Below are 140,648 nucleotides of genomic sequence, written 5' to 3' on the forward strand. Positions count from 1 at the left end.
TTGTTTACGGTGGTGTGGTGGGTCGTCTCTTATCCCAGAGATCCCTCATGTCTGTGTTACCTTCTGGTTCTCCCTTTTAGTTATGCTGCCATAGCGAGTCTTGCCGGAGTCCAAACTGCACAGTGACACTAACTTTCATACATCAATAGGGACACTTAATAATCCATATCCTTCTCTTCCCGTCACCTCTCTCTCTCTCTCTCTCTCTCTCTCTCTCTCTCTCTCTCTCTCTCTCTCTCTCTCTCTCTCTCTCTCAGTCGAGTTAAACATGCTCCTGAGACTCCAGTGACCACTGTTCCTGCCCCTCTCCCCTCCGTGGATCTTCACACTTCTGTGCAGCTTGGGGCGGTCTCTCATCAACACCTTGGGTGGTTCCATGTAATTCTGGAGTAGAACGGGCGCTTTGAGGATGGATTGGACTGTAGTCGGTGTCGGCGGTCTGCTGCACTGACTGGGGAGTGCAGTTTGCTTCTGATCATTATCACTGTACCCCGCAGCATTGTATATCTGCTTCAAATGGACATTTGGTGCAACCCAGATGAGGATGGGTTCCCTCTTGAGTCTGGTTCCTCTCAAGGTTTCTTCCTTATGCCATCTCGGGGAGTTTTTCCTTGCCACAGTTGCTCATCAGGGACAAACATACTTACAAAGAACATATTTACGTTTAATCACCACATTATCTGTGTAAAGCTGCTTTGAGACAATGTTCATTGTTAAAAGCGCTATACAAATAAAAATGAATTGAATGTCACTGTGCAGTTTGGACTCCGGCAAGACTCGCTATGGCAGCATAACTAAAAGGGAGAACCAGAAGGTAACACAGACATGAGGGATCTCTGGGATAAGAGACGACCCACCACACCACCATCAACAAACCTGAGTGAACGTGTGAATGTGAGGGGACGACAGCATACAAATATACCAGTTCACCAAACACTCTATATCCATGCTCCCTTCAGATCTGAGCCTTTACCTAAGAAAAAATCTACTGATTAAAGGCTTGACCAAATAAATACGTTTTCAACCGCGACTTGAACACTGAGACTGTGTCTGAGTCCCGAACACTGGTTGGAAGGCTGTTCCATAACTGTGGGGCTTTATAAGAGAAAGATCTGCCCCCTGCTGTAGTTTTCATTATTTGAGAAACCAACAGATAGCCTGCACCTTTTGATCTAAGTAGGCGTGGAGGATCATACTGGTACAGAGTTCACTCAGATACTGCGGTGCGAGACCGTTAAGTGCTTTATACGTCAGTAGTCGTATTTTATAATCAATGCGAGATTTGATTGGGAGCCAGTGTAGACTGATTAAAACAGGAGTGATGTGGTCATATTTCCTAGATCTAGTGAGGACTCTTGCTGCTGCATTCTGAACTAACTGAAGCTTATTTATGCACCTACTCGCACACCCAGACAGTAAAGCGTTACAGTAGTTTAATCTAGATGTTACAAAAGCATGAACTAGTTTTTCTGCCTCCTGTAACGACATCATATTTCTAATTTTAGCAATATTTCTAACAATCTGACTCGAATTAATAATTTCACTGCAGATGCTTTGAAGGTGGTGGCTCTCTACCAGTGTAAAACTGAGTAAATAATAATTTGTAAATGGTGCCACAACTAGGTTATAGTAAATTAAAACTATATTTTTTCCCCAAGATTTTGACATAATACATGATACACCCAAGCTATGCTAATTAAGAAAAAACATATAACGTACATAAGAAATTTTACAACTATGTAGATAAATTAGAAGTAGTAGCAAAAACTGAGATGTAAAATGTTTTGGTCAGGGATGATGTTTAGCAACTTTTTCCAGCCTAGATTGTTAATATTGTAAGTATCTAAAGGAGTATGGAAAAGAAAAGCAATTGTTTCTTTTTTAAACCACTTTGTTTTTGCCTATTACCATGGCAAATTTGCAGCTTATGTATGTGGATAAGGGTTAACCTAACTGTTGCCAAACTTCAGTTTACAAGTTTCACCGATCCTCTGACCACAGTGTACTTGGATTTCTTCTATTATCTAATGAGAGTATTCATCTGTCAAAGAATCTTGTCAAAGTTAGCTAGATAACTACCACATACTAGATGTTTTTTGTTTTGTTTTGTTTTGTTTTCTACACCATTCTGTGTAAATGCTATAGACTATTGTGTATAAAATCAGTCAGCGGTTTCTGTGCTAGTAGTGAAGGGGAAGAGTTTAAGGGATGTCAGAAAACCAATTTTATGCATGCATGCTTTTATTTAGCAGTTTTAATGTGATGATACAATGAGCAAAATCTCATTAAAAAACAGCTTTATTACTGTTAAAGCATTGCACAATGTCTCAAAAGTAGCTGAGGTTTACTAGTGCTTGGGTCAATCAACTGTATTGCTTATGGCCATGCTGAAGGAGAAAGGCCATTCGTTTAAAGATATTTAAAATCAGACACCATGAATTGATCATTACCAGGTTCATGCTGCACTAACATTTGCCTGTCCTGCACTTAAAGTTAGGAGCAAGAATCTGCTAAACTCATTTAGATAGACAGTGTGTGTAATTTTTATATTAGTATTTAGTAATAGTATTAATATAAATTTTACCTACAAGTGGGATATTTCAGTGATTTCTGAGTAATGGAAGGATTGTATATTTAAATCCTAAACCTGCCACATAGCCAATGTAGGCCTGTGAACACTATTTTATAGACATTAGTTCTTTAAACCCTAAATTATATTTTTTAGGGTAAAAAAAAATAATCATATTGTGTAGTTTTAGTAGTAGAGACAAGAACAAATGTTACATTGGAAGATGATAATAAAAAAATATGGAAACAGTTAACATCGCGTAGGACAGACTTTAAATGTATATTAAGTAAATATTAGTTAAATATTATTGCAAAAAAATTTGGGGAAATGTTCTAAAGTGAAATAAAGAATGACAGTAAAACATTAATAAAAAGTTTTCAATATTTAAATAAATAATGATTTCTTGTTGATATAGATTCCATGCATAATGTTGCTGTTGGAAACACCTAATTAAAATAAATAATTTGGTGCATTGATGCATTTTTAGGTCCATCCTGTGTACAAGTATGTTATCTCCATGATGCTACACATCATTTGTCAGATGAAACTCATGTCATTGAAATTAGTCTGGATCTTTTGGTCTGCCTGGATGCTTGACAACTGTATAAAATTAGCTATTGACAATGCTACCTGGAGAGAAGAATGTAATAATTCCCACTAAGTCTGGCAAAAGTTATTTCAAAATTTTGTAAAAAGATATATCAGGTTTGAGTTGCCATCTTACAGATGCAGGGTGACCAGCTAGATCCAGTGAGTGTATGTGTACATAACATCCTATGCACGTGTTCTCACTGAGGTGTTTCTGGGATTTTTTAATGTGTAATATGTTCATGTGTAATGTGACCTCACTTGTAAAATGTATTGTGTGTGTATTGTAGTGTGTTTAAATGAAACTGAAAATAATCACAGTTGAAAACACTGTGAGACCTTTTGAGTTTACTTGATTAATAAAATTAATAAAATCTAAGTCAGGCTGTTGAAATCTTTTGTGGTATCTCTGTTAATTTTTGACAAACAGATATCTATTTATCTCATCTCTATTTATCTTCATTTTTGCTGGTATGTTGCCTGGTACATGCCCTCTTTGACAATTATAGCTAAACTTTAAGTCATTAGGTGCAGATCAATAATGTAAATACTTGACAGGCCATTTTGCACCAGTGCATTTTTCTGAGAGCAGATTTTTTTTTTGCATAATACAGATTGTGCTGATTGTGGTTATTCTTTGACTCTAAAGCAAGGTGCCAGCAGACACCCTGCACTATTTTTCTTTTACTTTGATCAACTCTTGCCAATAAATAAATATTGCCTACAGAGGGCAGTATTCAACTGCAATTTAGATTTACAACGTTTGTGGGTAGATTTATGTGCATATGCAAATTTACCAACATGAATGCAATGCAATACATAGTTTTTACAGTTTTTTTGGATTGCTTACACACTAAAATTAAAAGTAGTACACTATTAGCAATACCTTACACTCAAGAGGCAAAACATCAGCCCATATTTGCACAACTATAAGCACAATGTCAACCTCACACTTGTTGCAAAACTCTACACACAGTGATTTGCAAAACACTAAACACATTTAACATACATTACACACAAAAATCTATCATGAAGTCACCTCCTTGCAATACCAAAGCACTGACTCTCAGATTACTGCACCGTCCAACCAATTGGTTCAACACAGTCATCAGGTGTGCAAACACTTGTTTGCATAATTGCAGACACACCAATCAGGTGTATAAGCACTATAAAAAGCAGCAGGTGAGTTCATCGGTCTTCAAGCACAATGGAAAGAGTCAGAGAAAGAGTAAGCCAGGAGGAGGACAAGGAGGAGGAGGAAGGGGAGGAAGAGGAGTCAACAGGGGAGGAAGAGGAGTCAAAAGAGGAGGAAGAGGAGTCAACAGAGGAGGAAGGGGAGGAAGAGGAGTCAACAGAGGAGGAAGAGGAGTCAACAGGGGAGGAAGAGGAGTCAACAGAGGAGGAAGGGGAGAAAGAGGAGTCAACAGAGGAGGAATCAGAGGAAGAGAAAGAGATGGAGGCCATGCTGGAGGTAGAGGTAGAGGAAGAGGAAGAGGAAGACAAGAAGGTGCTCAAAGAGGACCGAATCTGACAAATGAGATCCGCGCAACACTGGTTGACCACATTGTCAACCACGGCCTGACGCTGAGGGAGGCTGGACTGCGAGTACAGCCAAATCTAAGCCGATACACAGTGGCAAGTGTGATAAGAACATTTCGACTGGAAAATAGATATTGTAAAAATATCATCATATCAAAAACATCTGCACGGTTTCAGTAACTGCTCACAGTACTGTATTCTATGCACTATCAGCACTTCTGTTACCTTTTCCTGTGAAATTACTGTACTATTGTATACTGTTTTCTTTTGCTACATAGGATTGAGGGTCAGGAACGACAAGGGGGAAGGCCTCCTATGTTCACAGAACAGCAAGAGAGGGAGATAGTGAACATGATTTTGTCCAACAATGCTATAACACTCAATCAGCTCCAAGCTAACATTGTCAATAACCATGCCAGTTTCAACGATATCCATCAGGTCTCAACATCAACACTGGCATGCATCCTAAAAAAAAGACATCTTCAAATGAAGCAAATTTATCGAGTGACTTTCGAGCGCAATTCCGAAAGGGTGAAACGACTGCGGCATGATTATGCAGAGGTATGTATTCACTTTAGCAGTGTGTTCTTGCATACTGTCTCATAATCTTTTACTGTACTGTAATATGTATACTAGATCTACACTGAACTACACAATTTTGCATGACACTGTTCTTCAGAGAGTTTTACAAATGGATGGAGAGGAGATACAGCATGAGTTCATTTACGTAGATGAGGCTGGGTTCAACCTGTCGAGAACACGAAGGAGGGGAAGAAACATTATTGGCCACAGGGCTATAGTCAATGTCCCAGGGCAACGTGGGGGTAATATAACACTCTGTGCAGCCATTACACAGAATGGGGTCCTCCACCGCCATGCCCATATGGGCCCTTACAACTCATTAGCACTTAGCACTCATACTTACATTCTTGGACCGATTGCACAACATAACAGCAGCAAATCAAAACGATCATATGCAATACATTGTTGTCTGGGACAATGTGTCTTTCCACCGCTCTGCTCTGGTTCAGAACTGGTTTCAGCAACATCCACATTTCATCGTCCTATATCTTCCACCATACTCTCCATTCCTCAACCCTATAGAAAAGTTTTTCTCGGCATGGCGGTGGAAGGTATATGATTTCCGTCTCCAGGCTGAGGTACCCCTCATCCAAGCCATGGAGGAGGCCTGTGACCAGATGGAGGTAGCAGCAATGCAAGGATGGATTCGTCATTCAAGACGTTTCTTTCCAAGGTGTCTTGCTAATGACTTGCCTGCGATGTTGATGAGATTCTCTGGCCAGATCCAGCTAGGTGAAGAGACAATGTCTAGTTCTTTTTTTTTTTTTTTTTTACAGTGAACTTACAGTACAATACGTGAAGTGACGTTTTGTTACAGTATTATGAATCTCCATGTCAACAATTTGGATGTGTTAATAAATAAATGAGTTTCTTCAGTCTGCAACATTGGTCTTGTGTAGTGTTTGGTATATTTTCATTATATTTGTACTTTATTGATGGTAGCCTACTCTAATCATAGGGAAGTAGAAGTGCTAAAAGTGTTTTAGGTTTATCACAGCAGAGTGTAACTCGTGCAAACAAAGTATAGTAATGTGAAACGTGTGTTTTTTTCATATGATAACAAAGTGTGGTTTTTACACAGAAGTGTATAGTTTTTACAAGAGTGTTTAATTATGCAAGGGATCTGTAGTGTTTTGCTAATTGGGTGTGTGGTTGTGCTAATTGTGTGTAGTGTTTTGAAAACACGGGCCCTGTTTTGAAAATCGTGCTTAAGCAATCCAAGAAAAAATTTAATAAATGTACTAGCATTTATTTATTTGTATAATGCTTATTTTCTCATTTAATGTTTTACTGTTTTTTTCTGATGTGTGCTGGTTACTGCTTTTAGGAGAGATCCAGACCCAATCTTGAGTGGCAGGTTTCTTTAGGCCTTGATCCACCATATGTAATGTTCATGCAGTGATTTATATTATAGTATTATACCTGTTTTTATGCAGTGCGATCTGAGGGCCTGAAAATCATGACCATTTAATACCACCCATTCGATGATCTAAAGCACTGCAAATGATAAATTACAAATGTAATAATTGTATTTAACACTTTGTTAAATACATATAACATAAATACATATATGTGATCACTTTATGCTAAATCTACTATACACCATTCAACTGTGCCATCCAAGACTACTTACTGTAGGGCAAGACTATACAGCTTTTAAAAAAACAGCTGGTCTTATGAGATATATAGTCATGTGAAATAAATTAATATATTTATGCACAAGTCTCTTTGGAGCAAAAAATATGCTTATTTTAAGTCTATTCAAGGATCTCAGGGTTGGCACAACAGGAACCGGTCTGAGGTTAAAGGCTGGCTTCTGATCTTCCTGTTTACTTTAACTGTCAGACTGTGGGTTTGATATCTGTACGTGTACGTGTACGTGTGTGTGTGTGTGTGTGTGTGTGTGTGTGTGTGTGTGTGTGTGTGTGTGTGTGGGCCGGGGGAGTTAAGCCAGGTATGTGTGTGTACGTGTGTGTGTGTGTGTGTGTGTGTGTGTGTGTGTGTGTGGTGAGGCAGTATGTGTGTGTGTGTGTGTGTGTGTGTGTGTGTGTGTGTGTGTGTGTGTGTGTGTGTGTGTGTGTGTGGGCCGGGGGAGTTAAGCCAGGTATGTGTGTGTACGTGTGTGTGTGTGTGTGTGTGTGTGTGTGTGTGTGTGTGTGTGTGTGGTGAGGCAGTATGTGTGTGTGTGTGTGTGTGTGTGTGTGTGTGTGTGTGTGTGTTGGCTGGGGGGAGTTGAGGTAGGTGTTTGTGTGTGTGTGTGTGTGTGTGTTTTGCATGGTGAGGTAGTATGTGAGTGTATGTGAGTGTGTGTGTGTGTGTGTGTTGTAAGCGACATGTTTAATTGTAATTTTGTGGTACTATGAATAACAATGCTACGCATATCTACTGTCCCATTTGTACATTTAAGTGCAGTGTGCATTTAATGCTGTGCAGATTCTTTGTTAGTCATCAAAACTGACAAATATATTTTACTTGCAAATGTTTTCATTATGGGAACATTAAACACATGACCCACATGTGTTTAATGTTCCCATAATGAATACGTTTGCAAGTTTGATGAATAAAATGAGAAACTAAAAATAACACATAGACTGAAATTTTTTTTCTTATTTTGCAAAATAAACAGGTGGTATAATTTGTCAAACGAATCAATAAGAAACAAATAACACAACGATAACAAATACATAGATAAGTGGCAAAAAGGGGGTAAACATTTTAGCATAGTTTCCAGTGAAAAGAAAAAATGCAGTGGCCTCACTTTGTGCACAAAAACACTATCAAACTGGTAAAGGTTTGGGTCTCTTAGCTCCAAATACAGACTGCTTATGTATTTGATAAATAAGACAAAGTAATGAATGTAGTTCCAAAACCAGAAGATTCCATAGCCATCTGGACCGAGCGGTACGTATGGTCTAAAAACATCTACATGATAGTAGTAAATAATAGGAGACAAATGAATAATTAACCTCCCCACATGTTTACCACTTCTGAGTTTGAGAAGACACGTGTGACAAAAAAGCAGAACAGGTGGTAACAGTTTGGAAAAAAGAGGTGGTAAAAATGATGCAAAGTGCACAAAATTACACAGAAATAAAAATGCAGGGACATCACTTTGTGCACAGAGGCATTGTCAAACTGAAACATTTGTGGGCCCCGCTAGAAGGGAAACTGTAATGCTTTAGCATAGGAAGGAAACTCATTCACCCCAAGGTTCAATGTTTCATGCATGTTAAGAATGACAAAACCATGGACAGTGCTAGGCAGTTAAGGGTATATCCTCAATGTCCAAACAGTATCTTTATGGCAGGCCTGAGAATTACAATACCTTACAATTGTTCAGCTAATTGCACATAACCATATTGCCAAATGGCACACACAGTATTGCCAGTATGTTCTGTTTCTCAATCCACTTAAATATTGAAAGTAATGGTTTTTTTTGTGTGATTCAGCATCCAGCTTTGACTAAACCTAGCACAACTGTTATAAACTTACAGACAGATTTTTATTTTGCACTTTGATTGTAAAATTGCTAAAGTCTTTATATACATTTCTTGTTAGGAATCTAAAATCTAAACTGCCAAAAGAAATTAACTTGAAAACAAAATCCTTATGATAACATTAAAAAGTGCTTATTAAATAAGTAAAATTCACTCTGTTGATTCATATTTGTCACAACACATGTGGGTAACTTGATTATTTAAACTGAGACACTGAGAAACTTCATAGACTGGTGCTCTTTTTCTTATTTTGAAAAATGAACAGGTTAGGGTAAGTCATATTAATCAAAAACAAAGAAACAACACAACAACAAACAAATTATCAAATAAATAAGTAGTAAAAAAAAAAGTGGTACAAATTTCAGCATAGTCAAAAAGGTTTGGACACCTTAGCTTACAGACTGGTTATTTCAGGTAAGATGTGTATATATACAGTATATATATATATATATATATATATATATATATATATATATATATATATATATATATATATATATATATATATATATATATATATATATATACTGTATATATAGATGTAATAAAGATCTCAATTAGACTTTTTTACGCCCACAATGGCTGACGGAGGAAGAGAAACTGATTTGGTCTCGGACAATCTTAAAAATCAATTTTTAAAGCGGACTTTTCCGAAAAAGTTAGACATCGTGAGGAGAGGTCGACCAACGCCAAAGCTAGCTAGCTTGTCTCATTGTTTGCTTACCACTTCCAGACCAGTGCCTACGAGCGGTACCACTGGATTACAGCCTCTGAGGAGCGGTGCATTATTAGTATGCATCTCTGGTAAGTAGGTTGTATTTGATTTAAATTCTTGATGTTTTTGTCACGTTATTAGACAAATATTCATTCTGAACTGCTCTAGATGATGTACATGGCACAGTTATGGTTGTAGTGTAGAGCTTTGGAGATGTCTTTACTGGGTTTCTTGCTTTAGTAAAATGGTATTTACCCTTAATATGTGAAATGCCTCTCTCTTTGTAATGCCATGCCTTGTTATATTGTGTTTTTGTATAGTATTGATGGTTTCTATAATTGCTACCTGAAAGTGGTAGTATTACGATGTGGATTAAGTCCCCACTGAAGGCCCAGGTACCAAATGCACTTTCATATTTAGGCTCATGTTTGGGCCCCTGCTAAAAGAGAAATTGTAATACTTCAGCAAAGGAAGGAAGTCCATTTACCTCAAAGTTTAGTGTTTTCTGTATGCTGGGAATTCTGAAATTTTGTATAGTGCCCAGCAGTTAAGGAGGATTCTGTGTACAAAATAAATAAAAACAGGATGCAATAATTAGAAAATTTCATGAAGCCATATCAAATGTAATTGACAAAAGGTCAGTAAACATGATTGGGTATAAAGAGAGCATGTTTGAGAGTCCCTCAGAAGTAAAGACTGGAGGTTCACCAATCTGTCAAAACTGTGTCTAAAAATTTTACAATTTCAGTATTATATTTCTTAATATAAAATTGCACAGTACATAAGATCATAAAAAAAATCTTCTTGAAGGTCTTCTTTTTTTCCTTATTTTTCTTCTTTCAGCTTCTCCCATTAGGATCATCGTCTACATACCCTGTCCTCTACATCTGCCTCTTTCAAACCAACTACCTGCATGTTTTCCCCTCACCACATCCATAAACCTCCTCCTTGACCTTCTTTTCCTCTTTTCCTTCATCCAGGCAGCTCCATCCTCAGCATTCTCCTACCCCTATTCTCCTATACGATATACCCCATGTTCCTCCTCTGCACATGTCCAAACCATCTCAATCGCACCCCCCTCTCTTTGTCTCCAAAACGTCCTACATGCGCTGTCCCTCTAATAAACTCCTTTCTAATCCTGTCCATCGTCGTATCTCCAAACAAAAACCTCAAAATCTTCAGCTCTGCTACCTCCAGCTCCACCTCCTGTCTTTTACTCAATGCCACTGTCTCTAATCCATACAACATCGCAAGTCTCACCACAGTCCTATAAACTTTCCCCTTCACTCTTGCAGATACCCTTCTATCACAAATCACTCCTACCACTCTTCTCCACCCACTCCACCCTGCCTGCACTCTTTTCTTTATTTCTTTAACAAACTCTCCATTACTTTAATTCAATTCAAATAATTTCTATTTGTATAGCGCTTTTAACAATGAACATTGTCTCAAAGAATCTTTACACAGATAATGTGGTGATAAAAATAAATAAAATGTTCTTTATAAGTATAAGTTTGTCCCTGATGAGCAAGCCGGTGGCAACTGTGGCAAGGAAAAACTCCCTGATGGCATAAGGATGGAACCTTGAGAAAAACCAGACTCAAGAGGGAACACATCCTCATCTGGGTTGCGCCGAATTTCCATTTATTACAGATAAACGATGTTTTGCATTGACAACTTTTTAAGACTACATTGCACTGTTGACCCCAGGTACCTAAATTTATCTGACTTCTCCACCTCTTCTCCCTGCAACCGCACCACTCCACTACTCTCCCTCTAATTCACACACATGTACTCTGTCTTACTCCTACTGACCTTTATTTCCCTTCTCACCAGCGTGTACCTCCACCTTGGTCTTTGCTATCTCTCTTCACCTGCTGCCGCATCTTCTTGTACTCTTGCCTACTTTTCTCATCTCTCTGTCGATCTCAATCCTGTTTTGCCAACCTCTTTCTCCTTATGCTTTCCTGCACTTTTTAATTCCACCACCACATCTCTTTGTCTTCCTATTTCCAGATGTCACACCAAGAACCTTCCTAACTGTCTCCCTTATCACCTCCTCACCACCACCGAGCCCCTTTCCACTATCTTATTCTTCTTTCAGTCTTCACTCTCCTCCTTTTCTTCATCTCTAAAACCATCCTACAGACCACCATCTGATGCTGTCTAGCTACACTGTCCCCTGCCAACACCCTACAATCTCCAATCTCCTTCAAATTGCATCTCCTGCATAGAACATAGTCCACCTGTGTGCACCTTCCTCCACTCTTATACGTCACCCTATGCTCCTCCTTCTACTTAGAATAACTATTTACCACTGGCTTTTCCATCCTTTCAACTAAATCTACCATAATCTGATCTTTCACATTCTTCTCCTTAAGGCCACGCCTACCCATCCCCTCCTCATCACTTCTGTTCTCTTCACCAACATGCCCATTAAAGTCTGCCCCAATCACCAATTTTTATTTCCTCGGTACACTGTCCACTACTTCATCTAACTCACTCCAGAATTTTTATTTTTCCTCCATATCTCAACTTAATTGTGGAGCATAATCACTGATGACATTTATCATCACCCCTTGCACTAAGAGTGCACTGACTTGTGCAACCCTAATGGCTGGGTTGCTCGAAGGATGAGGGCAAAATTCAATATTGGATGCTTGTGATTGGAACTGGTGTGATTCTATAATGGAATTTAAAAACTCCTCCAGAAATTATTCTTTGTAAACATAGTTCACCACAAATCATTAAGTCATCCACAAATATAGGTTAAAGCTTGACCTTGCAAAGGAGAAGCCAAAGTGGGGAAAACTGCCCTGTGGTCGAACAAATCAAAATTTTGAATTCCTTTTGGAAACTATGGATGCTGTGTCCTCCAAACTAAAGATTCAGCCTGTCATCACCACTCAGGTTAAATAGGTTTTAGAGCAACATGTGCTTATTTTAGATGTCCTTTTCATGGAAGACCTTCCATATTTCAGCAAGATAATGTTAAACTGTGCACTGCATCATTACATCAACTTGTCTTGAAGAACCCAGGTGTTGCAGTTCAAACCTTTTACTGATTTAACACATTTGGCACATAATAAAACAATAAATATGACAAGGATAAGACCCAGGATTCTTGAGCAGTTAGAATTTGCAAATCATCGCATTTGTTTTTTTTTTTGTTTGTTTGTTTTTTACATTTTACACTGCATCTCAGTTTGTTTGCAATTGAAGTTATAAAATGTTACTTTACTATAATACTTTTTTTGTCACTTTGATTTCATAAGCAGTTACTAAAGTCTTAATAACACAATTGGATATGTATTTTTGGGCAATGATTTTTTTTGTTTTGATTATGTGTTTATTTACAGATGGGCACAGTTCTTGTTAGGCATCTAAACTGTTAAAACTGACAAAAATATTGATTATGGGATCATTTAACATTGTTCGTTAATTCAGTTACATTAGCACTGCTGACTATGAGCACATGTGGGTGGCTTGTTAAAGACAGAAACTGTGAAGTCTCAGAAGTCATATATTGAAACCCCTTTTTCTCGCTTTTCATTGACTGAGTCAGGATGTCGTTGTAAACCTCAGACTTCATCTCTATCATATGATGACTCAGCAGTTACAGTTATGTTTATTTATCTACAGTTCTAAGCATTTGGAAAATGTCAGTAGTGTTAAATTTAGAGCAACTTAGTAAAGCCAATTAAACAACGGTTAGCTAATCTCACTGTGCATCTCTATTGATGGTTACACTTGATGGTTACACTTTGTGATATTAATGGTCATTTAATATGATAAGAAAGTATGTAGCTGATGTTGCTGTGTACTATAGACTATAGTATTTTTCTTCCATATATAACAGTTTTTAAAATCTGTATAAAACTTTACACAACTGAACAGTGTGTCTGATATAATATTTGATATAGCATTCTTGCAATATTGCAATGTTGAAATTATTAAAAGTTTAGAAAGTAAGAAAAAATGAAGTAAATAAAACTGCAGTCTGTGTGAGTTTTACAAAACTGGCCTACCTTGGGGTTTGGGGTTTAGTAAAACTCACACACACACACACACACACACACACACACACACACACACACAGACACACACACACACACACACACACACACACACACACACACACACACACACACACACACACACACACACACCCACAAAGACAATTTCTAATAGGTGCCACCTCTCATACACAGATCATACCCACTTCTCTCTACTCTATTGGAGCACTCTGCAGTACTTTTTTTATTCAATCTTACTATATTGTCATAATTAATGTAATCTCATTAAATGACTTGAACATGTTATTTCCAATATTTGTGACATTTGGACTCATCCTTAATCTTCATCAGAGCTTGGGACATCAAGGTAGGTCAGGAGAGCTTTACTTTTTTTAATCAAGGCATATTTTATCAAAGAGATCCATTACATAATTTTTTTGGTGTATTGTTAATGTTTGAGCCAATTCTTTCATGATCTCTTCACCACCAGTTCAAGATTTTTCAGATTAATTCCTTCAGTGCTTGAGTGCATTTTATAATTTCCTGACTGCATCTGATAATAATCATAATCATAATAATAATAATATTGTGATTTGTCAGGTGTAATTTTCTCTCTTACCTTTAAATAACCAGTCATTTTTTAATCAGAACATATGCACTTTTGATAAGATTCTGTTATGTACCCACATCTATATTTCCCTTGTGCAATTATTGCATTGTATCTATTAAATCTGAGCTGCCTAAAATTAACTCACTGAAAAAAAACTGATTTAGAAAACATTTGAATTTGCTGGTGCTATAACATTGTAATAAGAACACCTTGTGAGCTAAGCACAATCTGTTTCAAAGGGGGATCAGGGCTTCTAGTGACTGATTTCTATAATACTTTTTGTTTTATGGCAGCTTTACCCTTAAATGTTTAAAAAAATGTGCTTTGTTATCCTGAAAGCCTGTTTAAATATATGTTAAATATATTGCTTATTGCATTGCTTGTCAGTACTTTTCTTTACTATTAGGAAAAATAGACTAAACTAAAATTTAGTGTCCCCCAGTATTGAGGATAGTAATATTAAATAAATAAATAATCAGCCATGTTTGAAACTTTGATGACTGAATTGTGACATTTCAATGACAATGTTTCAGGTTAGGTTATTCAACCAGTTCAGTTTTATCAATAAGGCAACAATGTAGTAGATGTAGGTATGCCTATGTTCAGCTGGCATCCGCATTGGGACAGGTAGAAATCAGTGTGGTCGGCTGCACCATATAGGAATGCCTCAGATGCAAACCACACACCATCATAACTTTATACCTCAAAGTCACATGACTTGAATGCTGTGAAAGGGTTCACTGTTTCAATTAGAGAAATATTGCATGTGTCACTTAGATTTGTTTGATAGGTGGATTCCCTATCAAATGCTGAAACAGAAAAGTAGTGAAGTAGCAAAGCTGGTAATTTAAAAAATACAAATGATTTAAACGTGCAATGACTTCACAAACCATAGGAAATTAAATTAATTGTATCATTTAATAAATGAATGCTGCACTAACACATGTAATCTATGAGAAATTATTAAGAATCTTCAACACTGATGTTTATTTTATTTGCCAAGAAAATGTGTGTGTGCGTGCGTGCGTGCGTGCGTGCGCGTGCGTGCGTGTGTCTGTGTGTGTGTCTGTGTGTGTGTGTGTGTGTGTGTGTGTGTGTGTGTGTGTGTGTGTGTGTGTGTGTGTGTGTGTGTGTGTCTGTTCATTCAGAAAAATTAACAGAACATGTCTTCTATATGCATTATTTTCAACATTGGCACTCAGCTTGCCCTAACAACATTCAGGCTTTTTGTGTGTGTCGTACATGACTATTCTCACAGATGTGTGTTTTTATCATCTTTGAAATAGATTTGATCTTAGGAGAGATCATTATTGAACGCTATGTGACAGGAGTGTTGGGAGAGGAAGTAAACCTGCATTGTTTGTACACTGGCAAACTCAACGTCAGTCATTCCTTTTGGAAGCGCCGAGATTCAACAGGGCAAAGGGCAAAGTTGTTGGCAGGATACAAAAATGGCAAACCATTTGCAAAAGACAACTTCTCCACTCCAGCATCTATCACTAATCTTACTGTGAAAATGGATATAAACAGCTTAGAGGCAGAGGGAGTGTACACATGTTTGTTCAGCATAGATGATGATGAAATTATGGAAACAGTATTCCTTAGTGTCATTGGTAAGTTCATATGCACCAAGCTCTCTGATATATAAAATTCCATAGCTATCTGCACACATGAATATAAATAGCATGAACACATTTGCATGACAGAAGCACATCACAGGAGACAATGAAGCTCATGAATAAGTAAAATCCCCATATATTTACCACTTATGAGTATAAAAAGGCATGTTATGAAAAAACAATACAGGTGGTAAGAGTTGGAAAAAAGGTAAAAGATGTGGCAAAAGCTGCATAGTGCACAAAATAAAACAATAATAAAAATTAAAAATTCAGGGGCATCACTTTGTATACAGGGGCATTGCCATACTGGAACAGCTTTAGGCCCAGTGAAAATTTGATCATAGGAATGAAGCACATCCAACTCAAAGTTCAATGTTTTGTGTATGCTGAGAATTACAAAATCATACATAGTGCTAAGCATTTAAAGATAGGTACTCACAGTATCTTGGTTGTAGTCTTGAGAATTTACCTCAAAATTCTCCAGTTAATAGCACAAAACTCAAGACAACACGTCTGACAATGTTTTTTTTTCTCAAGCTCGGCCCCATGTGAGCACCCATGCAGAGGAAGAAGTTCTGAATGGTATTCACTACCAAAGCATCTTCTGTTTATCTTCTAATGCCAAGCCCAATGCAACTCTCCATTGGGACATTCATGGGGCGCCACCCAGTGAGGACATTTTCAAAATCCACAACACACACTCCAATCTGCCAAATGGCACATACAGTACTGTCAGCATGCTCCGTTTCCCCATCCACTTGAATTCTGAAAGTAGCGTTGCCTGTGTGATTCAACATCCAGCTTTGACTGAGCCTAGCACAACTGTTATAAATTTACAGACATTTGGTAGGTTATTATTGGAATGTTACTACACTATAATTCTTGTAAAAACGTCTTTGTACTTTGAGAATTAAAAAATTTACTAAAGTCTGTATTGGGTAATTACATAATTTTAAATCTTACAAAGGTATATGAGTGTGTCTGTGATTCTGCCACTTGAGTTGACTATGCTACAGTTGATCTCTTTCTGTGTGACATGTGTTTCCTGTATAATATAAATACTGAAAAAAACTGTTCCACTTCCTCTGAAACTGATGCTTTGCACATAAACAAATAAATAAATATTTATTTTCTTATATTTCCTTATAACTTTTTTTAATCTTCCATTTTCCCTATTAAGTTTCTCCAAACATATCCATGGAAGTAGCCCTCACTGAAAAAGAAGGAAAAGCAGTCTTTGAGGTCATCTGTAGTGCAAAAGGAGGAAGGCCTCATCCGTCAATCACTTGGATTCAACCTGAATCTGCAGACACATCATGCTCTGCTAATTTTGTAAAATTTGAACTGGTTTCTAGTTCTCAGTGCTTTCCATTAGATGTTTATGAGGGGAAAAACATCACCTGTGTTTTTAGATACTCTCTTCTTGCTGCCTTAGAGAGAACCTTTACACTGCCAACGTACTGTGAGTATTAGCACAATAAACATTGATGTGTGTGTGTGTGTGTGTGTGTGTGTGTGTGTGTGTGTGTGTGTGTGTGTGTGTGTGTGTGTGTGTGTGTGAACGTTACACATGCAGAATGTTACACATGCAGGCATTAAAAGAGTTGTGCATGCAAATTGTTTACTGCCCTTAATGCATCTTATTTTCTAGATCTCACCACTCTTCATCTGACAAATAGCAGTATTAAGATGGACCGTTTGAATAACTCTAATTTGCTGATATTAAAAGAGGAGGACGGTGACATTAGAGTCGGCATTGAAGTGTTAGGAAATGTCCCAAAATATGAAATTAATTGCACAAAGTAAGAGTTCTCAATAGCTAAAATGTTAATTTTTAAGGATATTAGGGATTAGACAGATGGCTGATCCATGTACAGAATACTGATATTTGTATCTGCTTTTCAGGGATGGTGAACCTCTCTCAGAGTATGGGTATGTGGATAGTATTGGTCTCATGATAAGAGGCCCAGTTAGGGCAAACCATGCAGGCATATACCAGTGCCACGCCTTCTACTACAAACATACCGCTTCTTTACAGTTTGAGATAGATGTGAAGACCAAAGTCAGAGAACCAGGTACAAGCAAAATTTTAGTTTTCCTAAAACTTTGGTTTTACTTGAGTGTTCATTTAACATTATTTCATCTCATAGATCACGTCTCTTTCTAAAAACAATTGCCTACTTGCCTCAAGAACTAACTTCATATTGTCTGTTTCTCCCTAGCAAGAAGAATTTATAATTCATATTTCTGCTTGTATGTAAGTTATTAATTATTTGGGTTTAATTCCTCACAGCTCCTATCAAAGTGACTCTGACATCCAACACATCTTGGGAGAATGGATTTAAATATAGCGAGCTGAAATGCATGGCAGATAATGTGTCTCCTGATGCTAATATTACTTGGGAAACAGAAAACTGCAGCAATGGAATCAGTGCCTCTAAGCATGGAAATGTTGTATCTGGAAGTCAGCAGGACAATGGTGTGGTTTGGAGCACAGTATGGCTCCCACTTTATACCTATGCAGGATGCACAGTCATTTGTGAGGTTCTTTACCATGGGTTAGAGAAACCGGTACAAAACACCATCGATATCCCTTTAATAGGTAAAATTTACAACATTGGACTGATTTAGGGATACAACGTTATAATAATATAAACTACAATAGATCTATACAATATAATCAAATTCCTCAATAGTATTTACAATAGGCTCCTAAAAATAAGTTATAGTCAGATGTAAATTATATAAAGTTTATATATTATATTTAATGCTGTTTTATATTATAAATAAAATTTTCCATTATTTAGCAACACAGTAATAGTCTCTGTAATTCACTTGTCTTCCATTAGAACCACCCAGAAGTCATGTGAACGTCAGTTTGCAGAGAGACTCCACACACTGGACTGCTGTGTGCAATAGTGTTGGAGCCATTGCCAACATCTCCTGGGTCATTTCTGATACCAATATAACTGCTCTACCTTTGGTCATGAATAAAACAATAGAGGGCAATAAGGTGCTACTCACATGCATTTATAAATTTAATCTGAAGCAGCATGAAGGAAAATTCTTGACATGTGTAACCCAAAATGTGTACGGGGAAATACGGAGAACCATACATGTCCCACGTTTTGGTAAGTTGATCATTGACAAATTAAAATTTAACAAGCAAAGATTGGTATTTAAAAATCAAGCATAAATTTGTTCAGTACATATTTATTATGTGGCCAAAAGTATATGGACACTTAGTATTAAACATTTAAGAGCAATAGTGAGGTCAAGCATTTGGTGTTAGGTGAAAAGCTTGGCATACAAACTGACTTCCAGTTCATCTCAAAAGTCTTTAGTGGCCAATTTAGGCTACCCAAGTTCTCCATACCAACCCTGGTAAACCATATCTTTATGGATATCACTTTGTGTTAAGAGGCACTGCTATACCAGTACATGTTTGTGCACACTCATTCCAGTGAAAGAAATATGATTAATATTAATTTATATAAAAAAATAGATATATTAATATTATATGTGTACTTTATTAACATTTAGTAAAAAATACACATTTCTGCTCTTGCTTTGATTCTGCAGTTATCTCATCTATTGTGGTTTGTAACAAAACAATTCCACATGCCAAACATACTGGCTTGCACAGAGTGGCTATACAGGAAAATGTTTCCAACCAGAGGATAATTTTTAGAGTTTATGGGAATGCATCATCATCTAATATAAAATGTTTCAGGTAAGATAAGTTAGAACATATCTGCAATGTACAATGTCGTTATTACAATACCATATTTTAAAAACATATTCCAAATAAGATAAGATAGATAAGATATAAGAGACCTTTATTCATCCCACAGTGGGAAAATGTAAAAAAACTTTTATGAAAGATCTATAACTATAAGTCTCCAAAATGCTCCACATTAACTTAAAACATTTACTTTCCTGAATTATTAAGAAAGCAACACTACAACAATATGTTATTACAGCTATTGCAGATCAGTGGTTGTCCTTATTTCTGTGCTTGACTGATATTAGGTCCAATGGACTTTCTGCACAAACTCAGGGTATGGCCCTGGTTTTCCCCCAGCAAGTGTCAGAGAGTGATGCTGGTTTGTATACATGCTTTTCATCGTGGTCCAATCACAATGCCACAGTTACTGTTCTGGTGGAGGTAACCAGCCAGGAAATACACAGCAGTGAGTACTACTTTGCCCTAAGTGAAATTATAGTGTCTATACAGTGGGCCTTGTTATAATCACATAATAACAAATAATATAAACTATTAATTTAATTAAACATTATATGGCTAAACTTTGAATCTTCTTTCTTTTATGAGGCATAGTGATGCTTATCCTGATCTGCTTTTCCTCTGCCTTTGCAATCACCCTTATATTGATGGTTGTACTCTGCATATTCTGGTGAGTTCTGGTGTTGTTTATTTAAACAGCTGTTTCTTCCAGATATAGGTGAGATTGTAGGCAAAACAGGAAACAAGGTTGTACACCTAGACCTGCGTGACATGCTATTCATAAACAGGATACGCAGTGGTTTATATAGACAGGATACCTACTGCCACAATACACCTTCTGTTTAGCAAAAACAGATTCTTTTAATGACAATGGATATATGTGAATTCTTATTTGCCTCTAGCTTTTCACAATAGGAATGAACTCATAAGGAAAATTTTAGGGTGTGCTAAAATATACTAATTAATATACAATTAAGTAATTGAAATTAATTGAATTAAATCAGGGATGGTAAAGGATATAATGAAGCATTCTATGATGTTTGTACTCTGCAAGTGTTAAATTTCATTGTGACATTTCGATAGACTTTAGGCTTGCTGCACTGGCTTGGTGTAAAAATAATTTTTTGCTTCTGTCTCCCTTTGTAGCAAAAGAAATAAAGAGGTGCAATGTTCAAACCAGGTACAGTATGTATATTTAATTACATTTTTAATTGTTTAATTTCAGTGACAACTTCAGCTGATCTGTGCCAATGTGTTTTATATAAAGGACTGGAAGAAACGTGAGTCTCTGGCTGCCTTGATGCAGGACCCACGCTCACCAGAAGTCAAGAAAGCCAAAGGGCAAGGGCAAGAGTATGCAGAGTTAGTGCACTACTCCATAGTGATTGATGTGAAAAGCATGGTGTGAAGGAAGCTTAGAGTATTCAAAGATCTAAAATGTAAATAGATCTTAAATAGCATTATGTGGATATAGTGTATATGAAAAACAAAAACGAAAAGTATCCAACATCACGCTTGCAACACTTCATTTGCAGTGTGCTGTCCTCTAATGTTTTACAGTAAACAGGTTTTTTTCATCTGTGATATGAATTAACTCAGTGAAAGACTTAATTACATGTACTTTCATTACAGTAGCTCTTCCATCATTAATTACAAACACACACATGAATGGGTTTAAAAGGCTCATAGAAAGTGGCCAAAGGCACTTTTGGGACTAAGTGTGGAAAAGTAACAAGTAATGTTGACTACCTTTGACTTGTTGCACCGTTGCTGACTAATAAGTAAATGTAATATAAAATGTATTAATGCAAAATAAAATCTATTAAGGTATGTCTAACTTAACTGTAATAAAAAAAAACAATAGTATTGCCCTATCACAACTAAATCCAGCATTTGCTTACATTTCACCTCCCTGAGGACACAGGAAAATCATTTGAATTAGTGGTGCTGTAATTGTAATAGTATTAATGACATCAACACTTTTTAGCAAAGACTGTTCTATAATCATTTAAATAAATACAGAATAATTCATCACTTAGTTTTAAAATTGTTTAGATTATTTACTTATACGTTTTGCTTGCTATGTAGTGCGTTACAGTTATAATCATATCGGTATTTCATACATCATAATTTTGACTGTTAGGAGGAAAAGCACTGAGGGTGTGCAATGACAAGTGCATTGTTAATCCTTTATTATTATTATTTCTTTTTCTTCAGGCTACTGCAGCCCTTACACTGTAAAATGTCTTTAAGTGGGTAGATTTAATGAATAAATGTAATGAGAATACTTAATTTAACAAAATGATTTTCTTGTTGTTGTTTTTTTTACAGTTTTTGTATAATATATGTGTGTATATGTATATATATATATATATATATATATATATATATATATATATATATATATATATATATATATATATACACACACACACACACACACACACACACACACACACACACACACACACACACATACACTCACTGGCCACTTTATTAGGTACACCTTACTAGTACCGGGTTGGACCCCCTTTTGCCTTCAGAACTGCCTTAATCCTTCGTGGCATAGATTCAACAAGGTACTGGAAACATTCCTCAGAGATTTTGGTCCATATTGACATGATAGCATCACGCAGTTGCTGCAGATTTGTCGGCTGCACATCCATGATGCAAATCTCCCGTTCCACCACATCCCAAAGGTGCTCTATTGGATTGAGATCTTGTGACTGTGGAGGCCATTTGAGTACAGTAAACTCATTGTCATGTTCAAGAAACCAGTCTGAGATGATTCGCGCTTTATGACATGGCGCGTTATCCTGCTGGAAGTAGCCATCAGAAGATGGGTACACTGTGGTCATAAAGGGATGGACATGGTTAGCAACAATACTCAGGTAGGCTGTGGCATTGACACGATGCTCAATTGGTACTAATGGGCCCAAAGTTTGGCAAGAAAATAACCCCCACACCATTACACCACCACCACCAGCCTGAACCGTTGATACAAGGCAGGATAGATTCATGCTTTCATGTTGTTGACGCCAAATTCTGACCCTACCATCCGAATGTCGCAGCAGAAATCGAGACTCATCAAACCAAGCAACTTTTTTCCAATCCTCTATTGTCCAATTTTGGTGAGCCTGTGCGAAATTGTAGCCTCAGTTTCCTGTTCTTAGCTGTCAGGAGTGGCACCCGGTGTGGTCTTCTGCTGCTGTAGCCCATCAGCCTCAAGGTTCGACGTGTTGTGCGTTCAGAGATGCTCTTCTGCATACCACGGTTGTAACGAGTGGTTATTTGAGTTACTGTTGCCTTTCTATCAGCTCGAACCAGTCTGGCCATTCTCCTCTGACCTCTGGCATCAACAAGGCATTTGTGCCCACAGAACTGACGCTCACTGGATATTTTCTCTTTTTTGGACCATTCTCTGTAAACACTAGAGATGGTTGTGCGTGAAAATCCCAGTAGATCAGCAGTTTCTGAAATACTCAGACCAGCCCGTCTGGCACCAACAACCATGCCACGTTCAAAGTCACTTAAATCACCTTTCTTCCCCATTCTGACACTCGGTTTGAACTGCAGCAGATCGTCTTGACCATGTCTACATGCCTAAATGCATTGAGTTAATGCCATGTGATTGGCTGATTAGAAATGTGCGTTAACGAGCAGTTGGACAGGTACCTAATAAAGTGGCCGGTGAGTGTACATACATACATACATACATACATACATACATACATGCATACATATTGCACAGTCATTTTCAGAGCATATGTATATTTGAAAATGTAACGCATGTTTTTACACCGATAAACGAAGTTATAGACTATAAAGACTAAATAAACTAGTGTTGCAGATGTACAATGTGTATGCCATTTCCCCATTCCCATTTCCCCATTCACCTAAACACTTTAAGCCAGATATAATTGAAAAACCTCAACTTAACCAAATGAACCTGATTTGATGTGAGTGATCGTATTTGTGAAGACACTGGAACAAATCAATCAACAAATGGCTCAGAAGAAATTACTAAAAAAATTGGATCACTTCTTTTAAAGATGGAAAGTGTATACATTGTGTTTAGTAAATGCATTGATGAGCTGGTGGAAGAGATTAATTTCATTTGCACAGCTTCAGCTCCCGTTATCCAACAAGTTGCTCATAGAATTTTGTAGAAATACAGCTGTTCTGTTATGGAGGACATGGTTACAGAATTGGTGGAGGAACCGTGCAAGTCATACCCTTATATGCAGTATAAGGTCATATAAGTATGCGCAGTGCACTAGGAGTTAAAGGGCACTTTGGTTCTTCCTTTGAGTCTTAAAAAAAATGCACCATCTGAAGTGTGCTCCACACTAACTGCAATACAGTTATGCAGTGGTGGGCCATGCATTTGGTACCTGGGCCTTCAGTGGGGATTCAGTGGCATTACAGAGCGAGAGAGAGGGGCATTTCTACGGTGGCCAAGAAGTGCAAACCACCTTAACAAATCAGAAAACAAATTAACAATTCATTCATATCTTGTATATCTTGAATGACAGGTGTCTTGTCCTATAATCGGTAAGTGTTCGATTCACAAACCATAATCTACCTTTTCCGGTTTGTCTGAATTGTTGCACGAAACACATACGAAGCATGGAGATGTTTAGGACCGATGCAGTGGAGTTTTTAACAAGATTGTTTAACAGGATTTTGGAAGGTGAGAAGATGCCTGAGGAATGGACAGTGTGCTGGTACCGATCTATAAGAATAAGAGAGATGTGCAGACCTGCAGTAACTACAGGGGAATTAAGTTGATCAGTCACATCATGAAGTTATGGGAAAGAGTAGTGGAAGCCAGGCTGAGAGAAGAGGTGACCATCTGTGAGCAACAATATGTTTTTATGCCGAGGAAGAGCACCACAGATGCATTATTTGCTTTGAGAATGTTGATGGAGTAGTATATAGAAGGTCAGAAGGAGTTGCATTGTGTGTTTGTGGTTTAATAGAAAGTGTACGACATGGTGTCAAGAGAGGAGTTGTAGTATTGTATGAGGAATTCAAGTGTGTCAGAGAAGTAAGTTAGGGTGGTGCAGGACATGTATGAGGACAGTGTGACAGCAGTGAAGTGTGCAGTAGAAACGACAGACTGGTTCAAGGTGGAGGTTGGACTGCATCAAGGATTGGCTTTGAGCCCTTTCCTGTTTGCAGTTTTGATGGACAGGTTGACGGACAAGGTCAGACAGGAGTGTCCCTGGACAATGATGTTTGCGGATGATATTGTGATTTGTGGTAAGAGTAGGGAGCAGGTGGAGAAGAGCCTGGAGAGGTGGAGGTACAAGCTGGAGAGAAGGGGAATGAAAGTCAGTAGGAGTAAGACAGAGTACATGTGTGTGAATGAGAGGGAGGCAGTGGAGTGGTGCGATTGCAGGGAGAAGAGGTGGAGAAGGTGGAGGAGTTCAGGTAACTGGTGTCAACAGTGCAGAGTAATGGAGAGTGTGTTAGAGAATTGAAAAGAGTGCAGGCAGGGTGGAGTGGGTGGAGAAGAGTGGCAGGAGTGATTTGTGATAGAAGGGTATCTGCAAGAGTGAAAGGGAAAGTTTATAGGATTGTGGTGAGACCTGCACTTTTGAGACTCAAAGAGACCTGCATTTTTGAGACTTGTGGCTAAATGCCGCAAATGTTAATGTAAATGCAATGTTGTATGAATTAGAGACAGTGGCATTGAGTAAAAGACAGGAGGTGAAGCTGGAGGTAGCAGAGCTGAAGATGTTGAGGTTTTCGTTGGGAGTGACGAGGATGGATAGGATTAGAAACGAGTTTAATAGAGGGACAGCGCACATAGGACGTTTTGGAGACAAATCGAGGGAGGGGAGATTGAGAGTTTGGACATGTGCAGAGGAGGGACATGGGGTATATCGGTCGGAGAATGCTAATGATGGAGCCACCAGGAAGGAGGAAAAGAGGAAGACCAAGGAGGAGGTTCATGGATGTGGTAAAGGAAGACATGCAGGTAGTTGGGTTGAAAGAGACAGATGTACAGGACAGGGATGTATGGAGACAAATGATCCGCTGTGGCAACCCATAATGGGAGAACAGTTATGGAACAGCCTTCCAATCAGTGTTCGGGACTCAGACACAGTCTCAGTGTTCAAGTCGAGGTTAAAAACGTATTTCTTTATTCAAGACTTTTATCAGTAGATTTTTTTTCTTAGGTAAAGGTGCAGATCTGGAGGGAACATGGATATAGAATGTTTGGTGAACTCGGATATTTGTATGCTGTCACTCTCACACGTTCACTCAGGTTTGTTGACGGTGGTGTGGTGGGTCGTCTTTTATCCCAGAGATCCCTCATGTCTGTGTTACCTTCTGGTTCTGGCCATAGCAAGTCTTGCCAGAGTCCAAACTGCACAGTCATATTAACTTTCATACAACAATAAGGAGCAAGGCCCTTAACCCTCTATGCTCCGGGGGTCCCTTACGATGGAAAAATCAAGGTCCGTGACGTCGGCGTGACGTGGGGCCGCCTTCCTGTGGGCTCACCACCTGCAGGAGCGACCGTAAGGGACAGTGCTGTGAGGATTGGGCAGCAGTCGAAGGCGGGGGCCTGCTTAGTTTTTCTTTCTCTCTCTCTTTCTTGGTCGAGTTAAACATGCTCCTGAGGTTCCAGTGACCACTGTTCCTGCCCCTCCCTGTCCATCCTAGTCACTCCCAACGAAAACCTTAACATCTTCAGCTCTGCTACCTCCACCTCCTGTCTTTTACTCAATGCCACTGTCTCTAATCCATACAACATCGCAGGTCTCACCACAGTCCTATAAACTTTCCCTTTCATTCTTGCAGATACTCTTCTATCACAAATCACTCCTGTCACTCTTCTCCACCCACTCCACCCTGCCTGCACTCTTTTCTTTACTTCCCTAACACACTCTCCATTACTTTGCACTGTTGACCTCAGGTACCTGAACTCCTCCACCTTCTCAATTCAATTCAATTCAATTCATTTTTATTTGTATAGCGCTTTTAACAATGAACATTGTCTCAAAGCAGCTTTACACAGAAAATGTGTTGATTAAAAGTAAATATGTTCTTTGTAAGTAAGTTTGTCCCTGATGAGCAACTGTGGCAAGGAAAAACTCCCTGAGATGGCATAATGTAGAAACCTTGAGAGGAACCAGACTCAAGAGGGAACCCATCCTCATCTGGGTTGCACCGAATGTCCATTTGAAGCAGATATACAATGTTGCGGGGTACAGTGATGGTGATCAGAAGCAAACCGTAGTCCTGAGTCAGTGTAGGATTTAGGAGACTGTTGACATTAACTACAGTCCAATCCATCCTCAAAGCGCCCGTTCTTACTCTGGAATTTCATGGAACCACCCAAGGCGTTGATGAGAAATCGTCCCAAGCTGCACAGAGTGGCCTCCAGTCGAAGAGAACACTATCCAGAGGCAGGCCTGGATGAAGTGGGAAGATCCACGGAGCGGAGAGGGGCAGGAACAATGGTCACTGGAGCCTCAGGAGCAAACTTAACTCGACTGAGAGAGAGAGAGAGAGAGAGAGAGAGAGAGAGAGAGAGAGAGAGAGAGAGAGAGAAAGAGAGAGGGTGATGGGAGGAGAAGGATATGGATTATTAAGTGTCCTTATTGTTGTATAAAAGTTAAAAGTTCTCCACCTCTTCTTCCTGCAAACGCACCCCTCCACTTTGACAGTGCTCCTATCTACTTATGTGGAAGTCTCGCTTATCCTGATCTAAAAAAATTTCAGAGCATTGTCAGAGGTTGCAAGAAGTTTTTCCTGAACTGAAACTGACACCAAAACACCATTTTCTGGAGCACTACCCTGCTCTGATAGAAGCTTTTGGTCCTATAGTTGGATTATGGACTATGCACTTTAAGGCCAAACAAGTTCTTTAAATGAGTACTCACGTGCATGGGTAACTTCAAGAATGTTTTGTTGTCTCTTTCCACTAAACATCAGATGATGATGGCCTACCATTGGCAGATAAATGCCAGTATTCCTGCACTAATCATAAGCAAAGTGTCATCTCTCCCTCTGGAAGTACTAGATGATAGAATCCAAGAGTCTGTTAAGGAACTGTTCCCTCAGCTAACCAGCTAACCAGCATACAGTTGTCAAATGCTGTAACCTACTATGGAACACGGTATTTTGCTGGAATGTTCCACTGCAGGGCTACCTGATTTTGTTGAGATTATACAGACAAGGATTTTGGAACCCAATCGCTACTTTATTGTAAAGAAACTCAGTGCCTGTTACCTGGAGCATTTTAGGTCTTTTCTGTTAGAAAGCAGTGGGGAATTTATCCCTTTTCATCACCATAGCCTTCAAGATCATTATCCATTGGCATCTTATTCTGTAGAGGGAAAGGGCATGGTTACACTGAAAAGACACATTTATTGCAGTTAACTATAATAGTAAGTACCCTTATAGCTAAGGCAACTGCATATGTCTACAACAACACCAATTACGTAAAAACTTTATTGCTTTATAACATTTAAATTATCAAAGTAGCACAGTTTGCAAAGGCAATCAACAACACAGTTTTCTACCAGTGTCAGTGAATTGTTTTTGTTCTTGTTTCTTGTATTTTAGACATGGAAACATGGATTCAACAGCTCTCAGGGTAATCTTTGACCACAGTATAGAGAAGCTAACTCTGCCATCTGGAATACCAGAGTCCTTGGAGGAGTTATACTTCACTGTCAAGCAGTCTTTAAATATTACAGATGATATCAGTCTTCAGTACATGGGTTCAGATTTTGAGGGGTTTTTTTTACTCTTCATTCCACTACTCCCCATTGCACCAGTAGTTCTTAATTTTTATTCCACCCAATGAAAGCTTTACTGAAGGTTATATCACATGCCAATCTCTTAATACTACCTCCTCCACATTTACTACCATACAGGACTCCTCTGACACATACGACTCCTTTGCAAGCATGGTCATCCTGTCAACAATTAACAGTCCAGAAAGGAAGTCATGGCCTTAAGAATTCTATGCTTCTCCGTCGAGACCAAAATGGTTCTTGAAAGAGCCAATGAAATTTTTTGAAAAAATAAACAAAACATTTGCACATAGATGACATAAAATTATTATTCAATGTCCAAGTGTGGGAAACATAGAGGAACAATGGCCAGCCCTGTTTCAACCTTCTCAAGTGAGTTGCCAAATATGTTTTGAGACCAAAAGGAGCATAATGTATCTAAAGCACCTTCTGGACAAAATTTCCTTAAATTAATTTGTCTGTCATTCCATATTTCAGGTGACTGTAGAATTTCAGAGAATAACTACAGTGCAACTGGAATCTAAATGTATGTCCTCATTGGATCGTCACACTCCCAACCTGCTGACACTGTTTTGTGCTAAAGTAGGAGCATTTGGAGAAAGACTTCATTCATTCATTTTCTCCTGCTTATCCGTAATTCGGGTCGCGGGGGCAGCCGTCTAAGCAGGCCCACGCCTTCGACTGCTGCCCAATCCTCACATCACCGTCCCTTACGGTCCCTCCTGCAGGTGGTGAGCCCACAGGAAGGCGGCCCCACGTCACGGACCTTGATATTTCCCTCGTAAGGGACCCCCGGAGCATAGAGGGTTAAGGGCCTTGCTCAAGGGCCCAAGAGTGGCAGCTTGGCGATACCGGGGCTTGAACCCCAGACCTTCCGGTCGGCAACCCAGCGCCTTAACTGCTGGAGCCACCACTCCCCCAGAATTGCTAAAGGTACAGTTTATAATGAAGCATGCAAACCAATTGGTTACAAGTAATGTGAGAGAAATCACTTATTCTTGTATTTTGTTCATTGTCAGCAGGTAGCACTTCCCCTTTTTAAAGAATAAAATTAGGAATTAAATTTGGAATAAATTTAATTCGGGAACATGATTACATTCAAGTTCTCAAACAATTAAGCTGACAGATACAAATATTTGTAAGAACAATTCATTGAGTAAATGTTGTGCTGCATTCTGTTAATTTCATGGACTTTCACATACAACGTTTAGTAAGTTGTCATATTTTGTTTGTAGAACTTTATAAAATTCACTGAACGTCAAAACCTTTTATATTAAAAATATAATATAATAACAACTTTAATTTAAAGTTGAATTAGCTGTACAGAACAGTTAAATCAGCCGTACAGAAGATAATACAGTGCCATTATGTTTTTATTCAGCAACCTCTGTTGGTAGCTTCAAGCACAGGCTTCTTGATAAACCAAGCTTAGACGGTCATATTGCTCACCGGTTGACAAATTGATTATACAGCTACTTTACAGCATTAAATTAAAGAAATCCGAGGACATATCTTTAATTTTTTTATAACGAGGACATATCTTTAATTTGTTTTCTTTCTTTTATGATGAGCAGTGTTCTGTTGATTTGACCAGAGAAGTGGTTATCCACTGCATTATTTAATTCCTTGGGGAACATGCAGAAGAAATCATCAAAGAAACAGATGTGTTAATTTAAATCAAAGTTACTGTTGGTTACTTCCTGAATGAGACATTATATTGTTAATTGGACTTTATCTTACGACAGTGATCAAACAAAATGTTGAGTTTCAGATTTTTTATTTCTGATCAATATTTCATAGCTTTTGAGTCTCACTGCTATTTAATGTTGCAGGACAATGAAGAACAGACAGGAATTAAACAAGAATTCAACACTGGAATCGTTTTCGAGGGAGTCAAATATCTTATAGGCCTTGAAGGTATTCCCAGGGTTTGCTATCTCCTCCTCAGTTTGACCTAGACACTGAATCTTTATTATCCTAGGCATCTCAGGTATACCTTTGAGGTATTTCAGAAACTTCTATTGGAGCTGAATACTTCTAAGCTGTCAAGCAAAGTCCAGTCACTCAGGTTTAAACTGCTGTTTTAAAAATGTGTTGGTTCCATGTTGTCTAACAAATACTTTTTTTTAACTAATTATTTTAAACATTGTGTGCCCAAAATTTTTTCTGCATACTTGAACTGTACTCATCCTGTGTTAATTTCTATACCATGCACTGAGAGCTGAAAAATGCACGAACAACAATCCTGTGGATAAACAGTCAATTTTGTTGTTAGGTTAACTAATTCCAGTTTTAAAATGAGATTGTTATTAATATAATCTCTTCTGTGTTTCCATGTTGCTTGAAAAGACATTGATTTCATTTGTTTGGTCTGAAAAGGTGGAAACTCATGTTTCTTACATGTATTTTATTTTAAACAACATAACTGCATTATGTATTTTGAACAGTTTGTGTCTAGATAGTTACTTAAAAACAATTCCATTAAGTAGTTTTCAAATAATGGGGAGTGTGTTAGAGAATTGAAGTAAAGTGTGCAGGCAGGGTGGAGTGGGTGGAGAAGAGAGGCAGGAGTGATTTGTTAAATCAAGAGTGCAGGAGTGTAAGAAAAAGTTTATAGGACTGTGGTGAGACCTGCGATGTTGTATGGTTTAGAGACAGTGGCATTGAGTAAAAGACAGGAGGTGGAGCTGGAGGTAGCAGAGCAGAAGATGTTGAGGTTTTCGTTGGGAGTGACGAGGATGGACAGGATTAGAAATGAGTTTATTAGAGGGACAGCGCATGTAGGATGTTTTGGAGACAAGGTGACAGAGGCGAGATTGAGATGGTTTGGACATGTGCAGAGGAAGGACATGGGGTATATCGGTAGAAGAATGCTGAGGATGGAGCCACCAGGAAGGAGGAAAAGAGGAAGACCAGGGAGGAGGTTTATGGATGTGGTGAAGGAAGACATGCTTGGGGTGAAAGAGGCAGATGTAGAGGACAGAGGGGTATGGAGTCGGATGATCCGCTGTGGCGACCCCTAATGGGAGAAGCCGACAGACGAAGAAGTTTTCAATTGCTTTGGATGGGGGGTCCAATAAAACCAACAATTTTGTTTAAATTATTATTTGTATGCCCTACCTGCAGTTACTCATTTTTAATGGTTTATTTCAAAGGAGCTCATTAAATAAATTTTAACTCAATTTCAAACTGTTGTTGAATTTAATTAATATTATTGCTTGTAATCTGTACTATCTGTATGTAGGGTATTATTTTTTACAGTATAGTACCATCCAGTGAAATGTTAAGAAATTTGTACAATGACTTGGTGGTTCTGACATTTGGCTATTAAAATGATCTTAAAGCTTAAATTTGGGAATATTTTGGGCATATGTTAATTAGTTATGTTTGTACAGTGTATCAAAATTTTTAAAGCATTGTGTTCTCTTGTTCGAGGAAAATAGAAGCACCGTATGGAATTATAGATTTTCCACTATCTGGAATTTGATTTTTTTAATTATTATTATTATTATTTGTCCTTCTACATGTTATAGCTCTGCTTTACTATGACTGCTTAGAGTGCTCAAAGTGCAGAACAGTATACCTGTGATGCCAAATATGCCTGTGCTAGGAAGGCATATATACCCCAAAATATACCTTTACTCTATGGCTATAAAAAAAATTGCATGCATTGTGCATGCAAACCTAAAATAAGGTTCAGACCTAAAATAAGATGGCACCAATTTGTAAACAAAAACATGGCAACATTCATAACAAAAGAACCTCCTCAGAATATAATCTGAAACACTGTCCAAAACACTGTGCATCTTTGTATGAGAAAACATGAGCATGGACTTGTAGAACTGACTATGCGCAGCTAAATGGAAGAAAAAAGCTGTTAAAGCTACCCTGGGACAAAACACATATTGTGCACATATTGATGATTCGGAAGAGAAAATCAGTGACAGATCAAAGTAAAAGATACTACTCACTCTAGTAATTGGACTTTATTGTACTCAACATAAGGGAAAATTATGGCCTGCATCAAACAAATAAAACAAGGACTGCTGAAATCATTGGAATTACGTCCAAATCTTTATTAAAACCAAAAAGAATGAGAGTTAATTGTGAACAAAATCTTATCAGCAAAAAAAAATGAAAATGATTGTGCTCACATCATGAAAATCGAGAGCAGAATTTACAGCTATGTTTAAAACCGAAAGTAAGATTATTTCCAAAAACAACTGTGTGGCAACCAAAATTGGTACTTGTTTTTGAGACTAATTAGAAACAAAATCACTTCAGTTTGCTTGAGACCGGACAGACCGTGCTGTGTAGCAATGGAAAATGTCATGTAGTCTGATGTGTTCAGATTTACCATATTTCAAAGCAATGTTTTTGTGTCATGCATAGCGCTGACTGTACAAACCACTGGAGGCAGTGTTATGATCTGAAGTTGCTTCAGTTGGTCAAGTCTATCCTCTGCAAGATTATGCAGCAATAAAATTAAGTCAGCTGAGTGCCTGAATGCATGGAATGACCAGGATGGCCATTAAAACATGATTCATAAAGGATAAAATAATACATGTTCTGGTACCATATGTAGACCTTGAAATGGGCCTGGATACGGGTCTTTCTATGAATAATACACAAAGGGAAAAAGATACAAAGTTCATTTTAAGCAAACTCAATAAGTACTTTTGGAACACCTCTGCCTTTTGTTTTAAGGGTCCTGTACATACTATAATGAGTCTGACCAAGAGGAATAACTGGAAATCCTTAGCAATAAAAAACCCTAAATAAACTGAGATTTAGAGATGCTTCAAGAGCTTGCACACAAATGATCAAACATGAATGCTAGTAGGCAACAGCATAAAGATCACAGGCATCTCGTTGAACAATAAATACTAGGTAACAGGAATTTGTAAAGACTACTGATTAAAGCTGTCAGATGACAGTGAAAGTTAGGTTAGAAATGACATTTGAAGATAGTACAAAATTGGCATTATTTAAATTACATCTAAACTGATACCATGGCTACTATTGTAGTGTACAGTTAGTTGGGTGATGGCCCTGAACCTGCTGTGCTGGTGCAAATGTTCCAATATTCTTCTTCTTGATTGAAGAAGGTATACAGTTTGTTACTAGGATGTGAGGAGTGCACAATGATTTTGTGTGCTCTGCTCAGACGTCTGCAGTAGTGAAGATGCCTAGTGGTGTTTGTGGTTTTTGCCACTTTTTACAGCACTTTCTGTTCATAAAGAACATCATATTCATACTTTATCACCACATTATCTGTGTAAAGCTGCTTTGAGACAATATTCATTGTTAAAAGGGCTATGCAAATAAAAATGCATTGAATGGAGTTATTGCGCCATCTGGTGTACATTAACAGTATCGCCATTTGAATCTCTTAATTGTCTCCGGAACGTGATTTTTTTGTCCGTTTTAAACATTCCGATCTAAACACAGAGGCATTCCTACGTCACAGGAGTCTGTTGATAAGGAAAACTAACTCCATAGCAACACTTTAACACAACAGTAACAGACACATCGCTAGCTGCAAGCTTGCCGGTAACTCTTTTACATAATATACTTAAGTTATACATAACTAGTCACAGTGTGTATTATATTAATATTTAATAATTTCAGATACTTGTATTTATTTTTATTTTTTTTTAATAATTTAAAAGTTATTTTAAGGTAAAATGGTGCATCCCATAGTGTTTGAATGTTTCTACATTTGGATAGTTCATAGTTGGGATAAGTTATTAATCTTGTCCCCTCGTCAAGATCATGTTTATTTCTCAAGTTTTTAGTGAAACGATATAGATGCCGTTGTTTTTAAATCGCTAATACAATAAGCTAGCTAAGTGCTCTATTTTCCTATTCTTTAAACAGTTTTTACTTGTTACAAAAATGTACTTTAAAGTAAGGAATTATTAAAACAGAACATCAGATTAAGTTTTTTCCCTGTTTCTTGCATGCTGCAGCCATGTCTGTGCATGAAAAAGATGTTCACAGAGACACAACCAAGTTTACAGATCCCAGGGGAAGCAGCCCTGATAGACAATCAACCCATAATTCAGGATCTGTAGAATCTCCTATTGTACCCCCGCTGGCATCTTCCTCCCCAACATTTTTGGGTGAACTGCCAACTGAGCATCCACTCAACATGCCTCAGATATCACAGCTACCTGACACATCTGCTGTTAAGGTTCCTCAGTTGGTAGCAACATTGGGTCCAGAGATGGCATTAGCAGATTCGGTATGGATGGAGAGGCCTGGTCTGATTGCATCTGCCCTTACTGCTGAAAAAACCCAGGGAGTGAAAACAATGTAAGTAATGCAAAAATAATCTTCATGTTCTTCTTCAATAAACAGATTTTTTTGTTTGTTTTTTATTATGTGTTGTGTTTTTTTTTTTTAAGCTCTCCAGGTGAATATGTCTCCAAACAAGTCTCCACAGAGGGATCAGAGATTGGGAAAGAGAGTAAGAGGAAGTGCAGTCCTCTTACTGGCATTGAGGTGTTTGAGATGTTTACACAAAAACCGCACCTCGGGGGGCTTCAGTTTTACCATCTTAAGACTTCGGAAGATGGTCCATATAGGTAACAGTATCATTTTATCTGTTGTCCTGATGTTATATACATGTCCTTTTTCACATGACAGAAAGGTTTCAGACTTTCTTTTGACCTGTGTGCTTGTGTCAGCTGATACTTGTCTGCTATGTGTCTGATACAGTCTGTGAAATGTTCTAGAATTCTGAAAAAGGTAGAAAACTAATGAGCAACTATTTCAAGTATCAGCTCAGCTTTGTGCTTAAATCCTACATGTGTGTTGTTTTTAATTAAAACCACTGTCTATAATTAAAATTTTTTAGACCCTATGATCTGCATGTTGTGCCATGCATCAAAGCAGGCTCGGATCACTACATCTTCTCGCACACCTCAGTAATTCATGTAAAGGATGGCAGTAGTGTTGGACTCTTGAAACTAACAGAATGGTATCGGGAAGCCATGCTATGGAAAGCCCTGAGAGATATCCCATTTTTCAGAGATTATCTGCTACGAAAGACTTTCACTAGGTGAATAATTACAGATTTAATCTTTTAAAAAAAAATTTTTTTGTTGTTTGTTTTTCAGCACTGTTCATGCAAATACATTTTTTTTATTAATATTTATTTATTTATTAGATGGCACAAAAATATAAGTCAAGCCTCATTTCAACGCAAGTGTAAGCAGCTTCAGTCTGCATTACTGATAGCTGTTCCCGAGTTCAGAGATGCTTTATTTCACTTGACCAGGTGTTTCATCCTTTTTCATTTTAGATTATTCATTATATAAAAATTGCTCTTTACTCATTACATAAATTTTTTTTTTTCTGTATGACACTTGTTGCATTTTTCCTTGTTTTTAGACAAATTGAAGAGCTTAAAAGAGTGCACTGGTTACCACAGGATGAGTCAAAAACATACACACTTGCAGAATTCCAGACTGCACTGTTGACAAGCAATCAGCAGTCTCAAAGCTCCATAGAAAAATTCTTACATCACTGCTCTCAGATACTGACTAGGGTAAGTTAAAATGTCATCAAAGCAGGTAGCTGCTAATAGAACTCATGCCCATGTTTGTATTGTTGTCAGAGACTGTAGTTATTAGAAAAAGCTATCTAAGCTATCTTCAGCAGTAATTTGGCATGAATAAAGTGATTCAACTATTCAAAGATATATTTGTAAGTTTTGTAAAATCTTGGCAGGATTGCATTTTCAATGGTTAGATTTTTGGAGCTGAATAAATTGAGCACATCCCACACATATACAAAGATCTGCCTCATAATATATGGTGGTTCTAGTGGTGGTTCTTTACATTCTAGTTCACTCACATTCCACTGCTTAAAAGACAATTTACAGCTATATATATATATATATATATATATATATATATATATATATATACACACAGCGGGGAAAATAAGTATTTGGCACATTAGCATTTTTATCAGTAAGGGGATTTCTAAGTGGGCTATTGACACAAAATTTCCACCAGATGTAGCCATCAAGCCAAATATTAAATTCATACAAAGAAACCAAAACATTTAAGTATACAAGTTGAGTCATAATAAATAAAGTGAAATGACACAGGGAATAAGTATTGAACACAAAGATAACAAGCTGCAAAATGGCATAGAAAGCCAGAAGATCACCTGAAATCTGTCAGTATTGAGCGAGAAACCCTGCCTCCTATCAGTACTAATTGATATCAGCTGCTTTAGTCCTAATTGATGGCCTATAAAGGCTTCTCATTACCCAGGAGGCACACAGGAAAGACTTCATGATGGGTAAAAGCAAAGAACTCTCTCAAGATCTTCGTAATCTTATCGTTGAAAAGCATTTTGATGGGAATGGTTATAGGCGCATTTTCATGCTGAATGTTCCTGTGAGCACTGTGGGGGCCATTATCCGGAAATGGAAAGAGCATTAGTTCACCATAAACCGGCCACGATCAGGTGATCCACGTAAGATCCCTGTCAGAGGAGTCCAAAGAATAATCAGGAGAGTTTGCCAAGAGCCAAGAACCACTCGGGCAGAACTATAGGCAATGGTATAAGCAATGCACTGAACCGCCATGGCATCCTAGCACGCTCACCAAGCAAGACTCCATTGCTGAACAAAAAGCATGTTGAGGCTCGGTTAAAGTTTGTGAAATAGCATTTGGAGAAGCCTGTGGATTATTGGGAGACTATAGTATGGTCAGATGAAAGCAAAATTGAACTTTTTGGCAGTCATTCTACACACCATGTTTGGAAAAGAAATGGCACTGCCCACCACCTCAAGAACACCATATCAACAATTAAGTTTGGGGGTGGAAGCATCATGGTTTGGGGCTGCTTTTCAGCAAGGGGTATTGGCAGACTTCATATTATTAAGGGCAGGATGAATAGAGAAATGTACTGTGACATTCTGAATAAAAATCTACCAGAAAGCTGAAAATGAAAAGAGGGTGGACATTTCAGCAAGACAGTGATCCCAAACACAAGGCCAAGAAAACAATGGAGTGGTTTCAAAGAAAGAAAATCAAGTTGCCTGAATGGCCAAGTCAATCACCTGACCTAAATCCCATAGAAAATCTATGGAAAGAACTGAAGATTAAAGTTCATAAAAGAGGCCCAAGGAACCTTCAAGATTTAAAGACCATTTGTGTGGAAGAATGGGCCAGAATCACTCCTGAGCAATGCAGACGACTAGTCTCTCCATACAAGAGGCGTCTAGAAGCTGTAATCACCAACAAAGGCTTTTCTACAAAGTATTAAATAAAGTGTGTTCAATAGTTATTCCCTGTGTTATTTCAATTTATTTATTATGACTCAACATGTATACTTAAATGTTCTGCTTTCTTTGTATGATATGTATATGTATATGTGTGTGTGTGTGTGTGTGTGTGTATATATGTATATATATATATATATATATATATATATATATATATATATATATACGTATATGTGTGTATATATATATATATATATATATATATATATATATATATATATATATATATATATATATATATATATATATATATATACGTATATGTGTATATGTGTGTATATATATATATATATATATATATATATATAAATATATGTGTGTATGTATGTGTGTATATGTGTGTATAGATATATGTATGTATGTGTGTGTGTGTGTGTGTGTGTGTTTATAACAATGATTTAGGAAGGTTTTACAAGTGCAGTTACTGTACCTTTTATTTTGTGTAATCACCTCTAATCTCCAATGATTATCAGCTAGCTAGTCAACCAGTTCAGAATTTTCTACAAAGTGCTTTTACATAACAGTGGATATACAAACTCTGTACACACCAAGATAAATCATGTGTTTTTTTTACATTAAGTGTGATATAGCAAATGATAAGTCATATAGAAACAAATGTTAGATTTAGTTAAAATGCTACATTTTGCTTTATAAAACATATCAATTGCCACCATTGACACTGACTAGCTCTTTGTTCAGGTACTGGAGTCCTGCCACAAAACATACATGGAATTACAACAAGAAGTGGAAGAAGTTCATTTGAAACAATGCAGCCAGCCTTTAAATCTTCAACAGACCTTGAATAGAAACCTTCACATAAAGCTTAACCAGATTGTTAAAGTTCTTCAAAAGCTTGGAAGATTTTCAGCTCTTATGGACTGCATGATTGTACAGAACCTTGTGTCTATCACTCACTCTATGCTCATGAGCTTCCATAATAAGATTTTGAAGGTAAAACTATTTTGCTCATGACTTGTTGGTCATATTGGTAGGCAATTATGACAGATGATGAATACAGAGTGTAATGGATCTCATGTCACTAAAGAATATGTTTTATTTCTGATATAGTTATTTGACTGCAAGCCTTTAATCATGCTTACTGGTGTTGCAGTCAATAAAAAATTGCTTTGCTAGTTTTAATAGAGTTAGTGGAAGTATCTGAAATATTAAAACAATTACTTCAATTCAGAATATAAATTGTCTGAGGCACAGGTTGTATTAGTGTAACATATTTGTGTAGAAAAATAGACTATCAAGAACCTGACTCAAAACGGAACCCATCTTCATCTGGGTGGCACAAAATATCTATTCATTATAGTTGATGGGACTTGTCAAGCAAACTGAGTTTCAGTGTGATTAAAAATAATGCAGATAAAGTATGGGAGCAATAAACATATTCAAAAGAGAATTCATTGCTTTTTTATTTTATTATCAGTTAAATTGTTGGCATCACTTTTAGTATTTAATGTAGGTGCCAAATGGGGCACTAATGACCATCTGTTTGTTGATCTTTACAGAGAAAACAGGAAAATCAGGGCAGTCTTTTCCAGGCAGAGCTGACATTTGGAGAGGATGGTCAGCTTGCTCTGTGTCCATCCATGCACCTGTTTCAGGAGCAGCTTCTTAATGCGTTGCAATCTGTGGTTAATTCTACTATGCAAGTGAGTAAGAAATGAGCTTTAAGCATTTCAAGGACTGTGGTAAGTCCTGCTTGACTTCCATGCTAATAAACGATTTGATACCTTAATTTACAGGTTATTGATGGCCACAGTAGTTCACCAGATTCTCAAGGTTCTTTGGCTCTTAGTTTCTCTTTTGCCAGTGATTTACAGCAATCTTCTCCAATTCCTGACATTACAAGTTGCACAAGTGTTCCTGTCAAGAGAGGTGACAGAAATTCTTACCTTTTTCTAGGTTCAAGCTAAACAATTTTACATGTCTAAGGTGCTTGGAAATGACCATTAAGCAGTGATTTTATATTCATTGAAATAATAGTTACATAAATCTCATTTTACAGATTATTGTATTTATTTCAAAATATGTTATTTTTAGCATATCAACAACATGATTCTGCACTCAAAAGTACTGACAGTGTTCCCTTTGAGGAAGAGTCTTGTATTGTATCAAACACAAAGATGGTGGTTCCCAAACTGAGCTCTTTAGGGCTTCAGTGTCAGAGACTGCAAGGACAGCTCTATCCTCTGTGCATTAAACAGTTAGAATGGCACCTGCACCACCACTCCGGGACACAGGTGTTTGAGAAACAGCAATCCAGAATTATAGAGGTAATGCTAATTGTTCTTTAGAATGCTTTAATTGTAATTAAACTGCTTATTGCTACCTTTTCTTGTTACCTAATTATCTTTAGGCTGTGGTATGAAACCTGTTTTCTGTCTCTGTTACTTTCTCTGCCATAGAGACTTTCTCATGAGCTGTTGTCATTTATCTATTTATTCAGGTGTGAATGTACTCAAAACATTTATTTAATAATTATATAATGATAGAGATGATAAAATTAGCACATTGTGCAACAGTATTCTGGAATTGGAGTGTTCTGCAATAGTATTAGCAAAATAAATAATAGCTTTATTTATAAATTAAGCTATATAATTTATAAATCAGCTATAAATTAATAGCTGATTTATTTAGGCTGTTTAGTTTGGAGAGTTTCTAAAATGATTCCTGTTGATCTAGTTGTTTTTTACCTAAATGGTGATAAATAGTGTTGATGGGAATTAAGCCCCAAAGCCATCTTCTCACAACAGGAGGGGGTTTCTCTAAATGACAGGGAGTGGAATTCAAATGAATAATCCACAAAATCCACAGATTATAACGGGACATCCCCAAGTGGTTCCTCTGGTATTTTAAGTTTTCCACAATTTGACTGATTATTGGTGTATGCTAGTATGGTCCCCTGGTGGTCTAGTGGTTAAGATGCAGCGCTCCCACCGCTGCGACCCGGGTTCGATTCCCGGTCAGGGAACCATCCCCAGCCACTCTTAGTGCCGGTCCCAAGCCCGGATAAATTGGGGAGGGTTGCGTTAGGAAGGGCATCCAGCGTAAAACATGTGCCAAATCAAACGTGCGGAGGATCCGCTGTGGCGACCCCTAACGGGAGAAGCCGAAAAGAAACTATTGGTGTATGCTAGTGTTGCCTGCCTTCCCTTGATCCCTGCTTCCTACAGACATGTTGGTTTCTGTATGTCTCTGATTGTGACTTTTTTCCCCTTTAATCTAGAAAGCCCTCCAAGAAATCCAGAATCTGTGTGAAAACCATTCCTGGTTGGTAGACGTTTATTCGTTTTCCAATCAGTGGAGCCCAGCTTCACTGGAAAGCATGCGAGGATGGCCTGCCCCTAAATATAAGGAACACATCCAGATAACACAATCCTGGATCAAACAAGTGCACAATATGCCTGCTGCTTTTACCACATCCAATAAGCTCATCACCATTAACTGTTCACCTCTCCAAGAGATGCTAGGTGTGTATATTAACGTACGCACACCACCTACAGATATTTGAAAAATTACTGAAGAAAAAAGCTCCCAGAAAAATGTACTACATAAATAAATGGCCACTAATACAATTATAAAATAATAAGCAGACTCTGTTGACCTGAACTATCAGTGTTGCCATCCACATCCACTATAACTACAGCCTGCTCAGTCTTTTAACTAGTTTGAAAGTAATGTAAATTACATTCTGTGGCTTTCAGTCATTTTACACTGATGTTATAGAGCACTAAATTGCTAAATACTTTCGAAAGACCCTTTTTTTTCTTTTAATTTGTCACAGGTGTATGACTATAATTTCTTTAATTTAGTCTATTCCAGGAGAAAGACTTGTTTGGTAGTGACTTATTTATATGATTTTTATTTAATTTCCCCTACAGAGCTTTTACTGAACACTATGGAGGAGGGTGTTTTAAATTTGATGTCGGAGGAACTGCAGTTCTATGCCACAAAATTGCTAAATGATCTGAAGAAATGTATTGAATGCTTCAAGCTTGAACCCATTGACCTCAAAGAGTTTGCAAATTATGCAAGCATGGTATTTATTTGTTAATAATTTATGTTTTCACTTATAAGTAGTATATAGCAAATATACTGCACTGTTTATGCTACCAGAATCTGAAGAAACAACTGATTTTATGTTAAGGTAAAATGCTACAGTGAAACTCACATGCACCAACAGCTAGACAACCTGTGCGCTTTACAAAAAATTCATTTTGAAAGCATGACTTCTAAGGAACTTACATTGATTGAGGAGGTAGGGAGCTTGATCTTAGTGTTTTTAAATTTAATAAAATTATTGTAAATCCTTTAAAATCATTATTATTTAACACACATTGTCATGACACACTATCTATTTCTTGTTGTAGACATTTGGCCTGTGGAATCAGTTTGTTCCTCTGCTGAGGACAGCAAAAGAAAGAGTCATGCAGCAACTGCCATCCATGATTGACATTCTGGACAACACATTTTCCTCCTTAACTAAACAACTAAATGGTCTGGTCTGCAGTACCAACACTGGACCTTATCGTGACCTAAATTTTGAAAATTCTAGCCATATAATTCCTAAGCTGAGGATAAAGTCTGAACAATTAGATATGATAGTTTCACAACTGAATGAGCTGAGTGAGACCAACCAATGCCTGAAAGGTATTGACTTTTGTTAAAATATTTGACCCTTTTTTTGCAGTGTGTTTGAATATTCAAATTTCAATCATGTTCCAATAATGTTCCTAGGGCAGCCATTAGATCTCTCATTTGTGATGGCAGCTAAGCTGAATATAGAAGCACGGACAGAGCTGTGGGAAATAATTGAGTTGTCCACTACACAGATTCAGGAATGGAAGCTCATTCTGTTTTCAAAGGTGTGTAATCAAATTGCCGCATCAGTTTTCCTAAATTTTACATGTTGATAACCATCTTATCATTTTTAACTCTCCCTAACAGTTTGTAGTATCTGAAGCCCAGGACAAGTTAAACGAATGGCTTCAAAAAGCAAATTCAATAGCGAAAGGCCTTCCCTCCTCAGATGAAATGCTTCAGGAAACTTTACATGTATTTGAGAAGTTCAGCCAGCAGCTCTTGCTATTAGACAAACTAAGCAGTCCTACAATGAAGCACAAACACTGGGCACACATATTTAAAGGTAAGGCAACAAAAGTAAAAAAGAAAGAAATATTTATGTATATATTTCATACAATCATGGACAGAAATGTTAGAATTTCATACTTTTACAGATAGTGGCCATATGCTACCCATTTCATATAAACAATTAATTTTATATATTTTCTCAATATATCACATTATATTATTCATAATTCATTTTATCCTAAAATAGAAGTGGACCTGCTAGTTGCTGAACGACAGGAACTAATTGTAGGCGATCTTACCTCTAGTGGACTGTGGCAGAATCAAAATAAAATTAGCAAGGTCAGTTAGCACTTAGGCAACTCAATGATTAAAATATGATGACATTCAAATAGTCAATTTGTTAAATAAGTACCTCTTTCTAGATCTGCAGTGAATCCAAAGCTGAAGCAGACATGGAGCAAGCATTCCGTAGGCTTCAGCAGATCTGGGAAGGGACAGAATTTAAACTTACAAAATTCAATGTCTGTCAAAAGAAGAATCCACAGTGTGTGGCATTTTATTTGTTAGACCTAGAAACTCTGATGGCCCAGGCTGAGGATAGTGTTATGACTCTGTCCAGCATGCTTTTTTCTCGTCATGTGTGTGATTTCAAAAGGGAGGTAGAAACTTTTTGCCAGCTACTGCAAGAGCTTGGTATGTGTATTTAAAAGTATATTAATAATAGATCGGATGTGTTAGGTTAGTATGTTCATTACTTTTTATTTTTATTTTTTTAGTGGAGGTTCTAGATTTTTGCAAAATATATCAGCAGAAGTGGATATTTCTTAGCAGAATTTTTTATGACATGTCTATGAACACAGAAAACATAGATTTGGTAAGTTACTTTAGTTAATTTTATGTATTTAACTGATATCATTGTTTAATATTCATATAACCAATTATATTTTTTATTGCAGATAGAGAAGTTTTCCACAGTTGATCAGATGTTTCATGAACTGATTCAGGCTATATCCTGTGACCCCCATGTGCTGAATTTAGTTAGATCGAAGAAGACAAGAGAGACAGATTGTGACTTGCATGGAAAAAAACTACGCACTGTCCTCCTTAAAGGACTCGCACTAATGGAGGAAATTTGCAGTCAATTATTGTATCTTTTAGACTCGCCACGAAGTGAGTTCCCAAGACTCTGTTTTCTCAGTGATGGGGAGGTGATGGAACTTCTTTTACTGCATCTGACACCGTTCTCCCTTCTATCAACTGTGCGCAAATGCTTCAGAGGAGTACAGTGGTTTGAGGTTGATAGCAGTATTAAAAATGACATGGCAAACCAACCCGCTGAGCCAGATCCACCCAACACTCAAACGTGGATAAATGGGGTATATGGATCGCTAAAGGAATATGTACCCTTTGTTTGTCCTCTTAAATTTAATGCAAACCCTGTGGTTTGTCTCGAATCTTTGGAGAAATGCTTACAACAAACGGTCAAGCATCTGATTTTTAAATCCATTGCTGCACAACAAGAAAATAGACCTGAGCAGAACAAAGAAGTTGAAAACAACGGCCTTACACTGGACCATGATGCCATTTTAATTACGTCAGCAAAAGATGAAGAAAAATCTCTAAATGTCATTGCATCATCATTTTTAAAACTAATATCTGAATATCCTCTGCAATGCCTTTTGGTTGCTGAAGAAGTTCTGTGGTACAATGAAATCTGTAATGTTTCTTCAAGCAAAGCACAAAACAAATGGAAAGATATTAAAGCACAAAATACAGCAAAACTGCAAAGCCTTTGCAAAGCCATACAAAATCTCATTGCAGATTCCTGTAATGGCAACTTGAAAAAACAGCGCACTGTGACCGCCCTTCGTGCCATAATTCTACTGATCATGAAGCATTCCCAACAGATTGCTGGACTTGTTGACATTAAAGCCAGTCTGGAATCTGCTTTTGAATGGCAGACACTTATGAAGTATCGCCATAATGCTATTGATAAATGGAGCAATGTCAGCCAGGATAACCCACACTATAGTGAAGACTCTGTTTATGTTGATATCTTGGGGACACAGCTAGTCTATGGTAATGAATATATAGGGCCGGAAAACTGGATGATGGTGAACACCACTTCAACAGAGAGAGCACATTTGGGCATTCTTCTCAGCCTCACTAGTTACAAATGTGCTTCAATTAGTGGACCTCTTATGTGTGGCAAGCAAAAAATTGTACATCAGTTGGGATGGGCATTAGGACAACAAGTTATCACTTTAAAGTGTTGTTCAGATACAAGTTTTCCAGTTATTTGTCGAATGCTGCTTGGTGCACTTCAAAGTGGTGCATGGCTAGTGCTTAGTTCGGTAGACTTATTGAAACAAGGGATTTTATCTTTTCTTGGGCAGTGCTTGACAGACATACAGCAAAGTCTGTCAATAATTATGGAAAATGGACAACAGACCGAGGTTCAAAATCACAGTGATAATGTTCAAAGGAAAATGATGACTGAAATCAAATGCAAGAGCCTGTTTGGTGAAAAAAACATTTTGGCCAAGCTAAGTTATGGCTGCATCATATTTTCATCAAATAGCTATTCAGCCGAAATCCCAGAAAACCTGCGCATTACTACAAGACCTGTTTCATTGATGCATCCTGATTATGGCATTATTTCAGAGATTATGCTGATTTCTTTGGGATTTTCTGAAGCAGCTTGCATTAGCCGGCGTCTGGTTTCTCTCTTAAGCCTAGCAAAGGATTCATGTTGCCTTCCAGAATTTGTCTGCAGAGATCAGTGTTCCTGGCTTGTACTGCTCAGAAAAGTCATAGATGCTTCTGCTGTATACCTGTACAGACTAGACAAAGAAACTTATGCGGAGAGACCAATTGAAGCATCTGAAAATATATTACAGGACTATCATTTACCCCCTCATAGGTTCACCAATAAAAACTCAATGGGAAATGCTATAAAAGAAGAGCAAGCATTAATTAAAGGGGTAATGTCTGTATTATTGTCTGCCATTTCTGATCACAATAGAGCCTGTCAATTCTCTACCATTTTTGAAGAAATCTTCCCAGCAGCCAGATACTGTCCAGATTTTCAATATATTATTGAAGAGAATGAGAGAAATGCCCTTAGAAATGCTGTCACTGAGGAGTTACAACAAACAGCATTCTGTGCTGATTCACAAATACTTCACAATGCTTTGAGCCTACATCAAGCACTAAAGTTTTCAAGAGCAGTTGTCATTGTTGGACCAGCAGGCAGTGGAAAAACAACTTTATATAGAGCTCTTGCAGGAGCACTTAGGCGACTTGCAGAGACATTTGTGCAGGAACATGTTGCAGATCCCAGCATTTTGCTACGTTCATGTTGGAGTTTAGTTGACACAATTGTCTTATTTCCAAATGCTTTGTCACATGAGGAACTTTTTGGTGCATGTTATGAACAATCAGGTTCCTGGAGAGATGGTGCTCTAACTAAAGTGTTGAGAGACACAGAACGGCATGATTTTACTTTTCATTCATTACCACAAATTAAACAAAAAGATGGTCCACGAAGAGTTAAATATCTAGTGTTGGATGGTGAACCTTTGACCTGTCCTAAGTGGATTGACTTTCTGAGTACATTTGCCAACCCTGAAAATCCCTTTTTTTGCCTTTCTTCAGGCGAGAAAATTCATATATCACAAGAGGGATTAAAAATTTTTGTTGAAACCATAAGCCTTGAGGATGCCACTCCCTCTTCATTAGCATGGTGCGGCCTGGTGTATGTTTCTGGAAATGATATGTGGAAAAATGTGTGGAAAGCTGAAATTGATGTCCTATACAGGCAGCATGATTTAGATAAGAAAACTGTGAAAATGTGGACGTGTCTGGCCGAAGATATTTTTTCTTGCACTATAATTTTCCTGAAGCATAAAGGTTTAACCTCAGTCATTTCCAGTGAAGGACATGGAGCCAGTAAATCTGGAATCACAGATGGTTTGCAAGAAATAATGTCATTTATTAAAATACTCCATGCTCTTCTTGGAGAGTCCAAAAATGAGATTGACCTGAAATCAGCATGTGAACAAAAAAGAGGTAAACATTTTCCAATACATTATGGATATATTCAATTATAGCGATTTTAAAAATGGATATTAGCCACAGATAATGTGGTAAGCCTGATAAAGATTGTTCTTTATAAGTTTAAGTTTGTCCATAATTTGCAAACTGGGGGTGAATATATATATATATATATATATATATATATATATATATATATATATATATATATATATATATATATATATATATATATATATATATATATATTCTGTTTCATATAGCTACTTCGAGTAGGGTTTTTAATGAAGGGTGTTTACCCGTTTGACTGCCCCATCAGTATGACCTCAGTAGCCATCTAATGTTTATCATAAGTTAATAAATTACTAATTCGATATTATATTACTAATCATAATTATATCTAATTATTATAATTTGATGGTATAGATAGAGATAAATAACAGAGATATTTTTTTACTTCGGTTTTGGAGTTTGTTACATTACAAAAAGTTTAGAAAAAATGGCAGGATCTGTTATACAATTAGGACATACTCACAGTGTTGTTGCCAGTAATGGGGCTGTTTAAGTGGTATTTTATTACATATGATTTTAAATATGATTTTCTTTGCACATATACAATATTTTGAAGAATTTATATTTCTTAATGACATAGCTATGCAAAAAAACTAAACAAATATGTCACTTTTGTCAGACATAGCCACTATCCTGATTAGTTGTCTTATTATCTCTCTTCTGCTAGAACCTACTCTCAAGCCACCAGTCACAGAGCCTAATGCAAGAAACCTCTTTTTGATTGCTTACATTTGGGGTTTTGGTGGGCAGCTGCATCCAAGGTAAGCTCACAATTATTTTCTTTCAAAAAATTCATGTGCATGAATTTTTTTTCCTGTTTAAAATATTTGTGTTACTTTCTTTATTGTAGATACTGGCCACAGTTTGATATATTTGCTCGGGAAGTCCTGTTTAAATGCCGTTACAAAATTGAAGTACCAGTTCCAGGCACAGTTTTTGAGCATTTTTTTAACCTAAATGAGGAAATGTTGGAAGATGCTACTTGTTCATTCATGGAGAACAGTGGCCCACAACATTCTTGCAAACCTGTGTCCCAGGTTCGTTTACTTAAGTATTAAACAGTTTCCTGTATATAAGCATTATATTTATATTTGCCTAAGGGCCATTTCTTTGCTTCTCTTCACACAATGAGGGTTTAAAATTTTTTATAATCTTTCCAATGTAAATGGAATAGCCTAGGTATTTATTTTATTTTATTTTATTTTAGTAAATAAATAATTAAATCATAGCACTAGACCTTACGTTCCGAATAGTTTGACCTTGCTAGATGTGAACATATTTCATTTTGTTTAATAAATTGTAACCAATTCTTAATATCTCTCAACACAGTATAAAAAATATGCATACCTCCTGGAACGTTTATTAGAAGCTCATTATCCAGCATTACTAGTAGGAGAAGCAGGGAGCGGCAAAACAGTATTGTGCAATACTTTAATACGGAAAAGACCACATCTGCGCTTACCAATAAACCCACTTCTCTGCTCTGCTGATTTACACAATATACTTGAGGGGATTGGGAGCCAGAATGCATCACCGAACTCTTTGGATTCAATCAAACAGCATGAGGGTTTGTTTCTGTTTGTAGATGACTTACATGAATCAGCGATAGGTAAATACATTTTAAAGTCTTCTCTGTTTTGAGCTTTTTCTTAGTTTTTTTTTTTATTTGACCTGTGTAGATTAATGTTTATTTTCTTTTATACAAGGTAAAACATCGGCAACTTTGGAAACCTTGCGGCAATGCATTTCAAAGGGTGGATTGTGGACTTCAGATGGCTATCACTTTAAGCTGTTTAGCTCCGGAGCAGTTAGTTATCTTGGCAGTTGCAGAACTCTTGAAAGACCGAAAAGTGGCTACAGTCAGATTTCCCCACGGCTTTCTAGACTGTTTAATATCTTGGCACTTCCTTTAATGACTGCAGATATTCTATATTCTTTCCATTCGTCACACTTACAGCAGTGGCTGAAAAACTTTCCACCAATGTCAAGCATGGCAGATATGGCACGTTGTATTGTTGATACAACCTATGATGTCTATCTTGCTGTGTGTAAACATTTATCTCCTGCTGCATATTCTCCCTACGTTGTTTTTTCAGTATCTGACCTTCAAAAAGTTTTCCAAGGAATGTTCCTCTTTGATTCTAGGACCACAGCCCAACACTTAAACCAAAGATGGCCTAGTAAAAGTTTTCGTTCAACTTCATTTACAGCCTTTGATCCAGATTTCCTGGGCCCTGTAATGAACATACTCAGTATTGCTCGTCTGTGGATGCACGAGTGTTTGCACACCTTTGGTGATCGGCTGTCCTCAGATGAAGAAAGGCAAAAACTGATTTCATTTACTTTACAAGCATCTGAAAAACATTTTGGTAGCAAGTTGGTAACGGAATCCCAAATCTTTGGAGAAATGTCTAGCCGTGGATGTCTACCAGAAAGCACAACCACAAATGGCATTACCCAGCAAGGACATGTGACTATGCAGCGAGATATTGTTGAGTGTATTGCAACTAGAATAGAATCTGCTACACCTCCTATGGATGTAGTGAATAGCAGTCTGTCAGATCTGCCTGAATCAGACTACTCTGTGGAGCTAAGCAGCTCCGACTCTACTGCTGCATGTGAAAAACCTCATACCATCTTTAGGCCTGAGCAGCTGCTGTTTGAGATTAGTTCTTCTAGCCATGATATGGTCTTTGGCCCAGAATTTACAAGACGTCATGTGTGTAGAGCACAGAAGTTTAAACAAAACATGTACGAAGAAAGAGACATAGATGTGTTAATACAACAACTGACTAATATCGTAAAAAACAAAGAAGAAAAAGATACTTGTTGGAAATCTGCAAAATTTGCTGTGTATCACCAGAGAGTGCGACAACTTATGCATATCCTACGTGTTTTGCTCATACCTAATGGACATGGGGTTCTGATTGGATCAGCTAAAAAAACAGGACGAAAGACAACCATACGCCTAGCAGCTTATTTAACAGGATACCATTTAATTGAAGTCCATTGTGGTAATGAGGTCAGACTAAACAAGCTTCTCGAAGAGGCTCAGCATCAGATTGACATGAATAGAAAACATGTCATTGTTTTGGTTCATGAGAGTACTAGTCAAGCCACTAGGGATGAACTTCTGGTGATCATGGAAACCTGGCATCATGGAGAAGATATGAGTTCGCATATTAGTGCTTTGTTAAAAAATTCACCAAATCAAAGCATTCACCGATTCAATAAACGGAGAAAACAAAGACATATACATGTCTTTTTACTTCTGCCTCTCAGCCAGCACACTGATCAAAGAGAACTGGAACAGTCATCTGTAATTGCACATCATGTTACTAAGGCTTTAACTCTCTGCTATTGTGTAGAGGTATACCATCCTTGGAGCACTAAGACTTTAGTAAAAATTGCATCTGTTCATCTGAAGAACAGTCTAGGTAAGTGATTTAGAGTGGTCAAAACTTTAGTCAAGAATTCTAAATCTATCAGGAATCTAAATATTTTCAGTGTGATTAAAGGTATTTTTTACCTTTTTGTAGCTTACATCCTGAAATTCTTTATACAGTATCTGTATCTGACAATAAAGTTCATTTTATTTATATTTTGTGTTTAGATAACAATACTTTGGTGACCAATATTTCTCAGGCAATGGCTGAAATACACCGGTCTGCAACAAAATATGCTTCAGCATTTCTAAACACAGTTTCTAAAAAGCTGTTCAGCCCACAGACATATATTGAACTGATTGAAAACTTTAGTCACCTTTTTGACCACATCTGTGAGAAAGGTAGAACACATTCCAACAGGTGAGCATTGATGATTATGTGCTTTCATGGAATATAACTCACACCATTGAAATATGATGACAACCTGTTTTTTCTTTGTTTTAACCTATAGGTTGGAAACCGTTCTGGGCCGTGTAAATGATCTGACTGACACAGCCCAGGATTACAGCCAGGAAATTTTCGGGATTAATGTCAAAATTCAGGAGGCACATAAGGTAAAGGGACCTGTATAAACTTATAATAATATTTAAGTATGATGAATTGGCTTATCGTTTTAATAATAATGCCCATAGATATTGAATGCTTATGTAGTGTTAATATATTGAACATTTACTTGAAAATAATAAACATTTCCTTTAAGATGAATTATATTTGAATAAAAGGACATTTGGAAAAACTTAGTATTGGATATGATATTACTGGTGGTGTGTACATAAAACCCCACTGCAAATTTTGTTGCAGGAATTAAGCCATTCGCAAATGGCTATGGACATTGAGTGTGCAGTGTGTGAACAGACTTATCAGCAATGTTTATTGGAGGAGAGCTGTCTTTCTGAGCTACAAGAGCAGTTAGATCTAGCTGAGAAACAAGCAGAGGATACCTTTAATGAGGTCAGACTAGCTAGCTTTTTAAATTCTAATATGCATTTTGGATTTTTTCCAATATTTGGTTTGCTTTATTGTTTGTTGAGGCCAACTAACCAACAACCAACTTGTGTTTTATTTAGGTGAATCCACTGTATGAGGCAGCACTTATGGCTCTGCTTTCTTTAAATCAGTCTGACATAGAAGAAGTCCGTCACTACAGACAACCTCCTGATGGAGTGGTCATCCTGTTGAATGCTATATGCAAGCTATTCAATTGTTCATGCGACTGGAAAAGTGTCAAACATCTTTTCGGGCAACTCGATTTCCTACAGGTAATTTATTGCTTACATTGTTATCTAATTAATAATTATCTACTGGTAAAATGTACACAAACCTTATTCTCCTTTACTGATCTTACTCCATCAGGAACTAAAATTTTTTGACCACTCAAAATTAAACGATGAGTTATTTAAAGAGTTGGGGGAAATTGTACACTCACCAAACTTCCAGACAGACTTAATTTGTGGTGTAAGCAAGGCCTGTGAATCTTTATGCAACTGGGTACGAGCAGTTTACCAGTATGCCTGCGTTAAGCGCCAGATGGCTCCACACGAAGCTCACAAGATCCATGTGAACAATTGCATGGCTGAAATCCGAGCACGGCTGAAGGTGGCTAGGATGCATAAAGAAGCTGCTCGAGAAAGACTAGAGGTTGCGGAAAAGCAACACCAGTCTATCAACAAAAAATTACAGGACCTTTCAGCCGAGCTAAGTAAAGTTGAAATCCAAGAGAAAGAGGTCGCTTTCACTATTAAGCAAGTAAGCTACTACATGGAAAAATGGAACATTGCTAAAAAGGTAAGTAAATCATATTTTTTGTTAATGATAAAATTCAGTTTTCCTAGAAAATAACTGGGCAAATTCTTTTGATTTTGTTATTAGATTAAATTACTAATTTTATATTTACATATAATTGAGTACAACAATTTAGAACTGGCATATTTTTGTTCAAACACACATTTTTCATTAGTGATAAAGGCACATGTTTTTTGCGTGTGCTCTGTTTATTTGATTGTTCAAAAATTAATATCTACTTTTAGTTTGAGTCTCTGGTTTCACCTGTGAAGAATGGATTTTTTTTTTATTTTGTGAGTAGTGGTTCAAATTGATCCAAATGTATTGTAGATGATTTTTTAAATAATGGACATTGTCCCAAAGCAGCTTTACAGAATTAAATAAATTACAAATATAAAATTCAGCATTAGAAATATCCATAAGTTTATCCCTAATGAGCAAGTCATTGGTAAGAGACTATGACACTATAACACAGATGTGATGGATCTCTGGAAAATAAGACGGCCTGCCACACACATCAACAAATTTAAGTGAACATGTGAGAGTGGTGGGATGACTGCATTTAAACCAGTTCATCAAACACTCTATAAACATGGTCCCTCCATGACTGCTTCTTTACCTAAGAAAAGTCTACTGGCAAAAGGCTTGACTAAACAAATATAAACAGTGAAACTATGTGTAAATTTTTTTGGAAGGCTGTTCCATAACTGCGTTTTTTTGTAAGAGAAAGCTCTACCCCTGCTTTAGTGTACAGTCCAGGGGTCACCAACGTGGTGCCCACAAGGACCACATAAATCGCCCGCGAGCCTTTTCTAAAAAATAGCTCTTTCCTACCTTGTTATATCATTGTTGATAATTATTGTGAGAAATCATTAAAATGATCAGTGTCTTCACATTGATCAGGGGTGTCAAACTCAGTGTCAAATTTGATATTTCAGAATTGTGTATTAAACTGGTAGCCCTTCACATTAGTCGGTACCCAAGAAGTAGCTCTCGGTGTCAGAAAGGTTGGTGACCCCTGGTGTACACTATTCAAGGTACCAATAAACCGCCTGCACCTTTTGATTTAAGTAGGTGTGGCAAACTGTAATAAGCCAGATGTTCACTCAAGGTGTGTGATGTGAAAACATTCAGTGCATATAAACTTTCATTTGATGTATAAATCAATGCAATATTTGTTTGCGAGCCATTGCAAAATAAATAAGGCAAGGGTGACATGATCATATTTTCTGGTTGTGGTAAGGACCCTTTTAGACTAAATAGAGCTGTTTATGCACTTACTAAAGCATCCAGACACTAAGTAACTCCCTGGAGATCTAAACATAATTAATCGTATTGACTGACTAGACTTATTTTCGTAAGCTAAATGTGTTATGTTGGTGTAAAGAACTTTGAATGTGTTACATTTATGTCTATTCTTTGTGTGATGCTTAGATCATTATAATAAATATCTGTAACATCACCACTTCTTTGATAGGGCTGGTGTATTTATCTATACCCAGGAGGACTAGCTTCATTTAATACTAAAAATTTGTTTGATTTAATCCATGCAATGGTTCAAATCAAGTGTTAAGCAAACAAATATTTCCTTTGTTACTTTTTTAAGATTTTGCTTACTTTGGAGGTGCTAAAGTTCTAAGTTGTTTACCACATCTTACATTTAAATATTTTTATAAGTATTCAAATTATTAGGACAAGCATTTGTTTGGCTTATAATGTTTGATCTCAGTGTCTTCTGTGTAGAATAAAAACAGTAGAATTGACCTTGCTATTTCAATACTTTTTGAGGGAACTATAATTCAATTACCCATTCTGTTTCATTTCTGTAGGAAACTGAAATGAATGACTACACTATTCCTGGTGATGCACTGTTGTTAGCTGCTGCCATAACCTATTTGGGCCCATTTGGGCCTGAGATTCGCTTGGAACTGTTAAAAAAGTGGCACAAAATGTGTCTCACAGGCATAATTGCAGTTAGTCCAGAAGATGTACGTACATCATTGTTTGATGAAACACAGCTTTTTTCTACTGAGACTGCCCATTCTGTACAAATTCCTGTGGCTGTGGAGCTTCATATGTCTCTTTCACAAGCACTTGGGTGGGATTCACATCACTTAGAAGAAGTGTCTCCCATTGATGTGTTAAAACTGTTGTTGTGGGGACATAGAACTCCATGGGCTCACAAATGGACATTGCTTACAGACACACAGCAACATAAAGAATGCACTTTCCAAACAAGGCAGAGAGGTGAGTGGTTCTTGCTTTATTTATTTACTTGGTTATTTAATGGCTGCAATAATAATTTGTGCTTCTACTTTTCAGAATATTCTGACCAATTCCCAGTTAATGTTGGAAGATCTGAAAAAGAAAATGAATTTGAGCTCATTGTTTCTGCAGATGACCCAGAATTTATTCACAAAATCAGTCATGGTGCAACAAAAGGTTGGCAGTTTATGCATTAAATGCTTTTCAGTCTATTTAGGATATCTTAATTTAGCGTTAATTTTCCACTAAATAGGTTACAAATGACAATATTGCTGCACTTAAACAGGTTTAAAAGTTTTGGTTACGGAAATTGAACATGCTGTGCCAAGCGATGAGTTCCTCAGTATCTTAAATCGGCCAGCTGGAACTCACATTTTTGATGTGTTTGATCCAGTCACAACGCCTCACCCGGAATTTTGCCTATTCCTTAGCACCTCTCTTCCAGCAAAGGTTCTGTTGGAAGGTAGGAACTTGATGCATTTAAAATTAATCATTGTTGTTAATTTATTTACTTCAATTTCTGTTTTTCTTTTTTTTTCTTTTTTTTTTTAGAAATTCACCCATTTATATTAATTAAGGTGAAAGTTATAGATCTATCTCTAAGCACATCAGAAGTTAAGGATATTGTTCTGAGTGACTTAATGAAGTCTAATTGTTCAGAGCTTTGGTTGAGGCATTTCCAGTTACAAAAAGATAAACAAGTTCTACAGGATAAACTTCATTCAGAAGAGGTAAAGTAATTAAAAAGATACAGTTACAAAATGTTAACTAAAGGTCAATGCTGAAGTCTGTTTCTTGTATTCTTTTCCAACTCTTCTAGGTTTCTTTGATGGATTACATCTTGCAGTCTTCCACCCCACTGCTTCAGGATCCTCAGTTCCTTCCATATGTGTCACTGTGTCAAAAAGCCTCGTTAAGACTTGAAGCAGGGATTGAAAAGCTGTCTAACTATATGGATGACAACAAAGCCATAATTAATGCCTTCCACTGCATAGCAGGACTGGCAACAGCTCTTTATCAGGATATCCAGGATGTGGGACGTCTCTATCCTTTTTACTCTTTTCCCCTGTGCAACTTTTTGATTGCTTTGCAGAAAACCTTAGCCATAAAGGCTTGGTCAGATGTCATCTGCAGTGGAGAAATGGTGGAGGGTGTTGGCACGTCAGACATCTTACACAGAATAGTGTGCCACGTATTTGCTCATTATAGACCCTATTTATTCCCAAACCATGCAGAATTACTGTGGTTATATTTTTCTTTTGCATTCTTTATCCACACTGAGGGCTGCCCTGAGATTGAACGCGTTATCTTTCTCAGAGGACTCAATGGCATAGAATCCACAGTATATTCTGCATCAGCTGAACAGTCTGCTTCTATTCTTCCAAACTGGATACCAACCCAAACAAAAGTTAATTTGGGTCTCCTAGAGAAATTATCTTCCTTTCATGGCTTAACCTCCTCTTTAAGGAATTCATCCAGACAATGGCAGGAGTATTTTCACTTTCCTTCAGCCACAGTGGCTGGAACTGTTCCATGCCAGTCACATTCCCAATTGACATTATTGCAGCGTGCTATACTTTGGAAGACATTCTGTCCACAGTGGCTTGCAGCAGTGGTGGATGATTTCTCTGCCTGTCAGCTAGGACAAAATATACAATCAGCTATGGAAGGTGGTCCTCATATCAGTTCTCCAGAGGCACTATTGAGCTTTTTATCCACAAATAATTGCCCAGTAATTGTAACTATGCCGAGTCCAACAGAAATTCGAACAGGAAGCATCCACCCTCTGCACTGGATTAAACACTTTGGACGGCACCAAGAAGAAATGAAAGGGGTAAGGTGTTATATAATACATTATATTTTGATGTATGAATATAAATGTTTGTTTTGCTAATATTTATTGCTTTTTTTATGATTCTCAATAGGTGAGGGTAGTTGTACATTCATTTGGGTCTAAATGCCAAAAACACGATGTTCTCTCATCACTTAACACAGCTGTTCAGACTGGCAATTGGCTGGTTTTGAATAACTGTCACCTCCTGGATCATTGGGATGCCAGAGTTATTACTCAGCTAAGACAGTTAATATTCTGCACTGGACAAGGTAAAAATGCTCTTTGTTCAATCTTCAGTCAGGATTTAATTCTTAAACTATCTCTGCTTAGCCACTTAGCATTGGGCTAATGAATTAAAAAAATATTTTGTAGTATGATAAATTTTAATTTCCTATTAAAGAAAGTTAGGGCTAAAGTACAGTATGTCACTATTTTTATATGCCAATTTCAGATGAGTGCGGTATTTAGAAATAATGCCAAATTAAATTGTTTTACCATGCTTAGCAATTTAAGCATGTTTTAAAAACTGTAAGTGTAGATTTTGTGGTGTTTCCAGAAGAAAAATCACAATCCCTTAGTTAAATTGGCCAGAAATAATGTTATGCACCTGTTGGCAGTGGGCATGACTAAAACAACTCCATACTTATGAGGGATGTCAGCATACTTTTGTCCATATAGTGTATAGTGAATTTTCTTTAGCTGTTCATAAGTAGTCACATGTATTTTTTTTTTCTTTTGGAAATTGTTAGTCAGTTTTTAAATGTTGGCAAATTTTCCAAATGTGAAAAATATTTATGTTCGATGTAATACAGATTTAATTGTTTTTATACAAATATGAAATATTAATATGAAATTGTACACCATTTAAAAAAATATATATATATTCCAATACAGACAGAAAAGAGTATTCCAGAAAACTGATTTTAATGAAAAATCTTACATTTGCAGTTTCTTGCATGTTAGAAGCAATGTGAATACTTACTGTTGAGTCTAGATGTGTTTGGATAGTGACACGAGTTCTGTAAATTTGCTTCTGTACACCACCACAATTTATTTGTTCATGCAAGATGTGACTAAATTGTGGACAATTGCATGAAAAGCAAATAAACGTGTTGTTTTTTTTTTTTTTTTTTTTAAGTTGAAATTTCACTTGGTAGCTGTTCAGGGAAACTTAAAATATGTGGTCAAAAAATGTGTCATTGCAAGTAAAGAAGGCCATCATTAGGCTGAAAACAAATAAGTCATGTTTTAGAAACCTTAGATGGGTTAAATAAACTTTTATTAAAAAATGAGAGCCACCAAATCTGCCTGGATGATCACTTATGACATCTAAAGTGGATGATTGCAAAATTTTCTTGGTGAAGAGAAACCTCTTCAACATATAGCCAAGTCAACTCATGACCAAAAATACTAAAAGTTCACCTCAAGATGCAATATGATATTCAAAAACAAAGACAAAATGACAAATGTGTATAAAGGTATGCCACAAAACTGATAAGCCTTCAGAATACTGACCTCAAAAGAAGCAGCATCTAAACATTTAAAAAAAAAAAAGGACTGGGAAACATTTAAAAAAAGAAAAAATATGATGTATCCAAATTTCAAAAATTAATTTCCTGCTAAATTATTTGATCTAAGCATTGAAAATAGGCCTTTCATGTTAGTTTGCTCATTTACTGCTTGAGCCTGTAAAAATAAAGTGATTGTGGAAAAATAGTTGTAATTTCTAAAGAGCAAATACTATTTTTTGTTTTCAACATTTTGAATTACATAAGAATTTTTATACTTCAACTGCATTTAGATTGTTTCATTTCAAATTTATTGTGGTGATGTATAGAGGCAAAATTATGAAAATTGTATCACTGTCCAAATGTCTAGTCGGGTTGACTGTGTTTAATGACATTTTACAAGACTTGTCTGTATGTGTATTTGTAATTTGATCTGTTATCTATCATATAGTGATGGAAAGATAAAATATACATTTCTATTAACAAACAAACAAACTGCAGCAAATCCAGTATTATTTAAGTTTTACCAAAAAGTAAACCGACATTCAGAAACTAAGCGGGATAAAGATTAGTTACAAATTTTAGTTAAGAAGTGTGACTACCTCTATAAAAGAAGCAGCTACTGAACAATGATCTATTGAAGCAGCCCATTAAACTGGGAACACTTATAAAGCCAAGTCCAAACAATTTCCCATTCATCATTTGACAGTAAGAAGGATGTGGATTTAAACAAACGGCAGTATAGAGTTATGCTATTCAAAGAGTGAAAGGTAAGATAATTTAATGCTCACGGATACAAAAGAAAAACCTAAGAGCTACATTCTGTGACCTAAAGGGTTATGTAAGCTTATTTATGTCCAGGAGAGCATAATCAGAAAACAAAATGGAACAAGTATTGGCTTTCATGGAATTTGTTGGATTCCATCTTTTGCTAACTGGAAAAAACATTTATCAAAATAATTAACCAGAATTATAGAGACATTTTGATTAAGAAAAAAAATTACACCATCATTATACCATCTTGCATTAGTGCCGCTAAACCTACCCTTTAATTGATTTATTTTTTCTACACTTCAGGGCACTGGATGAATAGTGAGGCAGATACAGGGATTGATCCAGTTGGAGGAGATCCAGGCTATAAAGTGCATCCTCACTTCCGACTCTGGTTTATAACAAAAGGCAGTGCTCCACTTTCTATTCCAGGTGTGGAATATTTTATATTATTTATCTTTATATTGTGTTATGAATGTCAAAGTCTGAGACCACTAATGAAAATGCCTCTATTTTGTATTTCTGTCTGATGTAATACAACAGTTTTTAAAAATAGTTTGGTACTAAATCTGACATTTCACATTTTCCCTATTATAAATTTGCTTACATTTAAATGTTAAACATTCTTGATAATGAACATTGAACCAAATATTGCAAAGTCTTTAGATTCTTCGGAAAGAACCACATATACTGTAGGTGTGATGGCCAATTGTCCACAAACCATTGCATGTATCGTGTGCTTGAGAGCATGTGTATAATAATTAGTAAGACCTCAGGAAATAATTGGGCTAACCATGATATTTTAATTGGTATTGATAGATAGTATCTTTGTAGCCTACTCATCTAATATCATATTACCACTAACCTCCATTGGTCTAAATCTATTTTAAATAACAAATTTTGGGTTTGGTTTGTTCAGTTTACTAAACAACTAATAAAACTGTTGTTTTATTCCAGTGTAATGTGGGCATGATGTTTCTTTTCTGTATATAAATTCCATATTTCCTCTGCAGCTTTTATTAGGATGGGTGCTATGCATTTGGTGCTTGACTCTCAGTGGAACCTGAAAGATGAGCTGTACTTCTCTCTGAGACAAGTTACTTCCACTGTTTCTCGAACTATGAATGTGGAGGATCCTCTTCTTTTATGTGCCATCCTTCATTCTGTTTTAATACAGAGACAAAAACTGAAGCATCTGGGGCATGGCAGCATTTATAAATGGTGAAGGAGGTCTTAAATGTTAAAACACTACTAATACAAATAATAATAAAGTTCACTAATAAATAAAGAATTTGACATTTTGTTCTGTTTGTCTAGGTCATGTGAGGATCTTCTTGCTCTGATCGATGCACATGCCCGCATTACAAAATGGTGCCATGACCCTATTGGAGCGCTGGAATATGTAGCTGGTACTGCTTTTACTTTTATTAAAGTAATTGAAAAACCCTCATTTAAACAGGAAATTATTTGATTTGATCTGTATGTGGCAGTAAAATATGCCTTTGACAGAGCTCACTATAGTGTGTAATTATAGAAAACTCAGTGATACTCTAGATATAAGCTGTATGCAAGCAATACTCAATTACAATCAAGTAAACATTTTTAATATATAAACATCCAAAGCTATAATGGTAAAACTGCTTAAACCTTTATTGTTTAGCTATCAGCATTTTTAGCCATCGTTTTCAAGGTTACAATATTAGTGTAAAATCAGAAAGTCCACAACGCTGTAGGAGGCATTTTCTGCCATGGTTTAGACCCATTAGTTCCAAGCCACAAAATTATTATTGTACAACAGTAAATGATTACTTTCATTCTGTGATAAAACATTTCTATCTTCATGGGCTTCTTTTCCAAAATGGAAATGTTCCCAGTCACAGGGTACATGGGATCACTGGATGGTTTGACGACAATGAAAATTATGTAAATCTCATATCCTTCTCTAGGTCTGAACACAGCCAAACCTTCGGGAGATTTTTAAGTTTAAGTTTATCTGACTAGATAGTTTAAATGTTAAGACTGAAATCCCATCAATGTATTAAAATATTAATCTAGTACAGTTCACAAGACTTTCAGAAGATTACATTTGCATCATTGAGCAGACGCTCGTCCAAAGCGACGTACAAAAGTGCTTTGAGTCTCTTTCAACATAAAAGTGATGACAAAATTGAGCCTGTTCTAACAGTTACTTTTATAATATTAACACACTAGGTTTTACTTTCATGTATTACCCATTTGTATGAATATATATCCTATTTTTCCTACAGTTTACCTGATATATGGTGGTCATGTGTCAGACCCCGCTGATTTGGAGGCTGTGAAAGCAGTGTGCAGTGTCTGTCTACAACCATCACCATCTACATGGGGTAGTGGCCCTCATATTCTTTCAGAAATTATCAGCACGACAGGATATTTTGGTATGTAATCAATTTAAAGTATTAACTACTTTCTTTTAAATCCTGTATAAAAAAAGACCATTTTTTTTTTCTTTGTTTTGTCAGATGAGGACATTTTGAAAGCTGTACAGCACTGTGCAGAAACCACACTAAATAACAATGATGCACTGCTTCTTGGATTCAGTGCAGAGGTGACAATTGATGTTGTAAAATTAAGAAGCGAGACACTCAGAAACCAACTTCTTCAGTCCCAAGATAGCTTTGCAGCTGCCAGACAATATGGCATGTTTAATAATCTTCTAGCCCAAACACACTACAAAATGTCTCAAGAAACGTTACAGGCTTTACAGACCAAGCTTGAATTTGCAAAGAAGAACAGAAGTGTGAGTAAAGGAAAAGTCTCTTTGAGCCCGATTCATACTTTTCTCTGGACTGAGTGGGAAAATCTTGCAGAGATTGTGTCATCACTTCTTGAAAATGCCGAAAAACCACTCCAAGACCCTTCTGCTTCTCCAAAAATCACATCATCCGTTATTTTAGAGTTGGAGTCTCGAGCAAACTTGCTCCAAATGTATCAGTTGGAAGAATACAGTGATTCACTTTCAATCTATTGTTTATCTGCCTTTGCTAACCCACGTGGTTTTCTGGCTGCCGTGATCAGAGAGACTGTTCACAACAAACACAGTGACATCAGCAACATTACATTACAATTTCAGGTATATTACCAGACTGCAAAATAGTACTAACCAAGACAGAAACAGTGTTTTAAAGCAATAGATTGTTTAGGTTTTGGATAACGTTTCTTGTTAAAAATGCAATTCAAATAATTGAATGAATTTAATTACATTTGTCACAAGAGATTTACATACTTGCTTAAAGAACACGGTCACATGGCAACCATTTGATCACTTCTTAAAAATAATTTGTCAACCCATGTTATGGATTGTCATTCAAATATAAACAAGTAAAACAAAGCATTCACCAATATACTTGTCTATGTCCTCAGGTTGTAAGTGCTGCAGCATCTCCATCATCAACACCCTCAAACGGGATCTATCTTTCCGGTTTGGAGCTACATGGAGCGTTGTGGGATAAGCAGCTTGGAGCTCTGCAAGACACCCTGTCACCTACACCTTGTCCTTTTCCTCTCCTCTTGGTCAGAACTCAAGAAACAAACTACAACCTCAATGACTCATCTCAAAGTTCACCTTCCAATTCCTATGCTATGCCTCTCTACAAATGTCCTCTCTATTTGGACAGTCACAGCGAAGATGGCGCCTGGAGCCTCTCAGTGGACAACATTGTCACCTATGTTCCACTTATGACAACATTAGATCCAGTACTTTGCAAGATGAGACGAGTCCGATTAGTCAGTACACTCAAAGAAAATAAACTGAAAAAACTTTAAATGTTGAGATACGTTTAAAAGACTGCATTCAATCAGATTTTTTTTTTTTTATTGGAAGGTTGAACGAGCTCTTAAAGACAATTAAGCATAAAATTTCTTTACAGATATATTTATCATTGTAAAAACATGAAATGTTTTGCATTGAATACATTTATTTATATATAGAATATGGGATGCAAACACTATGGACTTGATCTGACAATATTGAACCATGTAATACAGTTCCTGTTTACAATTTAGCACAAGATGCTTTTCATATTGTTACTCTGCAGAGTTTTATTTACTCTGCTCTGCTCGCAATCCAAATATAAATGCTTTTACCGTTTCTTGTACAAACAAGGCTTGAGTTCAAGCCCGATTTTCCTTACATCATTTGGAACATTGTGTGTCTTCTGAAACTCAAAGGAGTAGAAGTGGCTGTTGGCTGTGTCCTAGAAAAAATATGTAAACATATACATATAAAGATTATTTTTTGAAATGCAAGAAAATGAATGTCAGATTTCCTGGTTGTAGATATACAGTTATTTACTTAGTTTTCATACTTACCAAAAGCCATTTACTTAAACAAATTAAATTCACATTAGGTTTGTTGCTTTAAATACACATCAGTTTTTTGTATTATTTTGTATTCATTTGAGCACTTTTTTATAATTTTTTACATGGTTCTGTTAGAATTTTATGTATTTATCAAATTAATTTAAGTAAATAGCAACTAAATCCAAACAAAACACTACAATTATATGCATGTGTGTTTAAATCATCCTACCTTACTGGCCAACTGAAAGCCCAGACGAGCTAAGGCTCCAGTGAATTGGCGTATATTATCAAATCTGCTTGCAACTTCTGCAATTTTAAGGACACCCCTGCAATAAATGAAAAAGGTTCATTTAAGTAAAAGTTTCATTTGTTTTAAGACACACTATAAAAGGCCAACAGCACTTGATTACCTGCCAACAAAACTGCCAAAACACCCTTATATTAAAATACAGTGCCTTGCAAAATTATTCAAATTTAAGTTTTGTGTCTTGGTCTCATCTGACTATAAAACCTTCCCCCACATTGCAGCTGGGTCACACTCATGCTTACCATTTGTAATTAAAAAGATTAGATAACTGGTCATTTTGGCAAGGCATAGTTTTGGTAGTTGTAATTGGATGGTTCTAAATTTACCAACTGAAATTGGGCTACTGTTGGCCAAAGGAGTAGAAGACGTCTAGAGAGACAGCAGGGAAAGGTGAAGTCAAGTCAAGTCAAGTCAAGTTTATTTGTATAGCGCTTTTCACAACAGACATTGTCTCAAAGCAGTGTAGGAGAGTGGAGGTTCGGGTGGGCACTTGTTGGTAATATGCCTGGTAAAGGGAGAGGGATAGCTGATATGATGGAGAGGAGAAAAGTAGAGATGTTGTGTGTTCAGGAGACCAAGTGGAAAGGGAGCAAGACCAGGAACATTGGAGGTGGGTTTAAACTCTTCTTTCATGGTGTGGATGGAAAGAGAAATGGTGTAGGCGTGATCCTGAAGGTATATGTCATATACCTACAGAGTATATGACAGAGCAGTAATGTACATAAAGAGTGAGTGTGCATGGTAGTGCAAATAGCAGTAAGATATACAACAATATACAGCAGTACCTTTGTGTGTGTGTGTGTGTGTGTGATATATATATATATATATATATCACACACACACACACACACACACACACACACACACACACACACACACACACACACACACACACACACACACACACAGCAGGGCATATAATTTAGGTCAGTTGTTAATAAGGGTGATTTCCTGGAGAAAGAAACTGTTCCTGTGTCTGGCAGTTTTGGTAAACAAAGTTCTATAGGGACTGCCAAAAAGAAGGAGTTGAAAGAGGTTGTGAGGAGCACCAGTGCTGACTGACTGAATACTGGAGGTAACCCCACAAAGTCTCACCTATTCTATGCAGGAGATACAACCTGAAGGGGACTGGGGACTGTAAGGTGTTGGCAGGGGACAGTGCAGCATCGGATGGTGGTCTGTAGGATGGCTATGGAAGTTAAGAAAAAAAGGAGGAGAGTGAGGACGGAAAGAAGAATAAGAAATAAAAAAAAGTAGGCAGGAGTTGCAGCAAAAGGAAAAGGCGTATGAGGAGCTGTATGAGAAGTTGGACACTAAGGAAGGAGAACAAAAATTTGTAGCAATTGGTCAGGCAGAGGGACTGAGCTGGGAAGGATGTGCTGCAAGTAAGAGCAATAAAGAATGGAAATGGAAATGTGTTGACTAGTGAGGAGAGAGTGTTGAAGATGGAGCGAGTACTTTAAGCAGCTGATGAACGAGGAAAATGAGTTAGAGAGAGAGAGAGAAGTTTGGATGACGTGGAGAAAGAGTAGTGGAAGCCAGGCTGAGAGAAGAGGTGACCATCTGTGAGCAACAGTATGTTGATGTAATGTTGATAGAGAAGGTCAAAAGGAGTTGCATTGTGTGTTTGTGGATTTAAAGAAAGCGTATGACATGGTGGAGAGAGGAGTTGTGGTGTTGTATGAAGTATGTGAGGGTGGTGCAGAACATGTATGAGGACAGTGTGACAGCAGTGAAGTGTGCAGTAGGAACGACAGACTGGTTCAAGGTGGAGGTTGGACTGCATCAAGGATCACAGTGGTGATGGACAGGTTGACGGACGAGGTCAGACAGAAGTCTCCATGGACTATGATGTTTGTGGATGATATTGTGATTTGTGGTGAGAGTAGGGAGCAGGTTGAGAAGAGCCTGGCGAGGTGGAGGTACGCGCTGGAGAGAAGGGGAATGAAAGTCAGTAGAAGTAAGACAGAGTACATATGTTTGAATGAGAGGGAGGGCAGTGGAGTGATGCGGTTGCACAGAGAAGAGGTGGTGAAGGTGGAGGAGTTCAGTGCACTGCGATCAACAGTGCAAAGTAATGGAGAGTGTGTTAGAGAAGTGAAGAAAAGAGTACAGGCAGGGTGGAGTGGGTGGAGGAGAGTGACATCAGTGATTTGTGATAGAAGAGTATCTGCAAGAGTGAAACGAAATGTTTATAGGACTGTGGTGAAAACTTGCAATGTTGCAAGAGACAGTGGTATTGAGTAAAAGACAGGAGATGGAGCTGGAGGTAGCAGAGCTGAAGATGTGATTTTCTTTAGGAGTGATGAGGATGGACAGGATTAGAAATGAGTTTATTAGAGGGACAGCGCGTATGGGACTATTTTTGAGACAAAGTGAGAGAGGCCCGATTGAGATGGTTTTTGACATGTGCAGCGAAGGGACATGGGGTATATTGGTAGGAGAATGCTGAGGATGGAGCCACCAGGAAGGAGGAAAAGAGGAAGGTCAAAGATGAGGTTTATGGATGTGGTGAGGGAAGACATGCAGGTAGTTGGTTTGAAAAAGGCAGATGTAGAGAACAGAGTAGTGTGGAGACGGATAATCCGCTGTGGCGCCCCTAATGGGAGCAGTCGAAAGAAGAAGAATTGGATAGTTCTAAATGATGTGACAATTTCAGCATAAATAATTATAGATATGGAAGCCAATGAAGTTAACACTTTAAAGGGCATTAAACTTTATATTACCCCATCACCAAAACTCTGTTTGCCTCAGCCAAAAAGTCTGCAAGGTTGGTCCCCATAAGAGAAAGACAGAAGACTGCAATATCTACTGTGGAGTCACAAAGTGGCACCTGTACAGACAGAAACCATTAACATAAGCATATGACCAAAAGTACATTGAATAAATAAAATTTATATTATAAGAAAGAAAATAGTCACCACCGGTTTGCTCATCAGGGACAAACTTGCACTTATAAAGAACATATTAATTCTTTATCACCACATTATCTGTGTAAAGCTGCTTTGAGACAATGTTCATTGTTAAAAGCGCAATACAAATAAAAATGAATTACAGGTAAGAAGTAATCTTTTTAGTTGTGCACTTAAGGTTTTGGTTTCAGCTCCACTAAAATCACAGATTCAGGAACTGAAATCCAACATAACGAAAGGGAACTCTTTATAATTCAATGTGTCAAATGTGCTTCTCAGTGTCTTTATAGTTTTTTTTAAATACTGACAAAATCCTGAACTGTCCTAAAATCATGAAATGACAATGAACTGTCATATGTTCAAATAACAAAGTTATGAAAGTTAAGTAAAAAACACATACACTTTATATAAAGAAATATGAAAGTAATTATAATGCCTGTCAAAAGTTTAAAGAAATAGAAGCCAACAAAATGTAATTAGGGCTGCATGTATCGATTAATTTAGTAATTGAATATTCGCATAATAAGTACTTTTTCTTCAATAATAAATTATAAAGAAATTAAAGCAATACTAAATATGTAAGGAAAAATAAGACGGGTCTCTTGAACAAGTAATTTGATTCCTTTTTAAAATAATTAGCATTCTTATTGCTGAAATTGCAATCTGTAAAAACTAAACCCATTTAGTGCATTTACTTGAAATCTTACATCAAAATGCAAATACTAAAATAAAATATAAAACAATTTCATATTACTTCAAAAAGTGTAAACGCACCATATGGTGTTTTCTTCCAGGTGAAAGGAAAACAGCATGGCTACAATTTCATGCTACAACACCATTAAAGTTTTTACGAAAGGCATGGCAAAGTATTTTAGCTGAACATTTGGAGAAACTGTCCAGATGTCAAGAGTGTGTAAAGCACTCATGACAAAAAAGATTAAAGTAAAAGTTAAACGTACATCTGTAAATGTATATGTTTGTTTGGTCAGAGTAAATCTTCATACAATTAAAATGACATAGTTTGTTGCATATTAAACAAAATGTATGTCTTTTTAATTACAAAAGATTAAATGTTTCCAAACTTTTGACATGCACTGTACATTTCATGGAAAAGTTTACTTTAGAAACTCAGAATTATGTAATTACTTTTTTGTTTACTAATAAGGTACAATAATCCCCCACTTTACCGCTGGTCGAACCTTGCACCCCCGATTTATCACGAAATTACATTTGCCACAGAACTAATTTGTCTCAGCCTCTTTTTTGACATCATAGGACACTTTAACCAATAAACAAGCAGAAAAACTACAAATAGGCTGCGCTACTACAGATCTGTATACTGTACAGTACATGTACTCACTATAAATGTGAGTGTATTGTATTTCTACAAATGTACTCGTTCTAGTTCTATTCGCTATATTCTTGCAAATGTTTTCTGTGTGTGTTTAAATTGTGTGGGAGGATGATTTACCACTTAAACAATAAAAAAAAATATATAAAAAATAAATAAAAAAAGCATTTTTGGGGTGGCGTCCATTTTTTTGCAGCCGGTTTTGGAAAGTAACCACCATGATAAAAGGAGAGTATTGTGTACTTAAACTTCTTTCTTACTTCTATGTTTCACTGTTGCTTTTTTAACACCCCAACAGCTCCCCACTGCAGCACATAGTGAATACATCAGTCAACTAGTTTAGGCAGGCCCTTTTTACTGTTAATGATTTAGAAATTAGTAATAAATCTAGCTCTCAATTATGATGATAAATGGAAATAAAAGAGAGAACTTCGGCAGCTGAAAGCACATGTAATAAAAGAAAGCCTGATTGACGTGATTGGGGGAAAAAAAGAACTTACATTGGCCATATCACAGGCAGTGACAAGGTCACAAATTGGAGCCAAATCAAAGCAGTGCACTTTGTTCTTCACACTCTGTGCAATCTTGCAATCACCGCATCCAAAGTCTGCAATTATCAAAGATGACGATCTGAAAATGAAAACAAGCACACCCACTTTTAAAATGTGTTTACATAAGGCTAAACAAATTTAAGTTACAGGGGTTCTAATTTTTTTGCAGCAATGGACCATTTTAACTCCCCTGACCCAAATATTACAGAATGAATTAATATATACAAAAGGAAAATAATGGATCACTGAATTAGTAAATATAATTGATAATTAAATGTGGCAACTATTCTTTTGGCTATTTATTGAATCTGTGGAGCTTTTTTCCTGAAATTTCCACTAAACAGGGACATTTCAAAATTGCTGTTATATCAAATATTTCATTATATATACACTCACTGGCCACTTTATTAGGTACACCTTACTAGTACCGGGTTGGACCCTTTTGCCTTCAGAACTGCCTTAATCCTTCATGGCATAGATTCAACAAGGTACTGAACTCATTGTCATGTTCAAGAAACCAGTCTGAGATGATTTGCGCTTTATGACATGGCGCGTTATCTTGCTGGAAGTAGCCATCAGAAGATGGGTAAACTGTGGTCATAAAGGGATGGACATGGTCAGCAACAATACTCAGGTAGGCTGTGGCGTTGACACGATGCTCAATCGGTACTAATGGGCCCAAAGTGTGCCAAGAAAATATCCCCCACACCATTACACCACCACCACCAGCCTGAACTGGATCCATGCAGGATGGATCCATGCTTTCATGTTGTTGATGCCAAATTCTGACCCTACCATCCGAATGTCGCAGCAGAAATCGAGACTCATCAGACCAGGTAAAGTTTTTCCAATCTTCTATTGTCCAATTTTAGTGAGCCTGTGCGAATTGTAGCCTCAGTTTCCTGTTCTTAGCTGTCAGGATTGGCACCCGGTGTGGTCTTCTGCTGCTGTTGCCCATCCGCCTCAAGGTTCAACGTGTTGTGCGTTCAGAGATGCTCTTCTGCATACCTCGGTTGTAACGAGTGGTTATTTCAGTTACTGTTGCCTTTCAATCAGCTCGAACCAGTCTGGCCATTCTCCTCTGACCTCTGGCATCAACAAGGCATTTGCGCCAACAGAACTGCCCCTCACTGGATATTTTCTCTTTTTCGGACTATTCTCTGTAAACCCTAGAGATGGTTGTGCGTGAAAATCCCAGTAGATCAGCAGTTTCTGAAATACTCAGACCAGCCTGTCTGGCACCAACAACCATGCCACGTTCAAAGTCACTTAAATCACCTTTCTTCCCCATTCTGACTCTCGGTTTGAACTGCAGCAGATCGTCTTGACCATGTCTACATGCCTAAATGCATTGAGTTGCTGCCATGTGATTGGCTGATTAGAAATTTGCGTTAACGAGCAGTTAGACAGGTGTACCTAATAAAGTGGCAGGTGAGTGTCTATATATGCTGTAATTTTTAATAAAGATGACCAGTCACAAAACACATTATTAAAAGTAAGTTGTTATTTTCATCACTATAACAGTGTAAAGTCACAGACCCCCTGCTTTTTGGAACCCAGAGAACCACTCATATAATAGACAGAATTAAAAAAAAGTTACTTTTCTCACCTTTGCCGAATATAGGAGATGATGGAATCCACTGGATTTGCAGGCCACTGTTTCACTTGTTCAGTGTAGCCTTTATGGTAAATCTGAATAGCGTCAGGATCCTGTTTGAACATGCGTTTAGCCTCACCACTTGTCGAAGTGTAAAGCAGCTCATTTATGTAGCGAAACCGAGCTGACTCTAACCGCTTCTCCATCCGAGACCTTAAAGCACTGGATCGATCCAGTTGATGTTCGCTGTCTTTTTTTAAATCGTCTTTTTTCTTCCCAAGTTTTGAGTCACATATTTTCTCATCACTTTTAATGGTATGGCTGTTTAAAAAGCTCTGCAGTTTCTTAGCCTGGAGCAAAGACTTTTTATCTACTTTGAGAGGCCTCTGTTTTTCACGCTGATTATTTGCATTTGACTTCAATTCATCACAGACTGTTTTCATGTCTGTTAACTGATGTGTGTCTATGTTTGCTTTTTTAGGTGCGTCTGTACGTAATGTTACATCATCATTCTTCTCTTTAAATGCCATTCCCCAAAGTGACAAATCATAATTCTTCATTTTAGTTGCTATTGAGAGATCCTTTGCCTGAGTCTTTCCTTTTTCTTCTTTAACTCCAGCTGAATTAAAAAGGAATTTATTTTTGCATCGTTTCTTGTTCTTTATTTTGTTCTTCCACTGTTGTCGGTTGAATCTTTTTTCAGTAGAATCTTCTCCAACTTCATTCATTTTTTGAACGCCTGCAAAACACGAGATAATCGTAATTAATACACAATTTAGGTAATAAGCTTACATACACAGAAACTGCAACGTGTGTTTATATTTTTAAATTAGGGAGACCATAAAAATAGCATTTTTTTTTTTTTTTTTTACTACTTTCCTAAATAGGCTTTTTACAAAACAGAGTTACATGTTGTCCACAAAAAAGCACAATAGTAACTACATTTTCGCAAATGTTCAGCTTATGTTTTGTGACAGTTATTTAGGAATCCAGTTAAAAAACAATTTACACAGACCATCCTGTACAAAGTTTTATTCTCAATCTTGCTATTTTAAAAATTAGTGAATGAATAATTTTGAATTAGCACCTTTTGTAATAGTAATTGTGAAAAAAATGGGTCTTAAAATCATAGTTATTTTCAAAAAGGTTAACATGCAAAAGTAGAAGACCAAATCCTGCAGAAATCATGACCTACCACAAAGCATGGAAACAACATAAAATATTCAGATAACAACAAACAGTATGAAGACTCGAGTATGTAAACATTAGAATAATTTCAGCTATTATTATGTTGTGGACGATACGTAAACATATGCATTGTAAAATAGCTCATTAAAAGGTACTAATTAATACAAATAAATTGTCATGCTCCCTTATTTCAAAATATTTAGAGTTAGAAAATATATAGATTATGAAAATATTTAGATTTAGAAAATAAATAGATTATGCAAGGTGTATGTAAAACATATGATCACATCTGTAAGATAAAATGTGACTCTTTGACTCTACTTCTTTCAGTGTTGTCTGTGTCCACTTTAAGCTTCTTTTGTTGCTTCTCCCGAGGTTTCTGCAGCATTGCTGTTTCACTGTCCTTATATCCTTCTGTTCTTGTGCCAGAATTTTTCTTCTGTTTTTTACACCTTTGTTTCTTTTTCTTTTTGACAATACGTGTAGGAGCTTCTTCCATTTCCTCATCACTACCTGCAGAAGGTTTCATATACACCCAGTCTGGTGCTGACCCTAGGGTCTGTAGAGTTCGCTTAAGACAATGCCTGCTGATTATCTTGTGCTATTTAGGTAAAATAAAAACATAATTAAAAAATAAAATATATAAAATGTATGATATATTATTATTTATTAGTTGTTTAAATAAAGGAACAATAATGCTAAGAGTTAAGCCAGAAACACCATTCTAGCTTTTTTCTAAGGATGTTTAAGGTATTAGAGATTTACCTTCCCAACAGGAGGTTCAGTATTCACTACCAGCTTGCCCTGTTCTGCAGCTGGCACGTTATCGGTCCATTCCTCCTCTGCAAACATGTTAACAGCGTCGCCAGGTCTGGGCACAAATACAGACATTAAGAGACTTAAATGCAGCAAAAAAACCTTTACTTTACTTCACTTTTGTCAATAGCTCTGCTAATTATCATTAACTACGTTAAATACATAATAAACTCACCTACCTTCTTGAACTAAAGTCGTGCGTTTGAACAAGAATAACACGTGGGGAATGTTTACATCCGGGTTAGAGGTTATTTTCTCCAGGTTGTGCACAACGCCACTTAGCGGACTTGTGTGGTACTGTGGTTACTTGGTTCGTTTTCTGTCTTATTTGCGCCACACACCGGATATTCTTTATTCTGTAAATCCCTGCCCAATCTGTGTTTATTTAAAAGGACTACTATCATTTTGCTATAGGATTCAAGAGTTTAGATTTGCAATTTATTAAGGGGTTTCCTCGGTTTCCCCAGTATTTACCTCCTCGGCTCAGGTTTTTCGACAGGTCGTATATGACATTTTGCATTCGTACTGCACTTTTTAAACAGGTAAAAATGTACCTTTTGTACAGGTGACTGCTTTAAGACCTCGGTAGGAGTCTTGAATAAAATTAAATAAAAATGCAGAAATTGGCTTGGTTGTATGTGTTTCCTAAATCCCTAAAAATCTCACTGCCATCTCACGCGAGTTGTTTATTAAGGCTAATTGTTTTCACTGAAAATCACACTGCCCCTGACACGTCACCCCCAAAACATCACACTGCCCCTGACACGTCACCCCCAAAACATCACACTGCCCCTGACACGTCACCCCCAAAACATCACACTGCCCCTGACACGTCACCCCCAAAACATCACACTGCCCCTGACACGTCACCCCCAAAACATCACACTGCCCCTGACACGTCACCCCAAAACATCATACTGCCCCTGACACGTCACCCCTAAAACATCATACTGCCCCTGACACGTCACCCCTAAAACATCATACTGCCTCTGAAACGTCACCCCTAAAACACCATACTGCCCCTGACACATCACCCCTAAAACATCATACTGCCCCTGACACGTCACCCCTAAAACATCATACTGCCCCTGACACGTCACCCGTAAAACATCATACTGCCCCTGACACGTCACCGCTAAAACATCACACTGCCCCTGACACGTCACCCCCAAAACATCACACTGCCCCTGACACGTCACCCCCAAAACATTATACTGCCCTTGACACGTCTCCCCCAAAACATCATACTGCCCCTGACACGTCACCCCCAAAACATTATACTGCCCCTGACACGTCACCCCCAAAACATTATACTGCCCCTGACACGTCAACCCTAAAACATCATACTGCCTCTGAAACGTCACCCCTAAAACACCATACTGCCCCTGACACGTCACCCCTAAAACATCATACCCCCCCCTGACACGTCACCCCTAAAACACCATACTGCTCCTGACACGTCACCCCTAAAACACCATACTGTTCCTGACACGTCACCCCTAAAACACCATACTGCTCCTGACACGTCACCCCAAAACATCATACTGCCCCTGACACGTCACCCCAAAACATCATACTGCCCCTGACACGTCACCCCTAAAACATCATACTGCCCCTGACACGTCTCCCCAAAACATCATACTGCCCCTGACACGTCACCACAAAACATCATACTGCCCCCGACACGTCACCCCCAAAACATCATACTGCCCTTGACGCGTCTCCCCCAAAACATCATACTGCCCCCGACGCGTCACCCCCAAAACATCATACTGCCCTTGACACGTCACCCCAAAACATCATACTGCCCCTGACACGTCACCCCCAAAACATCATACTGCCCCTGACACATCACCCCCAAAACATCACACTGCCCCTGACACGTCACCCCCAAAACATCATACTGCCCCTGACACATATTAGCAACCTGCAGAATGCTCACCCCGATGGATTGTTTATTATCGCCGGAGATTTCAACCATGCGAATCTCAAGACTGTGCTTCCTAAACTCCATCAGCATGTGGACTTTGCAACGAGAGGAGCGAACACGCTGGATCGTGTTTACACAAACATCCCCGGCGCGTATCGTGCGGAGCCCCGCCCCCATCTCGGATACTCAGACCACAGCTCTGTTATGTTAATTCCAGCATACAGACCGCTCATCAGACGCTCTAAACCGGTTCTGAAACAGGTGAAAACCTGGCCAGAAGGAGCTACTTCTGCTCTTCAGAACTGTTTTGAGTGTACTGACTGGGACATGTTTAGAGAGGCCGCAACCTACGGCGACCAGCTACATCAGCAAGTGCGTTGATGATGTGACCATCTCCAAGACCATCACTACACGCTCCAACCAGAAACCGTGGATGACTGCAAATGTGCGTGCGCTGCTGAAACAAAGAGACTCTGCCTTCAGATCAGGGGACAAGGCGGCCTTAAAAACAGCAAGGGCCAAACTGTCTCGTGCCATCAGAGAGGCAAAGCGCGCACACGCGAAGAAAATCCACAACCACTTCCAGGACAATGGAGACACCTGGCGCATGTGGCAGGGCATCCAGGCGATCACAAATTACAAGACCACATCACCTGCTTGTGACCGTGACCCCTCCCTCCCAGATGTGCTGAACGACTTCTACTCCCGGTTCGAGGTGCAGAACAACGTGGTGGCGAGGAAGACCATCCCTCCTCCCACTGACCAGGTGCTCTGTCTAACCACAGCTGAAGTGAGGAAGACTCTATGCAGAGTTAACCCACGAAGTCTGCTGGACCAGACAACATTCCTGGCAGAGTGCTCAGGGAATGTGCAGAACAGCTAGCAGATATCCTCACTGACATCTTCAACATCTCCCTGAGCAACAATGTTGTTCCCACGTGCCTCAAGACAACGACCATTGTTCCCATGCCGAAGAAGTCTTCTGTCTCCTGCCTCAATGACTATCGTCCCGTCGCGCTCACACCCATCGTGATGAAGTGCTTCGAGAGGCTCGTCATGAAGCACATTAAGACACAGCTTCCACCCTCCCTGGACCCCATGCAGTTTGCGTATCGTCCAAACCCTTCCACGGACGATGCTATCTCCACAACCCTCCATCTGGCCCTCACCCACCTGGATAACAAGGACTCGTATGTACGAATGCTGTTCATTGACTTCAGCTCAGCATTCAACACAATCATTCCTCAGCACCTGATCGAGAAGTTGAACCTTCTGGGCCTGAACACCTCCCTCTGTAACTCAATCCTGGACTTCCTGACTGAGAGACCTCAGTCAGTCAGGATCGGGAACAGCATCTCCAGCACCACCACACTGAGCACTGGGGCCCCCCCAGGGCTGTGTGCTCAGCCCACTGCTGTTCACTCTGCTGACTCACGACTGTGTAGCAATGCACAGCTCGAACCACATCATCAAGTTCGCTGATGACACGACCGTGGTGGGTCTAATCAGCAAGAACGACTAGCCAGCATATAGAGAAGAGGTGCAACGGCTAACTGCCTGGTGTGGAGCAAACAACCTGTCTCTGAACGTGGACAAAACGAAATAGATGGTTGTGGACTTTAGGAGAGCACAGAGCGACCAATCTCCACTGATTATTGATGTATCCTCAGTGGAGATCGTCAAGGGCACCAAATTCCTTGGTGTTCATCTGGCAGACAACCTCACCTGGTCACTTAACACCAGCTCCATCACCAAGAAAGCCAGAAAAACAAGTCATTTGCATTTCTTTTTGTTGTAAGATATTTTCAATGTAAAATACGATTACCAAACGCTAAGACTTCTGTAACATGAATTATTTTATACAATTAAAATGCATGCTGTGAGTCCCAATTTAAATATTTTTTTATTTACTGGTCAAAAAATAAACCAGTGCTACAACAATAAATAGTTAGTTATACAATAACATACAACAATAAATTAGTATTGTTGTTGCTACAAAATGTTCATGTTTGCAAGTGTACAGACTTTGAAACAACATGTTTATTGTGTAAGGTCATAAATTTGGATTTCCAACTACTTTAATAGTGTTTCTCACCTTCTCCTTACTGTCGGAACTCAGAGCCCGTCTCTGAGGCGACACATCGAGGGTGGATTCTTTTGTTCAGAAGATTCCCAATAATGCTCAGCCAGCTCTAGAAAAACTTAAATATAATAGACACAAACTGCCAATGAAGGATCCTCAGTCTCAGATGAGTAAAAGCAAACTTCTTTATTCCATACACGTTCCAATGAGCTCAATAGAAGATGGGTACCTCACATCAAAATGAACAGCACATCAAAAATGATAGAGCATGCCAAAGTGAGGAAGTACCAGTACTGTCTGTTTCACGCTTGTATTTATACTCTGTAGCCACCGTATCTTTCTATTTTTTCTAATTTCTTCACCTTGAGTAATTCCCCTTATTTTCCGATCTTGCCCTCTTTTTTTCAATTCCCCTTATCTTTGACCTTGGTGCTTATTCCTCCAAACAACACCATATTTGGAGTTCCTGTTTTTTCCCAATTCCCCTTATATTCGGCCTTTTATATAAAATCAAGGAAAAGGCCTATTTTGTCTTCCTGCACCTGCAATGGGTAAGTGTTATGCTTTACTCTTTTTATAATGCTGTTTGCTATTCTACATTTATTGAATTGAGTTATCTCAGTGTATTAGATTGTCTGTATACATGTGCTTGATTATATTATTTTATTTGATAGCTGCAAGTGCCCAGGTTATATTTTAATTGTGCATTCTGAACCGATTGTTGCATAGTATATAGAATTTTCTCTTGAATGTGTGTTATCCTTTGCCTACACCTAGCAGTCACCGTGATGTTACCCTGTCTTACATCTTATCTCTGTTGGTCTCTTTTGCTCAGCTCCGCCACGCAAACTTTCTGGAATATCTCCAATGGGTCTTCTTCGCAGACAATACCGCCAGTTCCAGCTCTCCTCACTTGCTGCTGAGCTTGCTCATTTCCTTGAACAACTCTCTGGCCTAACTGTTCCAGCGAATCTCTATCTGCCTCCTCGCATAGTGCAGAGCACTGCTACGCGCGACATGGGCACACAGACCTCTCCTGATCTCTCTGCTACCCGCTATCGAGCTTATGATGACAACTGCAGTGAAGGCTCCTGTCCCCCACCGTTTTCTCCCTATCCCTCACACTGGTCTCCCAATGATTATTCCCCTACATCTCCTGCGCCAAACCAACGTGCTCCTGTGCCTTCACCTGGCCTTGGGCCAAGCTACTCCTTCATGTCTCCTGCAGCTGCAGCAGCCCACCCGCCTTGCTATCCCAATAAAAATGCTTAAAACTCCCTCAAGGTCGTTTTCTGTCCTTCTTTATCTATTCCACACACTTATAACATTCAGTCAAAGAATCTATCCTACTCACACATGTAAATATCTTATTATTACTATTTTATACTTGGTGTAAATAAAGACTCAATTAACATATAGTTAAATAGGTGTTATCAAAACTACTTCTATTGTATCTAATAAGTTCTATATTTGATTTAGGTTATTTTTTTTGTTGGATTAATGTTAGTTTGATTATAACATACGCTAGATAAGGTTGATTAAAATTATTTCTCGACATTACACTGAACCAATATGACCCATGTATAAACAGAATTTGCAAAGAAGGTGTTTCCTGAATATGTGTGTAATGTGTTTGTTTCAGTTCAGTCTCTTTGCCCTAAAAAAAATCTCATAACTTGTGGAAAGAAACTGTTACGAAGTCTGGTCATAAAAGTTCGAATGCTTCAGTAACTTATGCTGGCCAGTTAATTGTGTGTATTAGGGGTGTATGTGAGGGGAGTATGTTGTCATCCTCATACTGGGGATCATCCTCAATTCCCCACACTATGTTAACATACTGAAACAGAAAAAAATAACTGAAGAAATACAGACATAGTCCAAATAATACAAATTTGTGAAAAAATTTTAAGGTATTAATTTATTTGTCCATTTTATTGACCAAAAATGTTCATTTTTGTTTTATTCTTTACTTACTCTACATAAATGAGCATTGCTACTTTATGTACATTTGATTCTGTAAATATACACACACATTTAATTATTACTACTTTAAACCCAAAGACAGTTTATTTATTTATTTATATATATATATATATATATATATATATATATATATATATATATATATATACATACATATACATATACATATACACACGTTTTCATCAGTTTTTCTCCTCACTTAATTCACGTGCTTGAACTTTTCTGTAATTTGCCTCCATATTTTGACCATTTTTGGGATTGTTTAACTGTTGGATAATACACAAATAATATATTAAACCACTAGTAGTTTACCACACAGGTAGTGTGAATAATGATATGGATTACCTCATTAAAATGGCACTTCTCAAGAGGTGAGCAAATATTAGGGAGCAAGTGAACAGTTATCTAAAAAGCATTTAGGTGGTGCATTTACTGTTTGTTTCTCTATATGTTTTACTTGTATATATACTTGTACATATATCATTTCAATTAAATATTTTATTACTTAAAACTACAGATTGTTCGACAGTTTTCACGCTGCATGCCAACATCATGCTGTAATCTAACTGTGTACTCTTGGGGAACTAGTTTTAAACTCTTTGCCATGTTGGGTCTTTTCAGTTCTTATAATAGTTTATTTTTAAAGAACTATCAATATCAGATTTACTATCAAGCTACGCTATCTAATTTAATTGCATGCTGCTTGTATAGTGTCACAAAAATATGCATTAAATAGCTCAATATAATGTACACCTGATCATCCAAATTTCAAACTAAGTACATTAATATAGATACGTCTAACATAGTGCTTTTTAAAAACAGACCTGTCTGAATAAGCCACAGAAAATGACAATGTCTAACTTCAGAAAAAAAACAAATGCTAGTTTCTTTATCATTGAACAGTAACACAGTTTAATTATGCAACCAACAAATACATGTGTTTTTAACCCGTCATACAGTAAAAAATAAAAAAATCTTTTTTATTAACATCATCTAAAAACACCTTCTGGGCAATCTAAGGATATGAAGTTAAAGCAAATTCACAGAAACTTATATTGATCGCTATTAAAGGATTCCTTGCTGCTGACTCTTTCCGGCTATTTTCTTGGAGCATTCCAGCAGAGCATTATGAATGTCTTTAGCACAAGATATCTGAGATTTGATCATGCTGAGATACTGAGAGTAAGATAGAGATTCTGTTTGCACTGTGTCAGGTTTTGTGGCTGTGGGGACCAGGTTTGGAGAGTGTTTGGCACTGTCAATGCTCTGAGAGAGGCACTCGTGGGCCAGGCGCTAAAAAATACAAAGAATTAGTCTGAAACTCAAGTTTAATGCTTTATCACTTTTTTTTTTTCTTTTTGCATTAATCTACTCATAATCACTACAGAATGGCCTTTATATTGCATTAAAATGTAAAACAATTTATCATCCTAAAGATGCTTTACAAGAGCCGTTATAAAGAAGATGCTAATAATATACTTCATATTTTTTAAACATTTATTAGAGATTCATCTTAGTTAGTATTTACCAGACAGAGCTCCAGTTGATCACACAGGGCGTAAAACTCTTCTAAACTCTTGTCAAATCGCTGAACTGTGGAATCATTACTCTTTCTAAAATGGACAATAGGCAATAACTTAGTAACTAGTCATATTTCTCGATGTTAATAATGATGTGTGCTAATGCATAAAGGGGAGAAAAAAACATTAAAACATGTATGAGAAACAGCAGTGTTTTCATTACAGGATGGAAATGGGTTTTAAAGACAATCTAATCTTAATAGATTAGTCGTTATTAACTGGTTACTACCACGTTGACAACAAAGACAACCATTTAAAAAAACTTTTCTCCACTATTCACTGTTGAAATATTTTGGGAGAATAGTTTATGTAATTCTGCATTCTAATACATTCATTCATTTTCTGTAGCATCTTCACTAAGTGTGGGCATGAAAAGTACATTTCAAAGTGCATAGGCTGTAACCTCGTCTCAGGGCCGAATAGAGGAACCTGAACCTGTGAGATGGCAATGTGACCTACTGTAACATAATGCCACCTCCATTTGTTAACATAAAGGGCATCTTAACAAAAATATTATATTTTTGTAATATGTAATAAAATGTAAGATATTTTGGTTTTAACACTTTCTAAGTCTTAACATAATTAAATATAGAAAACTATATATATGTCATTCATTAGTTTAACTACAAAAGTTTGAAAATATAAGGAAAAACTACGGAGGTTGAAAGCAAAATCAAATGTGAAGTGAAGCCCATCTTCTGTGGCCAAGGAAGATTTCACGATAACAAGCAATGACAGAAAGACAAAACATGATGAGCTGGGTTTCACTTGAGCCATCAGAACTTTACAAACTGTCACAAATGAAGAGAAAATGAGCATCAACACAACAACCACTGATGGACTTTTAGAGAACTTCACAAGTTCACTGTCCTACTTACACTACTTACCTTGGTGAGAGTGGCTTTTCTGCCCTCACTGCACTAAAACGAAGTACAGACAGACTTCATGTTCAGAACAGCTTTCACTAGAAGTGACATGCATTTCACTGAAACTTCGAGACATCAAGCGCCAACCTCTTGTTCATACACTGTCCTTATTTAACACGATATTTTTATAATCATAAAAAAGTATTTATATTATATTATATATATATATATATATATATATATATATATATATATATATATATATATATATATATATAATTTTAAACTGGCCCACACACAAGAGGATTAAAGAGAGTCTTAATAATCAGTTAATTAGTGTGAACAATACATCCTGTAAAAGTAGACTGGAGCGGAACAGCACATTTATTTCTCCCAAATGCGCCCAGCAGCTTTACTACTACAAACTGAGGTACTCGTCTCGTTAACAACGATATATATAAAATACATTTACATTCGTTTAAGTAAAAAAAAACGTGTACTTACATTCCGTTATCAATTGCAGTGTTGTGTGCAAAATTTTGTGAAGCGATGGCCATTACGTTCTGAAACAAAAACGAACGGTGATTCATTTGTTTTCATAGAAACAATGACCGGGAATATACGCTCCAAACGTTAATAAAAGCCCGTCGTTTATACAAGCCATTAGCACACCTGTAAACTTTCTTTTAATTGCGGAATCAGCATTTTAAACCTATGAACCGGGTCGAAATCCTGCTGCTGGTTGAGCTGCTGCTGCTGCTGCTGCTGCTGTGGAGGCTGCTGAAGTACCGCCTGTGGATTTCCCGGAGGAGGCTGCTGCTGCGACATTACTGCAAAAACACAGTGTTTTTAAGTACACATTCACTAACGAGCTTCTTCTTCTGCTGCTGCTGCTGCTTCTGATTCTTCTTCTTCTTCTGCTGCTGCTTCTGATTCTTCTTCTTCGAGTCAAACTGTCACAAATCAACACTACCACCTACCGGACAATTGTGCAATGAAGTATAATTTAATAAAATATGTTTAATTGGGGGGAAAACATACATTCATACAGTAACCCAATTCACCATAAGTGTGTTTCAGATTTTTTTAAAAACTTTTTGATCACCACAGTTGTAAAGGACAATGACTTAAGCCCGCAAAACCTGTATTTCCGAGAGATCGGCAATTATTGTCCAAACATAATGCCGTGTTTTTTTTTGTTTGTTTTTATTCAGAAAGATAATTGTAAAGAATGTTTACAGAACTATATTTTAAAAAGCATTAATGTGACACAAAGCTCCCATTCGGCCACTTGGAAGTTTAATTGTGCTCTTAAAGTGCACCTTTAAAAAAAAATTTACTCCTGAATGGACCCCTGTTTGTTCTTCCATTTTATGGAATATGGAATAGAGCTGTGTTAGAGTGGGAATGATTGATTGAAGTTTTAAGGTGGAAACACTACCAGCATGAATTTACTTACAGAAGTCTTGTTTTACTTAAAGGCCAACAAGGTCATTAAATTAATTTACAATATTCCCACATTCATTCTTAATCTTATTCCTAATATGCTGAAATGTAAATGTTGTCTAATCTTAGTGACAGTAATCCATTACATAAATTATATAAATGTTTGCATCCCTAGATTTTTGTGTTGGTTGTTTAACATTCCTATTATAAAACATTTACCTTTATCTTCCTTAAATCTTACCTTATTGTAAACAATTATATATATTTTTATTAATGAAAATTAATATTTTGGAATTTCCACAAGTTATCACTTATGTTATAGTAACTATATCCAGCCAAAAAAACCTCTTTTGTCCTAATTTAATTATTTATTAACCTTAATCTTTGTAAAACCATATACAAGCAATTGTGTTACAGAGTTACTGTTACGGCAGAAACTATTAATGTAAAAGTGCAAACAACTTTGTACAGATCTTGTTAAATGGCATGAAAGAACATTGTGACAGATGTGATCAACCTTTTAATGATACTTTGGCTGAACTGTCACATGACATGTTTGTTGCAATGCTCCACTACCATTTCTAGTCAGCAATTCCAACAAATTAATCAGTCTTAATGAATTGTCTTTTAAATTTTATATTTTTAGCAGACAGCAAATATTCATCATAATTACAATATGAGTATATTTTATATTGACCTTCATATGACAAAGAATAATATCTGACACTCATATAGCAATAAAGTCTGGGCTGAGTCTGGCTTACATTCTGCACTTTTGGCTTCATTTTGGTGCTGTGTTTTTTTTCTTCACAGTCTTTTGTCAAACAGCATTAGGCTGAACTCTGGCTGGAGTCTGGCCGACCCACAGAAACAAAAAGCAAACTGTATCAGTTTGGCGGAGCCATGGCTTAAGTTTGGTCCCCCCAAAAAGAAAATATTTTAAATAATTTATTATTGCCCCTCATTAATTGGAGGCAAAAATAAATGTTTTTAGAGAAGATGGGCAATCAAAGCATACAAGGAGGTGTCAATATGCAGAATTAACAAAAACAAAATGAAAAGTTTCCAGAATGATGGAAGGCAAAGCAACAAAATCATGCAAAACAAAGTTGAATGGGCACTTAATGTGAGTGTATTTTACGTCATTTTACTAGAAATTATGACTTTAGCTGAAATAAACATTACCAACTTTAAACAACAAATGAATTTAATGGTACTCACTGGTTCAGAAACACGATTGTGATTTTAACTAATGATGTATATCTATATTATATACATGATTATAACTAATTCCTCATATATATCATCATCTTTCAGCTTTTCCCATTAGGGGTTGCCACAGCGGATCATCCGTCTCCATACCCCCCTGTCCTCTACATCTGCCTCTTTCAACCCAACTACCTGCATGTCTTCCCTCACCACATTGCATAACAGTTAGCCAGCCACCTTTTATTTATACATAATATTTACCAACACAGACTTGGAAGTAAATTGCCAACTATCTTGGCTCTGTCTCTTCAAACTTTAATACTATAAGGTAAGTTATTGTTTAACAAACACATAGATTTCACTCATTTTCTTTTGCACCTTTACTCGATTAAAATTCAGTTGAGTTTCAGGTAGTTCAGACAAAAATGAAAATGTACTCATCCTCAAGTGGTTCCAAACCTTTATGTTTTATTTTTCTGTTAAACACAAAATAAGATATTTTGAAGACTGTTGAAAACCGATAACCATTGATATCCATAGTAGAAAAAAAATAGTATGAAAGTTAAACGCTAGCAGTTTTCATTAGTCTTCAACATATCCCTTTTTGTGTTCAACAGAAAAATAAACTCAAAGGTTTGGAACATGTGAACAGTAAGTAAATGATGAGAGAATTGTCTTTTTTGAGTGAACTATCCTTTTTAACACAGACTTGTTTAACAGGTCCTTGTATCATTGTGCAGTTTAACAAATTGCACATTTCTTTTTAAACTGCAAAAAAAAAAAAGGGGATTATCTCTACATCAACATGCCACCCTCACTTCATCAAAATTAGTAAAAAGTGATGAGGTTACCACAGCTTAAAAAATTATTTGGCCCAAGCGCCTCAAATACAGCAACTGTCCAAAAGGATTTGTTCAGCTTCTATTGAGCTACAACCAAGTCCTTTAGGACAAAGACAAAACTATTATTTTAATTGTATGTAGTTGTGTCTTTGTTATTGTATTGTGACTATTTATTTGTTGCTTATGTTTTGACTTGCTCATATTACTGGTTTATCTTATATTATTGGTCCCCAAATTTTTTTCCGTTTTGTGGCTAAGATTTTTTCTACTCTCCATCAATAAAACACTACATTGCATTTGCATATTTTTTATAATTTTATTATACCTACAATATATTATAATTTAAGGCTATTTCTGGTGCCTCTGTACAACTTCTGGGTTAAAAGTGGTGGCAGTTTGGCTCTTATCTAGCTGACAACTGCTGATTCTGGCACTTTTGTTGACCAGTTAGTTCTGACTTCTTGGGCATTGTGAAGTTGTGGCTGAGTTTTGGTCTGCTTCTGGCATTGGTCTGGTTGACTTTCAGCAAACAGTATTAGGGCCAATCTTGGGGCGTAATTCCATGCAGTATGTGGGCCAAACTTACTGCTGAAACTCAGCCAGATCCAGCACAGTTTTCTATCTGGGCCTGCTCTAGCAGACAGAATTAGCTACATTTGGAATAGGTTAAATTTCCGATTCTGTCCATTCAAAAATAAATATTCCAGCTTTAAATTATAGCAATGTAATTGCAATATACAATAGACTTGTGCAATATAACAATATTATCCATATACCGTAATTTCCGAACTATAAAGCACCATTATATAAGCCGCACCCACTGAATTTGACAAATATTTATATTTTTAACATAAATAAGCCGCACCTGTCTATAAGCCGCACTAGTCTACACTAATGTACTTTACACAGGCTTTAACGAAAGACACGTTACACACGGTGTAACGGATGAAATATGTTGCGCTTCTATTAGGAGCATAGAGGTATTTTGGGAATAGCATGCACTGCATACTTCCGGTATTACTGCGTGTGTGGAGACTGAGGATTATGTCCTTATTTTTTTCTGATGCTCATTTCTAAGTTTCTTTGACTAACCCATAACGCCGTTGCCAAGAAAAAAAAAAAAAAAAAAAGCACGAGTTTTGGAAACCTGTCTGTGCTTATATGATTTCTGTTGCAACTGGAGTTTTAGTGAGCTCTCCCTTCACCCAAACTCAACGCGTTACAACGGCTTGTATCTAAACAGTAGCCAACCAAGTAAGTCATTGTTCACCGTCTTCCTCCTTCCTTTCACAACTACAGTGGTACCTTGACCTACAAGTGCATTAATGTACGAGTTTTCCGTGGTACGAGCGGTGACTCGATCGATTTTCTGCTTTGTTACGTGAGCAAAAAATTGAGGTACGAGCTCGAGACGCCGCTGCTAGATGGCGAAGCGAAGCCAGAAAGCGGAGATTGTGACGAAAATTAAGATAAGCAAAGAAGAAAAAGTAAAAATTAAAAATTTTAGGGATACATAGTGTACAGGAGTGATAGTAAAAAACGAGTTTTCCCTCCGCCTCTCGCCTCTACCCCCCCTACCCCCCCTACACACACACACACACACACACACACACACACACACACACACACACACACACACACACACACACACACACACACACACACACACACACACACACGGCATTTTCGTTAGCTCAAGTCGTCTCATCTCCAAGGAAAATGAACGGAATAAAACCTTATATCTTTACATACTCTTTCTATTATGTTTTTATACAAGATTTGTTATTTAGAAATGTATTTTCCAATTTTATAACATGAAACATAAAAACAGGGTGTAATTTTGATGGTTGGAACAGATTAATGCCATTTTAAGTATTTTTAATATGGAAAACTGATTTGATGTGGGAGCAAATTGAGATACGAGCTCGTCCACGGAACGAATTAAACTCATAGGTCAAGGTACCACTGTATTTCTCTCGGGAGTTTATCTTTTGTCATCGTCGTGCGCCACAGGTTGAAGTTTTTCTCCCGAAGCCGTGCAGCTCAGAACACGGGTGAGGTGCGTTTTTTAGTTTCCGTTCGGAAATTTTATTGGTCTAATGTCAGTTTTTTGGCTTGAAGTTTGTGAAACCGGGAAAAACCCAGGAAAAATCCATATATTAGCCACTTCGTTGTTTAAGCCGCAGGGTTCAAAACGTGGGAAAAAAGTAGCGGCTTATAGTCCGAAAAAATACGACATATAACATATGTTTGTGCAATGTTACCAAAGTACATGTTCAACATCAGTTTATTACATTTATTAAAGGTGGCATCAAAACATTTCAGACAATAATGGTCAAAACAGCAAAAAAATATAAAAAATAAACCCCACAAAATAGAATATTTTAAATGATGTTAAGGTGATTAGAAGGTAAATTAAATTTTTTCTTTTGCTTTTTGGGTGATGCTGTCCTGCTTTACAGTGAGCTGATAGAAATATGTTTGCTACATAAGTGTTATGTGTTGTTATATTTAAGTTTTATGTTTTTCAGTTCCTGACAGCATAGTTAATAATTTTATTAGGGCCTCACCTACTCCTTAAACTCAAAAACGATGGAATGCCCATTTTTCAATATCACACAAGCCTAGGCCACAACAATAGGTGTCACTATTAATAACCAGACTTAACTTGCAACAATATTTCTATAAACACATTTAAAAAGCTCTAAAAGCCTTGGCAGTGGAAATTTAAAAGCAGAAATTGGAGACCAACAGCACTGTAACTGAATCATAAATATGCATGGTGCAAGCAGAGCTTTGCACAGTTGACAGAAATCAGGTTAAGCTGAAAATATGCTTTGAAAAAAAAACCAAAAAAAAATAAAATATGAAACTTGTTACTCCCTGGATTTTAGCTTTTCATAAATATAGAAAACCTGTTAATTTGAAGATTACTGTAAAATCAATGTTATTTGGAGGTTGTAGAAATTTCATGAGGTGTACGATTGGGCTGATTAGGTCCGATGTATTTCAGGGGAGTGTATGAAGGCTTTTCAATCACTTCTATTCCAAGGTAAGACTGCAAAACATCTGGAACAAGTACAGTTCCTTCCTAATACAGAAAACATGAAATAAAGAATAGTTTAAAAAAATGTTTACAGGTAACCATAACCAGTTAAACTAAAATTTTTGTTTGAAATTTACTTATTTAAAAATTTGAGACAGATTATATTCTGTTAAATTAATAAATGACTGATATACTATTCACAATAAAAATAATGTCTGGAAGTAATCACAATTATTCTCCCCAAAAAAGTAAATCTATACTATTGTCACTAAAAATGTCTGTGCAACAAAGCAAAAGTAACCTCACTTTTGTTTGATGTGTTTCCAAAAGTGCAATAATAGTGCGTGGGATCGCACACGCTGTAGCATTCACCTAAAATGAAACATATTATAGATGGTTATAATTCCTAGGATACTCTGTGACTCATCTATCAAGTTCATCAGTCCCCTCCAAAAGTATTGGGCTGGCAAAACCAATTCTATTGTTTTTGCTTCACACTACAAATGTGTGTTTGAGATCAATGGATGAATATGAAATTATAGATTATATCTATACAATAGACCATATATATCTGGGTGTGTTAAACATGCAATGTTTGGTGGCAGATCACCAATTTTTAAGCTGAGCAAAAGTATAGGAAATGATAGTATTAAAAGTAAACAACACTGAATAATGGGTTTCAGATTGATTGTTTGCAATAATTGCATCAAGTCAGCACTGATCCACTGACATCACCCAGTTAGACTGAATCCAATTGTATTTTATGCATTTCTCTGTAATAGTGCACACAAGTCAATGCCACCATGCTTGTCTTTAGCTTAGATGTCTTGGATCATGTCCTTAATTTTCCCACATTTCTGGCCTGTCAGTCACTTTGGTAGAGGTTAATCTTGGTTTCGACAACGTTTGGCCCATCTTTGTATTTCTATCTGAATTCAAACATCAAATTTTTACTGCTGATTGGTGGCTTGTATCTAGTGATACTGTTCAGCCTTGATGTTTCTGCTCTTTAAGTCTTCTTTGAATGGTGCATATAATACCTTCAACCCTGCCTTATTAAAGTTGTTGATGATTGATGGGTCAGTGGCTGTTGCTTGTGTTACCGTTATTTCTTCACAGCTATTCAAAGTCTGGTTGTTAATATAAACGTGGATCCTTTCTTTTTCAGGACATCAAAATAGTTCTATTCGCTAAGCCTAATGCTTGCACAAAATCTGTTCCAATATTTTTGAGCATTAAAAAATTGATGGGTTCAAGCATACAATGCATTGGTTTAAAGTTGACTCAAACCCAAATTTATTTGCTGAATATAAAATACAAATGAATGGCCACTCTAGCACTTTGGGAGAGGTGAGTGTATATCTTGATAACTGCACTTTATAAATGTTGTGTACACATTTTTGCTATGCAGTGACACCACATAATATGGATTACACTTTGCTTTTAGTTGTATCCTTTAGTGAAGACAACAAATAGATTCACTTACTGTGTGTGCATACTTAGAACTGCCATCACTTCTCTCATATAGAATATTCAGTCGCCGGCTCTGGTAGTCAGTGCAGTTAGATGCACTGGAGATCTAATGAAGGTTTAAGAAAAAAATTGTAAATAATACATAATCTGTAAAAGTTCTAAGACAAAATATGACATTTATATATTCCTTAGAGTGCTGTCCAGGGTTTATTATTTGGTCTGATCAAAATATCAGCAGTAGACATGTAAACATCTTGTATTTATGGCTATGTTCTAATGCAGGGGTCACCAACATGACTGGTTGCCTGCGAGCACCAGGTCGCTCGCAAGGACCACATGAGTGGCCCGTGGGCCTTTTCTAAAAATAGCTCACCATAACACCATTTACCAGTGAGCTGCAGCTATTTTTTTTTGTTGCTATTCTTTTTTAAATCACACTTGCATTGGTGTGAATTTGAAAATGAAAAAAAAAAAAAAAAAAAAAAAAAAAATTCATATTAAGTTAGATCTAGCTTGTCTCTACGCAATGGTTGGAGCTAGCAGGCGCAGTGTAGGTGAGGAGATGAATTACCCCCAAAAACATGGCAGAAATTTTCACAGTGCATGGGAGGAAGAGTTCTTTTTTTTTATCACTGTGTCTCATTTGTGGAACGCAATGTTGAGAGACATTTCAAAATGTGTCGAGCAAGCTACCATGCTAACTACCCACCAGGCAGTGCACTGAGACTTTTGACAAATTTGCGAGAGAGAGTTAATTAATCCAGATATGAAACATCTTTCAGAACTGTCACTTTTGTACTTACCCAGTGTTGGGCAATAACGTGTTACTGTAACGCAGTTACTTTTGACAGTAACTAATAGTGTAACACATTACTTTTTAAATAAAGTAACTCCGTTACCGTATGGTGCGGTAACGGAGCACCATACGGTGCTCCGAAATTAATTTAGGCTCTACAGTCAACCTGTTTACAGCAGAGACGCATTGTCGCATTGACGCAGAGTGCGTGTCTCCGTTTATTCAGGTCTGTGCGGCAGTAATGGCGAGTCGAGGCGAGAGCAAAACGAGTTTCTTAAAGTGGAAATATGCTCATTATTTCACTTTAGTTGAGCATAGGTCCCCTGGTGGTCTAGTGGTTAAGATGCAGCGCTCTCACCGCTGCGACCCGGGTTCGATTCCCGGTCAGGGAACCATCCCCAGCCACTCTCAGTGCCGGTCCCAAGCCCGGATAAATTGGGGAGGGTTGCGTTAGGAAGGGCATCCAGCGTAAAACATATGCCAAATCAAACGTGCGGAGGATCCGCTGTGGCGACCCTTAACGGGAGAAGCCGAAAGAAACTACCTACCTACCATTTCACTTTAGTTGAGCATAAAGACCAAAACATTTTAGTCAAATGTAAGCTTTCTGGTTCGAAGCTCGTATCTACTGCGATAAACAGCAACTCCAATCTGTCAAGCTCCTCCAGAAACTCCATGCCTCGAAGCTAGAAGCTAACCTGGTGTTCTGTTCTACATTGTTGATAGTTTTCATACTTAAGCTGTGAAAGGAAAATTTTTAAGGCTCAACACAACAGCAGAAGCCACTTTAGTTTTCGATTCTGAATACATTATTCAGCATGTTTTGTTATTTATTTCAGAAATCCTTGTTATATATTCAGTTTGTGCTGGTCTGACTTTAATAAAATAGTGTTTAAAAATTACTTAGTGTTTAAGTCAGTTTTGTGTTTGTATAGCGTACCATAACGCATAAAAGGGCATTAATGGGAACATTAAAGAACGTTCTTTAAAAAAGTAACTAAAAAGTTACTTTTAACAGTAACGCATTAGTTTTTGGTGTAAATAATCAACAAAGTAATTGAGTTACTTTTTGAATGAAGTAGCTAGTAACTGTAACTAGTTACTATTTCTTAGTAACTAGCACAACACCACTTACCTCACCATATTTTCCACGGCCTGGCATCCATGCTTCAATGTCATACTTCCTGAATGCTGATGGCCCCAACTCCTGAGTGGGCATGTCCAAAACCCTTTGATTGAAAAAGAAAAAAAAAAAGCAGCTTTATTTAAGGACATCAGGTAGTATCCATCATTCATTCACATTGTATACACAGTGAGGAAAATAAGTATTTGAACACCCTGCTATTTTGCAAGTTCTCCCACTTAGAAATCATGGAGGGGTCTGAAATTGTCATCGTAGGTGCATGTCCACTGTGAGACATAATCTAAAAAAAAAAATCCAGAAATCACAATGTATGATTTTTTTTTACTATTTATTTGTATCATACAGCTGCAAATAAGTATTTGAACACCTGAGAAAGTCAATGTTAATATTTGGTACAGGAGCCTTTGTTTGCAATTACAGAGGTCAAACGTTTCCTGTAGTTTTTCACCAGGTTTGCACACACTGCAGGAGGGATTTTGGCCCACTCCTCCACACAGATCTTCTCTGGATCAGTCAGGTTTCTGGCCTGTCGCTGAGAAACACGGAGTTTGTGCTCCCTCCAAAGATTCTCTATTGGGTTTAGGTCTGGAGACTGGCTAGGCCATGCCAGAACCTTGATATGCTTCTTACAGAGCCACTACTTGGTTATCCTGGCTGTGTGCTTTGGGTCATTGTCATGTTGGAAGACCCAGCCTCGACCCGTCTTCAATGCTCTAACTGAGGGAAGAAGGTTGTTTCCCAAAATCTTGCAATACATGGCCCCGGTCATCCTCTCCTTAATACAGTGCAGTCGCCCTGTCCCATGTGCAGAAAAACACCCCCAAAGCATGATGCTACCACCCCCATGCTTCACAGTAGGGATGGTGTTCTTGGGATGGTACTCATCATTCTTCTTCCTCCAAACACGTTTAGTGGAATTATGACTCAAAAGTTCTATTTTGGTCTCATCTGACCACATGACTTTCTCCCATGACTCCTCTGGATCATCCAAATGGTCATTGGCAAACTTAAGACGTGCCTGGACATGTGCTGGTTTAAGCAGGGGAACCTTCCGTGCCATGCATGATTTCAAACCGTGACGTCTTAGTGTATTACCAACAGTAACCTTGGAAACGGTGGTGACAGCTCTTTTCAGGTCATTGACCAGCTCCTCTAGGGTAGTTCTGGGCTGATTTCTTACTTTCCTTAGGATCATTGAGACCCCACGAGGTGAGTTCTTGCATGAAGCCCCAGTCCGAGGGAGATTGACAGTCATGTTTAGCTTCTTCCATTTTCTAATGATTGCTCCAACAGTGGACCTTTTTTCACCAAGTTGCTTGGCAATTTCCCCGTAGCCCTTTCCAGCCTTGTGGAGGTGTACAATTTTGTCTCTAGTGTCTTTGGACAGCTCTTTGGTCTTGGCCATGTTCGTAGTTGGATTCTTACTGATTGTATGGGGTGCACAGGTGTCTTTATGCAGCTAACGACCTCAAACAGGTGCATCTAATTTAGGATAATAAATGTAGTGGCGGTGGACATTTTAAAGACAGACTAACAGGTCTTTGAGGGTCAGAATTCTAGCTGATAGACAGGTGTATGACATATGTCATACATATACATACATACATACATACATATATATATATATATATATATACACATACACACACACACACACACACACACACACACACACACACACACACACACACACACACACACACACACACACACACACACACACACACACAGGCGATCAAAATTAGAGAACAATTTATAAACAATTGAACAATTCTGAAATAATGTCATCTTCACTGCTCAACAGTTGAAGGAGTTTTTGTCGTGTCTATACCATGCTACCAGAACACCTTTTCCACAAAATAACTAAGGCATTTCCAAAAAAAACATTCTTTTGCAGAAAACACACTGATCAAAATTAGAGAACACTTTCAGATACCCCCAGTTATTGGTGTTAATCTGGTACCTGGTGCTAATTTCCTTGATTATCTGTCAACCCCTATTTAACTGGCAGCCTAACTTCCAGTTTCACTGACTCTGCAAGATGGTGGGCCGTTCTAAAGTGACTGAAAGCCTCCGGCAGCAGGTTGTCCAGATGAAGGCCAAAGAGATGACCCTATCAGCAATAGCAAGACAAGTTGGTCGTTCCAAATCTGTGATTTCAGAATATTGAATCTTTACAACATCACAAACTCATTCAAGTCCGCCAAGAAGGCTGGTCGTCCATGGAAGACAAAAACAAGAGAGGACAGGATACTGCGGAGGATCTTAATGGGCAATCGTTTCCACACTGCAGCTGAAATTGCTCACCAGTTTAGCACTGAACAGGGTAAGGATCTGTCTCATCGTACAGTGTCTCGATGTTTAAGAGCATTTGGACTGAAAGCCGACTCTGCAGTGACCAAACCTCTCATTAGCAGAAAGAATCAAAAGGGTAGACCAAGCATGTTGTGTGGACAGAGGAAAACTGGTCCAAAGTTCACTTCAGTGAATAAAGCAAGTTCAATATATTTGGGTCTGATGGGAAACATTATGTTCGGCGACAAACTGGAGAAAGACTGAACCCAAAGTGTGTAAAGAAGTCAGTGAAAAGTGGAGGAGGAAGTGTCATGGTTTGGGGCATGTTTTCTGCAGCAGGATTTGGGCCTCTTATACATGCCACAGAGTGAATGCAAATGTTTATCAGAACCTTCTTCAACAACATATGGTTCCTTCCCTGCGTTCATCACCCAATCAGCCCGCAGTGTTCATGCAGGACAACGCTTCATGTCACACAGCAAAACGGGTAAAGCAGTTCCTTGAAACTGAAAACATTGAAATAATGACATGGCCTGCCCAAAGTCATGCTGACCCTGATCTCAACCCAATAGAGAACCTCTGGAAAATCCTTGGTGACAAAGTTATGGCCAAGAAACCCACTACAGTCACCGAACTGTGGAGGAGACTGGAAGAAGAGTGGACCAAAATCACACCAGAGCAGTGTGAGAGACTAGTGCTGTCCTGTGGCCGCAGATGTGCTGAAGTCATTCAGAGCAGAAACCTGTACACTTCCTACTAATTGCTGACTGTTGTAACCTTTAGCAAATTTTGTTGTAATCTTTTTCCATGATACAGTCATTGTTGTTTTCTAATTTTGATCAGTGTGTTTTCTGCAAAATAATGTTTTATTTTTTAAATGCCTTAGTTACTTTATGGAAAAGGTGTTCTGGTAGCATGGTATAGACAGGACAAAAACTGCTTCAACTGTTGAGCAGTGAAGATGACAATTTCAGAATTGTTTAATTGGTCATAAATAAACAGTTTATATAGAGTATCAGATTAAGCTCTCTTAAGAAAAGAAGAAAGTATTGCACGTGAACAACGTCAATTGAGCTGAAGTGCGTCATCTTTAGGGGAAACGTGGGCATTACAGGGGAAAGGTAAATTGAGTAAGGTTTACTCGTACCTATTTTAATAGAATTTGGTCACGTTTGGCGGGCCGGATTAATAAAGGGAGGGAGTATTTTGAGCAGCTGATGAACGAGGAAAATGAGAGAGAGAGAGAGAGAGAGAGAGAGAGAGAGAGAGAGAGAGAGAGAGAGAGAGAGAGAGAGAGAAGGTTGGATGATGTAAAGCAGGTAATGGATAGGATTAATAAGGATGAAGTGAGAGCAGTTATTAAGAGCATGGAGATGTTTAGGAGAGATGGCAGTGGCAGTTTTTAACTCGATTGTTTAACAAAATTCTGGAAGGTGAGAGGATGCCTGAGGAATGAAGGAGTGTGCTGGTACTGATCTTTAAAAATAAGGGAGATTTGCAGACCTGCAGTAACTACAGGAGAATAAAGTTGATTAGTCACACCATGAAGTTATGGAAAAGAGTAGTGGAAGCCAGGCTAAGGGAAGAGGTTACCATCTGTGAGCAACAGTATTGTTTCATGCTCAGGAAAAGCACTAAAGATGCCTTTAAGATGCCTTCAAGATTTTCTTTAAAAATGTTGATGAAGTATAGAGAAGATCAGTAGGAGTTACATTGTGTGTTTTGTGGATTTAGAGAAAAAATATGACATGTTGGAGAGAGGAGTTGTGGTATTGTATGAGGAAGTCAGGTGTGTCAGAGAAGAACGTGAGGGTGGTGCAGGACATGTATAAGGACAGTGTGACAGCAGTTAAGTGGGCAATAGGAACGACATACTGGTTCAAGGTGGAGGTGGGACTGCATCAAGGATTGGCCCTGAGCCCTTTACTGTTTGCAGGTTGATGGATGAGGTCAGAGAGAAGTCTCTGTGGACTATGATGTGTACAGATGATATTGTGATTTGTGGTAAAAGTAGGGAGCAGATTGAGAAGAGCCTGATGCGGTGGAGGTACGCACTGAAGAGAAGGGGAATAAAAGTCAGTAGGAGTAAGACAGAGTACATATGTGTGTGAATAAGAGGGAGGGCAGTGGGGTGGTGTGGTTGCAGGGAGAAGAGGTGGAGAAGGTAGAGGAGTTCAGGTATCTGGGTTCAACATTCCAAAATAATAGAGAGTGTTAGAGAAGTGAGGAAAAGAGTGCAGGCAGGGTGGAGAAGAGTGGCAGGCGTGATTTGTGATACAAGGGAATCTGCACTGAACTGCATCTGACCTCTAACAGGAGCATCTGAATGAAGAAGTCCCTTGAGAAGATATACTAAAATGGTTAAAATATATTGTGTGTATGCATGTATAACTCAATATATAGCTCAAAATAGCTGGCAACAATAGTGAGTACATCCTAAGTGTACATGTCAAAACTACACACACACACACACACACACACACACACACACACACACACACACACACACACACACACACACACACACACACACACACACACACACACACACACACACACACACAGGTGAATCTCAATAAATTAGAATATCATTAAAAAGTTTATTTATTTTAGTACTTCAATACAAAAAGTGAAACTTGTATATTATATAGATTTATCACAGACAGACTGATATTTTAGTGTTTATTTTGATGATTATGGCTTACAGCTAATAAAAACAAAAAATTCACTCAGAACATTTGAATATTGTGAAAAAGTTAAATATTGGAGACCCGTGGCGTCACACTCTAAAACTTTCTTTCGGCTTCTCCCATTAGGGGTCGCCACAGCGGATCATCCGCATGTTTAATTTGGCACATGTTTTTACGCTGGATGCCCTTCCTAACGCAACCCTCCCCATTTATCCGGGCTTGAGACCGGCACTAAGGCTTGTGCAACCCTAATGGCTGTGGTTGGTTCCCTGACCGGGGATCGAACCCGGGCCGCAGCGGTGAGAGCGCCGCATCCTAACCATTAGACCACCAGGGAACCTTGTGGTGTCGCACTCTAATCAGCTAATAAAATCCAAACACCTGCAAAGGTTTCCTTAACCTTGAAATGGTGTCTCAGTCTGGTTCAGGCTGCACAATCATTGGGTAAGACTGCTGACTTAACAGTTGTCCCGAAACAATCATTGACACCCTGCACATGGAGGGTAAGACACAAAAAAACATCGCTAAAAAAAGCTGGCTGTTCACAGAGTGCTGTATTCAAGCACATTAATGGAAAGTTGAATGTTAGGAAAGAATGTAGTAGAAAAAGTTGAAATGAAGCACATTTAAGAATTTGGGGAGATTCACAAAGAGTGGACTGCAGCTGGAGTCAGTGCTTCAAGAGCCACCACACACAGACGTATCCTTGGGCTACAACTGACGCATAACGCATTGTCAAGCCACTTCTAAACCAGAGACAACGTCAGAGTTGTCTTACCTGGGCAAAAGACAAAAAGGACTGGACTAATGCTCATTGGGCCAAAGTCGTCTTTTCAGATGAAAATACCATACCACCTCAGCAGTGCCACAGATTGATCACCTCCATGCCATGCAAGGCAGTAATTAAAGCAAAAGGAGCCTCTTACAAGTATTGAGTACATATAAAGTAAATGAACATGCTTCCCAGAAGGCTAACAATTCACTTTTTTTTTTTTTTTTTTGATTGGTCTTATGAAGTATTCTATTTTCTAAAGTATTCAAATTTTTCGAGAAAGAATTGGTGGCCATAATCATCAAAATTATATATATATCAGTCTGTGTGTCATGAATCTATATAATATACGAGTTTCACTTTTTCTATCGAATTACTAAAATAAATTTATATTATTTTTTAGTTTATGGCTTCCACAGTTATTGCAATATAGTGAAAGTAACATTTTAATTTAGGGGATGCTTCTCAAAAAACTAATCTTAAATCACTTAAATTAAGATTTCATGCTTTCAATATTTCTTTCTAAATATAAGAAACAAAAAAGTCAGAAATATATAAACCATCTTGCATTTTTTTATGACAGAAATTACAGCAATTGAATAAAAGTATTTGTTGCAATATTAATTTAATGTTTGACTATTCATACTAAATTATATGAAAACCTGAAATGGAGCTTGAGTGAAGAGAAAATCTCCTTCTGCAACAACACAAACTCATCCAACAACTGGGAACTCTCCTGGCCAGTTTCATCTGCTGTTACACCAAACATCTCCACCTGAAATATAAAATTTTCGACTGTTTTCTTAGTGTTGACAGACTTAACAACATGCTAAATGAAACCAATAACGTTCACTAACCATCCATTTTAACAGAAAGATATATACACCTGCCTATTTATGCATTATCCAAATATTCAATAAAGGTGGCAGCAATCTAGTGCTTAAATCTTGCTCAGTTAATCAGTTAATAGTCACATCAAAAACACAAATTGGGGAAAATGTGATCAGTTCATCCTAATCGTGGCATGGTTCTTGGTACCTAATAGGCAAGTTTAAGCATTTCAGAATCTCCTGGGATTTTCACATGCAACACTTCACAGAGCATATTGTGGAACATAATACAATTCTGTGCCAGGAAACATCTTGCTATCCAGAGAGGTCAGAGGAAAATAGTCAGGTTGTTTCCAGATGCCAGAAAGAGTATAGTACCCCAATCACAATTTACAACATAGTGATCAGGAAAGAACTGCAGCATCCGCAAAACAACAAAATGTGGTGAATGGGCTACAACAGCAGAAGACGAAACTGGGTTCCCATGTCATCCAAGTACTGGAATCTGAGTTTATCATGGACACAGCTTCACTCAAACTGAATAGTTGAATAGGGAAAAAAGTTTGAGTTTAAAACTTCCTGACAACTCAAACTAGTCTGGTAATTTCCCTCTGATCTGTAGCAACAATGTGTTTCAGCCTGCAGAACCTCTGCACATAAGATACTTTTGCACCATTTAGAATATCTTCTACAGATTGCTGTGTGTAAAATTCAAGCCCACCTGGTATCAACAACCGTTGGTCAGTGAGGTTTTATTTTCCCTTTCTGATTTTTAATATGACCATATGCTGAAGGTCTTAAACTGTTTCCACATAATTTTATGCATTGTGATAGAGCCACATAAATAAAATATTTAATAACTATAAAAGAGCAGGTGTACAAGTTAAACTATTAAAGTTCATCAAAATAATGAAATGTACATTCACCTCTGATTTATGTTTTCAATGATTTTATTAAATCCAATTTAAAATATAACTGCTTTGACTTAACCCTACATTACCTTGTTAAAGTGATGAACCCTGTAGAGGCCCCAGGCTTCTCTACCCGTATCAGTTTCTGCTCGGTAACATGTGCTACAGCACACCGTCCTGCAAAATAAAACAACGCATGCACAGAAAACTATGGTAACTAAATATGAATCCGTCAACAAATTTTTTCAACATCTTTTTATAGCAGAGCACCTTGTTGTGAATATCAGGTCATAAAAAATCTTACCTTACTGGCAGGTCTTTAAAATTCACAGCATGGTCCATAAAATAACCTTAAAAAGTACATCAAACAAAAATAAATTACTGTGTTTTTTTATAATCCATTATCTAATTTCTGGTTAAATTTGTTTTAAAACATCAAGTTTATTAAAAACATTTTCTTATTTTTGTCATAAATTTACAGAGGGCACAGAGTAAAAATGAATTGCATCCATGCAATATTTATAAAGAAACTGTGTTGCAGCTTCTTACCTGAAATTCCAACTTCACCTGTCCCAGCAAGATTAAGGTTGGGAAAGCGGCTTGGGTCCAGAGAGTAAACCTGCGAGCGGTGAGCATAAGGCTGCATCCCACAACCCTCCTGAGAAAACAGATTCAGCAAAAATGCACAATAGCTATTTTACGAACCTTGCATTTTTATAATCCTTTTATAATCCTACACTGCATATGTAACTCAACATCTATGTGGTCTTCATTTTCCACCTTTGATCTGCAGCTCAAAGTGTTTATACTTGTCTTAAACTAACATTTGCTATGCTAAATAATGGAGTACCTATACAAAATTGAATCGTACACAATACACAAATACACAATTAAATCGTTATCTTGCACTCAGCTTGTTCTTCAAAGTAAATAGTACAGGTTCAAATTTAAGAAAAAGTTGTAATAAGTTTTTAAGGAAAGAGATCCCATCTGATTTTATTAATTTAAGGCTCTACTTTGTGATTTGTTTAGACATGAAACAATACCATTTGAATATTTCAAAGATTACATGCAGTTAAAAAACTGAATTAAGCAAAAAATTTTATTAAATAGAAATTTTAAATCATTCAAGAAATGAAATTAAACTTACAAACACAGCTCCTTTCAGCATGTCAGGAACAACCATTGGTATAAAACCCTGAAAGTTACACAAATACTTTTAAACTTTCTCATGCAAATGTCCAAAAAGTGTACATACAGTGAGGAAAATAAGTATTTGAACACCCTGCTATTTTGCAAGTTCTCCCACTTAGAAATCATGGAGGGGTCTGAAATTGTCATCGTAGGTGCATGTCCATTGTGAGAGACATAATCCAAAAAAAAAAATCCAGTAATCACAATGTATGATTTTTTTTTAACTATTTATTTGTATGATACAGCTGCAAATAAGTATTTGAACACCTGAGAAAGTCAATGTTAATATTTGGTACAGTAGCCTTTGTTTGCAATTACAGAGGTCAAACGTTTCCTGTAGTTTTTCACCAGGTTTGCACACACTGCAGGAGGGATTTTGGCCCACTCCTCCACACAGATCTTCTCTAGCTCAGTCAGGTTTCTGGCCTGTCGCTGAGAAACACGGAGTTTGAGCTCCCTCCAAAGATTCTCTATTGGGTTTAGGTCTGGAGACTGGCTAGGCCATGCCAGAACCTTGATATGCTTTTTACAGAGCCACTACTTGGTTATCCTGGCTGTGTGCTTCGGGTCATTGTCATGTTGGAAGACCCAGCCTCGACCCATCTTCAATGCTCTAACTGAGGGAAGGAGGTTGTTGCAATGTATTGCAAAATCTCGCAATACATGGCCCCGGTCATCCTCTCCTTAATACAGTGCAGTCGCCCTGTCCCATGTGCAGAAAAACACCCCCAAAGCATGATGCTACCACCCCCATGATTCACAGTAGGGATGGTGTTCTTGGGATGGTACTCATCATTCTTCTTCCTCCAAACACGTTTAGTGGAATTATGACCCAAAAGTTCTATTTTGGTCTCATCTGACCACATGACTTTCTCCCATGACTCCTCTGGATCATCCAAATGGTCATTGGCAAACTTAAGACGTGCCTGGACATGTGCTGGTTTAAGCAGGGGAACCTTCCGTGCCATGCATGATTTCAAACCATGACGTCTTAGTGTATTACCAACAGTAACCATGGAAACAGTGGTCCCAGCTCTTTAGTTCATTGACCAGCTCCTCCCGTGTAGTTCTGGGCTGATTTATCACCTTCCTTAGGATCATTGAGACCCCACGAGGTAAGATCTTGCATGGAGCCCCAGTCCGAGGGAGATTGACAGTAATGTTTAGCTTCTTCCATTTTCTAATGATTGCTCCAACAGTGGACCTTTTTTCACCAAGTTGCTTGGCAATTTCCCCGTAGCCCTTTCCAGCCTTGTGGAGGTGTACAATTTTGTCTCTAGTGTCTTTGGACAGCTCTTTGGTCTTGGCCATGTTAGTAGTTGGATTCTTACTGATTGTATGGGGTGGACAGGTGTCTTCATGCAGCTAACGACCTCAAACAGGTGCATCTAATTTAGGATAATAAATGTAGTGGAGGTGGACATTTTAAAGGCAGACTAACAGGTCTTTGAGGGTCAGAATTCTAGCTGATAGACAGGTGTTCAAATACTTATTTGCAGCTGAATCATACAAATAAATAGTTTAAAAATCATATATTGTGTTTTCTGGATTTTTTTTTTAGATTATGTCTCTCACAGTGGACATGCACCTACGATGACAATTTCAGACCCCTCCATGATTTCTAAGTGGGAGAACTTGCAAAATAGCAGGGTGTTCAAATACTTATTTTCCTCACTGAATGTATATATTTTGGGCACAACTGAATACATGATTCCCATTAATAGAACAACTGGTTAAATATACATTATACACTCACCAGCCACTTTATTAGGTACACCTGTCCAACTGCTGTTAACGCAAATTTCTAATCAGCCAATCACATGGCAGCAACTCAATGCATTTAGGCATGTAGACATGGTCAAGACGATCTGCTGCAGTTCAAACCGAGAGTCAGAATGGGGAAGAAAGGTGATTTAAGTGACTTTAAACGTGGCATGGTTGTTGGTGTCAGACGGGCTGGTCTGAGTATTTCAGAAACTGCTGATATACTGGGATTTTCACGCACAACCATCTCTAGGGTTTACAGAGAACGGTCCGAAAAAGAGAAAAAATCCAGTGAGCGGCAGTTCTGTGGGCACAAATGCCTTGTTGATGCCAGAGGTCAGAGGAGAATGGCCAGACTGGTTCGAGCTGATAGAAAGGCAACAGTAACTCAAATAACCACTCGTTACAACCGGGGTATGCAGAAGAGCATCTCTGAACGCACAACACGTTGAACCTTGAGGCGTCACACCTGACAGCTAAGAACAGGAAACTCAGGCTACAATTTGCACAGGCTCACCAAAATTGGACAATAGAAAATTGGAAAAACGTTGCCTGGTCTGATGAGTCTCGATTTCTGCTGCGACATTCGGATGGTAAGGTCAGAATTTGGCGTCAACAACATGAAAACATGGATCCATCTTGCCTTGTAACAACCGTTCAGGCTGGTGGTGGTGTAGTAATGGTGTGGGGGATATTTTCTTGGCACACTTTGGGCCCATTAGTACCAATTAAGCATAGTGTCAACACCACAGCCTACCTGAGTATTGTTGCTGACCATGTCCATCCCTTTATGACCACAGTGTACCCATCTTCTGATGGCTACTTCCAGCAGGATAACGCGCCATGTCATAAAGCGGGAATCATCTCAGACTGGTTTCTTGAACATGACAATGAGTTTACTGTACTCAAATGGCCTCCACAGTCACCAGATCTCAATCCAATAGAGCACCTTTGGGATGTGGTGGAACGGGAGATTCGCATCATGGATGTGCAGCCGACAAATCTGCAGCAACTGCGTGATGCTATCATGTCAATATGGACCAAAATCTCTGAGGAATGTTTCCAGTACCTTGTTGAATCTATGCCACGAAGGATTAAGGCAGTTCTGAAGGTAAAAGGGGGTCCAACCCGGTACTAGTAAGGTGTACCTAATAAAGTGGCCGGCGAGTGTATATGCAGAGCAAAAGTATTTTGAAAAAGAAAAAAAAAAATTTATACCAGGCTTTGTTAAAAGTGGCAGTTTGATGAAGTCACTCCCTATCCAGTTACCACAATCTTATTTTCTAAACCCCAATGCATCACCCATCATTTGTCATAAAGACATATTCAAGACACCAAGGTGCAGTAGAGGAAGCGTACGACAGGGTGCCGAGAGAGGAGCTGTGGTATTGTATGAGGAAGTCAGGTGTGTCAGAGAAGTATGTAAGGGTGGTGCAGGATATGTATGAGCACAGCGTGACAGCAGTGAAGTGTGCAGTAGGAACGACAGACTGATTCAAGGAAGAGGTTGGACTGCATCAAGGATCGGCTCTAAGCCCTTTCCTACTTGCAGTGGTGATGGACAGGTTGACGAACAAGGTCAGAAAGGAGTCTCCATGGACTATGATGTTTGGGGATGATATTGTGATTTGTGGTGAAAGTAGTGAGCAGGTTGAGAAGAGCCTGGAGAGCTGGAGGTACACGCTGGAAAGAAGGGGAATGAAAGTCAGTAGGAGTAAGACAGAGTACATGTGAGTGAATGAGAGGAAGGGCAGTGGAGTGGTGCAGTTGCAGGGAGAAGAGGTGAAGAAGGTGGAAGAGTTCAGGTACCTGGGGTCAAACAGTGCAAAGTAATGGAGAGTGTGTTAGAGAAGTGAAGAAAAGAGTGGAAGCAGGGTGGAGAAGAGTGATAGCAGGAGTGATTTGTGTTATATCTATAGTTATATATCTATATATCTATATATATATATATATATATATATATATATATATATATATATATATATATATATATATATATATATATATAGTAAAAAATTGTTTGCCCCTTGTAGTTATGGATTTTGTTTTCGACCAATAATAAAAACCTTCATTTAAAAACTGCATGTTGTGTTCACTTGTGTTATCTTTTACTAATATTTAAATTAGTTTGATGATCTAAAACATTAAAGTTTATATTAGTAATTAGTAATTCAAAAGAAAAAGTGAAACTTGTATATTATATAGATTTATCACACACAGACTGATATATTTCAAGTGTTTATTGATTTTCATTTTGATTATTTTGGCTCACAATTAACAAAAAACCACCAATTCAATGTAAAAAAATGACAAACCCAATTCCAAAAAAGTTTGGACACTACAAATTGTGAATAAAAACAGAATGCAATGATGTGGAAGTTCAAAATTTCAATATTGTATTCAGACTACAACAAAGATGACATATCAAATGTTTAAACTGAGACAATTTATCATTTTAAGGGAAAAAAAAAAATGTTCTCTGAGAAACTCCTTCCTGATATTGCTCCACTATTTTGCATTGGGGGAATTAGTGGTCCTCTGCCTATCTTGACTTCTGAGAAACACTGCCACTCTGAGAGGTTTTTTTTATACCCAATCATGTTGCCAATTGACCTAATAAGTTGCAAATTGGTCCTCCAGCTGTTCCCTATATGTACATTTAACTTTTCCGGCCTCTTATTGTTACCTGTCCCAACTTTATTTGGAATGTGTAGCTCTCATGAAATCCAAAATGAGCCCATATTTGGCATGACATTTCAAAATGTCGAACTTTTAACAATTTGATATGTTATCTATATTCTATTGTGAATAAAATATAAGGTTATGAGATTTGTACATTTGTACATTCCTTTTTTATTCACAATTTTGTACAGTGTCAACTTTTTTGGAATCGGGTTTGTAGAATACTTCAGAAGACCAATCAAAACATTTTTAGTAAATTGTTGGCCTTCTGGAAAGTATGTTTATTTACTGTATATGTACTCAATACTTGGTAGGGGCTCCTTTTGCTTTAATTACTGCCTCAATTTGGCATAACTGAGGTGATCGGCTGTGCTGACCTTGGACTTGATAAAACACAGTGGACCAACACCAGCAGATGACATAAATGTTGCAAATGGGGATTACAAGGACCAGAACTACCTGTGCATTCATAACAGACACCTACAAGTTTAATGTAAAAATCATCGTACGATGATAGATGTTAAATTGTTTATAACCCTTCACAGATGGAATCGATGGAAGCAACAACTGCATCTCATTGCCATGTCTTTCCTCCTGGCATGGTATTAACATACAACTGAATGCTCCAGAACAGCATATTGCTAAAATGGTGGTAACAATCATTGATGATCATTTAATCAAGAACATTTAATTAACAGCACCTGGCAGCTACTAGCCTCTGAATTCCTTTGAAACAGTAAAGGTGTACATAGTTTTTCCACACTTTTATTTTTGGCATTTTCTCCTACATTTTGTAACTATTGCATGCCAGTATTTCTCAACAAGCTTTCACAGATTATACCATAGGATGCACTGACCCTTTTCTGAAGGATGTCCAGAGCGAAGTTCTGTAATGCAATCTGGAGCTGGGCACCTGCTCCCCTGAGAAAGTATGACCTGTGACCTGACACATGAGCAAGACGTCTGAAAGAGAGAAAAAATAAAACAAACATAAAAAAAAACAGTAAAAGAGGAAAATAATAAATCCCTTTTACAATTTACTGTGTTCACACTTGAATATATGCGGATCCAAGTAATTTCTATGTTATAAGACTGTGGTACACTTCTTTAAAATAAATAAATAAATAAATAAATAAATAAATAAATAAATAAATAAATAAATAAATAAATAAATAAAAAATAAAAAATTTAAAACATAAATATAATAATATAATATATAAATAGTATAAATGTAAAGTGTTTCTCCCACCTTTAGTTTTAGCTATTATAGAGATTAATTGACAGAAAAGAGAACAACTATTTTTTGTATTGTATCTGTATTCTTTTTTCTTTGTTGGCCATCAATCAGTGGTATTTTCTTTTCTGTTTCACTCACTCACTCACTCACTCAATGGCAGGCTCGGTGTAACTGGGGGAATATTAGTTTCTCCACTTTTGTGAGGTGGCTAGGAAATTGCTGTTTGTAGTGTGATCGTTGAAGTTATTTAAAACATTGTTTTGTGGTTTCTTTGGGCGAAGGCAATACTTCCCACCAGTAGCATGTCCCAGTCCAGTTGTGATTAATTATGGCTAGCTTTAAAATTAAACAAGTGCGTCTATGTTTGACATGCCAATAATTTTTTTTTGAAGAGCCATGAAGTATGCCCTCAAATAACCTTTGCTATCCAGGGGTGTACAATAAAATCGTCTACGAAATCAGATTTTAGTCTATTACAATGCATTTAAAATGGTCACAAAATATAGGGACAGAAAATGTGTACATTAAAATAATTTCATATAGTTAATATGACAGGCCATTTTCTTTTCCAAAAATCAGTATTATTCCAAATGTGATATTAATTTTATTTACTAGTTCAATAAACAAGAAGTTATCATTTGGAGAAATGCGTTTTAGACACCAACAAAAATAATTCCAAACAAACAACAGTAGTGTGTTGTGTCTCTGAGCAACACAATGATTTTTAATTCCAGAATTAATCACCCATTTAAATGATTTGGTTAAATCACAATGACTTAGTAACAGTGACTCGCTGTCACCTACTGCGGTTTTAATTTCACTTAAAGCATGTCTAAGCTACATTACACAGTGTGTAATTACATCTAAATATCAATTCAGATACAGCTTCTGTTTCCTCGACATTACAAAGATTACATTTTTTTATCCTTTCTTTGAAGAATTTTGATTGATTTAATTTGCTGGGTAAAAGCCAAATTGTATTATTCTAATTGACTGAATAAATGTAAGAATTTGACCTAAAAGAAAAGAAAGGGCACACTTTTAGAAAAAAATGGCTTTATAAAAGGTAGACAATGACTATAAAAGATATCATAAAAAAATCTATTAAAACTTTATCATATGAAGAATATCCAAAATCCTACCAGTCAGCTGTCCACAGTAGTCTTTAATATACCACCAGTTTTTTTTTCTTTTAAATTTTTAATAAAATAAAAAATTTAATTGTACAATTTCTCTCTGTTGTATATGTACCTTAAATTAATACTTTTAAAGTTTTTTAATACTCATCAACATTCTTTTAATGTTTTGCTACTGATTTTGTGAGTTTATCCCCTTACAAAGAAATTAACAGCCTAGAAATGTTATGGTAGGTTTATTTTAACAGAGAGAGAGACACCAAATTACCAAGAATTCTGACTCCCACAGACCCAAATAAGGAAAGTTTATTAACTCATTATGTGAAAATATGACACCTGTCACATTCTGTCACTTACTGGAAGACCGATACACGACCCATCTTCATTGTTCTGGCCGAGGCCAGGAGGTTCTCATCCAAGATTCTACAGTGCATGGGCCAGAACATTACTGAAAGCATGCTTTGAGTAATTAGCTAAAATTGGCTTGGACGGAGCGTCATTATTAAAATCGCTAACCGCCTGAAGTGGGGCTGAAATATGCTTTGGGGGCACTTCTTGAGGACTGAGAAAGTAAGAACGGGAGCTTTGAGGATGGATTTGGACTGTAGTTAATGTCAACAGACTGCTACACTGACTCAGGACTACCGTTCGCTTCTGATCATCATCAGTGTACCCTGCAACATTGTATATCTGCAATAAATGGACATTCAGTGCAACCCAGATGAGGATGGGTTCCCTCTTGAGTCTGGTTCCTCTCAAGGTTTCTTCCTTATGCAATCTCGGGGAGTTCCTTACCATAGTCGCCACTGGCTCGCTCATCAGGGACAAACTTATACTTATGTACTTATTCATTTTTTATTTACTTTTGGCATTTAAAAAATCCATACATCACACATTGCAGTTGAATAAAGTTTTATAAAGATTTCATATCGTTTAATCAAGCATTTGTTAGCTACTGCACAACAATTATAAACTAAGAAAAGTTGACAAAATGTAAAAAAAATAAATAAATAAATAAAAAACCATATGGAGCTAAAGCTTGCAAGTGAGTCAAACTGAAAGTAGTGTGATGCGATGGGTGAAAATCTATTCCGTGCTCCTTGGGCGGGCTGTAGGTAGGCCTGTTAGAGGCTGATCAATGTTCATTGGTTCTAGGCTGCCCACCCAATCAAAACAGAAATCATGGTGGTATTTTCTGGGTAATTTTACTCTTTGGCTAAAAATAATACAAATCAAACTTTGATTGAAAGGGTAAGATGCAAATTGGGGTTTCCTAAGACCATCCCTGCCCACTGCTGCCCCCAACCCAGGTCAAGTGACTTGGCACTCTAGTTTGAATTAACAATTACAAAGAAATGAGATTACCGTTGTCTTATGATGTCCAGGTTTTCTCCAATTTCAAGGTGGCCTTTTGCTTTGAATTCAAACTCTGTGGTAGATACAATGCAATATAATAAGATGTATTGGTAACTGTGCATATGCATGGATAAATAAAAGTGTAAGATAGAATCTTCTCTAATATAAGCACAAATCCACAAGTAAGAAATAAAAAGCAGGCAGGGTTGTCAATAAAATGCAATATACTCTAATTATATGATAGAATGCTCAAATTTGCCTATAGAAATTGTGTCAAAGTATTACAATAGGTAAAATAAGCAGATAAATTCTCCCGTTGTAATAAATGGTATGATTACTAACCAGGTTTTTGTCCGAGCATTTCAACTACCTTCGCCTGACTCTCATCTCCAATGGGCTGAAAAAAGAAAATATAAATTCTCACATTTTGATATAAATATATTATTGAAATATAAAAAATTATACTATTATATGATGTTACATCCAAGCAACATTAATAACTACATGAAAACTTTATATAACTATCAGAATCAGAAAGAGCTTTATTGCCAAAGTATGTTTGCACTTACTAGGAATTTGTTTTGGTAACAGAAGCTTCCAGTTGCCCCCCTCCTTTTTTTTATTTTTATTTATTATTTTTTTAAATACAAGATAAATGTAATAAAAATTACATTCAATTAAAAAGTGGTATTGCATATTTTTATAGAAATAAATAAATAAAAAGCTATTAAGTATTTAAGTGTTCATGAGGTAGATTGCAGGGGGGGGGAAAGCTTTTTTGGTGTTCAGTGTAGAGATTTGATGACTTCTGCAAAATGTTCTTAAAAATATAAAAGAAAAAATGAATAAAAGCAAATAAACTGTTATGTATCTACTGCACAACAGCAACAATCGAAAATGTAAAAAAATATAAAACAATTTGCAGGCACAAAGTCGGAATCGAACTCTCGCATGGTTCATGCACAGTAGACACAGAGGCAAACCACACAGGCAACATGTCTGAAGCGCAAGACATATAAGTCGCTGCATGCTACAGATATTACTTATTATTAAAGAAAGGAACAAATAACAACAAAACCTTGGCTTATAAATCTGTTTTTGTTTTTTTTATAATATATCGTTTTAGTTGATGTTCTATGTTCTGAAAAGTTCCTTGTTCATGTTCATCATTTACACAACGTCAAACTCAAATAAAACATTTGTTTATTTTTTTATTTTACATTTCTTTTTATTCATATTCTAATGGAAAGCGAGTAAAACTTAAAAATTATACTTTTATAAAAAAATAAAAAAATAAAAAAAACAGTTAGTGGTTAGAATTAGACAGTGCATTGAAAATAAAACTACTAAATACATTTTACCTGCAGGCTTTAGTGGGTGGCAGTGAGAGAAAATAACATGTTTTGCTTGAGTGGGACTGGAAAATCAATCTCGTGCAGGTCTTTAGTTCGGTGCTTTGTAGCCTCGCCCACACAGCAAAAGTTTAAAGAGAATATGGCTTGTATGTGACGGATCCAGAGTGACACTGGATGTATAGAGTTCTTGAAAAGTGGACAGGGGAGAACTAATAATACTTTTAACAATAATACTTTCAAAATAATCCTTTCATAAGATAATTATTTTTATAATAATATAATAAGTAAGTATTATATTATTCACTGCTTGAATATATATTAAAGGAATGTCAGCTTTAAAAAAAAAAAATCTAAACAAAAAAAACACTGTAAATTGTTGTTATATTCAGTACTAATTTTGGATTCCTAAATTTGGAATTCTGGTTATGAAGGACAGAAATAGGTACAAGTTCTACATTAAATAAATTTTTTATTATACAGATTACTAACAATTTACATTAGAGAGGTCTTTTTGTTATGCTGATCCTGTAACAATTAAAGATTTCCATGAAATCCCACATGTAGAATATGAGCCAGGAATTGATTTGAAGGTCATCTTTATTGCATATTGAAGGTTTTGAACCAGAGCAGTAAAAAAAGCATTCTTAACTTTGAAGAAAGGTGAAAACTACAGAAGCGCATTGCATTCACAGAGAGAGAAAAAAAAATCACAGAAAGGATCTCATAATTATGAAACTTATTTTAACTAGCAACTTTCTCATAATTATTCAACTTATTTTAACTTTTAAAAGAAAACTGTTTTCATTATTTGGTATTATGCAACATTCACTTTCGGCCCACAGACCTCATCCAAGTTTGAATTTTGCCTTTTATAGGAAAAAGTTTTGTGCAACTATGCAATTTGGCCAATGCAAAATTGAGCAATAAAACCATTCCCATGAACTCAAAATTTTAAAATGTTATGTAATTCTTTATTAATAAGTTAAGAATGTTAATGTTACATGCATGTCTTTTTCCAAAAGAACATGTATTGTCAATGTAGTTTCAAAGCATAATTTGTAAATGCAATATTTATGGTAAATGTATGTGTATAGATAAGACATCCAGATTCTGTATTAAGTATAAAAAGTCTGCATATCTGTTAAATGGCAGCTTTTTGAAGAAAAGAAACTAAGATTGATTATGTGAGCATTTTTTCTACCTGTTAAGAGATCTGGAAAACAAATGAAAAACAATTTAAAATGTTTTAGGAACAAAATGAAATGTGTTAAAGTTGACTACACTTATATTTTTGGTCTGGCCAACTTGACATTGAACTGAATGTGATGTGGCATGTTATCTAAAATAAGTTAGACACCTTTTTTTTATTTTTATAAATTAAAACAACAAATGTAATCTTGCATCAGCTGTAATCAGCAAATGGAAATCTTAGAACTGCAGAGATGAACCAAGTAAACCCATGTAGTTTGCATTTCTAGTCTTGTTTCAAGACAGTCCTAAAAGCCAAGGGTGACTTATAGACATTTTCAAGCAGGCCCTGTTAACATTACTGATATATGTATATTGATAATCAACTACAATGTCATTTAATGCAAATACGTTGTCATAAGCAGATTCGTGCATTCATTTTCATACAAAAAGTATTTTGGTGACTAGAAGGGCCGAACCCTTACCACATCTGGATGTGTCCTGTTGGGAAGCCTCAGAGCTCCATTATAATATTCCTCCTCCAAGTCACTCTGTTGTGAGTACAGCTGACTCAACCGCAGTCTGAGTTTTCGGCCTTCATCTCTCAAAGACTTGTATGCCGTAAGCTGGGAGGGAAAAAATACAGATTCAGTAAAACAAACAAACATTTCTTACTCACTCTCCCTAATCATTAAAGCCACTAACAAAAATATTATTCTCTTATCCAATCCCAAAAGCATGTGTTTAAACTGAAAACCAAGTAATTTTACAAAAATGGTTACAAATGGATTTTTCACTACATCAAAATTATAGCCTTAAATTGCACATGCTGCTCAAAAATGACAGATTAACTACCCATCAGTTCACATTTCTTTCAAGAAAACTACCCATATTAGCGATTTAATTATATTGAAATAAAATAATATCAAACTCTGTCTGAACAGTCAGATATCACATTACAATGAATAATGCAAATGGTATCAAGAACAACTTACATTAGACAGGACTTTTTTGTCATGCTGCTCCTGTAACAAAGATTTTCATGAAATCCCACATGTAGAATATGAGCCAGGAATTGATTTGAATGTCACCTTTATTGCATATTGAACGTTTAGAACCAGAGCAGTGCGAAAGCATTCTTAACTTTAAAGAAATGTGAAAACTACGGAAGCGCATTGCATTCACAAAGAGAAAAAAATAAATAAATCACAGAAAGGATCTCATAATTATGACTTACTATCTCATAATTATGAGATCCTGAACTGAATTCATTGCTCGAAAGCGCCTCATTGCGCAACTATAGAGATGTAGCAGATATCATATGGTTTAGCTTGATGACTGTATATTAGTTTAATTAGCTACTGGACATTTCCTCGCTGACCTGCCCCTCCTGCTAATTAATTTAGTTATGATAAACCTTGTGTCAGTTAACAGATACGGGGCATTAACTATTATTATTATTATTATTATTATTATTATTATTATTATTATTATATTTTAACATTGAATACTAATGTTACACATTCTGACACTTGATAAAACAAACTCATCAAATGGACAGTCAAAATGTGTAACATATATTAGGAAATATTCAGTAGCTAATTTAACTAATATACAGTCACCAATCTAAATCATGTGATATCTGCTACATCTCCATGGTTGCGCAATGAGGCGCTCCCGAGCGACGCATACAGTAACGTCAGATCCGGTGTTATGCGCTAAAATGTTTCGCTGCCACAGACTGCCCCCACTTAATCTCATAATTATCAGATACCAAGTCATAATTATGAGATCCTTTCTGTGATTTTGTTTTTTTCCTCTTTATGACTGACTGCACCTATCATGTTTAGGTCTATCCACATGTCGCTTTGGCGATTAACAAGCTACCAACAGCAGCGAACATGCTGCTAACAAACACTAATTCTATGCCGCCTGTGTAACCTAAATATAATTCAGATCTCCTTCACCAGTTGTTCTGTTTCTCTGCACTATAGCACTATCCATTTCAGCAAAGGTTAAGTAAAAATCTATTAATATGTTTAGCACAGGAACTGAATGTTGACACTGCACGATCCTGTTGGTTTAAAATAAATAATAGCTAAAAACTAAAAATTTACCACAAGAGTCCGGACTTTGTCACTGATCGTTTTCTTATGTTTTTCCAACTCGCTGATCTCTTTCTGAACCTCCTGAAGCTGTTTCCACGCACATATCTAGCAGAAAACAGAAAACTTGATAGGTTGATTTAACTTATTAAAAAAACAACAAATACTCATCCGGGGTTATTGCAAAATGTAAAGCAAATGAGATTTAACTGGTCCTTACAATAGATCGTACATCAGCTGCCACTAAATCTCCTTTCCTGTTCACCACCTCAGAAATGACTTGGTCGGTGTGTTCACATATTCGCAGCATATCCAGCTTGGGTTTATCACTGTAGCCCTCCTTAATATGCTCGTAAAGGCTGCTCCTGGTTTGGATATGGCCAGAGGAACACGAGCTGAAAATCCGCCCGAGTGTTTTACATGCATGTTTTACAGCTGATGTGAAAACTATCGAGCGAAATCGAATGACCGTTCTAATGGAGGACGCCATGTTTCTGTTTCTTCTTCTTCAACTTCTTCGCTAATATTTTATGGTGCATATTCCGCCACCTACTGGGATGGAGTGTGGAGGTTGCTGTGTATACCGACCAAGCATAACGTTATGCCTGGTGAATGAATAACACTTATTATCTTATCATGCAGTGGTGGACAGAAACGTAAAGTAACTATTTTGCGTATCTGTACTTTACTAAAGAATTTCCATTTGTGGGGACTTTTACTTTAACTTAATTACATTTCAGTGTCAAATATCTTACTTTTTACTCAAATACATTTTGTCATTCCTTTTTATAAAAGGAAAAACTACAAACTTAAAATGTAACTGGTAAAGTATACAGCAAGCCAGCAATCAGGTTAGAGCACGTGGTCTGTTTTATACTTGGTTTGATCACTGCTTTTGGTATGTATTTAGTAAGAACATACAGTTCACCATCAGTTTAACAGCAAGCAGAACATTTTGAGAGGAATAAATGATGAAAGAAACTCCTGACTCTACCTTGCCACAACACTATTGGCCTTATTTGTGCATTTTTGTGCAAGTAGTTAAAAATAGGGTTTTGGACTCATGAACATTCAAATAGATGGGATATATTAAGCAGCAAGTGAACATTTTGTGAACAATTTGATGTGTTAAACGCAGGGGAAATGAGCAAGCGTAAGTATTTGAGTAAGTTTGACAAGGGCCAAATTGTGAAGGCTAGAAGACTGGGTCAGAGCATTTCCAAAACTGCAGGTATTGTGTTGTGTTTCTGGTCTGCAGTGCTCAGTATCTATCAAATGTAGTCCAAGAAGGAACAGTGGTGAACCAGTGACAGGGTCATGGGCAGCGAAGGCTCATTGATGCACATGGGGATCGAAGGTTGGGGGCTATAAGGTTATCCCTGGTCGGTGTTTATATCCGCAGTTTCCCGCTTACAAGCCACGGTGCATTGCAGATCATTTTAAGTGTGTGTGCAGTAATTGTTCATTATGTACCCCAACCTGAATTAGGCTTTTAGTAGTATACCTGATGCCCGGCCAGAGCCAGGCAGACCTCATTACATTAAGGACACTGATCATGCAAGCCGGTATTCTAACACTTAAACACAGTTATACTTTTATTCTTAAAATATGTAAATAAAATCGCAATTTAGCACAAATATGAAGAATAAACACACACATGAAACAACCCAATTCACATTCCACTTTTATTTAGACTTGCACTTGCTTATCATCTTTCTTGAGATTCCTGTTAAAATTAAGGAGCATAATCATTGTGATATAAAACTGAATGAAAGTTTAAAGGCTGTATCTGTCTTTCTCTATTTTCCTTATTATCCTTGTAAACTTTATCAAGAGATAACCAAATTTAAAATGTCATGTTACTCAGAACATCTGCCTTACAATTAATAAGTCTGTAGTGTTGCTTTTTTTTTTTACCTTTAGTCTACAGTCATACAGGTGGTGGAAATAGGAATTGCATTGTCCCCTTAAAAGTAGCATTACATTTTCACTTTATTTAAACTTGAAGACCCAAACCAATTCCAGCATGAAAATGCCTCTGTACACAAAGTTAGCTACATGAAGATATAGTTTAAATGAGGTGGAGTGAAAGATCTTATGTGGCCTGCCTCTAAGATCTGCTCTCAACCCTATTGAACACCTGGATAAATTGAAAAGCTGACTGCACCCCAGAGCCTATTGTACTTACCCTAGTGTACATCAGTACCTAAAAAATCTTATGGTCCAGTGTCAACAAACTTTTGTCCGTGAAATGTATGTAAGATGCTCTAGCGTTTACCATCATTGGTCTTACTCTTCTCTTAATTTCAACCTGCAGCAAGTTCTTGCTCAACATCAGTTACTCATTGAAAACATGTAGGTTTACTGTGTCTTGAAGTTGAAGTTGATTCTGATAGGGTTGCCCTCTTCCACCCTAAGGAACTGTTGTAATAGATTTGTTGGGCAGATGCATTGATTGTGGACTGTCTCTAGCATATTTCCGGTAGTAAGATATATTTATTTATTTTTGTCCCCTATGTAATTGGTTTCTTTTGCACCCTGCTGGCTGTGACTGTTGATCATAGTCATTGATCACTCAAATAGGCAACATTATTTTGCTAGATTTACAGAACTTACCACTTGGTTCAAAAACCATGGACTTTGACATGCCTCAATATAGCATTAAACTGCAGTCTCGCTCTCATCACAATCAGCCACAGAGTAGACCCTCTGACAATGAAAATTCAACATCCATAACAAGTGACATTGCAAGGTATCTAGCTTTTATACAACTTGTGAAACCAGAGCTTACTTAATGGTTATTGTACTTTGGAAATCCTCCTACCAAGGTGCCATCTTCAGAACATGATTTTAAGTTAAAGTTAAAGCTGTTTATATTAGAAGCCCTTTTGCTGTGCTGATAATGATATGGCAGAGACTAGAGGAACTGATTGTTTTTTCAGAAGCAATTGAATATTGAACAACTTACTATGAATATTGAATATGCTCTCTTCACCAAACAAGAAAACAGAGTGACAAATAAAGAGCCACAAAAGCTTTGCGATACAGTGGAACCCCGTTGTACGAGCATAATTCGTTCTTGAAAATTGCTCGTATGTTCGAACTGATTTTCCCCATTGGAATGAATGTAAAAGTGATTTAATCCGTTCCGAGAGCTCATCCGATCGCTTATTTCTGCACTTAAAAAGTATTTGTAGCCTATTTTTAACCGTAATATAAACCGTATGATGACCGTAATATAATGACCGTAATATAAACATATTTTAACACTTACTCATGTGATAGTGGTTGATTGCGAGTGTGAGACGCGCACCACGCTCGTAACCTCCTCGGTTTCCATGGTAATTCTATTTACTTTCGTTTTCACAGCACCATCACTGATTTTCTTGGGAGACATTTTTCCAGATTTCTAGTGAAATAAAAATATAAAACTAAAAAAAGTTACTGTGGGAGAGCGTATGAATACGGGAATAAGTAACGCCACAACAGGTCAGATGCAAAGGCTTCACAGCTGCTTTTATTTGTTTTTTTTGTGTCGGTCTGCTTAGTGCCCCACGCAGCACGTCTCTGGCGCGCGCGCGCACACACGCTCTCCTCCTTAAATGCACCCTCCGATCACTTGAAAAGAGAGAACAATCATTAGGTCACATTAACTTCAGGTGAGGCAATCCCCTGCCTATCTGCTCCCGGACCCGCCCTCCATCCACACACCGCCGCTCGGCCACGCCCCCACTGCCACAGTTACGTTTTTGCTGGGGAACCAGCAGTGTGGGTTTGCTCGTGCCTTCGAAATTTGCTCGTGAAACAGGGTAAAATTTTGCGAGCGAGGTTGCTCGTATCTCCGTTTGCTCGTACAACGGGGTTCCACTGTATAGGCATTATTCTATTAGAATTAGGATATTTACTAGGTCTTACATACTTGGACACATCTGAGGAGTAAATATTCATACCATCCAAGAAAAGCAGATGTTGACTGGATACAAATAAAAGGACAATATGAACAGGAAAAGAGATTAGATAGCCCAAAACCAAACCTGCCTGAAACATAGACAACTTACCCTTTGAGAAGATATAGAGGTTTCCAAGCAAAATCTTTGCATGATGGAATGCCGTTCCCGAAGGAGCATAATGTGTGTTACTATTGCTTTTCCTTAATTGACCTAAAACTGCACTGCGGATGTTTAATGCAAAGAGTGCGGTAATTACCAACCGTTCTTTATCCAGGTCCTGTCCTCTGCATATTTAAGGTGTGCCAGCTTTGGATCATTATGTAGAGAAGGACAAATAACTTATTCAGCTACTATTAAGTGTACAAAGTATGTGTGTATGCACAGGCATGTTCTTAAATTTGTCCAGTCATCGTTTGTTGAGCAGGGCACAAAGAGAAACCAAAGAGGATGTATGCTGTCATACATAAACAAAATAATTGTTCTCAGCTGAGAAAATTTGTTTAATTGTGGACTTCATTAATGAAAAGATAAGTCTATTGATTTCTACTCTCCTAGATTACAATCATATTCTGAACAATTGTACACAGATTCCACCTTCTGAAGCAGCATTCTATCATAGTTAGCTGAGACTTCTAGCACAGGAAATACCACTTTTTGAATCCAAAGCTTTTTTTGCTAGACATTATGTCCAACTTGCTAAAATGTGAGCATAGAGAGATTGCACTGCCTCTTAACAAGGACAGAAAGTGTGGTACTTGGATTTTATCATCCTAAGAAACCGGAAAATAAATTAAGTTGTCTTATTGTGGCATTTCAGTAAGTAACAGTCTGCTGGTTCTGATAAGATTCCTGTGGCTAATATTTTTTGGTTAAAAAGGAAAAGTGCCATTACTTTAATGAGTTAAACACTGATTCATTCATTCATTCATTTTCTCCCGCTTATCCGTAATTCGGGTCGCGGGGGCAGCAGTCTAAGCAGGCCCCCGCCTTCGACTGCTGCCCAATCCTCACAGCACCGTCCCTTATGGTCCCTCCTGCAGGTGGTGAGCCCATGGGAATTAAACACTGATTGATATCTAATCAATTATTATGAGCCCGAACCTCCTTTTCAATGATTTCAAAGAAATTGCACAAATAAAGCCATGGGTGCTGTGGCGAGTTCAAGCCAGGAGTTTCTTCTATCATTTATTCCTCTCTAAATGTTCTGCTTGCTGTTTAACTCACACTGAACTATATGTTCATGTTAAGTAAATACTACCAAACAGCAAAGGTGGTTCTAGCTGAATGACGCCCTGGGTGAAACACACCAACATCTACCCCATTGATTAGTTTCAGCTTTGAAAAGTTTCTCTATGCTTCAGCTAACATCACTTGAGTAAGACATATTCTCAGAGAAGTCCACACATCTGGATACATTTCTGAGAGCTCCATTTCATGTATAAATATTACCCTAAATGCATTTATTGCAGAATTCAATAAATGTCATTGTGCACAATTTATCAAACTCTCAGAAACAAGAACCATAAAACTCCTTGGCTAATTTTTAGCCATAAATATACAACATCTTTATCCTTATATTTTTTTTAATTTAGCCTGTTAAGCTGCACTGGAGATTCCCCTCACTGAACTTATTTCAGGATCTATACAGTACAATCACAGAAAACCATTGACATCACCTCAGTTAAAGGTAACCAAATCAATAAGTGCTATTTTAATTACAATCCAACTAGACTAGTTACGCTGTAATTGTTTTGTTGCTACACACATTATAATAAACTACATACTATAAATTATAATGTTATGCAAGCTAAAATAAATATTGTTGCTCTATGCACAAAAGCACAGAAGGCAACACAGAATAATTCAATTCAATTAATTTATATTTGTATAGCGCTTTTAACAATGAACATTGTCTCTAAGCAGCTTTACACAGATTATGTGATGATAAAAAATGAATAAGATGTTCTTTCTAAGTGTAAGTTTGTCCCTGATGAGTGAGCCGGTGGTGCCTGTGGCAAGGAAAAACTCCCAGAGATGGCATAAGGAAGAAACCTTGAGAGGAACCAGACTCAAGAGGGAACCCATCCTCATCTGGGTTGCACTGAATGTCGATTTATTACAGATAAACAATGTTGCAGGGTACACTGATGGAAATTAGAAGCAAACTGTAGTCCTGAGTCAGTGTAGCAGACTGTTGACATTAACTACAGTCCAAATACATCCTCAAAGCTCCCGTCCTTATTTCGGAATTTCATGGAACCACCCATGGCTTTGATTTGAAACAGTCCCCAGCTGCACTGAGTGGCCTTCAATCAAAGGGAACACTATCCAGAGGCAGGCCTGGACAAAGTGGGAAGATCCAAAGAGGGAAGAGGGGCAGACAGAAACAGTGGTCACTGAAACCTCAGGAGCATGTTTAACGAGAGAGAGAGAGAGAGAGAGAGAGAGAGAGAGAGAGAGAGAGAGAGAGAAGAGGGGTTACAGAAAGAGAATAATATGGATTACTATCGCTCCTGATTGTTGTATGAAAGTTAAGCATAGAGAAACTGTGCAGTTTGGACTCCGGCAAGACTAGCTATGGCAGCATAAATAAAAGGGAGAACCAGAAGGTAACACAGACATGAGGGATCTCTGGGATAAGAGAAGACCCACCACATCACCGTCAACAAACCTGAGTGAACGTGTAAAAGTGAGGGGATGACAGCATACAAATATCCCTGTTCACCAAACACTCTATATCCATGTTCACTGCAGACCTGCTAAAGATCCTTTACCAGAGAAAAATCTACTGATAAACGATTTTAATAAATAAATATGATTTCCGCGTCGACTTGAACACTGAGACTGTGTCTAAGTCCCGAACACTGATTGGAAGGCTGTTCCATAACTGTGGGCTTTTATAAAAGAAATATTTGCCCCCTGCTTTAGTCTTCATTATTTGAGGTACCAACAAATAGCCTGCACCTTCTGATCTAAGTAGGCATGGAGGATCATATTGGTACAGAAGTTCACTCAGATACTGCGGCCCGGGACCGTTAAGTACTTTATACGTCTTTAGACTATACTATCAGTAGTAGTAATTTATAATCAATGCCAGATTTATTGGGAGCCAGTGTAGACTAATTAAAACAGGGGTGTTGTGGTCATATTTTCTAGTATTTTCTTGCTGCTGCATTTTGTACAGTAGTCCAATCTAGATGTAACAAAAGCATGAACTAGTTTTTCTGCATCCTGCAACGACATCATATTTCTAATTTTAGCAATATTTCTAAGGTAAAAGAAGGCGATCCTGGTAATATTATATATGTGAGCCTCAAAGGAAAGACTAGGGTCAATAATCACACCAAGGTCTTTGACTGCTGTACACACTGGGATAGAAATACCATTCAGAGATGCTAAGTAATCGAAAAGTTTGCTTGTAGCTGCATGTGGTTCTAGTAAAAGTACTTCAGTCTTATCCAAGTTGAGCAGTAGGAAGTTATCAAGCAGGGGAGGAGGAGGATAGGGCTGCCTGCCGATTGGGGTGGAGGTGACTTGCCACAGACAGTTTGACTTCCCATTATATAAATCCCTCTCTGCACCCTGGCGCACTTGCTGAGATGGCCAGTCGATAGAGATCTTTTTAGCTGCTCTCTTACACATCTCAATGAGGTCCAGCTCTGATGGCATGGGGGAAGTGGGTTCACCAATAGCACTGCCAGGCCTAGATACACCTTCTATCACTTCATCTAACTCACTCGCAACCCACTTGTGGAGCATAAGCACTGATGATATTTATCATCACCCCTTTAACTTCCAGCTTCACGTTCATAACCAGATCAGAAACTCTCTTCATTTCCACTACACTCTTACTAAATTCTTACGTCAGGATCACCCCTACACCATTTCTCTTTCCATCCACACCATGATAGAACAGTTTAAGCCCCCCTCCAATGTTCCTGGCCTTACTTCCTTTCCACTTGGTCTTCTGAACAAACAACATATCTACCTTCCTCCTCTTAATCATATCAGCTACCTCTCTCCCTTTACCAATCATAGTACCAACATTTAAAGTACCAACTCTAATCTCCACTCTCCTACACTTCTTTTCCTGCTGTCTCTGTAGATGTCTTCCTCCTCTCCATCTTCTCCTTTGGCCAACAGTAGCCCAATTCCCACCGGTACCTTGTTGGCTAACAATATCTGTGGCGGTCGTTGGTAACCCGGGCCTCGACCTATCCAGTATGAAATTCTGATTTGTGATCCGCATATTTGATTTGCCACATGTTTAAAGCTTGATGCCCTTCCTAACGTAACCCTCCCCATTTATCCGGGCTTGGGACCGGCACTGAGTGCACTGGCTTGTGCAACTCTAATGGATAAGATAATAACTTATAAGATCATTTGTGCTACATTCCTTACAGCAGGCAAAAGCCTAGGGTGAGTGCAGAAGTCAAAAGAACAGAGAACTGCACAAGAAAACAGAACCAAGACTAAGCAGACTTATACAAAGGACTACATAAAGTGCACATGTGAAAACGTGTGCAAACAATACATCACAGTACAATAATTGCAAAAGAGAACAATAGAACAATAGAACAATAGGCACAATGAATGACAGTGTATTACTGACCAGTAGGAACACAGAGCTAGTGTGGCATAAACTGCAAAGATTTTGTCTCTATAATAATAAATACTGTAAATGTACCTGTACTGTATATTCTGTACTGTACTGCTAATCATTCTGAATAGCTGATTGCATCTACACAGCATTACATTAAGAAACAGGCTCTGCCCTGCAGTTCATTAAAGCCTTTGGCACTAATCGGAAACTTTATATCATTTAAATTTTAGTCAAATAAACAAATCACTTGTAACACACCTTGTTCAGTTTCAATATTGATATCTGTAAGAAATCTCAGTAATAAAAATAATTATTGGTTCAAATTACAAATGTATCATAAATTACAATAGTAACATTAATTTTAGTTATTCGCACACAAAATACCATTGTCTCACTGTGTAGTTGTTAAAATCATTAAATTTTGAAGTACAAAATATGTGATATTTATATAATACATTATGATGCTAGACGTAAACGCATCACTGTAAATAGACTACTTGAGTGAATAGAGTGTAACATCAACCTGCAGTTTTCCTTGTGTTCGGGATGAGCCCGATTGCACTGAGCCTCGTGCGGGCGGGGCATGCATGAGAACCGGAGCGAGGTGCATCGGGGAATCCTGGGATATGACAGCCTCCGAGGGGGGCGTGGCAGGGGGATTCCTGACACCACCCCCCCCGAAGGGGCGGCACTGGACACCCACAACCCATGGAACGCCCGGAGGGCCGGGGCACTCGGAGGAGGGCCTTCCCGATCGTCCAGGGCCTGAAGGGACCCGGCTGGAACTGCTCTGGAGCCGGGGAAAGCCGGGAAAGACCCTAGGCGGAGCGACCACCCCTGAGGAGAGCCGGAAGGGGAACACGGACACAGCAGGACCCAGGACCGGAGCAAAGACCAACGCGGTGACTGGGAAGGGAGTGTAGCCCTTGGCATCGACCGAAAGTGGGGAGACATCACCCACGGATGCCAGGAGCCCAACCGAGCCCACGACGGGAGTCAGGAGCGGGACGAAGCCCTCAGTGGAGACCGGAGGCGGAGAGACCTCCTCAATGGAGACCGGAGGCGGAGTGACACTCTCAGCAGAGGCCGGAGGCGGAGTGATGCCCTCCGCGGAGACCGGATGGGGGAGGACGTCCACCACGGAGACCTGAGGCGGACCGACGACATCCAGGATGGCCGGGAACGGAGCCTTGTCCACCACGGAGACCTGGACGACGACCTCGGGGAGGACCGGAGGCTGAGCGACGACCACCCTGATGTCCTGGAATGGGACGACGTTACGCCGGATGGTCTGGTTAGGCGCTCTCTCTCCCACGGAGACCTGTAAGGGAGAGACAACCCTGGTGACTGCCGGAGGCGGGGTAGAGCAGTTTGCGGGGCTTACCGGCAATGGAGCCCCGTTCTTGTCGAAGGCCGGAGGCTGAGTAAAGCCCCTGGCGAACCTCCAAGGCGGAGCCACCTCCACGGCAAGGAACTGGAACTGGACGGTGCCTTCGTTGCCGACTGGAGGTTGGAGGACGTTCCCGGCGGAGTGACACCCTTGGAGGCCCCCTGGAGTGCCATATCCTCCTCTGAGGACTCTGAAGGCCTGACGTCCTGTCAGAGGGACCGGGAGGACCGACGTCACCTCCAGCGAGTCTGTGGGGCGAGATGTCGCCGTGGGAGGAGCTCGGGAGCGGGACGTCGCCGTGGGAGAAGCTCGGGAGCGAAACGTCGCTGTGGGAGGAGCTCGGGAGCGAGACGTCGTCCAGAGAGGGACTCGGAGGAGTCACTTCGCCTTCTGCAGGACTGGAGCGGAGTTGAGCTCTCTGGAAGGACCTGTGACGGGACCGAGCTCTCCGGGAGGTCCTGGGACGGGACCGAGCTCTCCGGGAGGTCCTGGGACGGGACCGAGCTCTCCAGGAGGTCCTGGGACGGGACTGAGCTCTCCTGGCTGACCTGGAGCGTAGGGGAGATCCTTTGATGGACCTGGAGTGGAGTGGGGCTCTCTGGAAGGGCCTGGGGCGGAGCCGAGCTCTCCTCTGGAATCTGGAGCGGAACTGAGCCATCCCGGAGATTCTGGAGGAGGACGGAGAGCTCCTGGAGGTCCTTGGGCGGGATGGAGCCATCCTGGATGGCCTGGAGAACAGCGGAGACCACTTGGAGGACCTGAGGTGGTGCCTGAAGCCGGGCGGAGATCTCCAGAAGATTCAGGTGCTGAACCGGGCTTTCGGAGGCGGGGGTGAGGAGATGAAGGTCGGCCGTGACTATCCCGAGTTCTTTGGTGAGAAGCTGGAGGAACCGGGTGCACGAGCCGGACTCACCACCATTTGCGTCTTACAGCTCTACAGCGATTGAGAGCGATTTCCCCGTTAGAAGAGACGTGACCCACGCGACCCTGGCTCTCTCCGTCGGGAAACAGGACGGATTCGTCTCCATATATTTTCTCACGCTCCATAAAAATTCGGCCCATTCATATCTGTTGCCCGAGAAGCGATTTGGGGAACCCGTGACGTCATCGGAGCGGTGTGGCGCAGCCGAACATGACCCTGAGCCGGCCGCGAGCTTGCAGGTTTTCCTGGAGGCGGGGCTTGGCTGCTTCGGAATCGCGGCCGAGCGAACCCGCCCCCTGAGGTGCGATTCGCGCCGGGAACACGCCGTTAGTCCGATCATGTCCTTTCCTCTTTTTTCCAGTCCCTTCTTTCTTTCTTTTCTCTCTCGTCTTTCCTTTGTTTCTCTTTCGTTTTTCTTTTCAGTGGTCGGTTATTCTGTCACGCGGCAAAGATGGAGGCGGAGGCAGAAATAGAAGCCGGTGTCTTTACTGAACATAAATAGGCAGAGCCAAAACAAAACACCTGCAGCGCGGGATAAAACCGGCAAAAGGCAGTTCCCTATAATTTATCCGCGGCAGGGGGATTCCTGACACCCCCCCCCCCCCCCGAAGGGGCGGCACTGCAAAAAAAAAAAAAAAAAAAAAAAAGTTTGATTACTGCATTTCTCTATTTATTTCCATTAACAGTGCGTAGTAAATTTGCCCACAGATACTCATCCACATCTGCACTGGATGTTTTCATCATCCACACATATAAAAAAGAATATTTAGCCATGGTGAATCTAGGCCTGGCACTCGGTTGTGGTTATGTCTTTGCATTATCTATAATATGTAGAAGGTTGAATTTTTTTGCAAGGGCATCGATCATATACCTTCCATGTATACAGTGAGGAAAATAAGTATTTGAACACCCTGCTATTTTGCAAGTTCTACCACTTAGAAATCATGGAGGGGTCTGAAATTGTCATCGTAGGTGCATGTCCACTGTGAGAGACATAATCTAAAAAAAAAAATCCAGAAATCACAATATATGATTTTTTAACTATTTATTTGTATCATACAGCTGCAAATAAGTATTTGAACACCTGTCTATCGGCTAGAATTCTGACCCTCAAAGACCTGTTAGTCTGCCTTTAAAATGTCCACCTCCACTACATTTATTATCCTAAATTAGATGCACCTGTTTGAGGTCGTTAGCTGCATAAAGACACCTGTCCACCCCATACAATCAGTAAGAATCCAACTACTAACATGGCCAAGACCAAAGAGCTGTCCAAAGACACTAGAGACAAAATTGCACACCTCCACAAGGCTGGAAAGGGCTACGGGGAAATTGCCAAGCAGCTTGGTGAATAATCAAGCAATCATTAGAAAATGGAAGAAGCTAAACATGACTGTCAATCTCCCTCGGACTGGGGCTCCATGCAAGATCTCACCTCGTGGGGTCTCAATGATCCTAAGGAAGGTGAGAAATCAGCCCAGAACTACACGGGAGGAGCTGGTCAATGACCTGAAAAGAGCTGGGACCACCGTTTCCAAGGTTACTGTTGGTAATACACTAAGACGTCATGGTTTGAAATCATGCATGGCATGGAAGGTTCCCCTGCTTAAACCAGCACATGTCCAGGCACGTCTTAAGTTTGCCAATGACCATTTGGATGATCCAGAGGAGTCATGGGAGAAAGTCATGGGGTCAGATGAGACCAAAATAGAACTTTTGTGTCATAATTCCACTAAACGTGTTTGGAGGAAGAAGAATGATGAGTACCATCCCAAGGACACCATCCCTACTGTGAAGCATGGGGGTGGTAGCATCATGCTTTGGGGGTGTTTTCTGCACATGGGACAGGCCGACTGCACTGTATTAAGGAGAGGATGACCGGGGTCATGTATTGCGAGATTTTGGGGAACAACCTCCTTCCCTCAGTTAGAGCATTGAAGATGGGTCGAGGCTGGGTCTTTCAACATGACAATGACCCGAAGCACACAGCCAGGATAACCAAGGAGTGGCTCTGTAAGAAGCATATCAACGTTCTGGCGTGGCCTAGCCAGTCTCCAGACCTAAACCTAATAATCTTTGGCGGGAGCTCAAACTCAGTGTTTCTCAGCAACAGGCCAGAAACCTGACTGATCTAGAGAAGATCTGTGTGGAGGAGTGGGCCAAAATCCCTCCTGCAGTGTGTGCAAACCTGGTGAAAAACTACAGGACACGTTTGACCTCTGTAATTGCAAACAAAGGCTACTGTACCAAATATTAACATTGACTTTCTCAGGTGTTCAAATACTTATTTGCAGCTGTATCATACAAATAAATAGTTTAAAAATCATACATTGTGATTTCTGGATTTTTTTTTTTTAGATTATGTCTCTCACAGTGGACATGCACCTACGATGACCATTTCAGACCCCTCCATGATTTCTAAGTGGGAGAACTTGCAAAATAGCAGGGTGTTCAAATACTTATTTTCCTCACTGTATGTGAAGACTGTAGTACTGTAATTTATTTTTATTTTTGCTGCTCCTCCTCCAAATTTCTTCTTATCTTTACTACATTTTTGTCATTTTGCAGTCACGCTTATTCAGAGCGACCAAGTGAAGTTCTCCACCAGATGAACACCAAAGAATTTGGTGCTCTTGACGATCTCCACGGAGGATTCATCAATGATCAGTGGAGAATGATCGCTCTGTGTTCTTCTGAAGTCCACATCCATCTCTTTAGTTTTGTCAACGTTCAGAGACAGGTTGTTGGCTCTACACCAGGCTATTAACTCTTCCTCTCTGTATGCTGACTCGTCATTCTTTCTGATGAGACCCACTACGGTTGTGTCATCGGCGAACTAGATGATGTAATTTCGAGCTGTGCATTACTACACAGAACCGAGAGATAGTGTTACCAGCAAATCCACCACAGTCAGTACCATTCATCAATATGTATGCAAACCAGACAGATTTAAAGGGTGGAACAGACCCCCACAGGGAGGAAGAGGGAGTAGAAAACTCTCATGGTCATCCAGGGGTGTGCTGGGGTTGTAATCAGCCTGGACACAGTCGATGCATTTGCCCCACCAATCAATGGCAACAGCCTTCTGTCCAATCAGGGGTATTGGGGTGCCCAGAGAATCCTAGAAGGGAGGGTCAACTTTCACTTTTAACAACTAGGGAAAAAACCTAAGTTGGAGGTTGATAAATTGTGTACAATAGTCGACACTGGAGCAACTTACATGTGTGTAAGTCCAAATTATGCAAAACACCTCCCTATGGTAGTGTCTGGTAAGTTTGTTAAGACAGTAGGATTCTCGGGACAAACTCAGTTAATTCCAATGACAGCTCTAGTGCGTCTCAAAACTAAAAATAGAACAGCTGTACTACCGATTCTGGTCTTTTTGGAGTTTTAATTAAGACAACCAGGTTCTGTAACACACAAATATTGGCAGCTGCTAAAGCTGACAAATCTAACTGGCATCTAGTCCATGACTTAAGAGCTGTAAATGAAGATGTGGAAGATTACCTGGCAATGGTTCCTCATCCACGCACGTTACTGACAAATGTTTCACCTAATGCTAAGTATTTCACCTATTCAGTATTTCGTCTCTATTCAGCCTTTTTCAGTGTTCCTCTTTCAGAGAAAAGCAGACATTTGTTTGCCTTTACATATGCAGGAAAATAGTGTACTTACACCAGAATGCCTTAAGGCTTTAAACATTCAACGCATGTTTTAATTAAGTGCTGGATAGTGTGCTACTAGAGTATGTGGATGACATTTTAATTTGCTCTAAAACTTTTTAAAACAGTGTCATAAAGATTCTATTACATTGTTAACTAAACTTTCTCAAGATGCACATAAAGCTTCAAAGACAAAACTCCAGTATTGCCAAACTCAGGTAGAGTATTCTCATAGGTAGAGTACTCAGGTAGAGTATTCTCATAGAATTTGCATATTTCATCACAAATTTAGCTACTTCTTTAGACAAAGTATTAATTGTTGGTGACTTTAATATAAATTTTTCTAATCAGGAAGACAGTTGTGTCCATTCTAGATTCCATTGGAATTAATCAGAATGTTATAGGACCCACTCATAGTGGTGGACACACTCTTAATTTGTTGTTAACATTTGGATTAAAAATAAAACATTTAGTCATAATTCCACAGTCTGAAGCTATTTCAGACCATTATCTCATCTCTTTTAAAATCTGTCTCAGTCATTGCATTAGTACCTCACCACGTTACCGTGTTAAGTGTGCATTCACGTCAGCTACAGCAGCGCGTTTTATCAATAATCTTCCAGAAATTACGATATTAAATAGATCTCCGTCTGACCCTGCAGAGCTTGACTGGGCCACTGAATACCTAGAATCAACGTTACGTTATACTCTAGATGATGTAGCTCCCCTTGAAACCAAAATGATCAGGGAGAAAAAATTAGCACAGCGGTATAATGATCATAAGCGCACTTTAAAACAGATCACTCGAAAATTAGAACGTAAATGGCGTCGAACAAACTTAACAGTATTTTAAATATCATGGAAGGAGAGCCTCCTAAATTTGAGAAAATCTCTAAGTGCTGCTAGATCAGCATATTTCTCCACCCTCATAGAAAATAACAAGCATAATCCTAGATTTTTATTTAGCACGGTAGCAAAATTAACAGAAAATAAAAGCACTGCACTAACATGCACACCATCATTAAGTAGTAATAATTTCAGGAACTTTTTTAATAATAAAGTTGAAAACATCAGGCAAGAAATCCAGACGGTTAATATAAACCCAAATTATTTTACAAGTAACCCTGTAGACAGCAATGTAAATATAACAAAAAATCAATTACAAAGCTTTACCCCTGTTCATGAGAATGACTTAATTTAATTAATTTCCTCATCAAAATTCTCGATCCCTTGCCTACAAGTTTCCTCAAACAGATAATTTCGAAGGTAATTGAACCTGTTTTAAAAATAAAATACTATTCCATTAGCACTGGCTATGTACCTAAATCCTTCAAACTGGCAGTTATCAATCCTCTAATTAAGAAACCTGACCTTGACCCATGTCAGCTGTCCAACTACAGGCCAATATCAAATCTCCGCTTTATATCCAAAATTTTAGAACAGGTTGTAGCACAGCAACTATGCTCACATCTACTTATGAATAAAAAATTTTAAATGTATCATTCAGGATATAGGCCTCATCATAGCACAGAGACGGTGCTAGTTAAGGTGGTAAATTACCTGCTATTGGCCTCTGATCAGGGTTGTGTCTCTTTACTTGTTTTGCTCGAACTTAGTGCAGCTTTTGACACCATTGATCACACTATACTGCTTGCTAGACTTGAGAACGTTGTTGGAATAAAGAGAACAGCTCTCTCTTGGCTCAGGTCTTATTTGACTGATCGCTATCAGTTTGTTGATGTAAATGGTGAGTTCTCCACACTCTCTGAGGTAAAGTTTAATGTTCCGCAAGGATCTGTCTTAGGCCCACTGCTTTTCTCTTTAGATATGCTGCCTCTGGGTAAAATTATACATAAACATGGTATTCGCTTCCATTGCTATGCTGATGATACACAGCTGTATATTTCAGCAAAGCCAGATGAGAGAGATCAGCTTAAAAATATTGAGGATTGTGTAAAGGACACTAGACAGTGGATGCTTGATAACTTTCTTCTGCTCAACTCAGATAAGACGGAAGTACTTTTACTAGGACCACATGCAGCTAGAAGCAAACTTTCCGATTATGTAGCATCTCTGGATGGTGTTTCTGTTTCAGCGTGTACGGCTGTCAAAGACCTTGGTGTTATTATTGACCCTAGTCTTTCCTTTGAGGCTCACGTAAATAATATTACCAATATCACCTTCTTTCACCTTAGAAATATTGCTAAATTTAGAAATATAATGTTGTTACAGGATGCAGAAAAACTAGTTAATGCTTTTGTTACATCTAGATTGGACTACTGTAACGCTTTACTGTCTGGGTGTTAGTTAGTTCAGAATGCAGCAGCAAGAGTCCTCACTAGATCTAGAAAATATGACCACATCACCCCTGTTTTAATCAGTCTACACTGGCTCCCAATTAAATCTTGCATTGATTATAAAATACTACTACTGACGTATAAAGCACTTAACGGTCTCGCACCGCAGTATCTGAGTGAACTTCTGTACCAGTATGATCCTCCATGCCTACTTAGATCAAAAGGTGCAAGCTATCTGTTTGTACCTCAAATAATGAAGACTACAGCAGGGGGCAGATCTTTCTCTTATAAAACCCCACAGTTATGGAACAGCCTTCCTGTAGCTGCCCAATGGTATCCATAAAAGAGACACAGAGAGTTTCCGACGGGTGCTTCTTTCTTTATTTCGCTCGTGAAGAATGCCATTAAACTTTAGTTTGCGTAGCACCGTGAAACTACACAAAGAAACAACATAACAAATAAATACGACTCATATACAAAAAAAACCACTATAAATAAAGTTCACATTTACAGAGAAACATATAAAATATAAATGATAAAGTGAATGAAGACAATATGAAACGATTAATTAACAAAAAGAGCTCAATGATTAACATGTACATGCTAACAGGCTCATAGGATTTATAATAAACTATAACACGTAACATATGTCGACATCACATACCTCGCTCCGCTTTACCAAAGGGAACTAAAATAAAATTAAGCAGAATTTAGTCTCTGCTCACTGGAAAACACATATATATACGTGGATGTGGAGTAACATGCATCTTCGCTCTTCTCTCTGCTAATCTAATTACCTTTGTGTTACTCCCCCTACTGCATAACATAACATGCTCAAGAAACATGCTGAAACATGTAACATCCTCAAAAAAAATGTAAAGTGACACAACCATATACGGTAATTTACACTCCCACCAATCATGGAATGATGAATAAACAGAACAAACTGAAAATGAATCAGAACATGATTCTGAACATTTACATGACCTCCTTTCAGTTTCATGAGTGTATGTAATGACTAAAAAGCATTTTAGAAATAATTATTTGGTCTGATGTAAAGGTATCACCCAAGCCATTAACAGTCACTCTTCTTTAAGAAGCACCACCAATTTCTGGATGGGCCTTTCAATGATCGTGGGCTTGGAGGGTTGATCACGTTTTCTTCCTCCTACTTGTACCTTCACTCGTCTAACAAATCCATCACTCTCTTTGACAGTTTCAACCACTCGGCCTAACTGCCACTGACTTCTTGGCAGCATATCTTCTTTGATAATTACAACAAATTTACTAAGTTTTGGCGAGGAGTATGCCACTTTTGGCGCGTTGAAATGTTAAAAAGATACTCCGTCTTCCAGCGACTCCAAAACTGCTCGACCAAGTATTGGACTCTATGCCATCGTTTTGTAGCATACATGTCTCCTTTGACAAATTTTCCTGGAGGTGGAAGTGCATCATCAGACTTCATCAATATTAAATGGTTTGGGGTCAGAGGTTCAAGTGAATTTAGATCATTAACACCATCCACCGTTAGTGGACGACTATTAACTATGGCCATTGCTTCATAGAACAGTGTTTTAAGTGAAGCATCGTCAAGCCTACCTGGGCACTGAGCAAGTGTGGCATTGAGTACATTTCGCGCATTTCGTTAGAATCTGACGCTCCCAGATGCCTCCAGCGTGAGATGCAGAGGGAGCATTAAATACAAACTCGCATTGTTTCTCAGAGAGAAACACTTCCAGAGCTTTGGGGTCAACTTGTTTCATTGATTCCTTGAGCTCATTTCTGGCTCCCACAAAGTTGGTACCATGGTCACACTGAAGTTTGCGTACTGCTCCTCTAAGACTGATAAAACACCTCAAGGCATTAATAAAGGCATCTGTGGACAAATCTTCAATCATCTCAATATGAACTGCGCGAGATGATAGACAAGTGAATATTAGGCCATATCTCTTGTATTCCTTGCGAGCTTTTATGACAAATGGCCCAAAACAATCCATGCCACAGTATGTGAAGGGAGCAGATACTTCAGCACGTTCTTTGGGAAGTTCTGCCATTCGCTGTTCTTCTGTTGATCATCTAAGTTTTCGGCATTGCACACACTTGTGTATCAGCTTGGCAACTGACTTGCTGCCTCCAAAGATCCAAAATCCATTCATTCAAAGCTCCTTTTGAGTTTGGTTTTGACCCTGATGACAAACTTTGGTGTGGTAATGTGACAGAATTAGAGTGGTAATGTAACTCTCCTTTGGGAGAATCACTGGATGTTTTAGTTCTGGACTGAGTGATGACTTTTTCAGTCTTCCGCCTACACGAAGAAGACCTTTGTCGAAAATAGGATCTAGATGGTATAATGCACTAGAACTTGGAAGAAGATTTCCCTTCTCAATCATTCTTGTTTCTTTGGAGAATGCTTCCTGCTGCACAAGCTTAATCACTACTTCAGCAGCCTTCTGACGCTCTTTGACAGTCACATGATCACTGCGGAATTTCTGTTTTGATCCCAGTCTTTTTTATCCTTGCAACAACCTTTGGAAGCATTGACCAAGAAGAAAATCGGCTGAAATGACTAAGAATGTCTGTACTGTTGCTGATTGTGGTCACAAATGTTTGAACTGATTTAACTTTAGGGTCACCAACAAGCAGGTTGACAGATGTGTAAGGTGTTGGACTTACTTCTCGTTCCCACAAAAATTTGGGTCCTGATAACCAATTTGATGAAGAGATGTCAGAGGCGTGAAGCCCTTTAGAGGCGTGATCAGCTGGATTTTCTGTTGTATTAACATAATGCCATTGACTCAGATCTGTAATGTCTCTTATGAGCTGCACATGCAGTACATGAAACCTTTGTGCTTCATTGTTAATGTATGCCAAAACAACCTGTGAATCTGTCCAGAAGAACTCTTGGTCGATCTTCATGTCAAGCTCTGTTTTCAGCATGACACTCATTCTCGCAGACACGACAGCCGCTGCAAGTTCCAATCTCGGTATACTTGTGATTTTTGTAGGTGCAAGTCTGGACTTTGCCATCACCAAACTGCAATGCACTTCACTCTTGTCATTTTTAAAACGGAGATAAGAGCAAACTCCATATCCGGCATTACTTGCATCGGAGAAATGGTGCAGTTCCGTTCTGATGATTTGATTGAAAGCATTTGGGTGATAACATCTTGGTATGGCGACTTCCTTAAGCTTTTGAAGACCATTTTTCAATCCTCCCACCGTGAACATAATTCATCTGGAAGCTGATCATCCCATCCTATGCCTCTTCTACACAGTTCTTGCAGGATACACTTGCTTTGCAGAATAAATGGTGAAACAAACCCTAGTGGATCGTACAGGGAAGCAATGACAGATAAGATAAAACAGTGAGTTGACGGCTAATCTTTAAAGTTGATGTTGAAGCTGAAAGTGTCATCTTTTGTTGACCACTGAATTCCCAGTACACATCCTGTTGGAGTTGCTTCAAGGTTTAAGTCAAGGGGCTGTGATAGATGTGATATCCCTTTCTGATGGGTCTTTGCAGCAGAGAACATCTTCCTCATTTGAGTTGAATTTATGAAGCCGTAAGCCTCCGCGTTTACACAGCGCTTGAGCGTCAACGATCAGTTCTTTGGCTTCATCGACAGAACGAACACTGGTCAAACCATCGTCTACATAGAAGTTCTTTTCAACAAACACTGAGGCTGATGGGTGATTGACTTTGTGCTGCTGTGCCATGTACTTTAAACCGAAATTTGCGCACCCAGGAAATGATGTAGCGCCAAAGAGATGGACTGCCATGCGATAGTCTTGAGGCTCTTTCTCTAAGTCTCCCCCCTCCCACCATAGAAACCTTAGAATATTGCGTTCCTCTGGAGGGACAAGGAACTGATTAAACATTCTTTCGATGTCACAAGTGACTGCCACTGGTTCCTTTCTGAAGCGGCAAAGTACTTCCACTAAAGAGTTAATTAGGTCAGGTCCGGTCAGAAGAGTATCATTTAGAGATATACCGCGAAACTTAGCTGAACAATCAAACACAACCCTCAGCTTATCTGGTTTCTGAGGGTGGTACACCCCATGGTGTGGAATGTACCATACAGTCTCTCCTTTAGGTATCTCTGGGGCTAGTTCAGCATCACCTTTGTTAATGATCTCCTCCATAAAGGCCTTGTAATGATCAGAATATTGCTTGTTAGACTTGAGCCTTTTCTTAAAATGCTGCAAGCGGGTCTCTGCTAGCCACTTGTTATTTGGCAGTGAGGGTCGGCCATTACACTTGAAAGGGAGAGGAAGTTCATAATGTCTATTTTCCTTCTGTTTGATATTGGCACTAAGATGCTGTATGAAACGAACATCCTCTTGGGACACAGTTTTATCCTCATAGCCTTTCTCGTTGAAATCAGACTCTAGGATTTTCAAAACATTGTTGGTTAATTGGACTGGTATTTCTTTCACCGCAACTCTATGAACGAACCTCTGATTTCCCTGTCTGTCTAGGTGTGGATTGGAAAGGCCTATAAAACTCCAGCCAAGTTCAGTTCTTTGTGCAAATGGTTCATTTTCAACACCTGTTATGACTTTGAGTGGGGCTAGAGCTGATGAGCAGTCATATCCAATTAAAAGTCCAACTTCACAGTTCTGAAGTGGTGGCAATTGATTGGCCAGATGTCTGAGGTGAGGCCATTGCAATGCTGTCCTTTTGGTTGGGATATAGGACTTGTCAACAGGAATGAAGTCTCTAGTATATGCTTGGTGTAGTTGAATAGAGTTTGCTGCTTGAAGCCCTCAAATTTGCAGCCCACGAACCCTTTTACTTGCAGTGATGGTGTCAACAGCTGTAATCTTTCACATCAGCCTTTGTACTGAGAGCCTTAGTTCGCTTGGGAAACCGTTCATCTAAATTTTCAGATTAATAAAGACTGGGGAAGTGATGGGGTTGCATACTATTCTGGTCTCCTTTTGCATGAACTCTGTAAAGCGCTTGAAACTTGGATAGTCGCCTGACGCATCAAGCTCTTCCACCACAATTCGATTCCACTTGCGTATAATCCATTCGGGAAGTTTCTTTAGCAGCTTGTGGTTTTCTTCACAGTCATTTGGAATGGCTAGTCCTTTAACGTGGGGACTAACCTTCCAGAAGTTATAAGCCTTATAGAAGGCTTTCTCATGGTTCTTGACTTCCTGTTTACCTATCTCTAGACCTTTCTCTGTCAAGCTTCTTTCACGTGAACTTGATCTGATCTGCTGCACAGGTGGGTTGCTTATTTCTACTGCTGGGAGTGACATCTCATTTGTTTGTTCGACAATTCGTACAACAGTATCTTCCACGGCCTCCTCTACATTCACAGCTTCCATTATCAGGGAGAAACTTAAATAGTAAGTGATACCACTCTTGTCAGACCTCTAGTATGTATGCACCCAAAAGATATTAGCAAGCAGGATAAATGCAAATACAAACAGCAGTATATGTATACAACATTCAAAGATTAGCTTGTAATAGAAATCACCAGAAAATGTCAGTTTTCACAATAGCTAACATTAACACAAGATGTAACTCTTTGAATGCTCAATAGATTCAAGTTTCTTTAAACAATGCTCAAATTTTACTCAAAATAATGTATTTCAGTCTTTAAACTATGCAATAGATGTGTTGCATAGCATGAATTATTTATTTTAACTTACACAGTTCAGGTAACTGAATGCAATATGATTTTATAAAACTCTCTTATAACTCAAATTCTCACTGTGCATCTGCGACGTAGAAACGACAAAACCGCCACCTGCCGTCCTTTGTTCTTTAAGCCTCTCCGATGACGTCACGACCCCCAGCCGCTTGACTATAAGAATGGCCGTGCTTTAGAGTTGCGATCTCGTGAAGACGACGACTGCAGCGATGTAACACATGCGTGGCTCCTTTAAGCGCCGAGTTTCACTGTAGCTGCCCAATGGTATCCATAAAAGAGACACAGAGAGTTTCCGACGGGTGCTTCTTTCTTTATTTCGCTCGTGAAGAATGCCATTAAACTTTAGTTTGCGTAGCACCGTGAAACTACACAAAGAAACAACATAACAAATAAATACGACTCATATACAAAAAAACACTATAAATAAAGTTCACATTAACAGAGAAACATATAAAATATAAATGATAAAGTAAATGAAGACAATATGAAACGATTAATTAACAAAAAGAGCTCAATGATTAACATGTACATGCTAACAGGCTCATAGGATTTATAATAAACTATAACACGTAACATATGTCGACATCACATACCGTGCTCCGCTTTAACTAAAATGAAATTAAGCAGAATTTAGTCTCTGCTCACTGGAAAACACACATACATATATATATATATATATATATATATATATATATATATATATATATATATATATATATATATATATATATATATACGTGGATGTGGAGTAACATGCATCTTTGCTCTTCTCTCTGCTGATCTAATTACCTTTGTGTTACTCCCCCTACTGCATAACCTAACATGCTCAAGAAACATGCTGAAACATGTAACATCCTCAAGAAAAATGTAAAGTGACACAACCATATACATCATTTACACTTCCAATCAGTGTTCGGGACTCAGACACAGTCTCAGTGTTCAAGTCTAGGTTAAAAACGAATTTATTTAGCCAAGCCTTTTATCAGTAGATTTTTTCCCAAAAAAAATCTACTGATGAAAGGCCTCATCAGGGACCTGTTACATCAGGGATCTGGACGGAACATGGATATAGAGTGTTTGGTGAACTGGGATATTTGTATGCTGTCGTCCCCTCACTTTCACGCGTTCACTCAGGTTTGTTGACGGTGGTGTCGTGGGTCGTCTCTTATCCCAGAGATCCCTCATGTCGGTGTTACCTTCTGGTTCTCACTTTTAGCTATGCTGCCATAGCGAGTCTTGCCGGAGTCCAAACTGCACAGTGCCATTACCTTTCATACAACAATAAAGACACATAATAATCCATATCCTTCTCTTCCTCTTCTCTCTGTCTCTCTCTCTCTCTCTCTCTCTCTCTCTCTCTCTCTGTGTCGAGTTAAACATGCTCCTGAGGTTCCAGTGACCACTGTTCCTGCCCCTCTCCCCTCCGTGGATCTTCCCACTTCGTCCAGACCTGCCTCTGGATAGTGTTCTCTTCGACTGGAGGCCACCCTGTGCAGCTTGGAACAGTTTCTTATCACGCCTTGGGTGGTTCCATGAAATTCTGGAGTAAGAACAGGAGCTTTGAGAATAGATTGGACTGTAGTTAATGTCAACAGTCTGCTACACTGACTCAGGACTACTTTTCGGTTTTGATCAACATCACTGTACCCCGCAACATCGTATATCTGCTAGAAATTGACATTCAGTACAACCCAGATGAGGATGGGTTCCTCTCTTCCTAATGCCATCTCGGGGAGTAACTACAAAAGTTACGTTTTTGCTGCACTGAATAATGAGAGCGACCGAGCGACACAAGATGGACTAAGCGACTGATGCTGCCCTCGGCCGAAAGCCGGGAACCGGCAGCGTGGGTTTGCTTATGCCTTCGAAATTTGCTCGCAAATTAGGTTACAATTTTGCGAGCAAGGTTGCTCGTATCTTCGTTTGCTCATACTATTAGTTTTTCGTACAATAGGGTTTTACTGTACTAGCCTTTGAAACTTTGAAGCAGTAGCTTCAATTAGCACCTACACTAGCCACTTCAGATATTTCCCTGCCACAGTCACCACCGGCTTGCTCATCAGGGACAAACTTAAACTTATAGAGAAGCTGGTGTTGGATCTGTGATGATCGCAAATGTTGAGCTATTTCATTAGTTGCTTAGCAGCTCCTAGTTTTATCACCATAATGACTGTATAAGACTGTAGAAAGAATATTACTTATAATCTTACGCTCCAGTTCTTACTTTCCAGTGTTCTGTATTGTTTAAAGATTTATGATCACACTCTTGATATCACCCAAATGAGGATGGGTTCCCCTTTTGAGTCTGGTTCCTCTTAAGGTTTCTTCCTCATGTAGCAACTACTCCCTTCGAAACGAACTCGAAAGAGGAAGAAACCTTTTTAGAGCACAGGCCCAAAAACGAAACCCTTCAGATGGCTAATGTACAAAAATTAATTTCAAAATAGGACAGAGAATATACTTAAAACACCTCAAATACAAGCACCATGAGTTAAGCTGGCAGCATAAGGCTGGGAAGGTATCACGAATAAAAATAAAAGAATACAAAAAAACAAAGCCCCGGCCAACCGGACTCGTACACAAACAATTCACACGATACACGTGGTGCCACCATGCAGCACACTCCTGAGACCGGCCAACCAGGGGACCAAACAAAAACAACACGGGAGAAACAGCAATTGATAAATCTTCATTGGCATATAGCAGATATAACAATCAGTTGATGTTAAAGCATTTATCCAGATCTACACCAGCAGCTGTCAACATACACAGTCAGCATTGCTAAATTTAAAGCTCCATACATCTAGTATACATTTAGACTGGACAAAGACAGACTTCTCTTTATGTTAAACATTGTTGCAAAATTAGGTCATATACATTAAGAGGCGGACCCAGAGATCGGGCAAAGGTATTTAACATGTCTGGAGCTATGAATCGGGGTTCGTCGTCAATTCATCGATACGGCGGCCCGAGCTGATCCTGGAGGCTCGTGAAGATGCTGAATGTCTGTGTTAAATAAAAACCTTAATTACAAAGATATATCGGTGTCGGCGAGGATTCATTCCAAGAAGCAGCTATACTCCATCAAGACAACAAATATACAACACTACACTCATAACATCAACAAGGGAGTTTTTCCTTGCCACAATCGCCACGGCTTGCTCATCAGGGATAAATGCACACCATTCACCTTGATTGTTGATTTCTGTAAAGCTGCTTTGAGACAATGTCTGTTGTAAAAAACGCTATAGAAATAAACTTGACTTGACTTGACTTATAAGGAACATATAAATTTTTTATCAGCACATTATCTGTGTAAAGCTGCTTTGAGACAATGTTCATTGTTAAAAGCGCTATACAAATAAAAATGAATTGAATTGAATTAAGCTGCTGATTCAGAAGCAAAAAAGGCATCAGGAAAGCCCAAAAGTTGCAATACTAGCTCCTATGGTTCTATTTGAACCCCAGGTACAGCCAGATTGTATTGTTCGTATTCAAGAACATGCAGGTCAATATGAAATGAGCATGTGGAGTCAGAGAGGGGCTAAAAAGGATGCAAGTGGAATTTGCCATTATTGTTGCCCATACATCACTTTTGCAGGTTATGATTGCAGATGCTAATGAATTTGATCATTGTGGAAGAAGTGAAGTTCTCAGAAAAATCAAGCAGCAGTGGTATTGGTCTCCATGTCTGCAGTCCATGGTTAGATGAGTTTTACCTTCATTTAAGGCAGGGGTCACAAACATGGTTCCCGCGGGAACCAGGCCTTTTCTAAAAATAGCTCACTATAGCGCCACTTACCAGTGAGCTGCATCAAATTTTTTTTGTTGCTATTCTTTTTTTAAATCACACTTGCATTGGTATAAAGGTTTACATAGTTATATAAGTTATATAAATAAAGTTTTGCATATTAATATTTATCTGTTTCCTACCTTGTTAAATCATTGTTGATAATTATTGTGAGAAATCATTAACATCATCAGTGTCTTCACATAGATGAATATCATTCATTATAATAATAACATATAATTAACATATAATTAAAGGTAAATTGAGCAAATTTGTAATTTCAAAAGTGTGTATTAAACTGGTAGCCCTTCACATTAATCGGTACCCAAGAAGTAGCTCTTAGTTACAAAAAGGTTGGTGACCCATGATGTAAGGTATGTGTCTAGAACAATGTCAGAAAAAAGGCAATTACTCCAATAGGTCATATCCTATTGCCTAAGGGTTCATTTAAACATCTAGTTATGGATTATGTAGATATGATTAAGTGAGTGCAAGGCAAGAGATATACACCCACTTTATTAGGTACACCTGTCCAACTGCTCGTTAATGCAAATTTCTAATCAGCCAATCACATGGCAGCAACTCAATGCCTTTAGGCATGTAGACATGGTCAAGACGATCTGCTGCAGTTCAAACCGAGCGCCAGAATGGGGAAGAAAGGTAATTAAAGTGACTTTGAACGTGGCATGGTTGTTGGTGCCAGACGGGCTGGTCTGAGTATTTCAGACTAATTGACCAATAACTGCTGATCTACTGGGACTTTCACGCACAACCATCTTTAGGGTTTACAGAGAATGGTCCGAAAAAGAGAAAATATCCAGTGAGCGGCAGTTCAGTGGGTGCAAATGCCTTGTTGATGCCAGAGGTCAGAGGAGAGAGGCCAGACTGGTTCAAACTGATAGAAAGGCAACAGTAACTCAAAAAAACACTCGTTACAACCGAGGTATGCAGAAGAGCATCTCTGAACGCACAACACGTCCATCCCTTTATGACCACAGTGTACCCATCTTCTGCTGGCTACTTCCAGCAGGATAACACGCCATGTCATAAAGCGCGAATCATCTCAGACTGGTTTCTTGAACATGACAATGAGTTCACTCTACTAAAATGGCCTCCACAGTCACCAGATCTCAATCCAATAGAGCACCTTTGGGATGTGATGGAACGGAAGATTCGCATCATGGATGTGCAGCTGACAAATCTGCAGCAACTGCGTGATGCTATCATGTCAATATGGACCAAAATCTCTGAGGAATGTTTCCAGTACCTTGTTGAATCTATGCCACCAAGGATTAAGGCAGTTCTGAAGGCAAAAGAGGGTCCAACCTGGTACTAGTAAGGTGTACCTAATAAAGTGGCCGGTGAGTGTATGTTGGTAATCGTTGATAGATTTAGCAGATGGGTAGAGACAGTGCTGTCTGTAGATTATAGAGCAGGTACAGTGGTTATTAACAAGAGAAGAGATTCCTTGGTTTGGCATTCCCTCAGAGATGAGTTAAGATAATGGATCAGCTTTAATACAGAGTGTCATGTCTTGTAAATAAAGACTTTGGTTCTGAACTGGGTTAACATGCTTTACTGGAAACTATAGAACCACATTGTTATGTGGTTCTATAGTTTCCAGTATACAACACCTGCCTGGCACTTCCCTGGTGTTCTTCCACTAGTAGCATCGTATAGCCAGAGCCAGCCTATAGTTGTACAGCAATAATCCCACACAGAGAACAGTGAAATGGGTGTTGCAGCAACTTAGAAAAAAACAGAGGCTAGTATTGTCAGAGAACACAGGTGCAGGGCTAGGTGAGTGCAGAGTGACTGGATGGGAGGACCCAAATGCAGAATGCACACAGGGTTATGGAGAAAACAGACTTTAATATAAAAAAAAAAGTAGAACAAAGGGGCAAAGGCAAAAACACAGTCCAAAAAAATTTCTTGGGTATCCTTAAATAATGGGAGGCGTGCGAAAAACGACAAGATGGCTGCCGACCCGGAAGTGCGCACCGCGTGGAGCAAGGGCGGGACTCTGGAGCGGAGCGGGTGCCCTTGGCGGGACTCTGGAGCGGAGCAGTGCCCTCAGCAGGACTCTGGAAAGGCTTGGGGGCATTCTGGGCAGGGCAGACAGGCTTGGGGGCATGCTCTGCAGGGCAGAAGAGCTGGGTGACGTCTCCAGTCAGGCAGGAAGGCTGAGGTTGGGCAGCCACCCCAGCAGAGCTCAGGGGCTGGAGAAACAGCCGTTTAAGGAAGTTATTAAAAACCACTTGGTTTCCAAGGGATTGTTCATGACACATCCGAAAATACTCGGTTCTCTGCTGGGGGCATAGCTTCAGAATGTCAACCGTCTTGGTTGGGTCCCTGAATTGCCGGTCTCTCTCAGGGAATGGTAAAACAAGTGAATGGCACATTCACTTGTGGCTCCAAGAGGTATGGAGTGAGAGATGAATTCCTGGAGAGGAATTGAATCCACGATTGGGCAGCAGCTCTAGGTGGTGATTTTGAGATTGAGAGTGTGCTGTAGCCTCAGTACCACAGTTTACGGAGATGCAGCAGCACACATTAGGTGTCGACAAAGAAGGAAAGGGTGATTTCAAAGACGTGAGCCTTGCAAAGGCTCTAGAGGTTATAGTTTTGCTGAGTGAGGACATCAGTGATCTGACTTTAGAAACTATACTATATTATGAAGACATAAACAGTGACTCGCTGGACTGAGTGCACATAGGATTAATTGGATTGCTTTTTGGATCCTAATCTTTGGCGTGTCTGACAGATTTACTTTTTGATCTTTCCCTAGTTTTTGTTTGTTTTAATTTTTGATTATTGGTTTTTAACTACTGCTGACTGCTGATAATCTTTAACACTCAAATACACTGGACTATACACTTCTGTTCCTGATCTCACAGTGACTTGTTTAACATACACCTATGTGCTCATTCACACAAGCACTTTTCTATATACATTTATACATATTTTAAGAAAGTATTAATTATT

At 38.2% G+C, this 140,648-nt stretch overlaps 5 protein-coding genes across 7 annotated transcripts; 2 read left to right on the forward strand and 3 right to left on the reverse strand.

Annotated features, from left to right (window-relative positions):
* The first annotated feature begins 13,674 nt into the window (after positions 1–13,674).
* On the forward strand, positions 13,675–21,782 carry LOC310730014 (uncharacterized protein). The gene is made up of 13 exons (XM_083548757.1): positions 13,675–13,873; positions 15,403–15,729; positions 16,273–16,581; positions 16,916–17,197; positions 17,387–17,537; positions 17,641–17,810; positions 18,029–18,337; positions 18,585–18,866; positions 19,318–19,468; positions 19,768–19,928; positions 20,069–20,150; positions 20,627–20,660; positions 20,748–21,782. The coding sequence occupies exons 1-13, from the start codon at positions 13,807–13,809 to the stop codon at positions 20,886–20,888; spliced, it is 2,466 nt and encodes an 821-aa protein (XP_083404883.1). The 5' UTR covers positions 13,675–13,806; the 3' UTR covers positions 20,889–21,782.
* An 11,975-nt stretch (positions 21,783–33,757) lies between these two features.
* On the forward strand, positions 33,758–62,211 carry dnhd1 (dynein heavy chain domain 1; the record flags this gene model as incomplete). The annotated part of the gene is made up of 41 exons (XM_083548825.1): positions 33,758–33,813; positions 34,233–34,578; positions 34,671–34,850; positions 35,123–35,326; positions 35,435–35,545; positions 35,659–35,815; positions 38,270–38,521; positions 39,088–39,231; positions 39,325–39,457; positions 39,623–39,855; positions 40,809–41,052; positions 41,464–41,621; positions 41,730–41,840; positions 41,953–42,232; positions 42,320–42,447; positions 42,530–42,728; positions 42,921–43,012; positions 43,096–43,366; positions 43,450–43,547; positions 43,630–46,744; positions 47,469–47,562; positions 47,652–47,838; positions 48,131–48,410; positions 48,508–50,238; positions 50,415–50,607; positions 50,699–50,801; positions 51,049–51,198; positions 51,315–51,506; positions 51,601–52,032; positions 53,859–54,276; positions 54,352–54,471; positions 54,581–54,757; positions 54,847–55,025; positions 55,115–56,128; positions 56,220–56,397; positions 58,714–58,839; positions 59,421–59,628; positions 59,725–59,816; positions 60,675–60,824; positions 60,909–61,519; positions 61,810–62,211. Exons 2-41 carry the CDS (start codon positions 34,235–34,237, stop codon positions 62,209–62,211), a joined length of 13,491 nt encoding a protein of 4,496 aa, XP_083404951.1. The 5' UTR covers positions 33,758–33,813; positions 34,233–34,234.
* A 27-nt stretch (positions 62,212–62,238) lies between these two features.
* rrp8 (ribosomal RNA processing 8) lies at positions 62,239–71,779 on the reverse strand. Of its 2 annotated transcripts, none has more exons than XM_083548911.1 (8): positions 71,650–71,779; positions 71,420–71,525; positions 70,976–71,255; positions 69,479–70,205; positions 67,819–67,948; positions 65,782–65,888; positions 62,978–63,074; positions 62,239–62,642 (listed from the first exon to the last, which is right to left on the reverse strand). In XM_083548911.1, exons 2-8 carry the CDS (start codon positions 71,504–71,506, stop codon positions 62,529–62,531), a joined length of 1,542 nt encoding a protein of 513 aa, XP_083405037.1. In that variant the 5' UTR covers positions 71,507–71,525; positions 71,650–71,779; the 3' UTR covers positions 62,239–62,528. The 2 variants fall into 2 exon arrangements, with proteins under 2 accessions (XP_083405037.1, XP_083405038.1); XM_083548912.1 differs by having other exon boundaries at positions 71,646–71,756.
* A 6,571-nt stretch (positions 71,780–78,350) lies between these two features.
* med29 (mediator complex subunit 29) lies at positions 78,351–80,865 on the reverse strand. Of its 2 annotated transcripts, XM_083548964.1 has the most exons (5): positions 80,585–80,865; positions 80,417–80,475; positions 79,934–79,966; positions 78,995–79,079; positions 78,351–78,759 (listed from the first exon to the last, which is right to left on the reverse strand). In XM_083548964.1, the coding sequence occupies exons 1-5, from the start codon at positions 80,738–80,740 to the stop codon at positions 78,532–78,534; spliced, it is 561 nt and encodes a 186-aa protein (XP_083405090.1). In that variant the 5' UTR covers positions 80,741–80,865; the 3' UTR covers positions 78,351–78,531. The 2 variants fall into 2 exon arrangements, with proteins under 2 accessions (XP_083405090.1, XP_083405091.1); XM_083548965.1 differs by lacking the exon at positions 79,934–79,966.
* A 4,813-nt stretch (positions 80,866–85,678) lies between these two features.
* sars2 (seryl-tRNA synthetase 2, mitochondrial) lies at positions 85,679–111,909 on the reverse strand. The gene is made up of 16 exons (XM_083548910.1): positions 111,604–111,909; positions 111,396–111,491; positions 110,274–110,303; positions 109,764–109,904; positions 107,078–107,132; positions 106,745–106,808; positions 103,864–103,969; positions 98,517–98,564; positions 97,916–98,024; positions 97,671–97,716; positions 97,456–97,543; positions 96,288–96,400; positions 89,860–89,953; positions 87,942–88,034; positions 86,762–86,827; positions 85,679–86,500 (listed from the first exon to the last, which is right to left on the reverse strand). The coding sequence occupies exons 1-16, from the start codon at positions 111,871–111,873 to the stop codon at positions 86,357–86,359; spliced, it is 1,563 nt and encodes a 520-aa protein (XP_083405036.1). The 5' UTR covers positions 111,874–111,909; the 3' UTR covers positions 85,679–86,356.
* Between the last annotated feature and the right edge of the window lie 28,739 nt (positions 111,910–140,648).

The sequence above is a fragment of the Silurus aristotelis genome, assembly GCF_946808225.1.
Source record: "Silurus aristotelis genome assembly, chromosome: 8".
Taxonomy (NCBI): Eukaryota; Metazoa; Chordata; class Actinopteri; order Siluriformes; family Siluridae; genus Silurus; species Silurus aristotelis.

Bases quoted from the DNA above. Each gene is read 5' to 3' on its own strand.
- rrp8 (XM_083548911.1), bottom strand. From the start codon at position 71,506: ATGTTTGCAGAGGAGGAATGGACCGATAACGTGCCAGCTGCAGAACAG. The intron at 63,075-65,781 runs GTAATATAAAGT...CATTTATTGCAG, and splicing joins AACAGAGTTTTGGTGATGGG to GGGTGTCCTTAAAATTGCAG. The intron at 62,643-62,977 runs GTAGGATGATTT...TATTTTTTCTAG, and splicing joins GCTTTCAGTTGGCCAGTAAG to GACACAGCCAACAGCCACTT.
- med29 (XM_083548964.1), bottom strand. From the start codon at position 80,740: ATGTCGCAGCAGCAGCCTCCTCCGGGAAATCCACAGGCGGTACTTCAG. The intron at 80,476-80,584 runs GTGTGCTAATGG...TTTTTGTTTCAG, and splicing joins AATTAAAAGAAAGTTTACAG to AACGTAATGGCCATCGCTTC. The intron at 78,760-78,994 runs GTAAATACTAAC...TGTATTTTTTAG, and splicing joins ATCAACTGGAGCTCTGTCTG to CGCCTGGCCCACGAGTGCCT.
- sars2 (XM_083548910.1), bottom strand. From the start codon at position 111,873: ATGGCGTCCTCCATTAGAACGGTCATTCGATTTCGCTCGATAGTTTTC. The intron at 110,304-111,395 runs GTAAATTTTTAG...TCTTTGTTACAG, and splicing joins ACAAAGTCCGGACTCTTGTG to GAGCAGCATGACAAAAAAGT. The intron at 98,025-98,516 runs GTAAGTTTAATT...CTGTTTTCTCAG, and splicing joins TGCTGAAAGGAGCTGTGTTT to GAGGGTTGTGGGATGCAGCC.
- LOC310730014 (XM_083548757.1), top strand. From the start codon at position 13,807: ATGTTATTTCCAATATTTGTGACATTTGGACTCATCCTTAATCTTCAT. The intron at 17,811-18,028 runs GTACAAGCAAAA...AATTCCTCACAG, and splicing joins GACCAAAGTCAGAGAACCAG to CTCCTATCAAAGTGACTCTG. The intron at 20,661-20,747 runs GTACAGTATGTA...TTTTATATAAAG, and splicing joins AGGTGCAATGTTCAAACCAG to GACTGGAAGAAACGTGAGTC.